We start from the raw sequence: 144179 nt of genomic DNA, 5'->3' as shown, positions 1-144179 counted from the left end.
TAAAAAGAAAAGCTACCATACTCTCCCTGTACCCTATCAATTACAGTGATTTTTACATTAAGTGCTGTATTTTTTTTTAAGAATTCATCTGCCCAAGCCTTTCAATCTTTTCACTGAAACAAATAATGAAGAGCCGCAAACTTGCTTTTTTAGTGTTAGATAAGAGAATCTTGTTCAATGTTGAATTATCTTCTTGTGCTACAAAAAAAAAAAATTGCTTCAGGAAGACAAATCAACATTAAAAGTCAAGCGGTATTTTTTTTCTCTCCAATACTTTATTAGTTAGGCCTTCATTCACACATTCTGAGGAGTACTCATAGGGATCTGTAGGCAAAAGGGACCAAAAATACTTGTACTACAAGTGTTCTCATCTCATTGTTGAGAATCAGCAACTCATTGGACCATATTTTTATATTTCTCTGGAAACTGTTTGTGTCATTTGCTCCATGTCATCCCATTTTAACCAAATGATAGCATTCTACTCTGACATTCTACATAGAAAGTTTCAGATTGAACTTACTGCTTCTTCCTTAGACTTATATTTAAGGTCAAATGATTCAATATTCTTGTTCATTTTGAAGGACGTCTTAAATCAACTCATGGACATCATGGTCAAGAAATGCATCTTTTCATTCATAGTGGAAGACCTGCTGTCTTTTGCTGCACCTTCTTTGATAAAAAAATCTCTTCTTCCAATGCTCCAAGGTAAAAAATCTTTGTCGCTGAACCTCCTTCCTCTGGTGTCACAAAAAGCCATCATCAAACCATGGCTGTCAACATAATCAGCAACTGGATCTAGCCAGCCTTTTTAGCATGATTTTAAGTATGAAAAAATGTTAATATTATCTGCAGACATACCTATCTAGAAGGACAGTTGGCACTCAGTTTCCATGGGTTCCACATCTGCAGATCAACTACAGATCAAATATATTCATAAAAAAATACAGGAAGCTACAAAAAGGCAAAACTAATTTGCCAAGAGCAGAGGACTACCTTGAATTCATACGAGTGATCTGTAGGCATAACCTACTGTAGCCTCCCACTATAGTTATAAAAAAAAAAAAAGGCTCATAGGAGTGAACTTACAGCTCCTATTTGGTGGCCAATTGCTGAGCCACCTCACTGCTCTTCAGTTAGCTAGCTCTGCTCTCATGAGGCACGCTTGCTCAACACTGTAGACTGATCAAACCTATTGTCTGTCAATCTGTCGTACCTTGGCTTCTGAGTGCTACCAAATCAGCAAGGTGGGAAACTCTTTCCAACTTTTCACTTCCCACAGTACTGCAGCTCTTAAACAAAACAAAAAAGGCATACACATATTCTGGAAACAAAGACACTTAAATATTGATGACTAAACAATCTCTAACCAAAAAGTTAAACTGAAATTGAACTCCCATCTAAGCCAATCAAAGTGACTCCTTGCATTTGCCTTCAGATTCCTGGCCGAGGCACAGGTTTTAATCTTAGGGATGCTTATCTATATGCGTGCATGTACAAAAAGCTGTGCAGGCTAGACATACACAGACTTTCTGTAAGTAATCAGTACAATGTAAATTAAATACTTTAAACACAAGTTGTTCAGTGGGAATTTATGACTGTAAAGAGCTGTGAGCTGTTTCTATGAGAAAAATGGCTTCTAAAAAGCAATTAAGTGGTCAAAGCAATATCTCAAAGGCTAAGAGCATAAATTGCCTTCTGTTAACGAGAAAATAAAAATCTTACATCTTTTGAAAAGTGGCACATTGCTTGCCAAAGCCACTGAGGCAACTATCTGCATAGCATTTATATTGATTGTATTAGGTCTTATAACTAATCTAGAAATGATTTAAAGTATACGGGAGGATGTGCATAGGTTATATGCAAATACTACAGCATTTTATACAAGGGACTTCAGCATCCACTGCAGGTACAGAAGGCCGACACCCCTCATTTACTGAGGTGCTTCCTATTTTGTCAGTTACGCAAACAAATCTTTTTACTGTTTCATATCGTTTTCTGGCTGTTTTTCAGGGATATTTTAAAAAAATGGCATGAACCAATATGACGAATGTTTAAGATTCTATTTCATTTAGAACATTTCTTTGTTATCCTTTAAGTCATAATTACCAGTCACATTTAACACTTACCTTTAAACTACCCTATAGCTCAGGGATATCTATCCTGGAATGAAAACCTGCAACAGTTGTGGCCCCTCAGGATCATTGTTTGACATCCCTGATTTTATTGCATTTAATTATCACCAGCCTTTGATCACTTCCACAGACTTTTGGATTGGTCTGAACTAAAAACTGCACATATTTTGTAGAAGCTCAGCAGAAAGTAAATTGAATTTCATCCTGTTACAAAAATTATGCACCATATTTAAATCAGACCCAGATATAATACTGGTAAAGGAATACAAACATTTTACATTTCTGGATTAATATATTAGGTTACATTTATGCTAAAAAAAAAAAAAAGTAAAATATAGGTCAGTAAGAGGAAAGAAATAAGAGTAAAAACAGTGGAAGAATAACTTTTGTGAATGAATGCGTACACATTTTCACCTGAATTCAAAAATTAATTTCCAACAATTATAGGGTAATTTTAAAAATGATTACAGTAATCCCTCCTTGATTGCGGGGGTTGTGTTCCAGAAATAGGAAAAAATCCGTGAAGTAGAAACCATATGTTTGTATGGTTATTTTTATATATTTTAAGCCCTTATAAACTCTCCCACACTGTTCACATTTTTAGAGCCCTCTAAACATGAAATAACACCCTTTAGTCAAAAGTTTAAACTGTGCTCCATGACAAGACAAAGATGACAGTTCTTTCTCACAACTAAAAGAATGCAAGCATATCTTCTCTTCAAAGGAGCGCCGTCAGGAGCAGAGAATGTCAAAGAGAGAGAGCGCGAGATAAGAAATGCAAACTATCAAAAAATCAATACGTGCTTTTAAGTAGCCTATGCCGAAGCACCGCGATAAAGCGGCATTTTGTAGAGGAGCGTCCGTATCCTCTGTGCAAACAGCCCCTCCGTCAAGCACAGAGAATGTCAGAGAGGGTGAGAGACCAAGAAAAGCAAACAATCAAGCACCGCGCGGGAAGCATATCATTGACGAGTTTTAGTTAATATGTAATACATGCTCTGATTGGGTAGCTTCTAAGCCATCCGCCAATAGCGTCCCTTGTATGAAATCAACTGGGCAAACAAACTGAGGAAGCACGTACCATAAATTAAAGACCCATTGTCCGCAGAAATCCGCGAACCAGCGAAAAATCCGTGATATATATTTAGATATGCTTACATTTAAAATCCGGGATAGAGTGAAGCTGCGAAAGACGAAGCGCGATATAGCGAGGGATTACTGTATAATCAGAATATAAATACCAGATCTATTAATCTTACATCTTCAAATAGCTGTTCAGGTCCATAATACTCACCACTGGACCCTGTGGTCCTGTATCAGAAAATCGGCTAGTCTCTTTGTGAAAGCTATAATTGGCCCCAGAAGCTTTAGCTACTTTGTCCATAATAGAGTCAGGTTCCACATCTTCATCTGCCCGAGCATTGATGGTCACATGTGCACCCTGTTCAGGGTAAAGGAAAAAAAACAAAAAAACAAAATAAAAAAAAGGCAAATATTTGGTTTATTGATTCATCCATGAGTAGGACATAACTGTATAAGAAATCACCCTACTTTTGCTTAAAACGAGTTTCTTCTGTGTGCTTTTTTAAATGCATTTCCCAAATCGGATGCTAACTTGTCCTGCACAGTTTTATTCATGCATCTGCAACAGTTTTAAACTTGTGATCTACTATCAAAACAATTTCCTGGATTATGGGCACTGCACCGATATACTGTAAAGGCTCCAATAAATTTACAGTTTCACCTACCAGAATATGCTGAGGCTGAAGGAAAATCAACGCCAATGGAAGGATGAGTTTAAACTGTGTGTAACAGCCAAAGTATACATTATTAATTCTATTAACAAAGATAAACCAAAGTGCTACTAAAAAAGGTTACCTTCAAGAAGTTTGCCATAGTACTGACATGGTTGGCACAAATCCCTTTTCTGGCATCCTTTACTCCTTCTCCTGTCTATAACAATTGAGAAAGCACATAGTTGGTTGGGAAAGCAAAGCAATGTGGAAAGTTTCCTTTTTTTGTGCTAGTTTACAATATTACCCGTTGGACCAAAAACTATCAAAACAAACAAACAATGCTTTTATTGATGATTATACAACACTGTACTTGTCTGGTGCATTAATAATCTGGCTTTAATTTGCAGTTTCCTCAAAAACTCTCTATTTAAACATTTTCAAAATAACCTATTCTATATTCAAGCATATTATAGGTTAAAAGACATGGAATATGACCACTTCACGATCCCAAATTGGAACAGTTAGCATGAAATGTTTTGACAAATATTACCAATGTTTCAAACGCCCTTACAAAAATATTAATACACAATGTGGAAAGCCTCTATGTCCGTTTATCGATAAATCAAATCTGGTATCTCTTCCCCTTTGCAGGCTCTACTTTGTGCTCCAGTAAAAAACAAAGTGTCTTAGCAAAATCCTGCAGTTCAAATTCCAATAAGAACATGCAACCAATATTGATAGCCTTTAGAATCCACATGATTACTGTACACTGTCTCCTCAAAAATCAAATTATTTTCTATTTTCTTTCTTCTTTGAAATATTGAAGCACTTTGTTTCTAGTCCAAGTACTGAAAATCATACACACACACACACGTGTGTCAAGAAAACATCTTAAAATGAGAAGCAATAAAAGAAAGGTAGGAGCTGTACACCTTATTAATATAACTACATTTCTTAAATTTTGCACAAAAGCAACTGGTTAGCAGAGTAAAGCTTGAAAGAGAAGAGGCAGATTCTATTTTTTTGATAAAATTAAACACTACAGCTAGCAATTCTCAAACACTGTGAGATCTTTAGCATTTTGTTGCACACATCAAGCAAAATATATATATTTGCAGGTCATCTGTATTACAATGCAACTGTAAAGAGGAGAAGGAAAGACGTGGTTAACTCAAATGTGCTTTTCTTTAACTGCCATCTTCTGCCCATACCAATCAACTAACATCCCAAGTTGGGTCATGCACATCCAATTTACTGCCTACACTTCTTTTGCTTTGCTTTAAAATGCTGATTTATACTGTTTGTTAAAATTTTAAGGAAATACCTAAAAATCAATAGTACATTCAGTTGCTTAATTTCTAAAACATTTAGAGACTCACAATGACTCAAATCATATAAAAATAGCTGGGTAGTGACATTATGTTTTCAAACTTCCAGAGGCAAAAACAAAATGGAGGGGAAAAAATGACTGCATTTGAAATGTTTGAGCCATCTCAAGCAATTTTGTCTTATGTGCATTACAAGAATTGTGAAGTGATTCCAGCTCTGCTTTCATTTTGATCAGATCACTCTGTAAGAGAATCCTTTTTCTGTGAACAACTGTGTTCTTAAGTGTTAAGTGCATCTGAATCTTCACATGCATCTTTTAAACAACAGTTACTTTATGCTTTACTAACACTACACTGTAAAAAGTAAAAAAAAAAAAAAAATAGTATAAATATAAAAAAAGAAATACAAATGTATCCGTGTAATCAAGAATTTCTAACCTTGATTCAAATATGAACTTATTTTAATGTGAATATTCATTCATAACAACATAAATTTGATAAACGAGCAGAGGCCATTCAGTCCATCAAGCCTGTTTGTTCAGCTAATAGCCAAGCTGTCCCAATATCACATCCAGATTTTTCTTAAAGGTTGTCTCAAGGTTTCTGCTTCAACTACATGTCTTAGAAGTTTGTCCAGAATCACAAAACTCTTTGGGCAAAGAAGTGCTTCCTGGCTTCAGTTTTAAATACAATTCTCCTTAATTTCCACTGATGTCCTTGAGTATGTGATTCACCCTTAAGCCGAAACAATGTTGCTAGATCTGCTTTATCAATGCCTTTGAGGATTTTTAAGTGCCTGGATTAGGTCCCCAAGTAGTCTCTTCTGCTCGAGACTAAACAGTTTTAATTCTCAGAGTCTGTCAGAGTAGGTCCTTAAGTCCTGGGATGCACTTGGCTGCTCCCCTCTGCACAGCTTCAAGTGCTGCCATGTCTTTTGCAAGAGTTATATTTGAACCCTGGTTCAAAGTGCACCTAGCCTGTGTCCGAGTCTCATATCCTTCTGTGCTTAAGTTTAAAGGCTGATGCTGTTATTTTATTATTCACTACGACAACTGCATTTTTAGCTATTTTATATATAAAGCTTAAAAGGAAAAAGTTACATTTTAAGGTATAATATTGTTCTATTATGCGCCAAGTTTCCTGTTGATGGCAAACTTAGGAAACATACAGTATGGTTCAGAAGATAAAATGAACGTACATCCTGGTATACTCCAGATACAGTATTATTTGTGCATTATATAGTTTTAGGATAACACTCCTTGACTTAAACTCAACTAAAAAAACAAATAATACTGTGGTTATTTCAAATGTCTTCCATTATCCCATATGAATATCTGTGACTTTAGTAATGCCTTTTGGTTAGCCGAAAATGTCTGTGACAGAGCAGGTGAAAAAAGTTAGCTGACCCAGGTTAGAGAAGGATGGTATTTATAAAAATAAAAAAAAAGACTGAAAAACAAAATAAAACAAAGCTCAGCTAGCTGCAGCAGCCAAATCAAATCTCATAGCACATATAATTGTACAGATATAAGTGGAGTGAGGCAATATGCTTATGAACGTGGCAAAAACAAAGCTGGAAATGCTGAGGTAAAAAACAGTGAGGTAGAAAAATCAGGTGACAGCCAACAGGCATAATGATTTTAAATTGTTAAAGGGTGACTCTATTGGGAAGCTGAAATTGAAAGAAAATGTTTGTAATATTAAGACCTGATGATTGGAAAATCATTATTTCCTACATAAGGAAATAAATGTAACAAAACCAGTAATGATTGTGTAAAATAAGGACAAGGACTTTTACTTTGTAGAAGGCTCCTCATGACTGCTTACAAGATCATGGGTATCAATATGTTGTAAAAGATAGCCCGGCTACAGACAGACACACTGACTCAATGTCCAGAACATGCACTTTTATTTAATTAAACCGCCCTGCACACAATACCGTGCTTCAATATCCAACTCCACGTAATCCTTTCTTCTGCCACCTCTACTCCTCACTCGCAACCTTATCTTCTGCCTCCCGACTCTGGCCTCTGAATGGAGTGAGTTGGCCTCCTTTCTAGTGCACCCGGAAGTGCTCCAGGTGCCCCTTGATTAACATCCGGCAGCACTTCCGGGTGTGGCAGAAGTGCTGCACCGGAATCCCGCTCCTCTTCTGGTAGCACTTCCTTGTGTGGCCGAAGTGCTGCATGTCCAGACTCTGGAGCTGTCCAGGTGCCCCCTGGTGGTGGCCACGGACACACATCGGGTTGAGCTTTTAAGCTCCCATTCCGTGACCCCAATGTAAACCAAGGGGGCTGCCCTCTCGTGTCCGAGGAAAGGTATTCCTGGCAGTATGCCCATTCCCCCAGTCTTCTCATAAAAAGGGCGTCCCGCCCGGGCAAGATCCCCGGCTGTCCATCACAATGTGTAGAATGTATCCAGAGTTGGATACAACTAGTAATTAATGCAGCACTGTAATCTGTGACTCTAGCTGCATTCTAATGCACATATGCTGAGCTTTCATATCTAAATTTTATCAATACAGTAAATTGTTGTCCAATATATACTGTAAACAAGACTTGCCAAAACAAAGTACAAGAATCTTTACAGGCAGCTGTAACCATATGAACCTTGTAAAAGATGGAGCTAAGTAGGGTAATGATACACAATTATGAAAGAACTAGTAATAGCGCACTGCAAGATAACGTGCAGTGAATACACTTGACTTGAGCATTCCTAGTTTTCATCCTCTTTCTCTGTATGTTTAGCATTCGTTTGCTCAGAGGTTGATGCACGTGCTGCTTCCTGAGCAGCTCTTCTTTTCTCCACCCTAGCAGCCCGCTACTTCTCTTCTTTCGTTGGCATCTCTTCGTGTTAAAACTGATTAAGTCAGTGTTTGTGCTGCAATTACTTAGTACATTTTCTTTAATTTTTCACTTAAGCTGGCACTTAAGTCTTCAATCTGCCTCAAGAATGATTTAAGATATGAAGAGGTAGGGTTAGTGACGGTGAAGGTGGTAGGGATGAGAACGGTGCCCGTATGCATGCGCCACACAGCCACCCTGCTGGCCACTGCTGAGAGTTGATCTATACTAATAAAAGGCAAAGCCCTCACTCACTCACTCACTCACTCACTCATTCTCCAACTTCCCGTGTGGGTGGAAGGCTGAAATTTGGCAGGTTCATTCCTTACAGCTTCCTTACAAAAGTTGGGCAGGTTTTATATCGAAATTCTACGCGTAATGGTCATAACTGGAAGCAGTTTTTCTCCATTTACTGTAATGGAGATGAGCTTCAACGCCGTGGGGGCGGAGTTTCGTGTGACATCATCACGCCTCCCACGTAATCACGCAGTACATAGAAAACCAGGAAGACCTCAAAAAAGCGCTGAAGAAAACATGCATTATATAATTGAGAAGGCAGCGAAACAATAAGAAGCGAAGCGAAAGTGACATATACAACCATATTCATGAGTTCTGCTACTTCGGAAACAAAGCACGATGTAAACCTACACTTTAAATTAAGTTCATAGACAGGCTGCCGCTGGCGTTTGTAATTTAGTGCCTGCCCATATAAGGCCGTCCGTCAGCGGCAATCCAATAGCAAACTCCCACTAAATATTCACGGGTTAAGGACTGTGTTTATGGAGAGGAAGATGAGATGGTCAGGGTGGTGTTTGACACAAACTCAGCGAAACTGCGAGAGAAAGTTTTAAGTGCCAGGACTAAGGTAACATTAAATACAGCCACGGACATAGCACAGATGGCACCAGCACAGCTGGGAACCTTCGATGCATGTACACCGAGCGGCTCACGTGAACTGACGCAGTGCAGAGATAAAAGGCAACAGTTCCAAAGAGCGCTGAACAAAAACCGAATTACACAATTGAAAAGGCAGCAAAAATATGAAGCGTCTGATAAGCATATTCATAAATCCAGCTACTGCGGAAACAAAGCACACGGTGGAAAAAGTCAATGTCCCGCTAAAGGAAGACAGTGTAAAAAAAACCGTGCATGCAGTGTGTCAGGTCTCAGATAAAGAAGAAGACGAGCTGTTTATTGATGCAGTAAGAAACGAATCGATGAATGAAACCTGTCATCTTTACAACGATTGACAAACACGGAATGTAACTTGAACACAACACATCCTACAAATACGAACCTGATTGAAAGAAATAATGATAATCAAATCCTTGATGACAGCAACACTCAGTAACACTCACAAAACAAATACTGTATATTGACAGTCATGTTACGTTATTTTTAAAATGTTCCCTTTTCTTTTTCTAGCTTTTTTAACACACTACTTCTCTGCTGCGATACGCGGGTATATATATATGTATATATATATATTCCGATCTACATACTCGAATAATGGATACTTTATTCGCCATCAATGATTGTTTTGGTAAAGCCATACTCAGTGTATTCATTAGATGAACGGTAAAAAAGTAAGAGCGAGGGGAGGATGCAGGCTGTAGTGTGCGTCAACTCTATCTGAATTGCGCGATCACATTTCAAAAATATATCTTTTCAAGTTCTATTTAGTCCATATTTGTCAAACTTAAGGGCCACGCGCCACGGCGTGTAATTATATCCGGCCCGCGAGATCATTTTATATACTGTATTATTGTTATTAATGGCCCAGGTATATGAAGCGCTGGTAACACAATAAACTACAGATCCCATAATGCAGCGCTTCAGCTGCCTTGCCGAACACTTATTGCGAAGCTAGCTCACGCGATGCTGGAGAGAAAAGTTCATTCTGAAAATAGAGCCTTTAAAAAGCGATGGGAGGCTGAGTATATGTTTACTGAACCCGTGTGTCTCATTTGTGGAGCTAATGTGGCTGTAATTACAGAATTTAATCTAAGACGGCACTATGAGACAAAACATCAGGGTAACCTGAATGCAATGCAGAAGATACAGAAAGCAGAATAATTAAATAAGAATCTGACACTTCAGCGGACGTTTTACCCGTGCACAATCACAAAGTGATTTCAAGTGAAGCTGCTTTTATGGGAGACACAACCACTTGCCCCACTTTCCCTGTTACCAAGTAATGTTAAACCAAGTCGTCACTACGGTGTTCCCAAACGCACTTTGCTGATAAACTGAGCGCACTGAGTTTGCACGGCGCTTTGGTGACTTTGAAGAACAAAAAAAGTCCGTCTACATGCGGCTCGAACCTTGTGCATGTTTGGTAGCACATATCTGTGTGAGAAGCTCTTCTCAGTGATAAAGACTAACAAAACAGCACACAGGAGTCACCTCACTGATGAGCACCTGCAATCCATCCTGAGAATCTCCACAACACAGAACCTCACACCAAACAGAAACGAACTTGTGGCCAAAAAAAGATGCCAGGCGTCCAGCTCTAAAATGACATATGAGCAAAGACAACTGAATGATTTGATTTGTTATTGCTGAAAGGAACACATTTTATTTATATTTCCAGGTTTTGTTATGCAGCATGTTCATATTTGAATTTGTATAATTTTGACAGGATATATTTTTATGGAGAGCAAAATCTTTTGGGATATTTAAAATCTAAGTTTATTTTTATATAAAATTACATAAGAGTAAAGAAATTTGAATGTTTGTTCTTTTAATGTTTACTTTATTTCTAACTTGTATAATTTAGACAGGATATATTTTTATGGAGAGCAAAATATTATAAGTTGTTTAAGGTTTGAGTTGATTTATTCAGGAATAATATTCCTGTCTGGTTTTACCATTCCTACCAAAGATATTTCTGTCGACTAAATAAAAATTCCTTCTATTTAAAATTTAAATAGAACTTGAACAAATACGATAGTTCATAATATCCACGCAGACTTGCATGTAAGAGCGGGAGTTATCCATTTTAACAAGCAGCGTATTGCACTGATACGAAATAGCTGTGTGTGTATATATGTAGATATGTATGTATATGTATATATATGTTTATATATGTGTGTGTGTATGTATATATATATATGTATTTGTGTGTATATATGTGTGTGTATGTATTTATGTGTGTGTGTATATGTATGTGTATATATGTAGATATATATGTATGTATATATGTGTATATGTATAGATATGTATATATATATGTTTATGTGTGTGTGTGTAAATATATATATATATGACAACACCACTCATCACTCACAACAGTGACAAAACAATTACATTGACAATCATGTTACGTTATTTTCAAAATGTTTCCTTTTCTTTTTCATTGCTTCTTTAACACACTACTTCTCCGCTGCGAAGCGCGGGTATTTTGCTAGTTCTACAATAAAATACAAATAAAAAGAGGAATAACCTTGGAGGTCAATCATCACCCTGAAAGCAGACGTCATGTAGTATTATGTGTACCAAATTTCATGTCAATAGGTCGAATAGTTTGTGAGCTACAGGCGATTTAAAATCCTGGACAGACAAATGGACAGCGTATCTATACTAATAAAAGGCAAAACTCTCACTGACTGACTCACTCACTGACCACTAATTCTCCAACTTCCCGTGTAGGTAGAAGGCTGAAATTTGGCAGGCTCATTCCTTACAGATTACTTACAAAAATTGGACAGGTTTCATTTCAAAATTCTACGCGTAATGGTCATAACTGGAACCTATTTTTTCATCCATATACTATAATAGACTTCTACTCGAGTTACGCCTCCCACGTAATTTAGTGCCTGCCCATATAAGGCCGTCCATCAGTGGCAATCCAATAGAAACACTGCCGCTAAATATTCACGGGTGAAGGACTGTGCTTATGCAGAGGAAGCATATTCATAAGTGCAGCTACTGCGGAAACAAAGCACACAGTGAAAAAAGTCAATGCCCCACTAAAGGAAGACAGTGTAAAAAAAAAAAACCTGTGCATGCAGTGTGTCACGTTTCAGATAAAGAGGAAGACGAGCTGTTTGTTGATGCAGTAAGAAACAAATCGATGAATTAAACCGGTTATCTTTACAACGATTGACAAACACAGAATGTAACTTGAACACAACACATCCTACAAATACGAACCTGATTGAAAAAAATAATGATAATCAAATCCTTGATGACAGCAACACTCATAACACTCACAAAACAATTACTGTATATTGACAATCATGTTACGTTATTTTTAAAATGTTCCCTTTTCTTTTTCATAACTTCTTTAACACACTACTTCTCTGCTGCGAAGCGCGGGTATTTTGCTATATATATGGGGGACCAAAAGGTCTCTGGCAAGACCAAAGAGACCAATTTACCACCAACTGTAATAAACAAACATGGAAAAATAATTTCACTTTAAATTATATTAATAGAACAGCATACAAGCAAAAATCAATCCCTGAATAACCAGAATGACATTTTTTTTTCAAATCATTATTGTCTCAGTCAGTATTTATTTCAGTTAAAAGCAACTAAAAACTACACATGCCAAGAATGTACCTACCCAGTTAATCAGAACATATTTGGGCAAGCCAGAGTTCGGGTCCTGAACCCGGCAGAAGGCATACATCACCTTTCCACTGTTCAGCTCGTCAACCATTTCTTCCAAGCCCTCATCTAAAAATAATGTAAACTAAAATTACAAAAACAAGCACTAAACAGAAGCATACAATGTGAAAAAAACAATAAAAAAAAAATCAAGTCTTAATCTTTCTGAAAACTAAATGTAATAATGGTACTTGTTCAAACCAAAAAATTAAAGGATAACATAAGCCAAAAGTAAATAGTAAGTAATTAAATTTTAGCATTTTCCTAGATGTTATTTGCTCAATTGTTCAATAAATCAAATTAAAATGCAACATAATATACTGTAAAGCACACCTTTAATAACAAATTACAGATATTCTTTATATATTAAAACACACACAAGCCTGGAATAAATGTAAATAATGTAAGTACACTGTGTGTGCAATTATTAGGCAAGTGAGTATTTTGACCATATCATCATTTTTAATGCGTATATTCCAACTCCAAGCTGTATTAACTTGAATGCTTATTGGATTTAAGCACGTCAGGTGATGTGTATTTGTGTAATGAGGGAGGGTGTGGCCTAAGGAGATCAACACCCTATATCAAGGTGTGCAGAATTATTAGGCACCTAGTTTTCCTCAGGCAAAATGGGCCAAAAAAGAGATTTAACTGACTCTGAAAAGTCAAAAATTGTAAAAAGTCTTTCAGAGGGATGCAGCACTTTTGGAATTGCTAAGATATTGGTGTGTGATCACAGAACCATCAAACATTTTGTTGCAAATAGTCAACAGGGTCGCAAGAAACGTGTTGAGAACAAAAGACGCAAATTAGCTGCCAAAGATTTGAGAAGAATCAAACGTGAAGCTACCAGGAACCCATTATCCTCCAGTACTTTCATATTCCAGAGTTGCAACCTACCTGGAGTGCCCAGAAGTACAAGGTGTTCAGTGCTCAAAGACATGGCCAAGGTAAGGAGGGCTGAAACCCAACCACCACTGAACAAGAAACATAAGTTGAAACGTCAAAACTGGGCCAAGAAATATCTGAAGACAGATTTTTTTCAAAAGTTTTATGGACCGATGAGATGAGAGTGACTCTTGATGGACCAGATGGATGGACCTGTGGATCAGTAATGGGCACAGAGCTCCACTCCAACGTGGAGGTGGGGTACTGGTATGAGCTGGTATTTTTAAAGATGAGCTAGTTGGACCTTTTTGCATTGAAGATGAACTCAAAATCAACTCCCAAACCTACTGCCAGTTTTTCGAAGACACTTTCTTCAAACAGTGATACAGGAAAAAGACCATGATTTTTATGCAGGCCAATGCTCCATCACTTGCATCGAAGTTCTCCACTGCATGGCCAGCCAGTAAAGGCCTTAAAGATGAAGGAATAATGACATGGCCCCTTCCTCATCTGACCTAAACCCTATCGAGAACTTGTGGGCACTTCTTAAACGCTAGATTTACGGGGGAGAAAAACAATACACCTCTCTGAAGAGTGTCTGGGAGGCTGTAGTCACTGCTCCACAAAAAGCTGATCGTCAACAGATCAAGAAACTGGCAGACTCCATGAATGGAAAGGCTTATGACTGTTATTGGAAAGAAGGGTGGTTATATTGGTCATTAATTGATTGATTTATTTTTTTTGAAATGTCAGAGATGTTTATTTGTAAATTTTGAGGTGTTTGTTTATTATTCTCACTATAACAGATGAAAATAAACAAGTGAGATGGGAAAATTTTCATTTTTCCTTTAGTTGCATAATAAATCTGCACACTAATAGTTGCCTAATAATTGTGCGCACATATGTATTCCCCCGATGATGTTCACACTCACATTTCCGTTGTGAAACATTCAGGTTTCAGGTTTATTAACATTTTGGATTGACTGATATCATTGTGTTTGTTCCATATTAAAATTAATCCTCAAAAATACAACTTGCCTAATAATTCTGCACTCCCTGTAGTATATCCAACTGACTTAAGCAATCAGCACAGCTATATCTCTTTGTAACCCATAAAATAACTTTACATAATATTAAGAGTTTTAACTTCTAGTAAGATATTATAGTTAGGTAAATAAACATAAAACAAGACCATTGATACTTTATTTTAATTATGGATTAAACACATGGCTCAGAAGTGATTGACTTGCCATGTCAACTGTAAGAGTTCCTCAAAATTCAACATTTGCTCATTCTTTTTGCCCATTAAAAGATATTTCCATGTTTATCCATAAATTTCAGTCTTATCTGTCACAAAAAACACTGGTTATAGTAAGTTTCCTAACTATGGTAAAATTGTGTTGGTTCCTGGCTTACACCATACAAAATACCATATACCTCTAGCATATATCCACGCCTGTCTGTCTCATTAGCCTCAGTTTCTTCTAGGACGTGTTTAAAAGTTAATCAGAAAAAGAAAGCACCAACTGAGATCTTTCTATAAATTAAGTCACTCTTTGTTTCTATCATATTAAAGGGTCCATTAGAAAAAGCAAAAAAATGATTTTCATTTGCCTATTGAAAAAATGCTTAAATATCGCTCACAAATCAAAACAGCACTCATTTCTAGGCCCAGTTCTGCTCCTTTCCTACATACCCTTGGCTTTATACTTAGCTCCCCAAATTGGAGTATGTCTTTTGAATCAAAGGGCCCTTGGAGGATAAATTAAAAAAATGAAAAACAAAACCACTCCAATCTGAATACAGTACATGAATTTTAGATACTTTTTACAAATCTTAAAATTTTATTTTGTACATTTCAGGTACGCAAAGGCTTGACACTCCTATGCATTGTGCATTACAATTCTTCTGCAATGGTTCTAATGTTACAATTTCAGCTTTAAATCAATATATGTTCTCTTAAGAACAAAGGTCAGCTGATCGTAACCCAACCACCAATCAGAATATTGATTTTGGATGCTTAACCAAAATTTGTCAGAAGCCAAATTATTTTTTATTATGAAATACAAATCCATCTGGGTAGACTTACACTGATAACCCTCACTTAGGAGGATATGGTGGCGGTGGTCTCACTGTGCTATTTTCTGGACAATACAAGATTAGTTTTTTGATCTAATACATGTTCATTTTGCAACTCACTCCAAACGTCGTGTTTTTTTCTGCTTTATTTAACTGGTCTGGATCCAACCACCTCAGACCATTATGCTATTTTATTTGCTGTTACCACTTCTTTGCCTCCTCCATTCTGCTCATATAGTTAAATACAGAAATTTGAATGCTATTAGTTTGTTCATTAACAGAGTTGCTTAGGAGACAAAGTACCTTTCAAAATGCCAGATCCTCTGTATAGCAGCTAATGTAACATTTCAGTAAATTTACTTAGAAACACCTTAAGTGTTTTTGCTCCTCTGAAGACAAGTACAGTTTGTTTTGGTCATTCCGTACCCTGGTTAACTTCAGAGATATGTTTTATGAAAGCTGCATGTCATTTCTTAAGCAAGAAAATAGGATTATTCTTATATATAATTTGATACTATCCGTATGTATGGTGTTCGCGCGTCAATACAAGTTAGAACCATGGAATGGGACTCTGCCTCTGTAGTTAAAACATAACGTGGCAAACGCGGACGCAGTATTGCATGATTGGCTAAGAATGTTCGAATGCTACAGTGACGCCACTGGACGGCCGAGTATAGTAAGTCGGTGTTGGTTCGAGCAGATAACAGTAAGTTCAGCTGGTTTTTGGAACGTTGGTTTGTTGGGGCGTACTTTCCAGGACTAATATCGTCGACTGACTTAAACCCTTCGACAGCTCCAAAACTGTAATTTAGAGCGTATCACCATTTGCTTGGTACATCGAAATCTATCTTTGGGCAGTTCGGTTTTGGCATCCGTCCTCCTGACATCTATTGGCAAACTGAGTAATGACAGCTGGGTATTAACAACAGTCATTGTTTAACTTTAAGCTGATCTCAGACCCAAAATGAGTGACGATCACAAAGCAGCCAGAACAGCAGCGGCCGCGGAAAGGATGCGTAGGAAACGAAGTCACATGACTGACAAGGACACTGAACCTTTCGATAATCCAATGTATATGGATTGGGATTCTATAGAAACGGTTGTTGAAACAAATGTCAACATTGTGGTGGACGTTAATCAACCATGCACCTGTTGGGGACTGGCAGGACATGATCCGCCACGCCGACATAATTATTATTCTGACTCTGTCTAGAGTCGTAAAATACGGTTTGTTTTGAAAATTTGGTTGCTGGAAAAATCAAATGAGCTGTGCTGAAAAGCTGAGTTCACGTCTCACAGCCCCGTTTACACAGGAATCGCTTTATTATATCGGCCGAAAAGGTCTATTTTAAGCACAAATCAGTGCCATGATAACAAAATCATTTCAAGGACTTAAAAAAACAAATAATTCTTTGCAGAAAAAGAATGGATTTTACACCCGTAGAATATGTAGCCGATTCGATCGGGCTGCCAGTCACTAGTCTACTCATATTCTTGCCATTAAAAATCCTATTGTCTGCTAGTGTATAAGGACGTAGTGTAGTTGCGGTCTCTCCTAGCAACCTAAGAGCTCTTTTTTTGTTTTATTTTTTTAATCAATTTACAAATTTAAGTGTGCTTTTAATAGATGTCCACTTTGTGAACCTGCTAACCTATGTAAAAAAAAAAATTCAATTTTTTTTTTTGTTTTCTCCCAAAACTAAATTGAAAGTGTTAGTGATAGATAAATAATTACTTGAATAAAAAATACCACACCTAATTATAGCACATAAATTGCTTTGGACAAAATAGTAAATGACTTAAAGCCTAATGCTAATGTGAATAATTCATAAGTTCTTGTATTCTTAGATTTAATACTCTAGTAGTGCTTTAAGCTGGTGTCAATCATATGTAACAAACAGAAAACTTGTCATAATTCTTGCCGACTGTAGATCAGAAGTATATGATATGGCATCCTGTGTGTCTCAGGGACTAGACTTTCTAAATCAAAAGCTTTATTTGTGGCACAAAGTTGGCAAAACTGCCATTGTTGCACTAACTCCATTACCCTGTAAAGCCCATACTGCTCATTTCAAAAAATACCATTATTAGTACATATTTAGTGATGCTAATTCTCACCCTGAGCATGTCTTGTGCAGCTGGGTACATAATGAATGACAACTCTTCTATTATGTAAGTATTGGGAAATTAGTTGCACTGAGAGATCACGCTTCAGATATAATTCTATGTGTACACTAGCACTTGTCATTACCTTCTTTATAAAGATTTCAGGCCCTTTTCATACGAGGTAAGTAAATAACGTTAAAACAAAAATTGAGCTTTGGGCCACGTATAAGCCAATCAAAATTTTTTGGTTCTATTTTTGATCCTAAAATTCTCAACTTATTTGTGAGTACTGGTATATACAGTATTTTTTTTAAAGAATAATTTGCCAATAGGACTTTTCAATTAAAATATTTTCTTGTATTTCTGAAATATAAATGTTACACTTCATGGTTGTAGTTATTTATACTGATCTACTAATGCTACCACAAAAAATTTAATAATAGTAGGAAAAAAAAAAACTTGTATCAAAGTACCTTTCCAAATACAATTCTGACATTTGATAAGCAGAATGTGTGAATATAAAACAGAAGAGGATTATAGCAAAACAAAGCTTACCTCCCTTTCCAGCCAATCTAATATCATTGGTGTTTCCCTCATATGTAAATAGTGCCCTAAAGACATAAAACACAAAAAAAAAATGTATTAGTTTAGAGGCTTCTTCAAAGTAGAAAGGTGTCACATTTACCTAGGGGCACTCACAAATTGCATTCAGATATTATTAAACATTTAGGTTATATAATACTATTCAACCATTATATATTTTTAAATAGCCAATGCCTTCTATTAGAGTCAATCACGAATACTCTAGGAGACAGTGCCAGTCAAAGTATACAAAAAGTCAGAAATATCTTCTCTAGCGCCTTCAACACCATCCAACCTCTGCTCCTTAGAGACAAGCTGACTAAGATGGGAGTAGACTCACACCTGATGGCATGGATCATGGACTATCTTACAGACAGACCTCAATATGTGCGTCTTGGGATCTGCAGGTCTTACATTGTGGTCAGCAACACAGGAGCACCGCAGAGGACTGTACTTTCTCTGGTCCTGTTCAATCTATATACATCAGACTTCCAATGTGACTCAGAGTCCTGCCACGTGCAAAAGTTCGCTGATGACACTGCTATTGTGGGCTGCATCAGGAGTGTGCAGGAGGAGGAGTACAGGAAGCTAATCAAAGACTTTGGTGCGACTCAAACCACTTACACATGAACACCAGCAAGACCAAAGAGCTGGTAGTGGATTTTAGGAGGCCCAGGCCCCTCATGGACCCTGTGATCATCAGAGGTGACTGTGTACAGAGGGTGCAGACCTATAAATATCTGGGAGTGCAGCTGGATGACAAATTGGACTGGACTGCCAATACTGATGCTCTGTGTAAGAAAGGTCAGAGCCGACTATACTTTCTTAGAAGGTTGGCGTCCTTCAACATCTGCAATAAGATGCTGCAGATGTTCTACCAGACAGTTGTGGCGAGTGCCCTCTTCTACGCGGTGGTGTGCTGGGGAGGCAGCATAAAGATGAAAGACGCCTCACGCTTGGACAAACTTGTTAAGAAGGCACGCTCTATTTTAGGAGTAAAGTTGGACAGTTTAACATCTGTGGCACAGCGACGGGCATTAAGCAAACTCCTGTCAATCATGAAGAATCCACTGCATCCACTGAACAGTGTCATTTCCAGGCAGAGGAGTAGCTTCAGTGACAGACTTTTGTCACTGTCTTGCTCCACTGACAGATTGCGGAGATCATTCCTCCCCTACACTATGCGACTCTTCAATTCCACCCGGGGGAGTAAATGCTAACATTACTCAAAGTTATTGTCTGCTTTTACATGCATTTTTATTACTATTTAATTTAATATTGTTTTTTGTATCAGTATACTGCTGCAGGATTATGTGAATTTCCCCTTGGGATTAATAAAGTATCTATCTATCTATCTATCTATCTATGCAACAGAAGATCAAGACTTGAACTTGCCTAGAGGAAACAACATTGTGGAGAACTTCTGCTGCAGTCACATAAGGCAAAAAAAGTATAACAAGGCAAACATGACAAAACTCATTTGAATATATAAGAAATACCACTTACCTACTGTAAAGTGAAAAATCAACCTCAATTAATCACAAGTCACTACAGATAGGACATTAGCTTACAAAGAACAGTGTTACAGAAAGCTCAGTGACGGTTATTAAAAAGCCCATAACAAAATCAGCAGTTACTTTTATGAAGACTGGGGAGAATGATTTCCATGTTTTGAAGGGCTCTGAAACTGGCTCTAGTTAATCGGTTAATAAGCAAGCATGAATGTGATTACTTCAACTACTTCAATGGAGTAATCTTTTAAATGGCAGACCAAAAAAAAAAACACACACAAAACACCAAAAAAAGAAATTAAGAGTAAAAGGGTGCCTATACTGAGATTATCTGAACTAGGTCATTTTGAGACACCTAAATAATTCTCAAGTTCAGACCCTGATATATTAAGACTGTACATTTTCTTTTTACTCTCTTACCACAATAAAATAATATTGTAATAACTGACCCATTTCTTCAGTCTACAGCAGCCACAACATTCATCCCCTCACTAAAGTGCGTAAATGACAACTTGGTCCAAAGACTGTAATGTCATCCGTACTATTTACAGGATGCATTAACTGAGCACTACAAAGAAAGTCTTAAGTAGAAGGCGGCTTTTGGGCTTTGCACATGTGGAGTGTCACATTCTGTAATGCAGCTGACTCTCCGATTTTGAAAAGAACCTGTGTATTAGCTTTTATGTTTGTCAAGGCAAATGGAGTGGGAGGAACAACATCTTGCACAAGTGACAGACTAGAGATAAGTACAAGAAAGAAAAGCACACCGTGTGCATAGTTCTCTCCTGCAAAAGCGGTTGAGGCATTTACAAAAGGCAACCAAAAAAAAAACCCACAGCCGTGTCCATTTTTGCTGCAAAATGCCTCAGGTCACCACATAACACATAAAAGGTTAATTAGTGCTTTGAGAGCATCCATTAATGTGATCCACATCTGACTAAAAACATGCACAATTATGGACAGTTATTTGATAATTACTTCAATATAGCAGATAAAGCATATTGTTTACGTGTGTTTTATAAATCACATGATTTAAAATAAATATTGATCAAATGAACAGGATTAAGAACACTCATACTACGTCACCCACTTATATAAGAACAAAAAAGGAAGATTATTTGCTTATCTGCTTCATACTGTAAAACTTCAAGAGGAACTAAGAACTTGCAATATGAAAAGAGGTCATTGTAACCATACAGTAGCAACAGGCCAACAATTGAGATAAACACACACACACAAAAAAAGTTTATTTTTCCCAGTCATGTCTTTTCAAAGTTGTTTACAAGACTAACAATACAGAGTTTCTGCGATAAACATTTAAGCATTACAGTATGGTTCACAAGATTATAAAATGCAGAATTAAAAAAAATAATAGTGCAGACATTTCAAACTTTCAACAATAAACTATGCATACAGTTTTTCTGTATTATGTATTCTATTACGGCTACACAGAATACTACATGCATAATTTAGCGTACAGTTTTAAAAAATTACAATAAGCATGCAGCATAAATATAAAATATATTTTGTGCACTATAAAGATTTACAAAGGTCTAGTATGCCTGGCCTAAGGTTTTCAGACTATACAGAAATTAGGGTTTGAATACTCATATTTAAAACGCTAGTGATTACTTAAAACACAACCTTTACATCAGTAGAGAAATATATATCCATTTTACCAATGCAGATACAAACTAACAATTAAAAATTATAAAAAGAGCAGATCGTAGAAGTGGCGAAGACCATTCTTTTACAATTTAATGACAGCATTTGCCTTCAAACAAAAAATCTAGATATATAGAAAGACATCTGCCTGACAGCAACAAACAACACAAGAACCACATTTTTAAGAACAACACATGAGGCTTGTGACTTTAAACAGCTTCAAGGCAAGATGAAAAAAAAATGTGACAAAATTTCAGTGGGTCGACAACTGAGAGGGCCAATGCAGTTGTATATTTGGGAAGAAAGGAGAACGACAGAAATCCTGGGCAAAAACAACATTCTGTATTAAGTGAGGAGAATATTAAGAAAGCTGCTACAGTGTTTACAACTTCAAATGCATCATTAAAGTGAAGGTTAACAAACTGTAAGCAAGCTATACTTTGTGCCTGCAGCGTTTGCCTCTTTAACATGATGAGTAAATCCAGCCTGACCAGCAACAAAATTGCCCAAAAGAAAGCTGAAGTCTTTAAAATGTTAATCATGCTTTACTGTTTTCAGCCACAAAGCACACATATTGAATATAAAACGGCAGTAGTCTTTTCACCTACGACATCATTACCTTTTTTTGATATATTTTTTTATTTTTTTTAAGAACACAAACACTACAGTTTGCCAGTCACCAATACTATTGAAAGGGAAAAAAGGCTTCATTATTTTGGTGGTAAAGAAATACTTATTTTAAAAATTGGATAAGCACCGCAAAAACCATTATGCTAAAAGAGATGAAACTGAAAAAGCATTTTTTGGTCTTCAAAAAGGTGGTGTGGTGGCTCTCTCTTCTCCAATGAAATTTACTAGACATATATTGTAGTTTGATTAACAGAAGAAAATTCATTCTTTCAAAGAAGAAGGCAATTAAATTGAAACCCTAAGATTACTTTATTATTAGTATTCAATGCTATTCTAAGTATTATTATATGACATAATTTCACACACTGGATCAAGTAGGATGTGGAGATAGTCACACTTTCAAACATGCAATTTTTGCATTTCCTTAACTTTACAAACAGGACACCAGCAAGATTTTGCCGCGTTAGATAGGGCTTTGTGCATGTTCTACACGTGTTAAAAAAGAAAACACCAAAGGCATCATTAGAACATTAGAACACTCAACAAAGCTCGCCAGTCCTATCCACTTATTTCTTCCAAGAAAACATCAAGTCGAGTTTTGAAAGTCCCTAACGTCTTACTGTCTATCACACTACTTGGTAGCTTATTCCAAGTGTCTATCGTTCTTTGTGTAAAGAAAAACTTCCTAATGTTTGTGCGAAATTTACTCTTAACAAGTTTCCAACTGTGACCCCGTGTTCTAGATCCACTGTACTAATTCCCTTCAGGATTTTAAACACTTCAATCATGTCACCTCTTAATCTTCTTTTGCTTCAACTGTAAAGGCTCAGCTCTTTTAATCTTTCCTCATAATTCAACCCCTGTAGCCCTGGAATCAGCCTAGTTGCTCTTCTCTGGACCTTTTCTAGCGCTGCTATGTTCTTTTTGTAGCCTGGAGACCAAAACTGCACACAGTTCTCAAGATGAGGCCTCACCAGTGCATTATAAAGGTTAAGCATAACCCCCTTGGACTTGTACTCCACACATCGTGTTATATATCCTAACATTCTGTTAGCCTTCTTAATGGCTACTGAACACTGTCGAGACGTCTATAGCTTAGAGTCCACTATGACTCCTAAATCCTTCTCATAAGGTACTCTCGATTTTCCGACCGCCCATTGTGTATTCAAACCTAACATTTTTACTTCCTATGTGTAACACTTTACATTTACTGACATTAAATTTCATCTGCCACAAATCTGCCCAATTCTGTATGCTATTCAAGTCTTTCTGTAATGATATCACGGATTCCAAATTATCTGCTAATCCACCTATCTTGGTATCATCTGCAAACTTAACCAGCTTGTCACTTATATTCATATCTAAATCATTTATTTTTTATATATATATATATATATATATATATATATATATATATATATATATTATATATATATATATATATATATGTATATATATATATCCTCTTTAATAAAACCCTTGTGTGCGTCCAGTGTCCGTGTGTGTGTGTGTGTGTCTTCTGGTGAAGTGCGCATGCGCGGGGCCAAAAAGCACGTCTTCAGTCTCTTCCTGTGCATTCCCTGTGCAGAGAGATACACGCACAGGCGCGCGCGAGTCACACACACACACTCACACACACACACACAGCCGCGAGCGCGTCACACACACACACACACGACAGACAGACACAGACACTCACAGGCGAGAGACAAACACACACACAGTCGAGAGACAGACAGACACACACACACACACAGACACAGAGGCGTGCACTTAAGAGACACACGCAAGAGAGAGACACACACACAGGCACGCGCGTGCATTGTTGCAATGTTACTTTTCTTGGTTGTTTATTAAATTACAGATTTTTCAAATGTTCATTTTTTTCCCCTGTGCTTAAAACTCATTAAAAAAAGAGTTTTTAGCGGGTCATAAGGCTATAGCAAATTCTTGCAGTGTTAGTTTTCTCTGTTGTTCAAGGTTTTCTTAGTGTTAGTCACTGTTTTTACATTTAGTTTACTATTACGCTGTGCTTTCTATGGTATAGTTAACTATATTTGTGCTTAAAAACTTATGTTTTAAAAAAATATTTATTTACATACAGTTCATACGGTCTGGAACGGATTATGGTCGTGAACCGAGGTTCCACTGTATTACTGTCAGATAAAATTACAGGCATTTCACGGAAATACAAACCAGTATTACTGAGAGAGAAAATTAAAGGCACACAATACAGTGACACGTATTACAGCCACATACAAGGTCCCTTGCCATTTAATATAGACTGTTTATACAAATGTTTATGCACTACTGTTCTAGCGCCCGTTATTTTAACGGGCTTAATGTCTAGTATATATATATATATATATATATATAAATATATATCTAGTATATATATATATTAAAAAAGTAGCGGCCCTTGCACTGACCCCTGTGGAACACCACTCTTAACATCGGCCAGTTCTGAAAAGGTTCCTCGCACCATCACCCTCTGCTTCCTGTGTCTGGGCCAATTCTGCACCCATCTAAAAACATCACCCTGAACTCCCACTTCTTTTAACTTGATGCCCAACCTCTCATGTGGCACCTTATCAAATGCTTTCTGAAAGTCCAGATAAATAATATCATAAGCTCCACTTTGATCGTATCCTTTTGTTGCCTCCTCATAGAATTCCAACATGTTAGTAAAACACGACCTCCCTCTTCTGAACCCATGCTGACTGTTCAGAATAACTCCTGTCCTTGCCATGTGTTGCTCAATCTTATCCTTAATAATTCCTTCCATTAATTTTCCTGTGATGCATGTTAAGCTTACTGGCCTATAGTTGCTTGGATCTGCCCTGTCACCCTTTTTATATAATGGGATGATATTTGCCATTTTCCAGTCCTTTGGAATCTCTCCAGTGCACAGTGACTTCCTAAAAATATGTGTCAAGGGTTTATATATGTACTCACTAGCCTCCTTAAGAACACGAGGATAAATATTATCTGGGCCTGGTGATTTGTTTGATTTCATCTTATTTAATCTGAGCAGCACTTCTCCCTCTACAATTTCCAAATCCCTCAGTACCTCCTTAGTAGTGCGTTTACCTCTGGGAGGTTATCCACTTGCTCACTTGTAAACACCTCAGAAAAATGTAAGTTTAGGGCATCTGCTATTTCATTGTCTGTATCTTTTAATTCCCTTTACTATTCCTGATGAACTTGACCTCCTCCTTAACTGTTCTTTTACTACTAAAATACTGAAAGAATCTCTTGGGGTCTTCTTTCGCCTTATCTGCTATATTCCTCTCCAACTGTCTTTTAGCCTCCTGATATCCTTCTTAATGGTTGCCCTCATGTTCTCACACTCTACGATTCTCTTTGCAGTCATTAGTCTTATATGCCTTATACAGCAGTTTTTTCCTTTGCAACTTCTTTTTAAATCTTTATTAATCCACCATGGAGTTTTTTAGTTTCCTATTAATTCCAAATTTAGGTATGTATCTGTCCTGCATTACATGTAAAACATTTTTAAACCTGTTCCACTGCTCCTCAACTGTCTCCACATTTAAAAGCTTATCCCAGTCTATCCTACTTAGACTTTGTCGCATCTGCTCAAAATTAGCCCTACCAAAGTTCAACTTAACAATTTTAGTCTTTGCATCTGTACTCTTACAAAATACTGAGAATTGTATTACATTATGGTCACTTGACCCTAGTGGTTCAATCACCTCTACACCCTCAATTCTATCCTGATTATTACAGAATACTAAATTCAGACAGGCTTCACCCGTGTTGGTGCTTTAACATGTGTTAAGAAACAGACACTGATTACTTCTAAAAACTCCTCCACCTGCAAAGTTATTCCAGGTAATATTTGGATATTAAAGTCTCCCATGAATATAATATCCCCTGTAAACTTGCCTTTTTGATATTACTAAAAGATGTTTGTTGAAATTACTGTCTGAATTGGGTGGTCTATAACACACTCCTAAAATAAGACCTGTTTCCCTAATATTTTCCAGGCGAAGCCACATGTCCTCACTAAGATGGGGCTCATCATCCAACTGAAGATGACTTACATTTAAACCCTGTTTGGCATAAACAGCAACCCCACCTCCTTTTCTGTTCTGTCTATCCTTCCTAAAAATGTGTATCCCTCTATGTTACACTCATCCCCATCTTTGTTATTTAGCCAGGTTTCCATTATTGCTATAATATCATAATTATGCTCTGCTACATACAACTCCAACTCACTTACCTTATTTTGGATACTTCTAGCATTAAGGCAAGCTATTTTTAATGTGTTACTCCCTCTATATTTAAATGTTTGCTTAGAATTTTTATTTCTACACCATTGTTTGTTCTTCCATATATAGATCTAAACCTGGCCTGTCCTAAACTCCCTGCTCTCCCATTCCCTAGTTTAAACAATCCTCGACTAGCCTACACATATGCCTCCCCAATACATTGGTGCCCCTACAGTTCAGATGTAACCCATCACAGCGGAACAGGTCCCATCTGTTCCAAAAGGAGTCCCAATGCCCCATAAACCTATACCCTTCTACCCTGCACCAAGATTTGAGCCATGCGTTAAGCCTTCTAATCTCCTCAATCTTACCTGGACTGGCGCGTGGCACAGGCAGAACTTCGAGAAGACTACCTTGTCAGTTCTGCTCCTCAGCTTGGCACTTAACTCTTTGAATTTGGATCACAGAACTGACTACCCTTATGTATGTCATTTGTTCCAACCTGGACAATGACAACTGGATCCACCCCCGCTCTGGCCGAGAGCCTATCCACCCTTCCAGGGAGGTCTCCAACCTGTGCTTCCAGAAGGCAACACACTGTGCAAGACTCTCTCTCTGGAGCACACCTGCGCTTCAATCCGCCTAATGATCGAGTCCCCAACTATCACTACCTCTCTTTTTTTGGGAACTGGTTTTGAGGTGGTCCGTTGGTGCTCCTCATCCCTGCCTACCACCTCAGAATTATCAGAGTCACCGTCCAGCTCCGCAAGCTGCATGGTGTTGTAAAACAGATTTCTAACGTCCCACCTCATCTAGTCATCCACTTTTCCTGGTAAGAGTTGTAGGGCCCTATGATTTCCATGATGCGAAAAACATTGACTAAATTTTGTAATTAACACAAAAAAATGGATTTTAGATTTAAAAACCTGCGGTGGGTTGGCGCCCTGCCCGGAATTGGTTCCTGCCTTGCGCCCTGTGTTGGCTGGGTTTGGCTCCAGCAGACCCCCCGTGACCCTGTGTTCGGATTCAACGGGTTGGAAAATGGATGGATGGATGGATAGATTTAAAAACATAAATGTGAGGAATTTAGAGACTGAGGGGGTGGCTGTTACAAAACTTCCCAATAAATTAAATGATTGATTAATCTGTAGTTATATCATTCAGATACCATTTTCTGGTTTGTTGTTTTTCAAGTCATGCCTCAATCTGTTTGTGTGCATGTTTTCGGTATGTTTTCTTGTTAAAGGCACAGGACTTAGCTAGCTGAAGGAGACAGAAATGTTGAAGTGAACAGTATCAGATGCCTTAACTACATCGAAAAAAACTTACAAACATGAGCTTAACTTCAAAACTGAGTCAACAACAACATCCCGGTGACCTTTACGAATCTGGACAACAACATTTCTGCACGTTTTGCCAGGATCACATAGACTGGACATGAAAAGATACTTCAATGACCACGTCAAATCTAAAACCCATCTCAAGATCAAGAAGAAATTAAGGTCAAAAAGCGTTCTCCTTCAGGTAACAATAGAGAAAATAACAAAATCGTCAGATGTAAAATGACAATTTGTCATGCAAGTCAGACAGACCTCTTGAAAAAAATGACAAAAATGCGCCCTTTCTTTATTAAGCATTGTAAACAAGGAGGCGCGCTGGCAGAAAATGAGCAGTCTCTGTCAAACTAATTTGGCCCATGTCTTTGAACATATGGAAGCCATTTTTTGAAAGATTCATGGCAATAAAATTTATGTTGTAGTTGATGAAACCATAGAGAACTGAGACCACATAGTTTTCAACATACAGTAGTGATAGGAGAGTAAACATTTGGCTGCATGCTAATTCTTTTATGTAGGCAGTTCTAATTGTACATGAAATTATATTTAACCAGTATAAAAAAAAAAAAAATCCGAATCAAGGGAAGAAAAATGGTGAAAACCAAAAGTCCAAAAAAAAAAAAACAGAATTTGTGAAAAAATAAAACAGATTCCATAAGGCCCTAGAGTTGTGATGGCAGGGTCTAGTATATTTAGGACTTTCCTAGCTGTGTCTAAAACTAAACTGGCACCGCAAAACGGATCCACATCACCACTTCAGGCTGAGCTCAACTGGGTTATGTTGGTTGCCTGACCACCAGCCACTCGCCAGCAAACACCACCACCTGGCCTAACTCCAGAAGTGGGTCCCAGTAACCCTACGTTCATATGGGTCACAGTGACCCATTCGGCGTCTGACCTTTCAATCCAAACCTGTTTGCCAGGGGAGACCCTACCAGGAGCACAAAGCTCTCGACGACCTACCTCGCCATTACTACCCAAGGTGGACACAGCAAGTTCTGCTGCCATACAAAATAAAATTCTTTACTTCTGGACAATTCTGCATATATGTCTACCTGAAACTTGTTTCAAGTCTCAGTTTAGTGACTTTGATCTGTATTCAACACAACTTTTTTAACAGATGGTAACACACTGCATTATTTATTATAAAACTAATACTCAAAAAATGCATAACACAAAAAAATATTACTACCATCAGATTTATAATAGTGTATAACATTACAGAAATTTGCAACTGAAACTGGAAATTCAAAGAAGCTTTCATATGCATGGATATAGCTGAAAAAGGCAAATCTAAAAAAAAAAAGTACAATATACCTGCATTACATGAACATGTTAGGTTTTAAATCTTGCAGTCTGCAGTGTATTGTCCATAAATTGGTACTTTGTTGTGCCTGTTTTAAACGATTTAACAGATGTACCTAGAGAACTGATATTGTATGTTTTGATATTAAAATGCATGTCTTAAGTTAAAAGTATCAACAAGGTAGATCTCGAAGGAAGGTCAATAACTAGCAAGAAGCTCTCATTTCAGGTTCACTCCATTTCACCTGGTGAGGGTTAGAGTGAAAACATGCCGAGATTGATACATCAGACCAACGTCTATCATCTACTCCTGGATAATTACTTGATGCATCTCCACCAGTCGAGATACATACGATGAATCTGCCATATGCTAGGTCTATCACGAGTCTGCTCCCAGTGAGCCAAATGCCTGCTAATTCTTCAAAAAGAGGGGCCCAGATGTATCCTAACTGTAATTTTAAACTACCTCCACTACCTCTAATAGCTCCTCTCGGTTTACACAGGGAGCGATTCTGCTCTGATATGTCTTTACATACTACAGAAGTTCTCAAACTATCATGGAGAGTAACACTTTATGCAGAAACTTCATTTGTTCACAATCTCATTTTACAAGCACTACCCAGACCTTGTCAGATTATACAGTATCAAAGCAAGAAGCCACTGATAAAATAAAGCAACTACTCACTTCAATAAGAAATGTCCCCAATATGCCTTAAAAATAGCAGTGGCTCAGTGCAAATTGGTCTATGGAGAACTCCATAGCAAATGAACTGCATTTTTGTAGTTTTTATCCAGCAGACATGTGTTCTAAAGTATTCTGTAGTTTTACTTTCTTGAAAGAAATAAAGTCAAAGACAGGAAATACTGATACAAAGTAAACAGTAACTTGACAGTTGTTACTGAAAAGTTACATTATGCTACATGCGTGAAGACTTCTCATGAGAACATTTTCCACCACTACAAAATTGAAATGTATGGGATTTTTCAGCATGTCAATGTCCTATTAATTCTACTCTATATATTGTGTTATGCATAGCATCCCATTTTATTTTTTTTTGCCTTTGATTTGATATACTTCATTAATCCCCAATGGAAAATTGTCTTTTCATATGACCTTTGGGGCACAGGATCAACTATTGTACAGTGCTGGTGAGCAATTATCAAGTTAAGGGCCTTGCTTAAGGACAAAATGGAGTAAGATCCCTTCTGGCATTAATGGAATTTGAACCAACATCCTCCCACTTACCAGCTTCAGAGCCACTGCACCATTTTGCACTCTGCTTCACATTGCTTTGAAAATATTCTAACAGTGCTCGTTGTGGGGAAAAAAAAGACACAATTAATTAGTAAATTTATTGCATAATGCAAGTGTTCTCACATTTTAAAAATTGTAGCTCTGGCAGGGCAAATATCTGGCTTACAGAATCATAGTAAGCAAATGATTGGGATTGACCTTGTAACCATATAATTTACAGTATGAGGCTAGTCAACCATGCAAACACCACAAATACTTGTTGTTAATCAGTTGCAGAAGTATAGTATTCATACCTGTGTTCCAAAAATATTGACCAAAAAAAAAAACCAAAAAAACTCTATAGCTTCAATATTTTAAATCAAATAGAATTTTTTAGACAGAAATACAGACGTAACTTTATTTGAAAATAAATTTTGCTTTTTACAGAAACTCTTTAAACATGTAGATAAATAGTTTGATTAAGTAAATAAATAAATATATACACACACACACACGCGCTTTAGTCTGATCACACACCAGTATGACTATAAAGCAAGAAAATTATAAAGAAAGAAAAGTTCTGACTTGGCTGCCACAGGCACATTGAAGCATTATGCAGATGTATTGCTGTTGGTATAAATGAGCCTCAGTAGCGTTTCTTGACAAACTTTACCTCAATAATTCATTGGCTGAAAGTCCTCGGAGCTTGTGTGTTAGAAAGAGGATGTAGAGCATTATTCCTAATGGTACTCAGTTTTGTTTTAATTCTGCCCTTTGCTACTACTTCAGGGGTCCTGAGTACATCCCATAACTGTCCTTTTAATCAATCAGTCTGATTTGGTGGGCCTGTCCTGAAGTGATGTTACCAGCCCAGCACACCACAGCTTTGAAAATTACACTAACCATACTGGCCAACACAGAGTTATAGAAGAAGGATGTCACTTCCCACAATAATGAAATGCAGTCTCGGAAGTCTTTGTGTTCCAATATAGTAGTGTAGAGTACTGCAGGATGTGTCAGAGTACTATGTACCTTTTCCTGTATTCATAGAGTATATTACTTATCAATACAAACCAGAGTGTACATTACAATCTCAAGATACCCATTAATTACGGACTGCAAAAGATTGCAAAGATTAGCAAAACAACAATGGGAGACCATTGCTACATCGCCCTAAAGATTTGTTCTCAGGATTTCCTTATATTAATGAATTTGTAATTAGTTTTCACTGTGCCAGGTTCGTCATGCAATATGCATCATGGCTATTGGTTTATTACAGTGCTCTGAGCCTATATTCAGAGAAAAGTGTGTTGCAAAAATAAACTGACTTAAGTTGTTCAGTTGGATAGCTTGATGTAGTATGAACAAGGGAACAGACAAGGAAATAGGTATCAAGCCAATAAGAAAATAACACTTTTGTTGAAAATACAAACTGTGCTGTGACTCTCCTTGTCAGTGGGAACGTCAAAGCATTATAGCAGACAAACAGAGCAGCTTGTATATTCAAACAGGACAAACATTGGTCTTGGCAAAGTCAAAATACAAGGTTCAGAAGCAAGACATTTTTCTTTCACACGGTATCACTAGCAGGACATGTATGAAAACACTCCAGCATAGTTTTTGTGGGAGAGGGAGAGAGAGACACACACAAATACATTTCTAAAATACAATTACACTATTCAGTCATCAAATTTGAGAATCAAACAAAACCAATGCCCACTTTATAATAAAAAAGTGGGGCCATAAATAGTGTATATAAAATTACTCAATTACTGAAATATTTCTGTCATCAGTTGGGTTTCTTCATGTAATCCAATTATGTCAATTATGCCACAGCATAAAAAAAAATGTCCTGTCTTGTGACTTCTTTATCTTTACTGTTAGAAATAAAATTCACAAAAGTAATGAAGAAGTACAAGGTCAAAAGGTAGGAGGACAAAAGAGAGAGTGTTATGTGCACAGCAGGAAACATTAATTAATGCATATGTGAACCATAAATCACCCTTTAGTTTCAATAAAAAAATCTTTGAGCAAAATGCATCATAAAATATATTAATAACAGGATGACCAAGAAAGCTTACTAATATGGAGAACCAACATGTTTAACACAAGTACCACAACCTGGGAAAAACCAAAATATTAACTGTGAGGTGATAAACTTTTCTGAAAAAAATGTGGCCTTCTCAATACAGGTGAGGGGAAAAGTTAAATACTGTGGAGTGTTGTTCAAAAGAGAAAGTAAAATGTACAGATGAACAGATTAGTAAAGTTGGTATAAACCAGTAACAAAAAGCAGTACAGACAAAGAAAAGTATTGTAATCAGACATTTCAATTTTGGCTGAGATAAGTTTACTTCCATGGATTTCACTGTGGATTTTCTGAAAAAAGAAAAACAAATCTGATTTATCTAACCCAGGAGTGGGCAAAGTCAGTCCTGGAGGGCTGCAGGCTTTTGTTCCAACCCAGTTCCTTAATTAGAGAACAATCATTCCCAATAATTTAATTTCATTTCTTGTTGGTGCTTTTTTTTCTCCTTTCCTAGGATGTCAACCTTAAACGGATGAGTAATTCTCGGTCCTTCACTTTTTTCTCTCTTCACTTTCCTTCCAAGTATTTATTTAAACCAAATAGTGCATGATCAATACTTACAGATGTAAAGGGAAACAAGATAAATGGGGAACTGCTGATTTTGTTTGTCATTGCTAATAAGTAGCAATTAAAAACTGAGAATACAGCTGTTTAAGACTAAATTAAGCAATTAGGGTTCCAAATCCTAATGAGTGAGACAACTAAAATTAAGCAGAAAAGTGTTAATTGAGTAATAAAAGCTTATTAGCAAACCGGGTTGAAACAAAAACCTGCAGCCACTGCAGCCCTCTAGGACTGACTTTGCCCACCCCTGATCTAACCATTTGCAGATACCCAATTAATTCCCTGACTATCAGTCTGACAACTGAGAAACACACTTTAGACTAGCAAAACCAATATTCAGACATTATTAGTGCCACATGACCTAGTAAATGACAAGATTTTATTTACAAAATCTGCTTTTGTACCAGCACACATTTCAAATCCAGTTTATCAACAGGTCACTTTATTAGATTTTAAACTGATTTGTTTGCCTGTGTGGAGCTTCCTTGTACTCATTACATCTGCATGGGTTTTTCCTCCAAGTACTCAACATTTCTTAATACATGCAAAAAGACATTCTGTGACAACTCTAAATTGTACCCAGTTCCACAAGATGGAGGTTAACTGGAAGTTCAGCTGACATCCCTATGAGGTGCACCGTTTGCAGCAGCTTAAAGGCTGACCTTCCATGGAAGCAGGAGAGATTTTTCTCTTACTCAAAGTGTTAAGAAGCCGTTTCTGAGCATGTCTTCGTAACTCAAACACTGCATGTTCACAACTATCAACTAGCGATTCCACAGGTGAAAGTCTAGACTAGGACACCCTACCACTGTGTGTGGGTGTGTATGAGAGTTCGCCCTGTGGTAGGGCGGCTACAAAACCAGAGATTGTTATTTAGTATTAGATTTCTTTGACATCTAAAATAGTTGGTCCACAGCTGCATATTTGCCAATTTATGGCTTGCTAAGAAGTGTCTAATATATTTTTTTGTGCTTTGAAGCAATTTTCATCCTTTATATCTCCACACTAAATCACATTAGGTCTTCCAAATATCGATAGGTATTAATCATCTTATTGTTCTTTCAAATGCATATTGCCATGTAAGAAAGTCTATCATATACAAATTACCACTGGAAAGAGCATGGTTTAATTAGTAAATGCACAAAATATGAACTAAAATGTATTTACTAATGCATCCAACACACCAGGTTACACTACTTAACTCAAATGTTATTTTAAGGCATATAATTATTATTACTATATACATTCTACAAGTAATATTTAAAACCTGTGAATCCACAAAATTTGTAATGTTTAAAATAACTCTCTCTTAGAAGTTTATAGCAGTCGTCTTTTTGCCAGTAAAATAATATTGCTCATGTCAGCAGAGCTCCCTTATTTGGAGGCTGATGTCAGCAGCTGCTATTATTTTCTAAACCTGTAAACCTAAATGACAAGGATTAGTAGTTTCTTTGTCTGTGTCACAGTTGCATGTACTCCTGATATATATGCAACATGGCTTCCTCTTTGGCATAGTGCTCCAAGGGAGAAATAAAAACACTGACAATTTAGACATGCAGTAAAATACATATATGAATTCAGATACATTTTATACTTGTACTACACAGATCTGTGATTATAAGTTGTGTACATGGCATGTTTGATACCTTAGTAAAAATAGTATGGTTCAACTATGGTAGTAACTTATTTTGTGCATACAAGAAATGAAATAAGGTCTTTGCAATAGTTTCATTCTTTTTATGGCAGTCTTTGTCACACGTAGGCAATATACATTTAAAATGTAGGGGTGGAATAATTTTTTTCATTTTTAATCCCTCACTAATCAAAAATAAATTCTGCACAATAGTTATTGAGTATAATGACATTATTTTCTGCAAGTATTAAGAAAATTGAAGATGGTTAGTCAGGAAGCCTCTATTGTGTATGAAAGCCAGAAATCCACCTTACCCTCAAAGCTTGCACAAATACTACTTTAAAAAAAGCAGCAGGATTTTCCCTGCTTTATTAACAGTTGAATTTCATTTTAAAATTATAGCTCCAAATTATGCATGCATTCCTTGATATTTAGGCCCTGGTAATTCATTTAACACTTTAATATAAACACAAAGGAGACGAATATCATTAATGTGTAAAGCTGATTATGCATTTCCATTTCTTATAAATGCAAGATCAAGCCCATCTAACATTGATTAATTTATAAACACATTTAAAGAACAGTACTGTTTCGGCTTTGGCTTATGAAACACAGTACATAGACTTTGTAAGCTAGAAGCCAGGCATAAAAAGAAGTTGAAAAATTAAAAACTTCCAAACACAGCACCAACCACTCCAGTCACTTTGTACCTCACTTATTTTTCAGATTTTTTTTTTCAGCTTGGAATAAACTTCTACCTTTTTTTGCACAAACAAGCCAAAGCTGCCCTTCTGTAATTTATTATTATTATATTATTATTATTATTATTATTAAATCCAAAGAGGACTGTTTAATTTATGTTAGGTAGAATGCTCACAGGGGACTGGGTGGTCTCATGGTCTGGAATCCCTACAGATTTTATTTTTTCTCCAGCCGTCTGGAGTTTTTTTTGTTTTTTCTGTCCCCCCTGACCATTGAACCTTACTCTTATTCAATGTTAATTAATGTTGATTAATTTTGTTTTCTTATTGTGTCTTTTATTTTTCTATTCTTTATTATGTAAAGCACTTTGAGCTACTGTTTGTATGAAAATGTGATATATAAATAAATGTTGTTGTTGTTATTAGGAAATCTACAGACACTGAATAGACCACCACAAAAAAACATAAAAAGAGAGAGGGAAAAAAAAAAAAAGGATGGCTAAAGCATCAGAATACATCATTTCCCTAAATAAACAGCCTTCTGAAAGGCCTATTCTCACTTGTGGAAATTCTGATATTTCTTTGCATCTTTGTACTACAATATTGGCTAAACTTAAAAATGTTTTAAAAATCTGTTTATACTACTGATTACAAGATATATATTCACAGGATGCCAAATGGTCACACGTTTAACCGCAGACAAAGGAAGAAGAAAAAACTGTTAAGAGAATATGAGCGCAGAAGAGGCGTAATGTACGGCCATTACCAGAAAAGCTGTCAAAATGAATACTTGTTATTTTTACAACATAAACGCATGTGGCTAAACGTTTGAGCACTCTATAAAACTACCACCCACCACAGAACATCATAATTAGCTCTATGTAACAACTTCAGAAAATCTTTATTTACTCCTTACTCAAACCAAAATCAACTGTATTACATATTTCACAGTAGCCTAAACCACAACTTGAAAGTAAAATCTAACAATATCCATCCCTCTATCGATACAAATCATTGAAAAAATTTGAATTTGCTTGCTGTAGTATAAAGCAGCTTATGGCGGTGTAGGATGTTAATGTTACAATGCCAAATACATGGGAAAGCAGCATAGTGGTACAATGATTAGTGCTACTGTCTCACTGATCAAGAGTTTACAGTTGAAAATCTGTACATCAGGAGTGTTGAATTCATCTATCTATATCTCTATCTCTGTGTATATATATATATATATATATATATATATATATATATATATATATATATATATATATATATATATATATATATATATATATATATACACTGCTCACAAAAATTAAAGGAACACTTTAAAGAAACACATTAGATACATCAGATCTCGATATGAAGTTGGATATCTATACAAATAACGACAGGGCAATGTCTTAGGAACAAAAGGATGCCAAGTCTTTTAATGGAAATAAAAGTTTTCTGCCTACAGAGGGCTCAATTGTGTAGACACCCTAAAATCAGAGTGAAATGAAGATGTGGCAGGCTAGTCTATTTTTTCAAAAACTTAATTTCTGCTACTCAAAATGCTTTTCAGTATCTTGTGTGGCCCCACGAGCTTGTATGCATGCTTGACAACGTCGGGGCATGCTCCTAATGAGACGACGGATGGTGTCTTGTGGCATTTCCTCCCAGATCTGTATGAGGGCATCCCTGAGCTGTTGTACAGTCTGAGGAGCAACCTGGCGGCGCCTAATGGACCGAAACATAATGTCCCACAGATGTTCTATTGGGTTTAAGTCAGGGCATCGTGAAGGCCATTCAATTGTTTCAATTCCTTCATCCTCCAGGTACTGCCTGCATACTCTTGCCACATGAGGCCGGGCATTGTCGTGCATTAGGAGGAAACCAGGACCTACTGCACCAGCGTAGGGTCTGACAATGGGTCCAAGGATTTCATCCTGATACCTAATGGCAGTCAAGATGCCGTTGTCTAGCCTGTAGAGGTCTGTGAGTCGCTCCATGGATATGCCTCCAAGATCATCACTGACCCACCACCAAACCAGTCATGCTAAACGATGTTACAGGCAGCATAATATTCTCCACGGCTTCTCCTGACCCTTTCACGTCTTTCACATATACTCAGGGTGAACCTGCTCTCATCTGTGAAAAGCACAGGACGCCAGTGGTGGACCTGCCAATTCTGGTATTTTATGGCAAATGCCAATTGAGCTCCCCGGTGCTGTGCAGTGAGCACAGGGCACAGTAGACATTTGGGCCCTCAGGCAACCCTCATGAAGTCTGTTTCTGATTGTTTGGTCAGAGACATTCACACCAGTGGCCTGCTGGAGGTCATTTTGTAGGGCTCTGGCAGTGCTCATCCTGTTCCTCCTTGCCCAAAGGAGCAGATACTGGTCCTGCTGATGGGTTATAGACCTTCTATGACCCTCTCCAGCTCTCCTAGAGTAACTGCTTGTCTCCTAGAATCTCCTCCATGACCTTGAGACTGTGCAGGGAGACACAGCAAACCTTCTGGCAATGACACGTATTGATGTTCCTTCCTGGAGAAGTTGGACTACCTGTGCAACCTCTGTAGGGTCCAGGTATCGCCTCATGCTACCAGTAGTGACACTGACTGTAGCCAAATGCAAAACTAGTGAAGAAACAGTCAGAAAAGATGAGGAGGGAAAAATGTCAGTGGCCTCCACCTGTTAAACCATTCCTGTTTTGGGGGTCATCTCATTGTTGCCCCTCTAGTGCATCTGTTGTTAATTTCATTAACACCACAGCAGCTGAAACTGATTAACAACCCCCTCTGCTACTTAACTGACCAGATTAATATCCCATAAGTTTCATTGACTTTATGCTATACTCTGATTAAAAAGTGTTCCTTTAATTCTTTTGAGCAGTATATATATAAAATTAGTAAATTATAACTTCTAATGAAACAGTGACTTATTTGGCTTGATTTTAAAGATTCACTAACCTCACTTGTTTTTGTTTCGTTGACCAGCATCCACACAATGAGATGTAAAGCAAATCGGATGATAACAACCTAATTCAATTTTCACCCATGTGCCCCATCATATATGTTTCAATAAAATATTTTAAAAGGAAAAAGATGATCTGAGAAAAATATATGTTTTGGTCCACACAACATTTTAATAGTGGCTTCAGGAAAAAGAAAATAAATATTTTTTTGAAATGTTAGGGCTCTCACTCTCCCACACCAGACAAGGTACATAATTAAAGAACACTAGAACAGAATTCATTAACTGTGAGATGTGGGCACTTATTAAGAAATTGGTTAGTTTCTAAATAGAGTCCCATGAGAAAATGAAGTTAAAACCTCCAAGCTAGCTGGTTATTTCATTTTGCATCTAATCTTGCCTACTAGTTAATAAAGAGAATATTCTCAAAATCATACACTGTACATCAATTTATTTCACAGCAAAATCCATCCTCTCTAGTAGCAACAGCAACTGGCTACAAATTAGAAAAGTAGCTAGAGTGAAAACCTACAGCCACAGTGGCCTTCCAGGATATGAATTTCACAGTGCTGGTGTACATGGCTGTTGTTGGCGTTAAGTTTGCATGAGCTTGGATTTTCTACGCTTTCTCCATTTTTCTTCCCACACTCCACAGACATGTATGTTAGGATGGGCGGCAATTCCATATTGGTTTTGTGTGGGTGTGAATGAGAGTGGGCTCTGAGATGCGACTGTTGGTTCCTACCAGAATAAATGTTGGCTTCCAATGACCTTAAGTTAAATTAACTAAATTTAAAATGTTATGAATGAAAAAGTCAGTAAAAACTCATAAAATAAGAGGAACTGTCGAATGCTGCATGTTCTCTGTACAAACTTCTCAGAGTTACTTCCTCTATTGAGGCAATGTGACTTGTGTTGCACAAAAAATAAAGCTGATAAGGCACAATCTGGCAAGCCTCAGCAACATACTTCCTTAGACCTGTTACATATTGTGCAATTCATAGGTCTTCTTAGCAGTGCAAACACAGATCAGTAAATGAGTATTACATTGTTTAAAATGTACTCCAATAAAATAAAATGAATTACCAATTAAATGACAAATAAATTAACTTTGAAAAGCTCCATAAAATAGAAAGTCAATTTTGATGTGCAATCACTAACATAAAATGTATAGAACCTTAGGCCTCAAAAATAATAATTTCCTTTCCTTCCTCTAAAATAGTGTTTCTTCTAATTAGTTAATTATAAGAATAAAGCATCTGACATAAACTGATAGGTATGCAATGTATTAGTAATGTAAGAGAGCACAATGTTGGCTTAGTGGACTGCAACAAACAATGAAAAGTCTGCACTGACTCATGCTTCCGTTTCCCATTAGCACATAATAAAAACACCACACAAAAAAAACTCAAATTTATCAGGAACTGCCATCAGTACTAAAAAAAGTGAGCACTAACCCGACTAGTTTTTAATGATAAAATATTTTAAATTGCTGAAGCACAATATTAATTTAAACAAGTGTAAAACTGAAAAGGATTGTGTCCTATAAACCATATATTTTTTAACACATGTATCATTATTTCAGAGTAAATCCAAAATGCAATTACCATACAAGGGCGGAGTGGTGGCTCTGGGGCTAAGGATCTGCGCTGGTATCCTGATGATTGCCGGTTCGAATCCCCGTCACTGCCGAAAGAGATCCTACTCTGCTGGGCCCTTAAGCAAGGCCCTTAACCTTCAATTGCTCCAGGGGCGCTGTACAATGGCTAACCCTGCGCTCTGACCCCAGGGGGTATGCAAAACTAACAAATTCCTAATATGAGAAATTGTATAAAATGAAATAAAGAACAAAAAAAAAAAAATACAAACCACAATGCAAGTTCTGTAATTTATTTTCAAAACATCACAAAATACTAGTTTAGTCCCAGGTTCTTGATCCGTTAGGTTTAAAAAAATTTCTAAGCATACAAAACTTATTTAAAGGTTGCTCTTGCTTTAAGAAGTATTCAATCTTTTATCTCACTCATATGTGACAACTGCCTAGAATCATTGAATAAAAGCTGCTGCAAAACTACTGGATTGCTTAGCAGAAAATATTTCAAAATGAAAAACAACAAAATTATCAAAGAGAACACATTGGTATTAGGGAAATATTAGCTTGCTAGTTTAACACTCAGAAAAACAGTTGGAAGTTCGTAAGTATGAGGTTTGCATCATGGAATAACATGAAGAGAAACCCTTATTTGCAACCTGGCAAGAAACACAAGTTTGCTTATTATATTAACTAATCCCTCACTTCAATCCAAGCTAACATTTTGCACTTCCATTCTGGTCTAAAAGAGAGAAATTGGATGTGACAGAGCACAATACAGCCTCATTAAAATATTACCGCAAAGCTACAGGAAAAATAAGCAGGGCTATAGGAACGGAAGTTTTATAAAAAAAAACCACCGGTGAACGGCTAGCATGAATAAGGAGATATCAAAAGGGGCTTGATGAAAAGTACAGTACACAAGGCATACATTACCTATTGGCATTACAGTAATTAAAAAAAATACTGCATACTCTGAATGAAACAAATGGTTTGCAGCATTACAAAGAATGTATATTTAATTAATGTAAAAATGCAGTAAAAACTCTCAAAATACTTCTTTAAATAATGTGTATGCACAAGTGCACTATATACTATCAGTCAAAAATTTTAGAACTCCTCTGTTTCTCCAGTTTTTAATGGAATTTAAGCAGTACAAGTCCAGCCAATAAACTCATATGGTACAAAGGGAAGTTGTAAACTGACAGGTATTAAACAAATAACAAACTTAGGTTAGTAAAAACTGAAAAAGAATCAAAAAGGCCTTTTCAGGGAACAAGTAATGGGTTAACAACTTACAGTGGATACAGACAGCCCTAGAGGTATCCAAACTTTTGTTATTTACTTATAAACCCTCTGTCTCTATAAAATACGTGTCGGAACAAAGAGTGTTGCTATTGTTTGGATAATACTGTACTATATACTGTATTACTTTTATAATTGTGAGAAAAAAGCAACTAACAAATGATGACAGACCATTGCACTACACTTTGTTCCAACACTGCTTTTATACAGAGAGTTCATGAGTAATTGAAAAAAGTTTGGACACCTGTAGGAATTGTTTGTATCAACATTCAAGGCTTAATTAACTTCCATTGCTGCAGAGGACCTGCAGGTTATTACTTGTTAATTCAAAGGTTTGTGTGCGTATGTGTGTGTATATTATACACACAGTTAACTCTTGCGATTCACAGGGCACAAGACCCCCACAAAAATGTTTTGGCCCATGATAGATAGATAGATAGATAGATAGATAGATAGATAGATATTTGCACCGGGGAAATTTGGCTTTTTAAAAAAAAAAAAAAAAAAAGCTGTTCAAATAAATACATACACAAAAAGGTAGATCAATAAATAAATATACACACTATTGACTGAACACACACCAAAATTAGTATAACGCAAGGAAATTCAAAAGAAAGAGAGGTTAAAGTAACACAGCCTCCTAAGGGAAAAAGTACATGCTCTGCCCTTTATTATATAGTTCTGCTGTGCTGCGAGACAAGTCCAACCTGCAATTAATGTGAATCCCCAAGTACTTGTAGGAGTGAACCGCCTCTACATCCACTATATGCTTATACAATATTCTATGTTTACTGTACTAAACAAGATGGAAAAAGTTGCATGAAACATGTGATCAAATTATCACAGTGAAAGCAAATCACATGGCTGCTGAGACAAATGTATGTGGCATTCCCCAGACAAGGTGCGCAGTCCCACAGTTCTTTAGTAAACTGTAGCTTGTTACAAAGTGTAAAATGTGTATATTTATGGTAGTATACAACAAAAATGACTACTATTCCAGATACAAAAGAAAACAACTATGACACAGTCCAGTTTTGCAGATGATGATGGTAGCATAGTTATGAAATGAAATTCCCTGTGAGCAGCCTCCTGAAAGTTATGTAAAGTTTTATGCTATCATTATGCCGATGCAAGTGAAATTTTGCAGATGTTGGGAGTACTCCCCAGACATTTTACATCCCAGACGAAATCACATAAATGAACAGGCCCAGGAAAAGAATGTAATCCAGAGAAAATGTAATCAAATTGTGCAGTGAAGCATTGAAACAAAGACACCTGACAACAATCTTATAGCTCTCTTTCAAAAGTTGACCTTCATCTCGTTTCAACCAGCAGCCATTGTGGTAACTGACGAAGCTGCCCAATGGCACAGTACTCCCAAGGCTGTTGGAATTTGTAGTCCATTTAAGAAGCACAGCTACAGCATTGTCTGTAGTTTTCCACAATTGGTTGCAAAACTCACAAAATAATGTCCACTTGGTTATTGATGGCAAACTCATGAATACACGGATCCACTAATCTTACATCTGCAAATCACAAGGGCTGACCTGTAGTTATGTTTTCACATGCACTGCGAATTTAGGAGTTTTTTTCATAAAATCTAATCCATTTACTAATCTACCACTTCTGCCACATAAGAAGGCTGCATGTGGATACTGCTTAGAAAGTCATTGGCCTGTTTCTACTTCTCTGATTCCAACAACGCTGGAAAAAAAATGTACCTTTAAAAATCAGGGAGCAATCCACACTTCTCCAGAGGAAATGTATAAATTAAAATACTGGAAAATAGAGGTTATAGGCTTAAGTACATAAAATGTAACTACAATTGAAGGGGAGCAGAAATCACTTACATGTGATTTAGAAGTAAAACTGAGGGAACCCTAATACCCAGGATGCCCAGTCAAAGAGAATTACTCGCCTCTATTTGTAATGATTGTGTTCTATTTACATTAACTTTGCAATGGAAAAACACTAAAGAAAATACTCCCATAAACATTAAGCAAAACCAATCAAGTCCATCTTGTCATATACCACCTTAACCACAAAACCATGCATTGGCCAAAATAATAAATAATTAATAAAAAAATAAAAAAAAAACACATTCACAAGCATATTAAAGCTACTAAAAAAATTAAAACATTAAATATGTGGCCCGATGCACAAATTTAGAATAATTAGATGGGGAGGTGGGGTTCAATCCAAATTGTAAAAGTAAAGAGAGAATCGTTTCTTTAATGTTGTCTCTGTGGACAACCTTTCCTTTCAGTGCAGAAAGAAACTTGCAGAACATAACTTGAACAAGATTGAGCAAGTCTCTCTGTGGCATGTAACATTCACCCTCATTGCATTTCTTTCACTTTCCTATCTTTTGAAACTGCACTAAAGCAGCTACTTCTACAGACATGTTTTCAGTTATCTTTGTATCTTTAATCTGAGAAGTTATTTTTAACTAAACTGCTGCCAGACACTAAAGCTGTCTTTGTGCTTTTTCTCATTTTATGACAGTTACCTGACTAGGAACATTTTAAGTAACCATTGAAAATTATTTTAATTTTAACAGTACATTTAAATCTCCAAACTGTTGTCTACGCTTCTGTATATCAGAGTTTGGGACCCAAGGATAATTTGGATACGCATTCACACATATTTTCCAACTTTATTATGTACACTGGTTTAGTCTAATTTTTAACAGGGTATTTGTACAGTATATGTATTTCTGTGCCCTGTGGTGGGCTGGCGACCTACCCAGGGTTTGTTTCCTGCCTTGCGCCCTGAGTTGGCTGGGATGGGCTCCAGAAGACCCCCGTGACCCTGTAGTTAGTATATGGCAGGTTGGATAATGGATGGATGCACTTCTGTGTAGGGAACTGCTTCTTTGTTGTTTTATTTGGTCTTCAGTAGGGACAAAAAAAAAACCAAAACCATTACATAAATGTACCTCAAATGATAAAAAAGGGTTTATCTCTAAAAAAATTATTATGTATTGTTCTTCATTTTTCTAATTCTTTAATTTCTTGTTAAAGGAACCTAAAATTAAAGACTTTCAAATTATTTTTTAGCTTACGTCTGTATTGTGGCGATAAATAGGTAAGCAAGATGTACGGAAGTAGAAAGATATACTCTGGGATGCACAAAGTGAAGAGATTTTATAGTTCTAACTTTGAGTCAACATAATTACTTCAGATAATTAAGACAGAAAATTATGCTGGAGAGTGGTGACATGTTGCATGCTGAATGTGTGAATTTCTGAACCACACATGTGACAGTATTGGCTGTATGGCAAGAGTTCCCAAGTAAAGTCCTGGAGTACCACTATGGCTAAAGGCTTTCATTCCAACCAGTTTCCCAAATCAATGGGTCACTCTTATGTCTCATCACTCTTATTGTTAAGCTGGCCTTTTTTTTGTTTTCTTATTCTGCATTCAAAAAAATGTTCTAGTACGATATTTGCAAAATTGTGTTTTCTTTGTAATAAATTTAAACATAACTTTCTTTTACTATTTTTATTTTAATTCACCTTACAATTATGGAGTGTTCTCCTTCAATTGTATCCAAATTCTGACAAGTAGTGATGAGCAGTGCAGACCCATGTGCAAGTGGCACTGATGGTTAAAGCATTTATACCTGTGTCTATTCATCATTAACTGTCCAGTTTACCAAAATATTTTAAATAAAATTGAAAAGAAAATTTTGAAGGACTGAGAATTGCTAATCTGTTTCCAGCTACAAATCATTTGGATATCCTTGGGATGAAAAAACATGTATGTATATAAAAAACACCGTACATGGCACTAATAAGCCATAAAATTCAACCTATTATCAGCAAGAATTGGCTTGTAATGAAGCAATCGGGATGAAACAAAAACCTGCAGTCTCCATGGCCTCCGAGGGCCGACTTTGCCGACTCCAGGCCTGTGTATTCCATGTTCATTTGTAATTATCTGTGGCCACTACTTGGGTGGACTGTAATGGTTAGCACTGAAGGACCCTCATAGACAATGTCTGTGTGGAGTTCACAGGTTTCGAATTTACCTGCCTGAGGTTTCCCCCAATGTACCAAAGGACAGCATTTGCGGCTAACTGGCCACTCCAAATTGGTCCAGTGCAAGTTAATGTGCCCTGCAAGTGGCCGGGCAGCCAGTTCAGTATTGGCTCACGCTTCACACCTTGACCTCAGTGCTGCCAGGATTTGTTACCTTGGGAGAAAACAAACTGAATGAAATGGATATTTTCAAATTCCACCTTCAGTACAACAGGCAACTGAAGTAAAACGTTTCACCTCCTGAAGCTAAAAACTCTGTACGGAAATTCGTGGCGCTCACATACTTCAGGGGTGTTTGTATGTAATATATATATATACACATGCACACCTTTTTAATAATACCTTCATATCGATTTATTGACATTATATTGTCACGAGTCCCGAAGGGACTGCAAGTTGCAATGTGAGAATGAACCTGGTAAACTACGGTATATTCCAGTCGCCTTTATATTTAAAACATAAAATGTGTATGTCAAGGCTCGATGATCCCACAGTCCCGACCTTTTTTTTTTTTTTGATGGATTTGAGGATATGCTGGTAGGCGATCCAATGTGATGAAAGCCTTCGTCCACCTTAGCTTTTCATTTCGGTTTACTGTTAAAGGAACTTTAAAATATAATAGTTGTGTTCCAAACTCATTATTCACTTCGGGAACTGCTGTTAATCATCGAAATTATTTTCTCGGTTAAAGCGGCTGTGATACTTAAATTTGAAATTTCTAGGAGGCCTTTACGAGGAAACATGCGAGACTTGCTTTAGAGTCGCATTCTCTACCAAAACCATGAAAAAGCAAACTAAATAGGTACAGGGAAGAAGGTTAAACCAAGTCTATTTAAAATAATAAAAAAAAAATTGCAGATTCTTGATTAGGTTGTAGGGTAGCACATTTTAACCGAGATATCGCTTTTTTGCGAGATGGTACACCATTTTTATTAGTGTAAAACAGAGTTTCGGAACGCAAAGTTCGACTTTTCGTAATAGTGTCAGTCACATCTAAGCTCACATCCCAAATGCGGAGTGGCAGGGCTCTTGCCAGTTTTTCAGCTCTTCCCGTGCAATCAGGAAATCACAGCCAAGCCGCTACGCCCCACCACCCCTCTCTCTCTCTCGCCCGCCCAAAGGTATCAGAGTCTCAGTATCTTCCATGCCCTTACCAGTTAGTATTGCTTTTCTCGTCCACCACTTCCTTATAGGCTGCCTGCAGTGCCGGGCCATTCTTACTCAAGTTCACCGCCATGGTGTGAGGCTTCCCCGCGGTAAGCAGGAACTAATGAAGCTACAGGGCGAGGATTTGAGTCGGACCCGTGGCGGCGCTGACACCACAGCTCTCCAGTACCAGCGCTTGCGCTTGCGCCTGCGCGTGCGCAGCAGTACCTTCGTCACCAAGCGGTGACTAGCCCGAGACTGCAGCACGTTGTCGATATTAGACAACGGGTATTAGAAAATAATGGGAGGTTTGGTCAGCGTTTTTGTGCGGATTTTTAAAATAATTTTTACAAATGCGTGTCATCTTTAGATGTTAAAAGTGTTTGTGCTAAACTACAAGCAGCAGTGTCTGGGTTTCCAAATGAAAAATTAGGTATGTGGTGGAATGTGAAAGTGGTTAAACTTGTTGCCTCGCAAAGTGCCACATTCAAAAGTCAGTCTCTGGGCATTATCATTCTTAATTCTACATGTTCATTCGGTGTTGTTTACCCGTCTTTTCTCGGATACTTAGTTTTTAATTCCATATCCCGAAAGTATGGTAAAATTAATCGCCCTATTGTGTGTTTGACACGCCAAGTGACATCTCCTCGTTAGGGGCAAGTAAGCCATATCCAAAGTGCACCCAGTAGATGGCACTGTTGTATAAAAATTAAATCAGAAAACTAACCAATAACACATGTATTCACTGAATTTCTGTATTTTGCCGTGATTTTTATTGATCCGATTAATTTCGTTCACCAAAATGATTCGAATCATTGATTCGTTCACTGCAAAAACGACATCAAACTATAATCTAGTTCAAAATCTGGAATAGGATCATAACTGTGTAAAAACAACCACCAAACAATACAAAAAGCAAACATCAAAATAAGTAATTCACATATAATAATAATAATAATCTTCTTTATTGAATTTTGACAATAACATTTCAACAACAGTAAAACAATGTACAAGAGAATAGCGCACACATCACAATAAAATTGTGAGGACATTGAAATATGAGGAAATAAAATGGTCAGTTTTAGATTAATCTCCCACAATTTCCTTGGTTTATATCCCATCTTTTCTGATGCAGTCTGCCATATACAGGTATATAGTATAGTATATATCATCAGTGAATTGATGTACGATTCAATGTACTGCGAGTCTCTTGTCAGTACACGACACGACAAGAGTGTACAGTTCAGTACACAAACTGATTCTTTCAGTGAAGTACTTCAATGCACTGTACTGTACATTTGTCAGCTGTTCAGTCCTCAGTTTAGTACTTGAACTGATTGTTTCGATGAACTAGTTCAGCAGTTCATTCCTCGGTTCAGTATACAAACTGATTATTTTGGTGAACTAGTTCAGTATACTGTACTGCGAGTCTCTTGTCTGCAGTTTGTGAACAAACTTGCAATGATTCTCCAGATCAGTAGGGGGCATATTGGTTCATTCAGTCGGTCAGTGTACATAGTCACTCAGTCAGAGTGAACCAATCAATGGGTGGTGCTTGGTGTCATCTACCAAGTCAGTCATTGGCTAGTCGTCGTCATGACCATTTTTCTGACGTATTTGCCGATGACAGCAGCCATTTAAGTGAAGTTAAGGTGATAGCTCTGGACTGTTGCGGAATGCAATGTTAAACATTCTATGAATTGCATATATGCCACGAAAAAATGTGTTCTTTAATGTCATTGAACCAGTATGTTTGTTCAGATTTGTTCAGACCAACACATGACAAAAGAACTAGTTTGTTCGTTCACAACACATCACCAATTGTATCATCCTGGCTGGGGTGAATCCTGGTGGCTGATATTTTGTCTCTATTGTTGTGTGAATGATCCTGGGGCCTCATTTATAAAGCTTGCATACGAACAAAAAGAGGCTCAAAATGTGCATTCGGTAAATTTCCCATGTAAACATTGGGAATTATAAAAGAAAACATCTCTATAATAGATGAGCCGTTATTATAATGTGTGTTAATGTAACAAACATATTATAACGGTGCTGACAAGTTACATAAGCAAGAGATGAGTCACCCAAGTATGAGTTGGCATTACATCACCAGTGGCAGGGGCTCCTATGTAAATAGCAAGCCTGCAAAGTCGAATGCTTTTCCAACTAGTGTGGCAAAGGGCAGGCAGTCCTTTTAAGGATAGTGAGCCACCTCAAAGAGCTATGTAAAGAGCAGAAAATTCTTCCATTGCGGCGCTCAATGCCAACACTATATTGGTGTCAGAAGTGGGAAGAGAAGACTTACAGTCTAACTTAGCCAAGAGACTTAAACAGACTTGCTTGGCTCTACAGTGGAGTTTCTGGAGAGGCTCAGGGCTCAAATCCGTAATCTGGAGGGCCGTTTGCAGCTGCAGTGCAGGGAAAAGGCAGCTGAGAAAGTGCCACCTCTGCAACTCCACCACTGCTTCACCATCTGCTAATGTCCATTAACCTGGTTGCGTGGACACTGGTGGAGTTTCTTGCTCATGGAGCTGGGAAAAAATTGTGGCAGATTGAGTTGCCACTGACCCCGAGTGAGTTGTCAGAAGCAAAGACAGTGGTAAAATTGTGCAGACAAAGGACAAGGCAGATTGTAGAGGCGTTGTGAAGCAGTAGTGGAGGGAGAGTGCCAAAGCTGAAGTCCAGACCTAGAACGCAGTTTGCAGCTCCAGTTCAGTGAAGGAAAACAGCAAAGATACCAGTACATCTATATCTCATTAGCTGCCTGTAAAGGAGCTACATGTGGTGTGGGTGTACATACTTGAAACAGCATTTTTGCTAACATAAAAAGGCCATTTGCATCAGTGTATGGTTTTCCTAATGTAACGGGATCACTTTAATGCAGCCATATTGCAAAACTGCAAACTGTTACATTCCATTAACACAGAGGTCATATGTGATGCCATGTGACGATGTGATGATGAACATCATGTCTCCAAAGCCTGGATCAATCCATGATTCATTTGTTTTGAGGCAAACTACCTTTGGCAGACATGACGGTATGTGGTGGCTGGCTTGCTGGTAAGGTAATTGATTAAACCCTCAGTTTTTCATATGTTATATACTATTCATTGTATTACCAATTGTGTCATGACATATGTCAGATGTTAGCGGGTACCCACACAGACGTTGGCACCTTACACCTTTCCTGGACAACCGGCATGGCAAAGAGAGGTGTTATAATGCTGTGTGTGATCTCGCTTGCATATTTTTAGAGTGTAGGTAGCGGGGTCTCGATGCGTCAGGAGCGAGGCTACTCTATCTGCCAATGAAGTTCTGTGGTATTGTAACTGCATATGTATGAGGTTTATTAGCATCAAGGCATGTTTACAAGCACACATTTACAAGGTGATTGTGATTTACAAATCTGCATTTGCCAGATTTTCTTTTTTTGGCACAGTTTTATAAATGAGGCCCCTGTATTCTTCTGCGGTTATGGAAAGTTTGAAGTAAAAAAGAGACATATCAACGCAGATTTTGTGAAAAAAACTTGTGAATAAAACATGATAACCAGGACAAACAGTACGGCTTTCACAGAGTCTGCTCTATTTGTGTTGAGGAACTAAGAATGGACAAAAGGTACGAAGAAGGCAGTTGCTTTTGGTATTTTAATGATATTCACGGAACCCAAAAAGCATTGGGATGATTGTTGTTTCTCGTCCTGGAAAATTCAAGCATGTAAAAAAAAGAATCAAATAAATTGTTCATCCTAATCTTCCGTCAGCATTAATGACCCTGAGGTACCAATCTCTACTCCAGCTGACATGCTTGATTCTGAAGAAACTCACTCGTGGGTGAGAGAATGTACTTCAGGTGACAATGAAGAATTCGTCCCAATCTGTTCAAGCAATGAGCCCCAGGATGAACGTAATGATTTAGTAAGAGATCTAGACTTTTCCAAAGATGCCGCAGAGCTCTTGGAATCCTGATAAAACGATACTACACATCCAGACACCTCCTCTTGGTACAAACATAGAGAAGAAGAGTTTGCAGCATATTTGAAGAAAGATGGATTATCGGTTTGTTGTACTGACATAAGTGGCCTAGAAGAATGGAGACTATTTAGAGATTTCTTTAAAAGAAGCCTAAAAGGGATTCTTTCATATAAATACACATCAACCCTGCTGCTCATTCTGTGTATTTGAAGAAACATTTCATAAGAAAATTAATTACATTGAGCACTGTTAGTTCATATGTGGTGACCTGAAAGTTCCATTTATGTTACTGGGTCAGTAGTCTAGTCATACAAAATTCCCAGTTTTTTTCTGTGAGTGGGACAACAGAGCCAAGAATTTACATTGGTGTCAGCAGGAATGGCCTGAAAGAAAAAGGCTACATATGGTGCCAAAAACATCATCAGACCTAGCTTGGTGGATCAACATAAATGCTGCTGTCACTGCTTCATATTAGGCTTTGTTAAATGAAGCAGGCTGTCACATCCCTATCAAAAGATGGAGTCTGTTTTATGTATTTGTGCCAAAAACTTCCAGGTGTGTCTGAGGCTAAACTGAAACTGGGTCTTTTTGCCAGGCGTGATATTAGAAAACTGATTTCTGATTCAGAATTTGATGGCAGACCTTGGGTATCATTCAAAGTTTTTAGGTAACAATAACAATCCAAATAATATAGAAATTGTAAATAAAAAATATTGGTTAAGTTTAAAGAATTGGTTTGCAACATAAGTCTAAAAGATCACCTTTTGGATTCACATTTGAAATTTTTTCATAAAAGTTTTGGAGTGGTGAGTGAAGAGCAGCGTGAAAGATTCCATCAGGATATCAAGGACATGGAAAGAAGGTACCAGGGATGTTGGGATGTCGGAATGATTAAGGACTTCTGCTGGATGCACAAGAAAAAGTGGACAAACAATGGACCACCAAATGAAATTTTAGATAAAAAAAATAAAATATAAATCAATGAATATGTGTGGCTGTTTTCTTTAGCTATATATTTAAAATATCCCATTGACTAAATCTTTTCATGTTAACTTAATGTAGAGAAATATCATTCACATTGCAGACACTAAACTTTTATTTTTCTAACCTGCATGGCCCATACTATCTCTTTCTTAAACTCTGCAGTATTTAGTAGTTTGTATCTTTTTTCTCTGCATGTTTTTTTCTCTTCTTTTGTTTTATTGATTTGTTTCTTTATTTATTGTATCTTAACAAAAAAATGAAAAGTTTGAGAAAACACATTTTTTGAAGATACAAGATTACAACCATGAAACTCTCATGCAATAGAGAGGAAAATGTAACACTTCAAATAAAAGGAGGAACGAGTGCTAACCCAGGTCAAAGTAACAAACAGCTGGGGAGGATCACAGCGGACATATTGGATGAACCAAGACAAGGGGCTTCCCTCTAGTGAGGTCTAACACATTCCCTTGCTGCACCAATCGACACCTCTTGATTAATCTGTTTCCTGATGCCTCTCACTGTTGGCACTCTTCTTATATATAAACGTCTATGCGTGAAAGTGCCACCTCAGAGGAAATAGAAAACTCTATTAGCTGCTAATAACACAAGTGAGGCCAGCATGTCAGCAAAACGAAACCTCCGAGGAAAACAAAGTCGCTTAGCTAGCATCGACCAAACGGTATCCCTTTTACTTTTCCTCCCGCCACTAATGTACAAGCGATGCGAGCACGTCGGCAAAATAAATCCTCCTAGAATTTTAAATGATTGTCCAGACCAGTTATGGTATACTGGTGGCACCTTTCTAGGAGAGAGATGCCCAGAGTAATTCCTTTTCTAACCCTAATTACCTGATATCTCTACATTTCAGGGTTTTTTTTTTCTGATGATTCAATAGTTTCTAGGACCCCAGGCTTTTTACAGTGTGGGCTTACACAGCTAGTCTCTTATAAATGTCCATCAAGTGTGTAATTCTCCACATATGGATTGCACTCTACAGTGTTTATTGGAGCCAATGAAATTATATCAAGTTTGTTTTTTTCACTTAAGTAACACAGTGTCTATAAGAACCAGGGTTTAATTCCTGTACCAGTCACTGTGCCTGTAAGCCCTTTCTCAGGCATTTAGATGCATTGAGATGTTTGAATTAGAGCATGAAGGCTAACAGTCAGTCCCAAGTGCAGACACAGTTTTATTTTATATTGATCTCAAGAAGCAGAGATGCTCAGTGGCAAGGATAATAATTGAAAATGATTGTCCATACCAGTTATGGTATAGTGGTGGCATCTTTCTGCAGATAACATCAATAGTAGCTGTTCAATATCATATGCTGACTGTGTATCTGATAACATTAATAGTAACTACGCAATAACCAAATAAACAAAAGCTTCTTGCTTGTACAGTTAAGCTTACAATGTCTTGTCAAGGCAAATGTGTGTTTCCCAACACTTTAGACGTTCAGGTCTTTGTATAAGGCACTATAAAACTATTGTCCCCTTTGGTGATTTTTTTTTTTTTTTGCAGATTTTTGACAAAAAATATTTTCTGATCTACAACAACAATCTTGCACTGTGTATTAATCAAATTGTACACAAGTGAACAGATTATACTTTTATACTTATATCATTTATTGAATGACTAGCAAAATACCCGCGCTTCGCAGCGGCGAAGTACTGCCTTAAAATTTTTATTAAGAAGAAAATTAAACCTTTTTAAACTGAGGGAAAATATACCAATAATTATTTGTTAAGGGTCTCTTTGTATACCACACTGTGAGTTCGGCCCTCCGGTTGTAATATGACCAAGCTGTGCACTGAGCTTACTCTTGAAAATTGCAACGTACAGTTGGCCATGTGAACAGTAATCTTGTTTCAAATCTCACAGCTTGCATTGCTGCTGTCATAATCGGTTTGAGTTTCATGGTTTGTTTCACTTACGACAGTATTTGTAGGACTTGTGTTGAAGAGACATTCGGCATCTGTCAAGCGTTTTAAGTATACAACCGGTTTCATCGGTAACTTCACATCCAGCTTTTGAGAGTTTAAACATTCATAAACATCAAAGTGTCCACTACTGAAATCGTCACCTGTGAATCTAAGATGTTTAAGAGGCATTGGCGGTTCTCCAAAAGTGTAAAATATTTGGCCATTTCGGTACACTTGAAAGCAACAACCGAACAATTCAGCGGCTGCCATCAACTAACATGCAGATGCATAGGTGAAGGGCTTAAGCATTTCACTCTTCTAGTGCTCCTGTGTAGTATAATTATCTCCTGTACCGTCATCAGTCCACACCTTGAACCTGTCCCAGTCATTCAATACATAAGACACAATGGTCCTCCGGATATCAAGAGTGAGCCTGATATGGCCGTGCAATATACGTAACAAAGAGAATGGAAAAGGTAGGTGCCATCTCCGGGCATGGAAACCACTCGGTAAATTACAGTTCTTTGATTGATGGTGATCACCTCGATAGACATGTTAATGGGGGTACGGTTGGAATGATAAAGGAAATGTGTACCTGAACAATGTAAAGTAAGTCTAAAATGCCTACACAATAACTATAATCATAATAAATGAACAATAAAACAGTGGAGAAGCTGTGGATTAAATAAAAAGGCTGTAGTTATCAGCAGGGAGACATGAATACCGTGGCGAAGCAAGGAAGGCAATGTAGAGACTGGAGCGACGGACAGCCTTATATAGGCAGGCAGCCAACAACGTGGGAGGCGTTGGGATTGGGGACCCAACGCCGCCTCACACAGTGACCGAGCTGCAGGCTATGGACGTATATATGTACTTAAGTAGGATTCAGTTAGCATTGGGAACCCGCGTACCAAGTTTCTTGAAGATGGGCCCATAAGTAACAAATACCATTGAAAAGTTCAATATGGCGGCTGACAGTGGCATCATACCACCGAAATAAGTACCTACATTGGTTTCGGTTAGCGCAGAGAAGCTGCCTACCAAATTCTGTGAAGATGGGGCCATAAATAAGAAAGTTCAATATGGTGGATGTTGTCGACCGTTATGACCGTTACGCTTAGAATTTCGAAATGAAACCTGCTTAACCTTACCTTAAGTAAGCTGTAAGGAATGAGCCTGCCAAATTTCAGCCTTCTACCTACACAGGAAGTTGGAGAATTAGTCACATTGGAAAGTTCAATATGGCGGCCGACAGTGGTGTCATACCATCGAAATAAGCATGTACATTGGTTTCGGTTAGCGCAGGGAAGCCGCCTACCAAATTTCGTGAAGATGGGGCCATAAATAAGAAAATTCAACATGGCGGATGTTGTCGACCTTTATCGACCGTTATGACCGTTATGTGTAGAATTTCTAAATGAAACCTGCTTAACTTTTGTAAGTAAGCTGTAAGGAATGATCCTGCCAAATTTCAGCCTTCTATCTACACGGGAAGTTGGAGAATTAGTGATGAGTGAGTGAGTGAGTGAGGGCTTTGCCTTTTATTAGTACAGATCACAGCTGACACTGTGTGAGAGCTAATTGCCCCAACACTTAATAACTCTTCAAGTCACTTTTAGCTACAATGACTGCAAACAGCCTCTCATGTCACCGGGGAGGACTTTTACCAAACTCGTACTTGCAGAACTGCTTTAAGTTAGAAGCACTGGTCGGTTTTCAAACATGAATGGCTCATTGCAGGCTGTCAGAGCATCTGTATTGGCTGCAGTGTGGACTTAGACTAGGCCATTAAAAACATTTAGTTCTGTTTCTTTCTGTTCAAATGGGACATCATTTTCTTAAAGCATTCTCAGTATAGTTTTCATGAAACAACAGATTTCATGGTTCGTTTATTTCGCTTATTAGATGCTTCTACTGTGGAATGATGTGTTTGTTTAATATGGGACATAATGAAACCACACGTCATCCAAATAATTCCACTTTGTTTTATAGAGAAGAAAATTCTCCCAAAGTACATGGTTATCATCCAGGTACTTCCTGCCAAATGAGAGATGAGCATTTATATTCTTCTTAGCAATGACTTCCACTTTGATACTCTCAATGAAGCCCATTTTTGCTCAGTGTCTTTCCGATTGTGGAATTATGAACACTAGTCTTCGCTGAGAAGAGAAGCTTGCTATTTTTCTGGATATTTTGAGACTTTCTGGATAATTTTACAATGTGTCTTTGAAGTAATTTTTGAAGGCTTGCATACCTGAGAAGATTCCCTACTGTTCCCAGTGCTTTCCATATTGAAATTTTGTCCCTCTCTGTGGTTTTGTGGAGTTCTCAGAGCCTAAGAAATGCTCATGTAGTTGTTTACAGACAGGCAGATAATAATACGTTTTGTCTGATCTCTTTGGGAATTTCCTTCAACCGTGTCAATGCACATGCTTATTATGTGCTTGTTGAATCTTTGTGCTGGTAACTAGACTCTGACAATATGAATTAAAATAGGTGAGGTTATACTGAGCACAACTGCTTGTGTTTATCCCTTTAATGGGGTTCATTTAACTGGGGGGGCAATTACATTTTTTACATTAAATCAGTTGTTGGATCATTCACTATATAAATTAAGTTTAAAAAAATGTTTTTGTTCCCTCTGGTGCTCTTTATCTAAAAATACAATGTGGTTGAAGACCTGAAAAAACTTTTGATGTCAAAAACCTGCAATAACAGAGGAATTCAGGAAGGGAGGAAAATACAATTTCACAGCATTTGAAATATTTTAGTATATGATAAACTTCGCTTCCCAGGTCCTCCCTGCGTGGAGTTTGCATGTTCTCACCGTGTCTGCGTGGGTTTCCTCCCACAGTCCAAAGACATGGAGGTTAGGTGCACTGGCGATTCTAAATTGTCCCTAGTGTGTGGGTGGGTGTGTGTGTGTGCCCTGTGGTGGGCTTACACCCTGCTCGGGGTTTGTTTCCTGCCTTGCACCTTGTGTTGGCTCCAGCAGGCCCCCGTGACCCTGTAGTTAGGATATAGCGGGTTGGATAATGGATGGATAAACTTCAGGGCAGGGTGTTGCTATTCATGTTGACAGGAAGTCTGACCTTCCTTTTTAAGATGGCAGTTATGATAGCTAAAATAAATGTGGGAATAGCAATTTGTTACTGATCACTCAGAATTTGAAAGGCTCAGTAATTACTAATTCTGTATAATTTATCTTGTGATAACAAGGTGCATATGCTTTAACAAGTTCAGGAAGCAGGATTGTAAAATATCTTATGTGGAATATAATGATGAGCTGCTATATTGATATAACCTAGTCCTAACTCTAGACACAATATTTAAAAATAAAGGGTGTCAGACTGTAGAAAGAACAATTTGAAGTAAATGAAAACGTGGCATTAGAGAAAGTAATTCTGCTGGATTCGTTTTTCTGTGTTGTGTTCTATAAAAAAAAGGGTCCTTAAATATGAGTAACAGACATGTTAGAAATTTGTATGAAAGCTAAGGATTGAGACTTGAAAACACACCAGCACTTTGTGTAAAATATTTTTGCAGTGTAAAAGTATATATTTGCATATTCTGAGTTCCAGGAGTGCTGGTTCATATTCTGGCCTGGTCATTGCCTGTGCCGGAGTTTGCATGTATTCTCCGTGGCCATGTGGCTCTATCATTCAATTGTGTTCCTACATACATCCATCCATTTTCTAACCCGCTGAATCCAAATACAGGGTCACGGGGGTCTGCTGGAGCCAATCCCAGCCAACACAGGGCACAAGGCAGGAACCAATCCTGGGCAGGGTGCCAACCCACCGCAGGACACACACAAACACACCCATCACACACTAGGGCCAATTTAGAATCGCCAATCCACCTAACCTGCATGTCTTTAGATTGTGGGAGGAAACCGGAGAGCCCGGAGGAAACCCACGCAGACACGGGGAGAACATGCAAACTCCACGCAGGGAGGACCCGGGAAGCGAACCCGGGTCTCCTAACTGCGAGGCAGCAGCGCTACCACTGCGCCACCGTGCCGCCCTCCTACATACATGTTAGGCCAATTGTAGCTATAAATCATACCCTGCTTTGGCCTTGCACAGTGACACAAGGATAGACTCTGCCTGCCCGTGATTCTAAAATTAGGCTAAATAGGTTCAGAAAATTAATGGGGGGTTTTTAAACATCTACCATCTAACCGCACTGACAGAATAAACTAAGATGGTCATTAAAACACAAATGAAATATGCTGTAAGCTAGTTGTAACATACTGTGAGAAAGTCAGTTTGGCCCCACAATGCAATCTAGATATTACACATGATAATACTTCTACCATCAGATATATTTATTGAATAGGAAGTTTGCTTTAAGAACAAATACCAAATTTAACAAGACTGCTTTAAGGAGAAAAAGAAATATACTGTGAAGATGCAATATATTTGAGTATATTTGACTAGTGCAAAAATTCGCTACTGAAAAAAATGAACCAACCAAAATTATTTTTTTAATCTATGACTTTAAGAAATGGAGAACTAGTTCATCCAACAAATCCACTTCAGAAAGAGCTTCTGAGTTTCAGAAAGAAAGGATAGATAGATAGATAGATAGATAGATAGATAGATAGATAGATAGATGAGTTGACTCAAGTTTCTTTTGTCCCCAACAAACTCACAGATACAAAAGACACTTGTATTTTGCACATTTTATTTGTTTTGCAAGGACAATCAGTTACTGGTGTTTGAGAGACATTCTAGCAGATACACTGTATCTACTGTACAGTATTCTTTGTGGGTCATTTCCTAACTCAGTGCACTTCACTTGTAATGCTCATATAGTGGTCCTGGAGAGTAATGTTTCATTTCCTGAGGTTGGCTAGTTTGTAACCACTGTTAAAAGAAATATTTTAAATATTGTCCCAGCAGAAAGGCAAGAAATATAGAACAACTGAGAGAGGTTTTCGCTCTGGGAGACTCTTCACTGCCATCCAGGCAGCACCCTGAGTCCTGTAAACTTGGCACCTTGAATAAAAATCAATGTCCATTATCTTAAAAGGTACTCCGTAGCAGAGCCTGTGGATAAGGAGATTGACATTACACCAAATACCACTGCTTACAGGAAATGAGAACACCATATCAGTGATTTCTAGAAAACACTAACTGCAAAACACAGCATGAGTATGATCAGCCTCATTTAGTAGTTTGAGAACAGGCAAGTCAGACTTCCACAACACAGACATTAACCTGGAGCAGTCTATAGATGGATATTGAGCGTTAACTACAAAATGTACAGAACTGAACCTTTTCCTTTCTTTCTCACTTTTTTCAGCATCCCATTTTCTTAGTGTAAGCCACTCATTTTTCAAGGTCAATTCAAAGGGAAAAAACTCTGTTTGTGTAAACATTCCCTCATCTGACACATTTGAATGAGACATATGAAAGTAACAAAGATAAATATTGCTGTTGATGTTGTAATGCAATTAAACTTTTAATCTATCAAATGTGCAAGTATCCTTAATTTTTACACATGTAATTTTAAATGGAGGTACATGGACCCCTTGGTAGTGAGAACTGAAATGCAAGAAAAACCCCTGGCTCTGACACCGAGACCCAGAAGAAGGTATTGATTCCTCACTCCAGTTAATTATGGCTAATGCATATAAGCCAAAGACATTTCTGCTTTTGTATTCCTAAGGTTCCATGATCTGGTCATCATACTGTTGCATCAGTTAATGTATAATAGTCATTGGTCTTAAACACATACATAAAGAAAAAAAATTAACTACAGATATTCTTCAGTGTCAACCACATTTCATTTTGCATGTAATCATACCACACTTTTGCTTGAATAACCAAAACTCTGATGAATAGATAAGGATTAAAATAAACGTATTTCCTTGGCATATCAAAACCTTAAATACTCCATGTTAAGGCTGAAATGTGCATTTTTTTTTAAATACATGGTTATTAAAACTTAATGCACGCAAAATGGCAGATTCTGTTTTCCTGATTCTACAACTTTGCAAATGAACACTCTCCAAGAAACGGTGGAGAAAAATGCTTTGTTGACATATCTTGTGCTCTTCTATTTCTGCATGTTCTTGATGTGTAACAGTGTAGAGTTCATCTTACTATCATGATGACCATCCTGTGTTTCACACATTCTCACACTTTTTTTACATATACATTTACACACAACTTGTGTTTTGGGAGAATCTGCTCATATTATATCCATGCAAGTGCATCACAAATCAATGAATATAAATTATGTAGTAACTACCAGTAAAACATTTTGTATTTAATATTTATTTAGTATTGTCACAGTTTTTGTTTTTGCTAAATTAAATAAAGAATATGCTCCTTCTAGGAAGAGCACATTAAATAAATTACATGATTGTAGGATAAACAAGGAGCTTGGCTTGAAGAGCACGTTTGGCTGTCTTATTCACCATTTTCACAGGCACAGAGTGATGGTAATGGTTTTGTTATTACAGGACATTTTCATAGCCCAGATGGTTGTAAACCACTATTAGCATATTATGGCCTTTATAATGTCTTTTTATGAAGAAAATTAAGAATAATCAAAAGGAACTCCTTTGAGGGTGGCAAAGTAAAATGACAATAAGGAAGTCATTACAATATAACCAGCTATGTAAAGTGTTCATTTGCCCTCTTATTCTGAATATTCCTGTTGAGTAAGAAAAGTTCCATTTTGGCTCAAATACAATATGGTGCACCTGTCTTATTCTACAAAGCAGTCTCAGACACAGTAAAACATACATAAATAGAAAGTGTTATTATATTATATATATATATATATATATATATATATATATATATATATATATATATATACACACACATATACATACATACATATATATATATATATATATATATATATATATATACACACATATACATATACATATATATACATATATATATATATATATATATATATAATATATACACACATATATATATATGTTGTTTTTTTTTTTTTTTATACACACTGTACCCTGTTTATGGTTCCATGAAATCCAGCCTGTACCCTATTAGTGTTAGAACCTCGCTAAAACATCTCCCACCTTCACTGAAGATATTATGCATCCATTAATTAAACAATAACAACATTAAAATAATAACCATCATTACTATCACATTAAAAAACATGGTAGTGTTTCAGGGTTTGTAGTCCAGAGCACTCAAAAACCAGGCATTTCTTCATTGTTGTCAAGTTGTCTTTTTGTCGATGTTTTCTGTGTCCTTCCCTTGCAGCAGGAGTCAAAAGATTTCTGTGATTGGCACATGGTACCAGGTAAACAAAATTCGGCGGCCCATTTTGTGGATTTATTTGCATTTAAAGTTGGTATTTCTCGTTCAAGAACCTGTTTTGAATTACTATTTTTTTTGTGGATGTTCATTTGTAAAAACAGTGCAATTCACATTGCATACTTTTGTGTCCATTCTCTGGCTAATCTGTTGTACCTACAAATAAAAAAGATAAAAAAACTTGATTAGTTTATGTTTTTTGTGTTTACTCAGATTAAAATACAGTATGTATCTTGCACAGTGTAAGTAATATAAAGGCAAAACCATAATGAAACGATTTTATTTGCTGTATATTACATCTAAAAATAATGCAAAGTATGTTATAATCTATGCGGCATACAGTATACTTCATCCTTCCTTTACTCAACCCCATCTTTCTCACAGCACTGGAGGTTTTTGTTTTCCTCTCCTCCGCTGTCAACTGGCCATTATGCATAGATTAACATTTAATTAATAGACACGTACTGTTGGCTTCCATTTATGTCAATCAGTTTCAAACTTTTCTGTTTTCCTGTCTGTTTAAACAAATCTGTGTCTTTATGTGTAGTCATTGTATAATCAACAGTTTGTAAAATTTATACTAACATTTTAGCTAAGAACTTGTCATCGCACTTTGTGCCTGCACTAACTAGCTCAGTGGTTAGCTAACTAACACAACAAACAACATTTACTTACAAATCACAGCACTCTGCCTTTCTTTACAATAATGGCTTCGTAGCTAAGCCCCTTTCATATTTTTTCTCATAAAGGAAAAGGAATAAATAAATAGCTTTTTTTGACAGGCTTTCCAAATGTAATGCCTTCTACCGCAGAGTGGCCATTCACACCTTTCAAAAACTTGTGCAGACTGAAATGTGCTCCATATTCACACTCTTTCTGCTATAAAAACTTGTGGTCAGATATATCCTGACACAAGATCTGCTTTCCCTTTTTAAATTTATTGTGGTAAACTTTACAGGCCATGCTCACCTGAAACAAATCTGCACTAAAAATAACATGAACAGTAAAACGTTTAATTATTTCCATTCTCACTAAAATGTAAAAAATGATGTGAGACTTTAGAATTATTTAATGCTCCCTTTTGTTTACATGGAGGCATCCACTGAGGTGGTCCAAACAACAACAAACAGACATGTATCAAAGGATTACAGATAAATGAATGTAGTGAGAAGTCATCTTTTATTGGCTTAATAAAAATATTACAATATGCAAGCTTTTGAGGCAACTCAGGCCCCTTGTTCAGGCAAGATGTAGTCACCTTTGGGGTGCCTCGGCATCATTTTTCTGCAGGAATTTTGCAGGACCCATTAGCACTTGTGCTCAGGAATAAATCTCCATTATGAGTAATGCAGTTTATTTTATATAGGTTATAATTTTAGGGGGTTAATCAACAGGCATACTGCCTCTTCATGATTTAAGTATGCATTAAAGATAAAAATTGTGTTTCTTTTGTAGATATGAATAATGCCACCGTTTAACACTGATATTCTCTGTCCTAAAACTGAAACCTGGCCATATTATTAATTTTAAGAACCACTGAATTTATTCATGTTTATCAGTTTATTTTAGACCAACTAACAGGGGTACACATTTGTTCTTCTCATCTTTCCAGTAATCATTTCCTGCTCTCAGTACTACTCACAGTCCTCTGGTGTGGCATGCACTTGCGTTCACTGCTAAGAACACATCCTATGTTATCTGTAGCTAACCACATTGTGGGGAAACTAATAACACTTATCACAAATTTAGTTTTTTTACATAGAAAATGCCTCTTTTTCTTTTCCAAAGAAGGGAAAATCAAATGAAAGATGGTGATCAATAACTAAAATTACAACTTATAGTTCACTAACTGGTACATGTTAGTATTAAAAGACTTTTTGATTGCATAGTACAAGAATGAGAATCTTTTCCCCAAAGTGTAATATCCTTGTCCCAAGTACTGAAAAGCAAGACTAGAAACTGGGGCAGAGAGGACTGATGATGTGTCAGATGTGGGTTTGAATCCCAGAAGGGAGAGTGTAAGTGAAACAATATTCAGTAAATGCACACATTTTCTTGTTTTGGTGTTAGGTTGTGTGGTATATTTAGTATATGCTAGACTACATAGTTTCCTTCTTCACATGACCAGACACTGGATCGCCTCTTAAATTATAATTGTTAACAGTCATCTAAAATATACAAGACAGGATGAGGATGAGAAGAATAAAATGTACTCCTTTAATTCCTATGATGGGTATACAAGGTTATTTTATATTTTCTCCTTTAATATATTTCTCCTGTATACTGCACTATTAGTTTAATGACAGCTAAAAGTAAAAGCAGTGATGTTTTCAAATAAGGACAAAAGAAGTAACACAGTAAACATGTCAAGTAATGGTAAAACTTTTAATATGAAGATTTATTATTATTGATACTTCACAAATTTTCTACAAGGGTAAATACACAGTAAATAGGTTTGTGTATTATTCAGTGTGTTGGTCTGATGCCAGTATAAAACATGCACTTATTGTAGACTAAATTTTCATTGAAAGCAGAAATTTAGCAGTTATCTGCTTTACATTATTCTTTTTAATACATTTCAGATGAATCTATTACAATTGTCTGACACAATCTCCATATATCCCTAGCCAATATATACAGCAAAAATCAACTGGCAGGTTTGCTGTGATCCATGATGGCAGGATTTAAGTTAAAGATCATGAGACCGGCTTGTATGCCTCTCACATTACAATGAAGGCATTTTATCTGGCATGTAAACTTAAGATTTTACTACTTTAACCCTAATCCATGAATGAAGGGGTCTCCAAGATCCCCAGTTGCAGATTTTCAAATTCTTTCCCTTTCAAGGTAATACGACGGCCATGAAATTTTCTGACTTTTCATTTCGTGTTGTCTTGAAAAATGTGCCGAAATCTGCTTCTCAATATCTCGGTGCAAATAAGTGCAACAGTAGCACAAAGGAGATGGGGGTCTCCATGACCAACATTCATGGAACATTACCCTTTTTGCTTTGTTTTATATTTGAATTTTCTATTTAAATTTGTATTTTCTTTGGTTTAGATTTTCTTAGTCCTGCATGAGACATTTCTGGTGTATAGTTTGTTGAGGAGCAAGTCCAGTTGATGTGTTTATGAACGATGAGTCAACGACCAACAAAGGAATTCAATGCAAGTGAAGCCCTGGCTGAAATAATGAAGGAGTTGTCCAATTTCGATACATCAGACAACTCAAATGAAGAGGACAATGATGATGGAAGTGACACTGTGTCAGGTGATGAGGAAACAAAAATTGATGATGAAACAGCCCCAAGGAGATGCAGCAAATGTAGCTAAGAAGCGATGCTGTCACATGTGCCCAAGGGCAAAGGAGAGAAAGATAAAGGCTGCTTGCCCCCAGTGTAAACTTCTGGTGTGCCAGGAACATTCAGAGTGTTCTCTTGTGTGTCTGGCCTGCAAACAAGTTGAAGTTGAGGCAGATTCTGAGTGACTGTTCTGTATGCGAATCAGAAGTGTAACTGACGTCTTGTTTTAGTGCTACTATGACTGTATTTTATATGAACACGCATCACTATTACAAAGGTGACATGTAAACCATTGAAAATTTACACCACATTTACTTCATTTCAGAGGTAATAAAAATGTCTGAAGTTATTGTATTACTTTTTAGACAGATTTAACCGGTTTCAAAAGGTCTGCAAGACCCCCTATTCATGGAAACGTTATAAAAATGGCATTCATGGATAAGGGTTAATAGATATTTTTGCTTTGGGTGCCCTCTAGTGGATATATTCTAAATCTGACATGAAAGTAAAAAAAATCCCTTCCAATAATGAACATTTCATTGAATGCTGTTCACAATACAGAGCAATACTGAGCTGAATATGATTTAATGCAACCTTACATGTCATGTCAAACACAGAAGAAACAAAAGTCATACTAAACAACTAATTTCTTAATCTCTTTTATAGAATTGCTTAGGAAGGAAGAAAAAACATGAAGGAAGAAAAATCTTACTTTTCCCTGTCCGCCTTATAGGTGTGTGCAATTTCTGGAACCAAGGGGTCATCAGGATTGGGGTCACAGAGCAATGAACAGATTGACAACAAGACTGTTCCACAAAAAGAGAAGGTAATTGAAACAAATTAATATTTAGAGATGTCTAATGCACACAGGGCTTCAACACAATTAAATGAACAACACACACAGAAAAGTACTAAAAAGTAAGGGGGCAAATATTTATATACTGTGTTGTAAAGCAGTATTTGAATTGATCACTTTTCTTTTGAGAAAAAAAAAACCAGATGATATTACTAAAACTTTTTATTTGGATGATGCCTTGTTCAAGGTGACTGACAACATGTGAGATATGATTAGTTACATTTCTTTGTTTTTCCAGTTGGAGCACAGACAGGTGAAGTGCCTTGCTCATGGTCACACAGTGTCAGTAGCAGGATTTGAATCTGCAACCTCAGCCACAATACATGAATTTAGTGTGTTTCCAGTTTAAATACAAATCTAAAAGGAAAATATGCTAAGCATGTATATAAATTAATATTTTATTTCACAGAGAACATGGACAATGCATTAAAATGTGCAAAACATATATTATAATGAATGCTTATTAGTTTTCTTGTGTAGCTTGTTTTAAGACTATTAAACTTTGCAAATGTGTGCACAAGAGTTAACAGCACAATATAGCAGACACTTCGTATTCTTTACTTTTGTAAACATTTTAGATGAAAACATAAGCCTTCATGCCACAGAGCGCTTGTGGTGCACTAATTTTTAACATGGCACAAAAATATTAAAAGTGCATTTTTTTTATTTATATTGCTGATTGAAAAACTGAAAATTGGAGACAGGTTAAAGTAAATTATGGGTAGTGCTAAAAAAAGGTTATTTTGATGCCACTGTGTGTACAACTGTGAGTGTTTGTGCCCTATGATGTACAGCTACTCCTATTTTACACACTGTCCGACTTTCATAGGCCTCATCTCACTCATGACCCCTAAATGGAAATAAAATTTGATAGACTGTGACATAAAAAAGCAATGATCAGTCAGTTTTTTTTTTAAACATATTATGCTTGTGCCTCTGTGGTGTCTTAGCTTCTGTTTCGCTTGTGTATATTTTTGTTATTATTTGAAACTATTTTATATATAGAAAATGATGTCTTCAAATCTTTTGTCTAAATAATAAATAATCACTTTGCTGTCATTCAGAATTCAGGAAGCATGACTTTTTTGTTTAGCAAGGCCTACAATACGAAAAAACATACAACTTTGGGTGTTTGGACTTAACAGGCCAAGAAATGGCCTGCTAATCTCTAGCAATGTTTAATAAATGTTCAGTTTTCTTATCAATAATCAGTTTGTGTACAGTATTTCCAAAAAAAAAAGAAACTGGATATAATCATAATAGCTTGAGACATTATTTTGCATTTCACAGATGTTACAGCTTTACTCGAATGAAAGACTTAACAGAGTAAATGTACTGCATATGCTTAAAAAAATACTTAATTAGGTGAATGTAACAAGATGTTTTTAGACTAAGTTCTTTACATTACAATTTATAAATAAATCAGTTATAGTTTACTCTATTAATTGAGTAGAAGAAAAAAATACCGAAAAGTAGACAACTAAATATACTGCTAACATTAGTTCACTTAAAGTACAGACAAGAGCAAAATCAAAATATGTAATACCATAAAATTAGAACATCAGAGAAGTAGCAGATTACCTTTTGATACTGTTAGAGCTGGGGACCACTGTGATCTGAGAATATCGAGGCAAATACTCCCATTGCTGTTTATGTTTGGGTGATAAATCTTTGTCGTGAATGCAACCTATTGCCAAGAAATAAAATGTGAAAGCACAATTCTTTCAAAAATATTCATTTATTACTTTAACAGCCATCTATTCACAGATGACTTGTATTGGCAAAAAGTGTTGCAAGTTATGCAGAGATTAATCAAGACATTAGATGCTATTGATAAAACCTACAAATTATGACATTATGGGAAATGGGCAAGAAGAGGAAGAGGATACTCTTACACCATTATTATAGTCATTGAGGGATTTGTGCTTCTATTTTATGATTTAGGTTAATCTGACTTGCATATAATACCAAAACTGAAACAATAATAAATACTGTACCAAAGAGGGCATCAAGACAGTTCAGAAGCACAGACACCAACATGAATATTGAGCAGATGCAGTTTAATGTAGACAAGTGTGAAGTGCTATGTGTGACTACAATAAACCTTATTCATAAAATTAACCTAAAAAATGCATATATGATTGTTGGATTTATGTTTATGCATCATTTTCATTCTATATGCAAAATTCAGAAGCAACAAAAAACAAAATATTACATTAGGTTATACAGTGAAAACAGGAAAATACAAATCAAAAGAAGTTACAATAAAACTCTGATTTTTTACAAAGTAATAAAGAGCAACATTAGAGAATAAAATGTAAAGTGCCTTCTCCCAATTATAAATTACTAGCAAAATACCCGCGTTTCGCAGCGGACAAGTAGTGTGTTAAAGTTATGAAAAAGAAAAGGAAGCATTCTAAAAATAACATAACATGATTGTCAATATAATTGCTTTGTGTTATGAGTGTTGCTGTCATCAAGGATTTGATTATCATCATTTATTTCAATCAGGTTCGTATTTGGAGGATGTGTTGTGTTCAAGTTGCTTTCCGTGTTTGTCTAGTCTATCCCTGACCATCTCATCTTCGTTGTCAACCTTTGTAAAGATAACAGGTTTCATTCATCGAAGTGATCACCACCCAAATCGGTACTAGTGAATCTAAGATGTTTAACAGGCACTCCCGGTATTAAGTTGTGGATTTGCCTGCGAATATTTAGTGGCAGCGTGTCTATGAACGTAATTTAAACTTAAGCTTTACACCTTGCTTTCCTGTTGAGATGTCTACAAAGGCTTGTTCAGCGTTAGAGGGTTGTTCCTGTCTTACTGCATCAATAAACAACTTGTCTTACTCTTTATCTGAGACATCACACACTGCATGCACGGGTTTACCTTTCTCAGTCCTGCAAACTTTAGCAAATTGCTTCAATTTACCACATTTTTTACAGTAGGTGAACTTATGAATATGCGTGTATGCGTCAGTCGCTTCATATTCTATTGCTGCCTTCTCAATTGTGTAATGCGTTTTTTGTTCAGCGCTCTTTGGAGCTCTTGTTTGTTCTCTGCGTACTGCATTCACAGTCAGTTCACGTGAGCCACTCGGAGTACATGCATCGAAGGTTCTCAGTTGTGCTATCTCATGCGATCTTGCGATGCCCACAGCTTTATTTAATGTTAGCTAAGACTTAAAAGCTTCTCTCACACTTTCGCGGAGTTTGTGCCAAACACTAGTCTATCCCTGACCATCTCATCTTCATTTGTATAAGCACAGTCTTTCACCCACGAATATTTAGCGGCAGCGTGTCTATTGGATTGCCGCTGACGGAAGGCCTTATATGTACAGACAGTCAATTACATGGGAGGCGTGCTGATGGAGGACGCAACTCCGCCTCACACTGCGACCGAGCTGCAGGCTATGGCTGTATATATGTACGGAATTAGGTTCCAGTTATGACCGTTACGCATAGAATTTCGAAATGAAACCTGTCTAACTTTTGTAAGTAAACTGTAAGGAATGAGCCTGCCAAATTTCAGCATTCTACCTACATGGGAAGTTGGAGAATTAGTGATGAGTCAGTGAGTCAGTCAGTGAGGGCTTTGCCTTTTATTAGTATAGATCATTTGCTCTGAAAGGCTAGATGACTGATTCTCTTCATCACTTAACAAAAAAGGTTATATGCAGGTTTTAAACATTCTCTTAATGCATCAAAGATAAAGGTACTGCAGTATAATCCTTTCATGTAAACAGTGAAACACACTCTCAAAGCACCAGTGAAGCATCTAGGAAAAAAATCATCTTCACGGAAATGGCATACTCGAAACAATTTAGTCATATAGTTTTAGGAAGAGGCATCATGAAGACTTAGTCATTCAAAAAAAATACAATGGTCTGAGTGTTCCCTCACGAATTGTAAAAAATATCTTGTTCTTAAGATTGAATGAAAAAGAAAAAAAGTGATGTGTAAAAAAAAAAAATAAATAAATAAATTTAAGTATTGACAATCAGGACAATGCGTACAGCTTAACAGCATAACAAACAGGTTTTTATTCACGGAGTAAGATTTGTGTTAGAAGCAAACACTGAAAATGAACTTCTCGCATTATGCTGCTATCACAGTTTAATGACCTCTTGGGTAGAGCCATCAGCAGTAGGTCTGCCTGCAGAGAAGGCGTCAACCTCGTTGAGAAGTTTACTTACCTCTGCAACAACATTCATGTCTCTGCTGACTCTTCCTATGAAGTCGGTAGACAGATTGGGAGAAGAAGGGGCGGGTCATGAGGTCACTGGAAAGGGGTGTGTGGTACTCCCGATATCTTTGCAAAAGGACAAAGGTCCAAGTCTTTAGAGTTGTGGTGCCTCCTGTTTTGCTATATGGTTGTTAGACATGGATGCTCTCCAGTGACTGGAGATCAAGACTGGGCTCCTTCAGTAAAGAGAATCCGTGAGGATTGCTGATTTGACTTTGTGTCGAACGAGCAGTTGCTCACAGAGTCCCAAATGAGGCACATTACCTGCATTGTGAGGGAACAACAGTTATAGGACTAAGGCCTTGTGACGCAATTCCCCAAGGTTGATCCGGCTCACAGGATCCTCATTGTTGAGGACCCGAGTGGTTAGAGCAGACCAATGGGACGCCCATGTTAACACCTGGATGTGGCAAATAGGGGTCATTTCCAAGGGGTGAGACTGGACCATGTGTCTGCCTTGGGGATTGCCAACCAGGATCCTGAGCTGTTTCATCATGTGGTGGATACAGCAACGTGCTATACCAGTGAATGCTCCCCAACCTGACCTGACAGTTAGACACAGCCAAAGCTAATTTGTTTAAATTCCATAGAAAAGACCAGCAAATAAAAGTAAACTCAATGTTTCCCAATGTAGTTTGACTGTTTGATGCTGATGTATGTATACATACACACACTTGAGAAAACAGCAAAATGAGCACCTAGAATGAATCCAGTTTGAAACATTGAAATACATTTGGATGAAGACAGAGGGCAGAAAATCTTAAGATCAGTGGAGCAACCCCTAAAGATATTCAGTACAACAAAGGTCATACAACTGCAGTCTATAGGTGATGCTCACAGTGTTATGAAAACAGTTGTTTGTGTTACCGCATGCTGTCTAGCACTATATGGAGCCTTGTACTTACCTAGCAGACATCACTGTGCACTATCCATGTTATAAAAAGGTATCTGAGCAGGCTTATAAGGTGTGTCTTGGTGAAGTAGGATAGTGCTCCCTCCACAGGGACAGCCTAGATGTATGGATATATATCAAAACTGGCACACCAGAAGGGGGCTGTGACAGATTGAAAAGCCACTGTGCCATGCATGGCAGCCATTGTTACACCAGAAGTGTTCACACAGACCATATGTAATTGTCCTCTTAAAACAGCTCTGTGCCATGCATTGCCCTGGCATGACATCAACTCATTCACCATCAAAACCACAGATACCTTTAGTTGTGCCTCAAATGGACTGATTGTAGGAAGGAAAAAACCGCAGTACTGTTGTCTTGCCTTTAGTGATGAAAGAAGATTCTTCCTAGAAATGAGTGACGGTCATGTATATGTCCAGCAGGGACTTGGTGAGTGGTTACATTCATCATTCTATACCTACAACACAGAGGGTCTGCCCTGGACATTATACTGTGGACTGCCATCAGCTACAGTGCTTGTTTGCACCTGGTGTTTGTGGAGGGAACACTGACCAACACTAGCTATATCAGGGACATTACCCAACTGGTCCTGATCCTGTACTGAGGAAGCCTGCATTGCAGCACAGACAGGTCAAAGCTGCTATTACAAGTGACACGTTATGTATCATATAAACCACCTTATATTATAAGGAGTGTGTGATCATGTTCTTAACACACTCTGATGATTCTCTTACCTGAACCTCAGTTCTGTGGCCTATCGATTGTTCTCTCTCTGCTAGTGTATATAAGACAAATCAAAGTGAAGGGAGTAAAAACAAAGTAAAGTAGGCAGTTGATCAATGAGAGTAAAGTATGTATGAAGATATCCAAAAGTACAAATGAATTATTAAGGCAATAGTCTATAAGAAATAGCATATTATACTGAATTTTCAAGATGTAGTATTTAAGCTATCACAGAAATTTTAAGAAACTAGCCAAGCTGAATAAAGGTGAAACACCTGCGTCTGATGATCAGTAATGAAAGGTCACATTCTTTAATGACAGAAAGAAGTCCAGTGAAGGGTTTGCTCAGCATCTGGCACCAGAAGACATGTTCTCACCCAGGAAAGGAAGCCTTGAAAGATATGGTCTTGTAGGGTGTGTTGCAGCCAAGCTCAGTATATGAAAGACCCTAGTTTGAACTAAACCTGCAACAGTGTGGACCCTGTAATAGTTTTTTTATGAAGTACTGGGGCACTCTGCTTTGTACTGCATCTCTGCAGTTTCTTCTCTAAAACAATCTTGTCATAACTACATCACTGAAAAAATAGTGTAGTTAGCTGTGGATTCAATAAATATAAAGAAAGCTACTTCAAAGATGATTTATGAGAGCTAAGCTATTTTTCCTGATGGAATGGAAACTCTGAATTATAACAGGGTTTTTAGCAGTTAAAAATATTGGAATAAAATCTGATAAACACATGATATTACTTACCTTTGGTGGCTTGAAAGGATAATCTGTAGGAAAATGAATTGTTAGAAAGAACACACCACCTTGGTATGGGCTATCATTCTAAAGAAAGGAAAAGAAACACAGATCACACTGATTAGCCTTCAGCCTTTAGGTCTAAAAAGCAAAATGTCCATAACTACATAAATGAAAACTTATACATACCGGTCCCATGATTGTTGCCTGCCAGTGAAACACTGAAACATAATAAAAATAAAAAAAAGAAAATGAGTGAGGGCACCTAAATTCAATGTAAAAAAATGTAATTACAGTATATGAATTATAACAACTTTGCATCTAACCTCATAAGAAAGCCATACAATAACTATATTAAAACTGTTACATTTTTACGAAATGCAGGTTTAAAGTGTTTAGTTCACAAGTTCCTGTATTACTGACTGTTTAGTACCATTTGAGTCTGCATAATAAAATGTAACAATGTGCCAGAAAAAATGTCATATAGAAAAAGCCTGGCAATTAGTGCGACTTTGGAGAAGATACACTACTTCTCCAAACAGAGAGGAAATAGCTAAGAGTGCGTAGAGTATTTTATGAAGTTTACTGGGCTGTTGGTTTACTGTACAGACTTTAGCACAAACTAAATGTAGAGATCTGTCTGATTTAGTAGTAGTTTTCAATGTTATTCACTTTTTTTTTTTTTAAGAATCAACTACATTAAAAGGGTTTAAATGTATTTATTTGAAATGTAAATTGGTGTCTTAGTAGCCTCCTGAACACATGTAAATCATTCTTCTAACTTCTCATGTTCACTTACTATTCCTGACTAAAACTATCATTTTATCTTTTGGAATAAACATCTGAGTTTTTATTTTGATATGGGCCAGAGTGATGTGCACTGTTCTCAAAGGAGCTGCATTTCTTTTTCATCTAGCATAAGACACAAAAATGCTGATTTGCTGAGCAAAAGTGCGTAGAAGCAATCTCTTGCACTTCTCAAATTCTTACGGGGGAGTTTGTTATTTTTGTCCTTTTTGGCCAGTAAATATATTATCCTATTTCAAACATTATTCTTTTTCTAAGTCACATACAATAATAATTATTTTACATTGTGTTGTCAGACTACATAATCACATACTTTACCATGTATATTATGGTAGCTGTATACAGTACATGAAGTGTAGCAGCAAAGAAGAAAATAATTTTTTGTTGGTAGTTTCCAGTCACTGGTAAATACTTCCTTTGAAATCATCATCTTTAATTTCAAAGGGCATTCTAGCTTCCTTATGGGTTCAGAAAATAATCAGAATAAAATAGTTTCATGCCATCTGGTGAATTTGGCCAACTTACAGTCCACTTGGACTTGGATACGAGTCTGAAAAGTATTTTTACAGGCTTTACTTTCCTAAGCATTATGATAATGAAGTTGTAATGCTTCTTTAGACAACGTATTAGGTAACTTATGGGCGTTTTCATGTAGTTCACCTGCCAAAAGGTGGCCTGTAGAAAGAGGTGGGGGGCAGAGTTTAGGAGAGAGTTAAATTTTGTCTTTCACATTAAAGATTGAAGAATGACAATGGAGTTCTCTTTATGCTTCTAAATTTCAGGGTCAGCCTGACCTGCATTATAGGTAAGCATTTTTAAACCTCTCCATGACCATTTCCACACTTGAAAGTATGCCACATCTGCTCAAAATTTGCTTTACTCTGCTTAAACGTTGTGAAATATATTACATTATGAGTTTTTGTGATGCCTTTACATTATTGTTGCCTTTAAGATATGCCTATTTATGCTGCTCCCTGAGGCTTAAAATCTGATTTTTTGTTAATCTTAATCTTTTTCCAGATTATCAGTGCCTATGCTTTTAATGTAAACTCGTGGCAAAATGGCTCAATTTGGATGTTATATTGATAATGATAATACAGCTTTAAATTGGATTAGATACAGGTCCATTGAATTAATAAGAGCAAATTCTAAAATCCTCCTCCTAACATATAAACCAAACCAGTCATTTATCTGTGACTACATACAGAAACATACTTTAAAATCTTAAGGTGCTAGACTTCTTAAGGTTCCAAAGATAAATAAAACTACTGTAGAAAGTCGAGCTTTTGCTACTGGGCTTCAAAGTTGAGGAATGATCTGCCTGCTAGCATATATGATGCCCCACAAATCTCAGCAATACATTCCAGGCTGAAGATTCACTACTTTAGTAGACTTAATAATTAAGCTATTCATAACAGAGTTCTCTACCACCACCACATTTGAGTTTCTCTTCTCAATTTCCCACTGTGGTACTTCTTGCCACTGTTATAAGTGTTGATCAGCAAAATTCACGTAAATGTTTCTCACAACGAATGTGCTGTGTTCACCAGTGACCTTGTTTACCAAACATTTCCTGTAATTTCACCATGCAGCCGACGTGGACAAACTTTTATTTCCCCCGTGAGTCATGATGATTTTCAAGGCCAGCTCAACATCACATCTCTGTATCAACCATGCACAGAACATTCACATATGCGTAAAAGTATATTCCACCTCACATTTTACATCAATGCCTGATGTGCTTCACTGCCTGATATGTACACCAAAGGGATTTGCACCCACATGCATTAAAAAAAAAAACAGCATTTCCATTTGAACTGTGCCATAATGAGAATATTATGAGTACAGCCACCAAGTGTACAACTCTAATACCTATTTGCTCACTCACTCCCTGTCATATTGGCATGGCTAATTCGATATGCTAATCACGAGGCAGCACCATCAATCAAAACAAATCTTAAAAGGGTCACAAAAATCCCCCGCCAAAAGTCAGAAAACACATGAAACCAAGTAAGATCTAGATAATGAAAGATTTGCTACTATTTACAAAGCTTTTGTATCTTCTAGATGGATAAAAAAAGTGCAAAGCATCTCCACAGACAGATCAGAAACAAAAAAAGTCATGCCACCTGCATGGACACACAACTTCAATAAATGGAACAAGCCAGTCCCACTCTTATCACTGCTTAGCACGGCCAATGTGTGCCTCCAAAATTGTAACTGTATGGACACAACAGCACAATGAGATGTATGTTTTTTTAATTACTTATTGCCAGTTTGTGGCCATTTGTTTTTTGTTTGTGGTTAACATTCCGTCTGCGTTTTTTGTTATTTGAGATACAGTGGTGCTGTGGTTAGTACTGCTGCCTCACAGCTCAGGTCACTTTTTTTGGCCACAATACTTTAATCACTACAGCACAGTGGGCAGATGCTTCCCTAGCCCACAGGGACACTTAAAATGAAACTGCTTCATAATAATCCACTCAAAACTAGTTCAGTTCCTTGATCCTTATAGACTTTAGTACATATAGCAGAGCTTGCCTAAATTCTCAAATATTTCTGTGAATCTGTGGCAAAGCAGACTCAGAGAGGTTTGCTCATCCTTAACTGAAATACTTCCAAGTTACTATCAATACTCATGCATTGTGACATCAGATAGTTTGGGATTCAGCTATAATACAGGGATTCAAACTGTTTATTTTTAGAATGTCTAGGTATAGTAAAATGCCAGCTGGCCCATGTCATAAGAACTGTCACAGCTACCTACATGTTTATTTTCTCAAGGAATGCTGCTTACTGACTTTATGGTCAATGAGCCATATCTCAATTACAATGTTATTGCACTTTATATTTTTTTTATGTAATCATAGATGCAATTCGGGTTTACTATGTGTTTAATGTAATTACTGTAGTTTATGTCATAAGGCTTAATAATTGATCACTTACACATATTTACAGCTACGATGCACAATGAGTCTGTACTTAGTGAAGAGCACTACACAAAAAACACCAATATAATATAAAAGATTCTGTACAGTAACCAAAAAAACATCAAAACATCCCAGATTTGGTGTTTAGTGGCAAATACTTTTTAGGTACTGAATAATTATTATTATTTTGTACAGTACACTATCATAATAAAAATTACAAACTAATTATTACCTATAATACAAGCAAAGTTCTGCTAATATTTTTGAAATAGTTTTATAATAAGGAATACCAAGGAATATAACTGAATCTCTGTTGTTTACTTGGTAATACAGATGGCACTGATTGCTAATGTAAATGTCTTTTGAAATGTAAATTCGAACATATTGCTTTTTGAAGTTTTACAATAAGATGTCTGTAGCTATTGAAAATTACTATTTATTAGACTATTCAGCATTTCAAATAAACCGATAATCATTAACTTTTAAAGTCAAAACATCAGAAGGAAATAAAAGTCATTTAATTATGAGTTTCTATGTGTATCACATAGAACAAATTCTTTAGATAAATGAGATTTGACTTTATGATAGTTTGACTTACATTAGGCAACACAAACATGCATATTTATGAGGATGTCATTATTTGAAAAAGTCAGTGAATTCTCAGAATAGTGGAATGGCAATTCCCAGATTAAAGGTATATGAAAAACTGTGTCTGGAAGATTAAAGGTATGAAGACATTTTGATACTCCTAGCCTCCAAAAGAAACACAAAAACACTATTTGATTCCTATTTTCATTTGAGACAGATGAATATTCATATTCAGATACAACTGATGCTTGCATTAAGTTCAAATGAAATTTCACAGTGTGATTTGATACTGGACACTCTTACAACAAATTTATTGCTTGTTGTATAGATATGTACAAAGAAACTGCATACATTAAATAACAACATGATACATTCAAATACAATAAAATCTGTTTTATTTATGGGCTGCATTATCTTAATAGTTGCCTGCAAAACTGTGTGTTCCAAAACATGTTTTTGTGACTGAAAAACAACAATATATTTCAAGTAATTTCACTTTTTTAAATTTCTACTCACAGTCGTCTCCTACTGGTCCAGCAGAACACTGTGCAGGAGGGTCTCTTTGTAAGTCTGTAAGCTCCTGTCGAGAAAAAAAAAATCTTTTGTGAGACATTTGATACAGTCTTGATGGCAAACTTGGAGAAATGAAATACAATGTTATTTAGTGTAATAGTATTGTTTTATTTTATTTATTTTTTTAAAAAAGGACAGTTGATACATTTTCACAAAAAGAACCAATATGTTCTCATGTATACTTTGCCATTTATTTTGATCGCTATCAAAAAAAGTGGAAGGATACGGCAGAAGGATTCTCTTTCTCGAGTGGTCATGGAAGATTTGGGAATTCTGCAGCAAGAGGTTTTTGCAAATGATAGGGGTTCTGTCTAGCTTGGTATATCCCTACTGCAACTGTCATGAAGACAAGCAGATCAACAGTGAGTATTCATGCAATTAATAGACTCAGAATGCTACTTAAGAACATGGGGTAGTTTTAGAGGCCATTCAGCCCAAAACAGATCATCAATTCCCATTCCGCTTACATAGCATTACATTCTCAGACCTGCTTAATTCAATTCAAGGTCTGTGGGGACCAAAGACTATTCTGGTAGCACCGGCCATAAGGTAGGAAACTACTATGGACAAGCTCATCACAGGACCATAGTTTATCAAGTTCATATTTTTGAGGTAACATTAAAAACTATTATACTGTAGCATTTGTAGTGTGAGACTATTGTATGAAATGAGAAAAACGGCAATGAAGTAAAACTAATATATTCATGAATTAAATAAACCACAAGTGTTTTTTTTTTCTAGTTTAATTTTAAAGTGACTTGCATCATTTACTGACAAAACATGCTCATCCATGTGAGAACCTAAGGAAATAAAAAATAAATGTGGAGTATAAATAGCCTACTTTGGCTGTTACTACAATTTACTTGATTTGTCACTTTAGCTTATCTAACTTTTGCTAGTCAAAATAAATAATCTAACAGTGATACACATTGGGGCCAAGTAAGTGCAAAAATGGCCCCAGTCACATTACATTATTTTTTCTGGTGATTTCCAGTTGTAGCTTTCATTTAAATAACCTTAGCACGTCATGGATAGCTGTGGTACTACTAATAATAAAATGTGACATCCTTTGCAACTCAGTCACTGCTTTACAGCTAAGCACAGCTGAAGTGAGAAGTCTCCAGTGTGTGTGGAATTTTAAAATACTGAGAAAGGTAGGGGAGCCCTTTCAAATCTACAAGAAAAAGAACAACAATGGTGGCTTTAAGAAACAAATGAAAATAGGGGTCCTGGACCACACTAATAGAAGAGAGTCTGGAACCAGCACAAATATCTCTTTAAGATCTTGTCATACCATGACAGAGTGGAGAAAGAAAAAAGATCCTCCAAGTTAAGTAGCTGCCAAAATGCATGAGACTTGTGATACATTCTGTGCAGCAGAAAATGTAACACTGTGCTAAGACGTAGCAAGGCAGTCATTCAGTCCATCATTCCCAGCAATCTGACATTCTCAATGTGGCAAAGTCTAACAACTGCAGACTTTAAGTGGGACATGCTGTCTGACTCAGAGTTGTAAGGTGTGATGTGACAGTCAAGCCAAGATACCAACTCCCTCAGTATACTCATTCCTAGCAAAGAGTGAGAGAAAAGGTTCCTTTCCTGACTCTCCTACAACTGTAAAGCAAAATCATTTAGTTTAAATCACCAACTTTATACCTTGTTTTGCTATGTTGAAGTCTCCCCACCCAATCTTTTACACAGCCATTTATTCTAACAGAAATTCTGATATACTTGGGGAGTTCTGAAAATTAAAAGGTTTAAAGTAATTTGTTCCTCTATATTATTTTTCTTAAAATGTAAATATTAATAGCAAAAATACTGCCAGCCTTTGACTACATGCAACATGAACACATTTAATAGAAACTTTTTAAATAGGAGAACATATACTGTATATATATTTATTTAGTGCATTACCAGCAAGAAATTATAACTCAATTTGTGTCTTTTGCAACTAATTTGCAAAATTATACAATTGTATTTTTCACACTTTTTTTGGTAATTAATGATTTTAACAAATATACAGGTTGGTCCACTTTTCTGTAGCTCTGATGAAATAAATTATTTTATCACTCTAAATGTTACTTTATTATGTTTAACAAAACAAATTTGGGTACTGTATTTAAAAAAATATTTGCAACACTTAAAATGTGCACAAATCCTAGGCTTTTGAAAATGGTTGCACACTACTGTACATTTGGATAACAAACTACATAATTCATTTGTATGTTCACAGAAAGCTGGACTCTATCCAGGTAGTGATGTCTGCATGGTAGGAGCTAATCCTAGATGTGACAACATTCCCTTACCAGGCAAACATACACTGCAATACAGATTCACCTACACTTGGCCAATTTAAAGTTTCCGATTAACTGGGCCAGATTTGAACCCAATCTCCGGACACTGTGAGGAAGCAGCATTCACCGCTGTGACATTCTAAGGGCTCATTTATACTTCAAGCTCAGAATGCGTACGCGCACGTATCATGGCTGCCACATGTTCCCAGCATTCATTTGACGCGTCCTCTGAGCAGGCAGTCAGAAATTAACGAGTCAGTACCAGCAAAAAGTCGGGCGCAGTGTGATAAAAGTTGGAATGTTACATCAGAGTCTCTGTTTACTATCTACATGTGACAGAAAGCTGCTTTGAGGATCCTCCGGGATCGATATGCACACTTCGATATTTGATGAACAAGATGCATTCGTGGTGCTTTTTTATTCAAGCATCGCATATTCCCGATCGTAATGACACGATACATTTTAAGTCTCACATACCATCTTTTGTGCCTTCTTTTTTTTTCTGGGGCTTCCATCTAACCTGATAGCAGCAATCGCCACACAAAACACATTAAATGTATGATATTTCAACTCTCTGCACATTTAGGATCCTTGCATTTATACTTGATATCACTTTCATGATGAAATGCATTAAAAGTATGTATGTTACATTTTACAGATAAATCATTAATTTCGTTTAAATAATGAATACTGCTAATAATTACACACGTGAGTGACACGGTGGCGGAGCGGTAGCACTGCTGTCTCGCAGGTATTCTGTGCCTGGAGTTTGCATGTTTCCTGCTGGGTTTCCTTCCAAAGATATACAGATTTGGGGACACTAAAATGATGCCAGTGTATGTGTGAGTGCTTGTATTCACCTTGCGATGAGCTGATGTCCTGTCTAGGGATTGTTTCTGCCTCGTGTCCAGTGCTTGCTGGAATGGACACATCCCTGGATTGATGGATTTAATCATTAAACATCCTTTTCAGAGATATTGTGGTAAGGTGTCATCAGAATTTAACAAGTGTTCCAGGCAATTCAGAACACAGCGAAGCCAAACCTGTTCTCACCGTGATAATATCTTGCACTGCCACCTGGTGGATTCTTCCAGATTTACGTAAAGTACACGCGCAAGTATAAATAGTAAAACGCTTGCGTAGCAGGAGCGTCTGCTGGAGCATGCATTGCTTTGCGTGAAGTATAAACCTGGCATAAGGTGAGACTAATGTATTCAGTTAACGCAGTCTGAATTATGTATTTCAATTAATTCATTACCAAATAAGTACAAATAAAAAGCAGCATTAAACTGAGTGCAAGGATCAAGAGTAAAAGAATCTGAAAGCTTGTTCACGTGCTATGGAAAGTATGCAAAACATGCACTTTCCATTGGGAAATTTCAAAAAATTCCCTACCAAGTTGTTCCAAATGGGATAACAAAGACATAATTTTGTCACCAAATTTTACTAAGCTGTGACTAATGCTGAATCCTTGCTTCAGTTTGTTGCATTTGTGTTCTGTGTGAAGCAATGTGATACACACCTAATAGGTTTCCTAAGCATATTCACGGTCATGAAAAAACTAGTGCTTTTATTTGTCTGAATCAAACAGCAACAATGGCCTTGCAATTTTATAAAACCTTATCTGAATATGCAAAAAAGGAACAAATTGGGAAGGTGTGACATCTTAACTGGTAACTTTCCAGAATATGCGAGTACAGCAACAGCCACCTGCTTTCCTGTAAAAACTTTTTTTTTTTTTTTCTTTCAAAGCTGCAGCTGTAAAAACTTTTTTTTTTTTTCTTTCAAAGCTGCAGTAATTGAAACAGCATCAGTGTAAAGAAACAAGCAATAAAAGAAAAACGTGTTTTTGGATAAAAGGCTTAACTTCTATTCTGTGAAAGCATTTAATATGGCATTCCCAAAATTAGTTAGAAAAGTATGGGAGGTAAAAAAGTAAATGAAGATTAAAATTATAAAATGAAAATACAATCTTTTGCAACTTTATATTCAAAGTCTGTGCACAAGAATGCTGCAAAAATTAAACAACCCCATTTGCAATTTCATCTTCAAAGCCTGTGCGCAAGAGCACTACAAAACTGAACTGCAATAAAGCTGCAAAAATGAAAGGTAAAATGCAAATAAGTACTGGCACCATCTTCCACTCATTGAATTTTCATTTTCAGGTTCTCAACATGCAAATTGGACTGGTCAATGGGCAGGGACAACATGTGACAAAATCGTTTTTGGGAGTTACAGGCAACTTCTAATAAGAAACGGCAAGAGAGTTAACGGAGGTAGCAGATTGTGAGGATGAAAATTTTAAATTACCTAGATGTGAAATGATTTTAGATATAGTTGGAGATGTTGATGCATAGGGAAATGATGTATACATATGAGTATATATGACAACAATCTAAATGAGAACAGGACATTCAGTCCTATCCACTTAATTCTTCCAAAATAACATCAAGTCAAGTTTTGAAGGTACCTAAAACCCTATTGTCTACCACACTAGCTGGTAGCTTATTTCATGTGTCTGTGGTTCTCTGTGTGAAGAAAAAATTCATAATGTTTGTGCAAAATTTACTCTAAAATTTACTTTAAAATGTTTCTTATCTCAGGCTCAATCAACTGTGATAACTCCCTTCACTGTTTCAAACACTTCAATCATGTCTCCTCTTCATCTTTTGTATATATATATATATATATATATATATATATATATATATATATATATATATATATATATATATATACATACACACACACACACACACACATATATACATACTAGCCATGTGCGCCCAACTACATTGCGCGTGTTAAAGTTGTCTGTGAAGGGCTTCCTGTTTAAACGCAGCTGCCAGTCGTGAACTGGGCCCTACGTCGCACAGCATTGTGATTTTTTATAGGGAAACAAAATTACAAAAGAAAAAGCCTTGGACATTGATTTGATAGGAACAGCTTACTCGGAATCACTGTCCGAATAGAAATTATTTGGTGGTGTCTGAGCATTTCTGCTTCTGTCCGTTCATAGTCCATCTCGTTTTCACGACGCTGTCATTTCCTCTCACGATGTCTTCTCAACCTTTCTCCAATCTCGCAGGTTGCTTTGTGGCAATACAAAGAGTAAGGCAATATACACGGAGCAATGGTTATAAAAGGGGGATAGGATACAAAGGTATCCAGGCTCTTTAAAGCATAAATAGGGATCACTTCACTGACATGTGAGCAAGCCACAGTACAACTGTGAGATGTGCAGCACTCGCCGGCTACAACGTAACAATAATAATTTCTGGAACGTGCCGTTACGTTGTCATTCATTTTACCCACGGTGATTCTTTCATTCATATGTTACGTAGGCACGTACCTTTTATCTTCAGCAATCTCATTCTCTAACCCCTTTCGTTAATCCGGCACATTATTGACATCCGTGAGTAACAACAACGTACTAAACTGGAAGGTGGTCTACACATGCGTGGAATTAGCGGACAAAAAAAGATCAAGATCTAAATGAAGATCTCTTTAGTTAATTTAAAGAAAATCTATTTGTTTAGTTTGAATGTCTGTGTTTTGAGGTGTGACTGGAGTACTACAGTCTTCAGTAGTATAAGCCTGGGGGAAGATTCTTAATGCAATGCCTATGTTTTAGCTGTCTCTCTACTGCCATCTAGTGCTTCTTCTAATTCATTTGCGGACAAACAAAGATCAAGATCCAAATGAAGATATATATACTAGCAAAATACCCGCACTTCGCAGAGGAGAAGTAGTGTGTTAAAGAAGTTATGAAAAAGAAAAGGAAACATTTTAAAAATAACGTAACATGATTGTCAATGTAATTGTTTTGTCACTGTTATGAGTGTTGCTGTCATTAAGGATTTGATTATCATTATTTCTTTCAATCAGGTTCGTATTAGGAGGACGTGTTGTGTTCAAGTTACATTCCGTGTTTGTCAACCGTTGTAAAGATAACAGGTTTCATTCATCGAAGTGTTCACTACCCAAATCGCTACTTGTGAATCTAAGATGTTTAACAGGCATTCCTGGTATTAACTTGTGGATTTGCCTGCGAATATTTAGCGACAGCGTCTCTATGAACTTGTGGATTTGCCTGCGAGTTTAGCGACAGCGTGTCTATTAACTTGTGGATTTTTCTGCTAGTATTTGGCGGCAGCATCACAAAGTTGTTTCCGTCTAGTGCATCACAAAATGTACCACAATGTCTGACACGCCCCCTTTTTACTGTTTTCTCACAGCTTGGATTGCTGCTGTTATAATCAGTTTGAGTTTCATGGTTTGTTTCAATTATGTTAATATTTGCAGGACTTGTGTTGAAGTGACATTCGGAATCTGTCAAGCGTTGTAAGCATACAGCCGGCTTCATCGATAACTTTGCATCCAGTTTTTGAGAGTTGAAACATTCATAAACATTAAAGTGTCCACTACTCAAATCGTCACCTGTGAATCTAAGATGTTTACGAGGCATTGGCGGTTCTCCAAAGGTGTAAAATATTTGGCCATTTCGGTACACCTGAAAAGCGACAACCAAACAATTCAGTGGCAGCCATCAACTCGCATGCAGAAGCATAGGTGAAGGGCTTAAGCATTTCACTCTTATAGTGCTCCTGTGTAGTATAATTATCTCCTGTACCGTCATCAGTCCACATCTTGAACCTGTCCCAGTCAATCAATACATAAGATACAATGTTCCTCCAGATATCAAGATTGAGCCTGATATGGCCGTGCAATATGTAACATAGAGAATATAAAAGGCAGGCGGCATCTCCAGGCATAAAAACTACTCAGTGACAGTTCTTTGATCGATGGTGATCACCTCGATAGACATGTTAATGGGGGTACGGTTGGAACGGTAAAAGAAATGGGTACCTGAACAATGTAAACTAAGTCTAAAATACCTACACAATAACTATAAGCATAATAAAACAAACGATAAAACAGCGGAGAAGCCGTGGATTAAATAAAAAGGCTGCAGTTATCAGCAGGGTGACAATACCGTGGTGAAGCAAGAAAGGGAATAAACAGACCGGAGCAACGGACGGCCTTATATGGGTAGGCAGCCAATTACGTGGGAGGCGTGGGGATGGGGGATGCACCTCCGCCTCACACGGCGACCGAGCTGCAGGCTATGGACGTATATATGTACGCAAGTAGGATTCAGTTATGACTGTTACAAAAGTTAAGCAGGTTTCATTTCGAAATTCTAAGTGTAAGTAAGCTGTAAGGAATGAGAATGTCAAATTTCAGCCTTCTACCTACACGGGAAGTTGGAAAATTAGTAACGTTGGAAAGTTCAATATGGCGGCTGACAGTGGCGTCATACCACCGAAATAAGTATGTACATTGGTTTCGGTTAGTGCAGGGAAGCTGCCTACCAAATTGCGTGAAGATGGGGCCGTAAATAAGAAAGTTCAACATGGCGGATGTTGTTGACCGTTATCGACCATTATGACCTTTATGTGTAGAATTTTGAAATGAAACCTGCTTAACTTTTGTAAGTAAGCTGTAAGGAATAAGCCTGCCAAATGTCAGCCTTCTACCTACACGGGAAGTTGGAGAATTAGTGATGAGTGAGTGAGTGAGGGCTTTGCCTTTTATTAGTGTAGATATATATGATGTATCAATAACCTTTTTTTTAATTAAAGAAAATAAACTTTTGTGTGTAAATATATCTTTTGAGTGATATTAATTAATCATGATAATTAATTACAATTCATTTTTTTCTGCTTCAAGCCTTATCATAAAGGTGATGACATGATGCATAAGCTGATCCTTGGGGCTCCTCACGTACTACTGGGTTATGTCTTCTACTTTCCTTTTATATATTTATAACTAAGGCTGGCATGCATAAATGTTGCACGGTCTTATCTTAAAATAGCACAGTACAAATCTCATTTCTGATTGAAACTGTTAATTTAATGATCAATTTAGTTGCTGGGACTGAAGAATATTTTCTTTGTTGCACAATTAATAGCCATAGCTAGAAAATGACAAATACACAAATCATTTCTGTGCTAAATATTAAGTTACTTTATTAAGCAATAAAAAGCTGAAAAATACATAGTCTGAAAATTTTAAATACTCTAGATTACTAAGGAATGCATAAATACATAATATTGTAACACACATATCCAAAAATAGTTCACAAATATTTCAATGTGTATTTTAGTTAGTGAGTGTAGTGCTCTTCCACTTGATGTGTACTTTTTTGTTTTCTGCTTATGTGACTTTTTCCATTGAAAACTTTAACATTAATCGTTGTATCAATAATCAGTAAAACATAATGTTGCATCTTCTTTCATCAGTCCATTTATCAATTGATTCATTTTGTCACCCACGATTTCTGCTGCATAGTCTCAATTAGTAGAAGGCTATCCTTGCATATTCACCCACATTCATTCAAACTGGCCAATTTAAAGATGCAGTCAACCCACACAACATGCACATCCTTAGAATGTAGAAGACTTCAATAACCAGAGAAAAAGATCTCAGGGACAGAGTTGTGGACAGACATAAGGCAGGAGATGGATACAAAAAAATCTCAAAGGCTTTATCAATCCCAAGGAGCACAGTAAAGTCCATAATAAAGAAGCGGCAAGTGTTTGGTACTACTAGGACCCTCCCTGGATTCGGCCATCCGCCCAAACTGGATGGAAGAGCAAGGAGGAAACTGGTAAGAGAAGCTACAAAGAGACCAATGGCCACTTTGAAGGAGTTACAGGATTTTATGGCAAAGAGTGGTCATTGTGTGCATGTGACAACAATTTCACAAGCGCTCCACAATTGTGGCTTGTTCGGGAGGGACGCAAGGAAAAAGCCACTTCTCAAGAAAGGCCACATTAAAGCTCATTTGAGCTTTGCCAGAATGCACCTTGAAGATTCTGATGCTAAGTGGAAAAATGTCTTATTGTCAGATGATACCAAAATCGAACTATTTGGCCTCGATACCAAACGGTACACCTGGTGGAAATCCAATGCAACTCACCATTAACACACCATACCTACAGTAAAGCATGGAGGTGGCAGCATCCTGTTGTGGGGGTTTTTTTCTCTGCCACAGGGCCTGGGGTTCTCATTAGGGTAGAAGGAAAATGTATGGGGTAAAATAGCGTCAAATTCTTGAGGAAACCCTGCTACCCTCTGCCAGAAAGTTGAAGACGGGCAGAATGTTCACCTTTCAACACAACAACGACCTGAAGCACACAGCAAAATTGACACATAGTGGCTGAAGGAGAAAAAAGTGAATGTTCTCTTGTGGCCCAGTCAGAGCCCAGACCTAAATCCCACTGAAAATCTGTGGAAAGATTTGAAGATAGCAGTACACCAACACTCACCATCCAATTTGACTGAACAGTTCTGTAAAGAAGAGTGGGCAAATATTGCTCAATCTAGATGTGCAAAGCTGATAGAGATGTATCCCAACTGACTCAAGGCTGTCATTAAAGGAAAAGGTGGTTCAACAAAATATTGAAATTGGGGGGTAATCCTTTATTAATCTCAGTATGTCTTGTCTTTGATTTTTTTTATAATTTTTCTGAACTGTACTTGTGATATCTTTCACTTGGATGTTATAGGTTGCATTGAGTAAGTAAAGCTGGGAAGAAATATTTTTTGTGTGCGTTTTCATTTAAGGCTGTAAATCAAAAAAAAAAAAAAAAAAGGAATATTTCGAAGGAGGTGATTCTTTTCTATACCCAGTGTACAAGACGTCTTCAGCTCAACCTGTTTTGCAAGTTTTATTTATTTTACTACGACTATACAAGTGCCTTCTCCAGAACTGTTTACAGGCCTTGCACAGTTTCCAATGACTCTGAATTAGATCAAGAAAGCTTAACAGTGTTAAGTATATACAGTGCCTTTAAAAATTTGTAACCCAACCCCATTTCTTTCCCATAAATGACTGTCACAACCTGGGAATATGATCAATTTGTCTGCCAATTTCTATTGGCAAATGCAGCATTCTTTTTCTCAGTGCTTCCCAAAAAAGAAACCCATTAATAATTTAAATTCCGAAAACTGAAATGTCACCTATTTGTAAGTATTCATCCCATCTGTTCAGTATTTGGTTGAACCACCTCTTAACAGCTATTACTCCAATCAGTCTTTTTTTGTTAAGCCTCTATTAATTTTGTAAAATGTGATAAATCAAGATTTGCCCACACCCTCTTGTAAAATTACTCAGACTGTGCCACATTAGATGGGAAGCAACAGTGGATAGCACTTTTGAAGTCTCATCACAGATGTTTAATAGGATGTCTTCTTAAGAAGTCTAGGCTTGGGGGGCTATCAAAAATAGAGCCTGTTAAAGCCCATTGAGGCATTTCTTGTGTGATATTTCTACACAAGAAATACATTGTGGGTGTTGTTGCTGTTGTTAAGGTCAGGATTGTGCAACTCAAGGACATCAGCCTACTTCATTTTAAGCCACTCCATTACTGCTTTGGAAAAAAAAAAAAGTCATTATCCATTCTTCCCCATTTTAAATTTTCTGGTAAATCTGTCTGCATTGTGCAGCATTCATCTTCCCCACAATCTTGACCATACTACCATTCATGCCCTCCACCACAATATTTTACTATTGAATTGGTTTACCTGGCTGATGTGCACGGTTAGATTCATACCACACATGGCCCTCTGTGTTCAAGCCAAACAAATCAGCTGTAGTCTCATCAGACCACAAGACTTTGTGGCACATCTTTGCAGTATCTTCCATGTGGTGCATTGCTAATTTTTTTTTTTCATGGGTAAGAACATTTTTTTTTTGTGTTCTTTCTTGTCGCCTTTTTATAAAAGACGTTTTTGTTGAGTGCCTTGGGGATTGTCAAGCCATCAACATCCTCTCCATTCACAGTCACTGACTCAGTCAAAGTGACAATTAGAGTCACAGTTGCCTCTCAAATGCTATTGTTGTTCAGTGACTCGCCTTACTAAGTTAGTGTGGCTGTAGTTTGTTTCCTCTTTTGTATGAAGGACTGCACTGAAGCTCCAAAAAATATTTAGTTCCTTTGAGACAGTCTTGCACCCTTCTCCAGATCTGTGTTCCTACATACAGCTATCCCTTGCAAAATTATTAATATTAAAGAAATTAAAAAAACAAAAATGATTAACACTCACAACATAGTGCAGTTTCGAAGATTCACATGATGATGGTATAGTTATGAAATGAAATCCCCTGTGAACAGAATCCTGAAAGATGTGTAAAGTTTTGTCGTACCGTGACGCCTACCATGGGAATGCTTCCACAAATTGTTTTCCAATCCAGACAAAAATCACACGAACAAGTGGGTGCAGGACAAGGACATAAATCCAGAGAAAACTGAAATCCAATGGGTGTTATTGTAGTCCAATTGTGCAGTGAAGTGCTGAAACAAAACGACACTACCAACTGCAACACTGTTGGATTTTTATGGCTCACTTTTAAAACTAGCGCCCACCTCTTACAACCAGCCCTACAATGTAGTACACCTGGGGTTGCTTGGATTTGCAGTCCGTTTAAGTAGTGCTGCTACAGCGCCATCTGTGGAGTTCTGCAATAGATAGCAAAACCCACAAAATAACTTACATTAAGTTATTGATGACAAACCAGCAAATGGGCAGATCCGCAAATTATAAACCTGAGAATCTCAAGGGATTATCTATAATTATTTGCCTGTCTTATTTTGAATGGTTTGTTTTGTTTTCATTTTGATTTGCATATTGGAAACAAACAAGGTCTAACATAGACTTCAATGAGACAGGGGAGAATTCATACTCATAAATTAATTGAGAACAGGTGATCCGTCAGGTCGAGACCATCAACAAATTAAGTTAACCTTATATTTACAAAGATTATGAATGCTTTTTAAATCTCACAGTTTTGACTATTCCCTTTCCGCAAATTTTTAAAAGATTTTGCATTTGTTTATTTTGATCTGACATGATGTACACTTGCTGTACACATTTCGAAGAATCTTACTTTAATATAATTATAAGTTTAGAATCTGGGAATTAAAATGTAAAAATAGACTTGGGGTGTTAATATTTTTTAAGACATTGTATGTGTATTTTTTACAACCACTAAACACTACACAAACATCTATCATATTTCAACAAGTTCAGCACTATCTGCCTCAAATACCATCCATGAAACGTATTTTCTTTTCATGCAACACACTAATAGACTGATATGGAAAATTCTTGCATTTAACTTAGTTTATCATCATCATGTTATTATGTATCATGTATTTAGTGGTGCAGAAGCAAAGAAAAATATGTCACCAAAACAGCACTGGACTAGTGGGCTGCATTCTCAGAGCAGCAAGCCAGCAGAAAAAGCAAGTGCAACACGAATTTTCTAATAAATCTCAAGAATAAATTAGCATTTTATTAAATAAGCCAAGTTTTATTTATTTATAGCCTCTTACATTATTTAATTGGCCTTATGCTCAAGGAAAAATTATCTGTCCTGTTATCACAGCAAGTCACTAATGATAACTATGTGATAATAACTTTAGCTGTATTATTATGAATTATGCCTTTAATAAAATTAACAAATAAAAGTGGACAACAATAGTCTTGCTCGTCAATTTCTATGAATGTAATCATTAAAGTATGAATATGCTACATTCAGCTTCAAATCTGAACATGTCAAGCTGATTAAACACTAGTCAAACTGTGCTCACTGAGAGAAACCCTCCATATCAAGCCAAGCTATTTTGAGACCCAGGAGTACAACCCTGGTATGACCAGCATGGCACACCATTTTTGCGCATGCACACAAATCCACATTGACTCCATCTCACATCTAAATATAGGTCAGCCAGCAATGCAAAAAATTAAAAGAAGCAGAAAGGGAGTGTGAACATATGTTATGCGAGGAGCATCTTACTCCTCTGAGATTTAGCAATCCTTTTCCCAAAGATTGCTGAAACCGTTTATGGTTAGTCTGAGAACTGTCACATTTAGTTTAATTATTTTTTGTTTTTCAAATATATTCCATTTATATGAGCCATGAATTAATTTGCTATTTGTTCCCCTCAAACATGGAAAATACAAATGCGTTTCATGTTTCAAAGTGAAATTAATCTATGATTTAAAGCATGTAAATAAACACACGTACACACATTCAAGACAGGCAAAGGCACTAAACTATATTAATAGCTCTTGGGAATGTTCACAACACACAGTGATCATAAGAACAGAAGTGTAAGGAAAACCAGGTGGGACAGAGGAATCTTTATGCAGGCTTTAAACTGTGCTTTATTTTTTTTTAAATAGCCATGAATTCATAGAAAATAAGAAATTTGACATGTGAGGAGACTATTCAGTCCATCAAGCCCATTTGTTTAGCTGATATCTAAACTGCCCCAATATATCATCCTGATGTTTTTTAAATGTTGTCAAGGATTCTGCTTCAACAACACCTCTTGACAGTTTGTTCCACATCCCCAGTGCTTTCTTTCTTGTTGCCCTTTCATAAAAGACTTTTGTGGAGTGCCTTGGAGATTGTTAATCCATCAGCATCCGCTCCAATCACATGCATGACTCACCCTTAAGTTGAATGAATTCTGACAGATCTACTTTCTCAATACCTTCTGAGAATTTTGAAGACCTGAACCAGGTCCCCATACGGTTTCCTCTGCTCAAGAATACAACAGGTTTAATTCTCCGAGTCTGTCAGAGTATGACATGTCCTTAAGTCCTGGGATACAACTGGGTGCTCTCTTCTTCACAGCTTCAACTGCAGTTATGTCCTTCATGTTGTGGGGTGATGACAACTGCACACAATACTCCAAATGTGGCTTTACTAGCGCATTATATAGTGGGAGCATAATGTGCCTAGATTTATATTCAACAGCTTTTACAAAATAACCTATCATTATTTGCCTTTTTAATTGCTATTGCACATTGTTTAAGATGATGAAAGCGCTCAACATAAACATCTAAATCCTTTCAGAGGCTGATTTCAGTAGGGCAGCATCTCCTTTCTTGTATAAAAAGTGTTATAAAAAGGGAATGCTACCCGTTAATTAAGACCGTAGTTCTGTGCCCCATAGCTTCAGTAATATCCATTCACTGTTTGCTTTAATGTTTTGGATTTTTTCCTAGATAACCTTTCTTGCTTTCGAACAGGGCCTTCTATTCTTGGCTGTGGTGATATCTTTGGACAGAAGGACGATTAAACAAGTATTTTTATTCACTTAATTTCTAGCTTCAGACCCCTTTTTCTGGCACAGCTTTTCTCACAGCACTTAACTCCAACTGCCAACCTGAGCCCACTTCCTCAAGATGACTCATGTGACCTTTTCATCTGCCCCCAGAAGTCAATTTCAGAATTTTCTTCTCTGAACATAAACTTTAAAGACACAAACTAACAGGGTGATAACTAGCACTTCACAACACACCTGTCCATTATTATAGAAATTAAGTTAAACTGAACACTGATTAATGTGACCATGTCATGTTTAAAATTTGCCTTTATATTTTTGATACAATTTCTGAAGAGCTGTAGAAAAATACTTACAGAGCACATCGTTATTCACATTATACTAACAAACACTTGGTAGGATTCCCTTTTTGCTCATAAACCAGACTCAGTTTTTAATGGCATGGATTCCACGAGATGTTGGAAATATTCTTTTTAGATTCTGGTCCATGCTGACATGATTTCATCACACAATTTCTGCAGATTTGTCAGCTGCACATTCAGGCTGCAAATCTTCTGTTCTCCCACATCCTAAAGGTGTTTTACTGCATTCAGATCTGGTGAATGGGAAGGCCACTGAAGAACACTGAACTCGTTGTCATGTTCACAAAACCAGTATGAGATGACTGTTGCTTTCTGACATGGTGCATTACCATTCTGGAAGTAGCAATCAGAAGATGGGTAAAGTATGGCTATCAAGAGATGCACATGATCAGCAACAATACTCAAGTAGGCCAGGACATTCAAGTAATGATTGGTAAGTATTAATGGGCCCAAACTGTGCTAAGACAACATTCACCACATAAAGACACCACCAAAATCCAAGACTGTTGACACAAATCAAGTTGGGTACATTGATTTACACTGGTGGTGCCAAATTCTGACGCTATAATTTTTGTGCCTTAGCAGAAACTTGGTTTCATCAGACCAGGCTACTTTTTCCACATTTTAACTGTCCAGTTTTGTTGAGCCTGTGCTCAATGCAGCCTCAGCTTTCTCTTCTTGGCTGACAAGAATGGAACACAACATAGTATTCTGCTGTTTTAGCCCCACTTGCCTCAATGTTTGATGTGTTACACATTCCAATATGCTTTTCTGCTCAGCACGGTTGTGTTTATCTGAGTTACTGTAGCTTTCATGTCAGTTCAAACCAGTCTGGCCATTTTCCTCTGACCTCTCTCATCAACAAGGTGTTTCCATTTGCATCCTGCCACTCACTGGATGTTTTCTGTTTATCGCACCATTTTGAGTAAACGTAAGAGACAGTTGTGTCCAAAAATTCCAGGAGATAATCAGTTGCAGAAATACTTAAACCAACAATCATGCCACAGTCAAAACAATCACCAAGATCACATTTTTCCACATTCTGGTGTTTGATGAAACTCCTGGCTTATATCTGCAGTATTGTATGCATTTAACTGCTGCCAGATGATTGGCTAACTAGATAATTGCATGAATAAGCAGGTGTGTGCGTCTATTCCTAATAGGCTTCTCAGTTATTGTATATTATTATAACTACTGTTAGAAACATATACACAATAAAACAGGTCCAGAAGTATAAACAAATAAATAAATCTATATTAGATGAATAGATAAATGTTGTAAAGTTGACTTTAAACCTTAGTATGCAAGGATTACTCAGGAAGAGTCATATAAATAATTTTACATTTATCCTGAGTGTGTGATGCTCTGATAAATTATGTTCCATAATCAAGGATATACTGTAGAAGTATGTGAAATACACATTGTTTCCTGGTATTAAAAATAAATATTATTTGTTAATTATGTGAAAGCCATACAGTATACACATGCAGTCCGAGTCATGTTTAAAAAGAAGCTAGAGCAGTTACAAGAATGGGTACATCACTCATAAGTAAGATAGCCTATGTCTTTTGTAACCAATAGTTGTCACTAAATTGTAAATGTGGAATTTTTTTGTTATTTATTGACAAAACCAATATATTCAATACCATACATTCAATAGAGTAATTGTAACTGTTGTTATCATACTTAGTGAGGTATAGGAAGAGACACTGATGTACACTGCTCTTCTTAGTTTGTTAATGATATCTTCTTTCTGGGAGGCAAATGTGATTTTGGCCTTTTTGATGCCATTAGAGCGATTGCTTCATAAACATCTTCCTCATTCTTACACATTAAAAAATTCAGTTTAGTTTAATTGTAGGTTTTTAATCTCAACCTTTTAAATCACAAGCTAAAAGTTATTTCTCTTCATCTAGTATGTCCATCATGTCGTCTTAGAAAGGAAGCACCTTATCTCAAGATACCCGACACATTGTTTAAACATGGCACAATTTGCATAACTGATAATTCTACAAAATGGTCAAGTCAGCCAATGAATAATGTTTTGGAGTTGAGTAAACTTGAGCATGGGAAAGGTGCTATATAAATAAACTGTATTATTATTATTAATAATACGAAAAACTCTCATTTATTGAATTGCAAAAAAAAATATTTTTATTAAAAATAATGTAAAGGACTAAATTACAATAGTTGACCAACAACAAAAAACAGTAAGTGGCTATACATACAGTACATTTATGCAGAGTAATGCTCTGGTTATAAACACGGGGAGAATTTGAAAATATTTCTTAAGTCCTATTGCTCTCTTCAAATCCCTCTTCAACAGCTGCACGCTAATTTTGCTGCAGAGAGATGATTTAGGAAGAAAAAAGTGTAAGACATTAAATTAATACATGAGGCTCACAAGTTTAAAGGAAAATTGTGGAAAAGTGGGGTGTGCAAATGCAAACAGAAATGGATAATTTTGCACTAAAAAACAAGCTTGTGATTTTTCAAGTTAAAGCTATTTTTCCACAATAATAATCTATATCTATCTATATATATATATATCTATATATATCTATATATCTATCTCTATCATATATATATATATATATATCTATCTCTATCTATATATCTATCTATATATATATACATATAGATATATCTATACATATCTAAATATATATCTATACATATCTATATATATATCTATACATATCTATATATATATATATATATATATATATATATATATATATATATATATATATATATATATATATAAATTCACTAAAGACAAGACAGCCATGGAAAGCACACTGGAAGGGGCGTGGATTCACTAAGCCGCCGACAAGTAAGACACCTATGGCGCACACAGGAAGGAGCCACGCCCACCAACTCGGAAGCGATGACACAGAAAAACCGGCGTCATTTATATTCGTCTGTTGTATAGGCCACATACACCTCCGAGCCACGTTGACTGTTCATAGAGGCATGTTTCTCGCGGAGGTGAATCGCCATATGCAGCGTGTAAAACGGTTTGCGATCCTTAAAACAATACTTTACAAATGAGGTTAAAACACAATGACGTAAGCAGTCTTTAAAAACCAAGTTTTCGGTTATGACGCACGATCGCGTGCACCATAGCAAACTGTTTTACACGCTACATACAGCAATTCCCATCCGCGACAAACATGCATCTTCTTAGATGCTCCTGCAGGAACACAGAAGACGTTTCCCTGCCCACCAACACTCCTTTTTCACCAGCCCGCGTCTACCCTCGCTCTCTAGGCATTCACACTGCCTGCCCATGTGCCCGGACGCAAAAACTCACCAACCACCCAGTTGGTCCCTTTCGTCTGTGCTAGGACTCCACATGCACATCTGAGCCATGTTGACTTTTCATTATTCTTTTCGGTTTCGACACCTGACCGCGTCCACCATAAAAAACCATGCGAAAGGAACAAAGAAGCCCTGCCCAGAAACTCTAGCCCTCCTCCCACGTGCTCACAGACCACTGCCCGCCAACTCAAACAGCTCATCAAACACATACTCACTCGCTTTGGTCTGTGCTGTGGTCCAAATCTAGCTGTGAGCCACGTTGACTATTCTTTTGCCCTCCATGGAAGACAATTTCCTGTTCGATTAGCATTTGCGATGACAATTAATAAGGCACAAGGACAAACTTTCAAAAAGATATGCCTGTATCTGCCAAAACCAGTCTTCACTCACGGACAATTATATGTTGCTCTCTCCAGAGTTCCATCTTTTCATTCACTTTCTGTTGTATCCTCAAACCCTCCCTTTTTAGACAACTGTGTCTTTCCAGAAGTGTTCAACCATCAATAAATAATTATGTGGCGTTTGTTATGCCGCAAGTTCACTATTGTGTTGTATTTTGCTCTCTCCAGAGTTCCATCTTTTCATTAACTTACTGTTGTATTCTCACACCAACCCGTTTTAGACAACCGTGTCTTTCCAGAAGTGTTTGGCATTCAAATAAATAATTATGCATGAGATTGAGCGTGTGTCTACCCGGCGCAGAAAGGCGTGGGTAAGCCGTTGAACCCCATTCGGGCTGCAAACCGTGGAATTCCCACTAAGTGCGACTCATACACTCCCACTGATTACGTCCCTACCCTTTGTACATACCCCCCTCCCACCTCGCTACTACCATGGTCGGGTGTCTTGGTGGATTATATATAGAAAAGCAGCCAAAACCGCACAGAGCAATGAAAAGTCTACGTGAGTCACAGGTGCATCTGGACTTTGCAAAGACAACAATGACTCAAGTGGGAGGTGGGCACATCAGCAGGCAGTGCATACTGAACGAGAAATCAGCAGACTAGCATGACGGAGGGAGTGGAATGGACGTCCTGCTCCTCTCCTCTCATTCCACCCTCCACGCCTGAGCGCCGTCCACCCCCATCCCTCTGTCTGGGAGAAGAAGGCGCGATAGCGGTCCGCCAGTTTTCAGTCACGGATGATTGTGTGTTGGTTCGTTCCGTGCATTGTTACAATGTTGCTTTTCTTGCTGATTTATTACATTACCGATTTTCCAATTGTGAATTTTCTCCCTGTGCTTAAAAATCATTAAAAAACCGGCCTGATTATGCGGCGTAAGTGAAACACGTTTATTTATTAAAAATGCTAATCCCGTTTTTAATAATTAAAGAGAGGCTCAAATCCAAATGTGAAATAAAAGCCTTAAAACTAACCAAATATATTCATTTTCAAACCAAAAATATTCTGAAGTATTAATCTGTAGTTTGAGATTGCAGGTAATTTGTAAAATGGTGTGTCCATTTTGTATTCAGAAGAAAAAAATTACCCTCATCACCTGTCTACCACCATGGCAACCTTTCACCACCAGGGTTTGGCTTCCGGTAGCTGGTTTTTTGACTGATGTAGTCACCATTGTTATTTTACCGTAGATCCCGGAATACAGGCCGAACCGGTATATTAGCCAAACCCCTTCTCTACCTACTAAATTACATGTATTTGCCGATGACCGGTATTTAAGCCGACCCCCTTCTCCAAGCAAAATTTTCTAAATTTCCTTAAAAGTGTCTCTTCGGGTATATTTATAATGTTTATCGGAGAATTTGAGACTGCCGGCATTTTTGATATATAATATAATGTGCATAATTTACCAAAACACCAATAATTTTTCTAATGTACTAACCAAAAAGTTATAAAAAGTGCCAAGCCTACTTCGATTAAGCTAGGAGCATGGCAGCACGCATGGTAGCAGCGGCTCAGGGCTCTCCTTTTCAGCGCACTTTTTTGTTGTTTTTGTACTTTCTTTTTGCCCTTGTTTGTGCGAACATCCGCTACACCATTCAGAACCTTATAGACATCGGTGTCCAGAGCCAGACATCTGTTTCGAGTGTTTTTCATCACACGCACAACATCCCAGACAACATAGCGAGACCAGCGGGCTCTCCGTGGATTGTTGTCGGGTCTAGGAGACAACATAGACGGAGGAGGGAAAGAAAGCAGAAGCGGGCCGCAGATCCGGCATTATGCTAAAGCTAAAAAACAATTATACAAGCCCTATACAGAACTTTTTCCTGCACTGAAGGAGCTGCTTTTAATCTCGTTGTAGATGCGTATAGTGACAATAAAAGGCATTCTATTCTAGAAACAATTTCATACTGTACTCACCATTTAATTTGACATCTTTGGGCTGCAGTAAGGGAGGAGATATTTCCACACAATGTCCATCTTCGTTTCGATTGCAATCGCTTACTTTTACCTTCTCTTCCTTCCTTAGCAATTATGTGTCTTGCTTGCATGGTCTTAATGAATTATATATATAGGTAAATCACTGCAATGACGGAAATTACATCCACAAACACATGTATCTGGGCTCCGACTGACGCTACTAACGCTCTCGGTTGTTTGTTTACAATCGTGCAAGCAGATACACATGACCGCATCCGTTTCATAACGCAAGATGTTGATCGTAAATCAAAACAAAAAATTTAATTTTAAATTTCCCGATAATTTATTATAAATGTTATTAATAAAATCAACAACTAAAACACTTTTTTGAATAAATTCTTTATTCAATTTAAAGTACCGGCATGCAAAGTTACTTCTTCATCTGAAAGATGGCTCTGTGGTTTCGTCATTATTTACTTCCGTATTCATCGGCAAAACCGGCATTGCGCTGGAAATCTTGAATCTGAAATGATACTCGTTGTATAAACCGACCCCCAAACTCCAAGCCAAAAATCTAGGATGAAATTCTCGGCTTATATAACGGGATCTACGGTAAGTATGATTCATATACTTATGATAAGATTTTTCTGTGGATTTACACAAATAAGCTGTCATTAAATAACAGCAATATATGCTGTAGTTATGAGATCCCCAGTTCTCATTTTACATTGACAGAAATTATTTGAATCCAGGAGTAAATATGGCTTTTTACAGAAGCTCATATATATTATAGATTACCTGTGACTTACTAAAAGAGTACATGACACATGTTTCATCCTAATTGGACTCATCAGGTGTACACACTCTTGCTTCCCCTTGCAGGGATCAAACCTCGGACACAGTCACAGTGAGGTGTTATGCTGTTGGTATAAAGGAGCCCCAGTAGCGTTTCTTGACACACTTCCAAATAATTTGACGTCTGAAAGCCCTCAGTATTAGTGTGTCAGAGTGAGGGTGTGCAGCATTATACATAATGACAGTCAGTTTTGTTTTAATTCTCTCCCTTTTCTACTACCTCCAGGGGTCCAAGAGTGTTTGATATAACGGAGTTTGCCCTTTTAATTAGCTTGTTGTTTCTGGGGGCTTCTCTACCAGCCCAGCACACCAGAGTGTAGAAAAATCGCACTGGTCACCTTAAAATTGTAGAACATGTAATGGATGTCGCTTCCCACATTAAATAAACATAGTTTTCTAAGTAAAAAGACCCTGCTCTGCCCTTTCTTATTTAACTCCTCTGGGTTTCAAAACCAGTCCAACTTGTCCTTGATGTGGGCAACCAAGCACTTGTAGAAGTTCACCAACTCTATATCCACTTCCTGAATAGTGAGTGACTGGACGCAGAAGCTCTTTGGTGCGGAGAAAGTCTATAACCAGTTCCTTGGTTTTGCTGATGTTAAGATGCAGATAATTCTCTTTGCTCCAAGAAGAAAAGTTCTCCACCTGACTCATCCCCCTTATCCATGCATCCCCTGGGTGTGGGATCATCTAAGAATTTTGTATGTGACAAGACCTAGTGTTATATTTACAGTTAAATGAGTACAAAGTGAAGAGAAAAGGAGACAGGACTGTTCCTTGTGGTGCTCCAGTGCTGCTGACATCTTTATCAGATACACAGTCCTTGCGTCTCGCACACTTTGGACTGCCTGACAGATAGTCCATTACCCAAGGTACCATAGGCTCATCCACCAGCATATCTCTGAGCTTACCACTTAATAAGGATGGCTAGATGGCACTGAAAGCACTGGAGAATTCAAAAAAGATATTTCTTACAGTGCTGTCAGTTTTGTCCAGGTGAGAATGTCTCTTGTGGAGCAGATGGATAATTGCATCCTTCACACCAACCTGTGTCCAATAGGTAAACTGCAGTAGGTCCAGGTGGTCTACCACACAGAGACTTGTATAGTCCAGGACTAGTCTTTCATCTTCATGATGTGACAAGTAAGGGGTGCTGCTCTATAGTCATTAGGTGAAGAGGCCCCTGCCTTCTTTGGAACCGGAACAATGTAGGATGTTTTCTACAGCAGTGGTACTTTGTGGACCTTTAAAGATGGGACTGAACAGGTAACAGAACACCACAAGGTTGGTCAACACAGGCCTTAAGAACTTGAAGCCAGACTCCACCTGCTTCTGCAGCCTTTCCTGTGCAAAGCTTCCTGAGTTGTCCCCTTACTTGGTCTTTAGTTATTGATAATGCATCCTGATGATCTGTAAGGCCTTTCCAGTCAATGTGGTAATAGTGTTAATGTAGTAGAGATGGTGTGGGAGGACTGGTCATTGGAAAATTGATTCATGATGTTAGCTTAGTCCATATTCCCTCCTAGCACCTGAGCCCTGGATTTCTTGAGTCCAGTTTGTACTTTTTTTGGCTTCTTGAAATGTTTATGTACTTCTCAATAGATTTTATTGTTACAACAGTAGCATTACTATGGCACTATCTTAACACTTACTGTACTTTACTTGTGAGCACTGTTGTTTTGTTCTAGTCTTGTAGGGCTGCAAAACATCTGTCTTCTAATTTAACATCACTGCACGTTCCCAATTTGAAAATTTAAAAGTGCAGCATGTCAAGAACTTTATTTGGGTTTTGGATTCACTGTAAAATAAAACAAAACTAATGTATTTTATACTTTAATCAGGGTAAAACAAATCTAGATAGCCTAAGGACCTTTTTGGTTGCTCTCTTTTGACTTTAGCTTTTATTTCTGCATATTGAACTTTGAGTTAAACAGCACTTTTGACTTCTCTCTGCTATTCTGACCCTTCCATCTATCTCTGACCTTGTCTCTTCTTTATGTGTTGTTTTGTTTTTGGCATCACCCTTAGCCTTAAAGGAAGCTAACAGATGTTATTCCTTTTATGAAGAAACAAAGAAGCCCGCTACTACTATTTTATCAGGGCAAAACCAAGTCAAGATGAAAGATCTACTATTCGAAAACCAGAATATCAAAATCAAGACTAACCAATAGTGATGCTCTGATCCACTGGCAGCCAAACTAGTTCTGTGCCTACAATAATAAACTGCATTTGGCAGGAGCCTTTCTCGCAGTAAAGGTTGAACATCAATGTGCTTCCAGTTGAACATGCATACTAGAAGAAAGAATTCAATTAACTACACTTTAACCAATAATAAATTCTGTACATGGACAAAAATGATTTCTCTCTTTTTCTCTAGAATTTCCACATCTGAATTAGATACTGCTTTCACATGATGATCTCCAAGTAAACCATATCAGGGGGAGCAATAAAGTATGCAACCATAAATAGCACTGGGAAGAGGAATCACGAATTTCTGTAATCCATTACAAAAGAGTACAGGTTACAGGAAAATATATTAAAAATTAGACTTAACATGGATTAGTAGATCCTCTAAATGAGACAAAAAGAAAGGCTGAAAAATAGGTCACCAATATTTAACATTAAAAAAAATATTTCTTGAAAATTCTCTTTAATAAAACATTAAAATGATGAAAGTAAAATCTTTGTGACTGATGCTGTAAATTTGCAAAATATTTCAATTCATAAATAGTACAATGTCAAGTTTCAAAAACTCAGGACATTAAAAAAATGCTAAAAAGTAACCTTTAATTTATATACAGTTGTGCCTTTTCTACAGTAAGCTGAAGAAGCACAGCACGGTCTGACAGAGCACACATAGGTTAGGTGACTTGTTCAAGGTCAGAGTCAGTCAGACGTCAGAAATGCACTGGAAACCTTGTGGTTTGAAGCCCAGTCTTTACGCCACTTGCTCATACTACTTCATTACTAACAAGTCAAAGATTAAATATGCCAGTGCTTAATTTAAAATGTTCATTACCTGGAATGGAAACTGTTAGAATTACTGATTCAGTCTGATGCTTTAACTAGGACGATGCTAGCTCTAGCACTTTTGACATTTGACAATGCCTCAGATGCACACACACAGAGAGTGACAAATCAGCATTTAAAAACATTCAAGCTGCATGCTAATCCTGTTTTTACTGAACCTAAAATGAACTGCATGGATTACAGGGTTGTTGAGTAGACCGCCACCAAAGCAGGACGGGATATAAAATAGAATGACAAAGTTAGAGGAAGCAGATATGAAGTAAAATCAGAGTATTAGTAATTTGTTACCATGTGAATAAGATTTTTAGTCATAACATATATTCCCTCATACAAGCACTCACAAATCTGACAAAACAGATAGCAGCAAAGACAAAAAATGGTAATAAAATCAGTTTATAGTGTAGGTAGTGCTCTAATGCTTTTTCATTATAATGAACTTTAAAAGAAAATTACTACATTTATTGCTATACGCAACCTAACACTGATAGTCAATAAATATTATTCTTTATTTATGTACAAAAGGAAAGTTAAACTCTTAAATGTTACCTGATGTCATTTATAATACTAGTGTAAAGCACAGATTTGCAAAAACTAAAGTACTCTGTTTAGCAATACAAGACAAATTAAATGAAATGCAGTCACTTGATGAAATTTAACACATTATTTTAGTGTAGCAAATGTAGTGCTGTTGATTCTGTGGTTTGTCAGGGGTGTGTTCTGCTCCTACTCTGTTCAATGCTTGTATGGACTGGGAATTGGGCAAGGTCATGGGGTCCAGCGGCTGTGGGGCATCTGTTGGTGAAGAAAGGTTCGCGGATCTTGACTTTGCTGATGATGCTGTGATCTTCGTGGAGTCAATGGAGGCGCTCGAGAGACTGAGTGAGCAATCTGAGTGTCTGGGCTTGCAAGTGTCCTGGATAAAAACCAAGATCCAGGCCTTTAATGACCTCTTGGGCACAGCCATCACCAGTGTGTCTGTTTGTGGAGAGAGTGTTGACCTTGTTGAGAAGTTTACTTAGCTTGGCAGTGACAATTCATGTCTCTGGTGACTCTTCCTCAGTCAGTAGACGGATTGGGAGAGCATGAGGGGTCATGAGGTAGCTAGAAAGGGGTGTGTGGCACTCCCGATATCTATGCTAAAGGACGAGTCCTGGTGCTTCCCGTCTTGCTATATTGTTGCAAAACATGAACGCTATCCAGTGACCTGAGACGAAGACTAGACTCCTTTGGTGCTGTCTCTCTCCGGAAAATCCTTGGGTACCGTTGGTTTGACTTTGTGTCGAATGAGCGGTTGCTCATGGAGTCCCGATTGAGGCACATTACCTGCATTGTGAGGGAGCGCCAATTACGGCACTACGGCCATGTGGCGCGTTTCCTAGAGGGTGATCCGGCTCATAAGATCCTCATTGTTGGGGACCCGAGTGGCTGGACCAGGCCAAGGGGCCGCCCACATAACACCTGGCTGCAGCAGATAGAAGGTCATTTCTGGAGGGTGGGACTGGACCACGTGTCAGCCTGGGGGATTGCCAACCAGGATCCCGCATTGTTTTTTTGTGTAGTGGGTGCGGCAACGCACTGTACCAGTGCATGCTCCCCAACTTGACTTGATTAGCATACTGAACATACTACTATACTGCATTTATTCTGTGATACTTTTACATTACTTTGTATTTTATTATTTCTGTTCTAACCCATGTGCTGTGTTGCCTTTCAATGCTCATGCACAGCTCTCAACCAGTCAATTATGAAGGGAGTTATTTCATTTTAAAGTAAATAAGGTACAGTTATTATCAAATAACACAAACATTCATGAAGATTTCACCTCTGACAGGACTTATGAATGCAAAAATAATACAAGTATGAAGTGAAAAGCTCTACAGACCAAGTTTTGATTTATTTGCTTTGCCTGTGTAAATTATGCATTTTGACAATGAAAGCCTTACTTAATGAACAGTCAAAATTATAAACTTCAACCTAATAGAAACTAATAAGAGTACTCCTAAACATATTCCAAGAAACTTCATGAATGACAGTAAACAGAAAAAATCTAGCAGAATTACAGGGATATTTATTGAAATGCCCCCAGACAATTCCACACAATTGTAGTGTGATCAACTTGTTTTACCAGTACTGAATAGTAGGTCAAATACCTTCAAATTTAAGCATATATTAATAGCTTTAAAAACAAAATACAGGTACCCATATGCAGTAATGTTATTTAGCAGATGACTCTGGCTTTACACATCAGGCTGCTACAGAGGTAGATGCAGTATCTGTTGTAAATCAAATACAGCCACAATTTAAACAGAGTCTCCTATTTACAAAACTCATTGCTAGCAAGGACAGAATGGAAAGTAATGTGAAAAATATCAACTCTATTGATGGTGATACATACAGTATTAATTCTTATATTTTGACAGGATTCTATATTTTCCTGCTCATAGCCCAACATTTTTTTCAGTCACTGTGTTGCATCACAAATTTCGCAGTGAATTTAGCCTTCAAATGAAGGTCTCCTGTGGAAGTCAGTACCTCTTTTAATTTAGCACAGACACGTTAAGGCGCAACTGTTACTTCTCTTTATGCTGGTCTAGCTTGCACGTCATTTCTAGTTTTAATGTAACACATGCTCCTTCAGTGAAGTGCACACACATCAGTTTCCGCAGTTTGCTCCTGGAGTCGGCATTCTTAGTTTCCACGTGTATTACATGATACTTTCCTTTTACAAGAGTGCTGATTCTTTTAAAGTTGACACTATACCTTTTAAATTGGTGTCGAAAAACGGCAACATTTAAAAAGCGCTTGGCTTTATCTTCAACTAGATTTGTGCGCATCCGGTGTTAAATTAGCAATAAATTAAATTCTCTAAAGAGATTTTATCAACAAAGAAATATACAAATATGATGTAAGCATAGTAAAATAGCAAAAAGAAGAATTTGTTTCATGACTTCCAATATTTCTATATGAAAACATAAAGGACACAGCAATTAAAGAAATGTACTAATACACTTTCTATACTTGGTCCTTCAAACATTACTTGTGAATGCACAACAGTATCAGAGGCTTGTTTCCATTAATGGAAAAAAAAGTTTTAAAAGAGGAGGTGGTTGCCTGTTCACGACAGACTTTTCTTTCCGCCATGTTGATTTATCTACAGCATTCTTGTTTGATTATTGTTTCAGTTGTACTTTTACATTAAATAAATATAAAATACCGGAACTCAACAGTCTCATATCACCAGTCATCTGTCAATGACTCCTGCGCTCAGCTTTCTGTTAGCTAAACCCTGCGAATTAGCGCATTTCTAGAGGTCCCTGAACTCCTCTTTTACAGTATAAAAATAAAATCTTGATCTTCAAATGTGTGTGCATCCCTTCATCCCACCCCCATCCATGATATTAAAAATTGTGCTGAATACCAATACTTTATAATGTATTCTATCAAAATTGTAAATTTCAGCAATGTGGCATATCTCAAAATACTTTTTTGTTTATGTCAACCTACACATTGAGGTATTCTAACATGTCCTATTCATTTTAAGATATAGATATCTCAAAATTACTTCCTATAAAATGTTCTTTTTAAAAAGAACTTCCTGACTATTTTGAAACATCTTTTAATCCGAGTCATTTGGGACATCTTAAAATTATAATAATGTCATTGTGAGACATCCTGAAATGCACACAGTTTTGACAACACACCTAAATTTTCCTATTATTCAAGTCTCATTTTCTTCCTGCAGTGAGTGTGAGAAATTGTGAGTATGGGAGTCACTTGAATTCACATAAATTAAGGTTCTGCTGTAAATAATCTTTGGTGTACTAGTGTCCAGCCTTGTGCCTAAAGCTACTGAGATAGGCCCTAGTTCTGCAAGCTCATCCACTGTAGTTAGCAGGTTCGGACAATTAAAAGATGGATGGATAGGTTTTTAAATTACGTGAGGTGCTCATAATCTGAATTACAATTTATAAACTGAAAAGCTGAAACATATCTATGTAGAGAACACTAGGCTTTACTGGAGGTAGCAATTTTAATAAGTAAGCAGTTCAACCACATATGCATCAGAAGTGTCAGGAAGTTTACTGCCCAGCTCTTTTGTGTTTTCTGACATTTACTTATTTTTACTCATTGCACTGTTTGCCAGGTGATTTTACATTCTTCTAAAGGCACAAGATAGCTGCTATCAAGCGACAGGGACGAGGCTTAGGTGCCATTAATCACCCTTATAAAAGTAAGCCTTCAAAATGACAAGGTTGTCAGCTATTTCAGTAATTTTAGGAAAGCCAGCTCCCATCATTTTAATGTACTTTTTCTTTCTGGCTTTTGTTATTTTGCCTGTTTTACTTGCAAATTGATTTGTTAAACATTGTTAAATGATTTGAGTGTCATCATTCAGAGCAAGAATATTCACTTTGCTATGCTTTTCAATCTTAATGTATTTTCGTGTCAATGAGGCCATGTTAACAGTGCAGCTTAATTTTGATTGCTTTAAATCATGTGACACAGATTGAGTTTTTTTAAAGGAAGTGTGAACCACAAAGGAGCACATGGAATCAGAACTTTTCAGATCAGTTATAGACCACTTTAGTATATGGAACTAATCTGATGAAAATATTTGTGACTTGAATGTGACCTGCATTTGAACTTGGGGATCAGAATGGTCTGGAAATGTATACTCTTCCAAAGAAATGGTTATTATGCGAGTAATCACATCTCTAATATGATCAGTCTAGATGGATTATTGCATCAACTTAGTGTGCAATGACAGAAGACCTAACAAGCATTTGGGCGGACTGTCTCCAGCTAATATAACTCATTCGTTAAGTGGTTACTGAAAAAAACGGGACATCTCATGTACATATTTTTTCACACAGACAGATGTTGACATAATATAAGTAATCAAATGTCTCCATTAATATTCTGAAATTGTCAAACCACTGTTTTGTATGAAATTCCTTCACATTTCCTCTTCTGTTCCCACAATTTTAAGAGTACAGATACAGCAGTGTTCCCAAAGCAACAGCTACAGTTTTTTATTTTGTATTTATCCATTATGAATTCCCAGAAATCTTGCACTGAAAACAATGTTCAGTAGTGCAGCAGCATGCATGCTTTTCCTGTTCATGGTGATTGATTAGATCACATCTGTCTGACAAATATATTTTCATTAATTTAGTGCATGTTGGGCAAAATCAGGATTATCATCTGTACACACACTCATATCAGATGTAAAATAGTAAAATCGAACATTACCAAAAAATGGAAATCGAGTCACTTTTAGCTGCAGTGTGTACTGGGGTTATACAATATACCAGTGCTAGAAAAATACTGTAAAAGCCAAAAATTGTAAATAATACAGCACCAGCTTTTTGGGATTTTCTGTACTTGAAGTTAATGTCAGCTCTTCACTCAAGCCTCTTCCCCCGACACTCGATGGAGTAGCTGTTGAAAAACGTGCTTAAAAAGTGCTGAAGACTTCAGGAAATCACATGTGTTGACACAAATTAAATTGATGCACACTTTATGCGATCAAGAAGGAAGTGAAGGCCCACAGGGAGGTACACATTAATGCATTGCACCAGGAAGGTTGAAGTTTTGTTAAGGGTGGGGGACTGCAGTTATCCTTAATTTGCTTCAGAACTGTTTAGTACTAAAACTGAGGTCCAAAAGATGGTCTTTTACAAACATCAAAATTGTAGTATTAATCCAACACTACTGTATACACTAACTTAGCGTTAAGCAAGACAAGGGTTTACTACTTTCTGTACTACCTATGTTTGCTCTTACTATTTTTACAAAGTGCTGTGAAATATTAGCTTTGTTGAGTGCTGAACTTGCAAAAATTTAACTGTCACCTTTACTGCATACACCATTAGCATTACACCATAACAGGATCCAGGATAAACTTGTTACCAAGATTGGGGAATGCAAAGCTGATTGTGAATATTATGTTTGTATTCTCTCACTAAGCCACCCATATGTAAGCTAGGGTTAAATGCAAAAACAAACATGACTAATTAATGGCTAATAAAGGGAATGAAATAAAAGTGACAGTAACAGGTTTCTGAATGGAAATCACTTACAGTATATTCCATTTCTCTTACATCCACTGTAATCCTGATCAGTAACAATGGATGAGAGGGCTTACAGAAAAGAGATATGACTTCTGACACTGTGGTGTTACGACAGTGTTCTCTACATTAACAAAAGCAAAACCAAGCAACTGGTTGTCATGGACTTTAACATACATAAACATACACACAAAACAGGCCCAACTTCATTCTGCATTAGGGAAAATGCTCTGGAGAGGATCAGCAGATTCCAATTTTGACTATTGCTATGAAGGTTTACCAACAACTTAACAGTCTTAAATGTCTGAGGGTAATGCTACTGTGCCCAACTACACTCATCAACCTCTGAAAGTGCACAGCGGAGTCCATTCTTACTAGCTGCATAACATCTTGGTATGGAGCTTACTCTGAACATAGAATACCAAAGGTACATAGCCACCTAGAGTTCAGAACATGCGTAAGATGCTCTGCTCGTTACCCCAGGTCAACAGTCACTCCTACTGACAAAAACATGTTTGAATATACCAGACATGCATTTATTTACATACAGTATAGTGGGTACAGAAAGTCATCACCCTTCACACAGTATATGCTGTTGGTACCTACATACACACAGTATGTATATTAAATTCCATTTCCACCAAACTATTCTCAGTATATGAGGACATCTTTTACACAGTAACTTTAGAGCCACTGTGTCAGGGGTCCATTCTGGAAAGGTTCTAATTCTTTTAATAAGTAGTGAGCTAATATTCACATAAAATGGATGGCAATTGTTTTATATTCCCAGATTACAGAGTGAGTCAAAATTATGTTAACATTTGAATGGTGGAATAAATTTATTCACAAAACATACTTCAAATGTGCAAAATGATTTACAGGAATGTCTCAACCTGTTCGCCATCATGTTTAACACATGTACCATATGTAGTACATAAATTGACCACAAAAATTTATATATATAATATATATATATATATATATATATATATATATATATATATATATATAAATATATATATATATATATATATATATATATATATATATATATATATATATATATATATATATATATATATATATATATATATATATATATATATATATATATATATATATATATATATATATATATATATATATACACAGCAGTACCATTTGTGTTAACATAATTTTGACTCGCCCTGTATTTATTGTAGACAGTGTGTATGTATGTCTGCCAGTACATTCCTCACACTGTGCATTTAAAAAAAGTGTAGCTAATAAAATTAGACTTTGCATATGCAAAATCAGGGTTCAATGATGTATAGTGAATATTGAAGAAATTTTCCAGCTAAGTGAACCAAAGACAGGAAAACAGAAACCAATGGGCACTGGGAATCTGGAACAAACTACTTAGTCAAGCACCTCGAGTTCAGACACTCACATTACAAAACAGCCAAAATATTAGTTACCTAAATAAGATGGATGAACTGAATCATCTGCTACTTTCTTTTATTTCATTTCTTCATTAAAGACTGATCACTTTTACTTAAAAGTGTATTTTAGGAAAATTTTATGATAAAGAAAGCTACATTATACTGTACATGTTATAATACTTAAACAACAACAAATATAAACCCTAACATCGAAAATTTTCAAAAAAAAAAAAAAGGGAAAGGTTTGAAAACAAGAATATATATATTATATCTTACATGTGGACCACTACAGCTGCTTATACCAGGACTGGTAGGATGGATTGACAATAGAAAAAATTAGAACTATTACACAGTATGTTTATCAAGGATATATAATATTTCACTCTACTGAAATAAAAACTCAACATCTAAAAAATGTAGAATTAATGTTGACATACTACAGGAAATAAACTTCCAGACTGAAATGGAAGCAGTACTGTCTGTTATACCTTCATTGTTATCACTCTTTATAATATAATATTGTTCTTTATCAGTATGCTGCTGCTGAAGTATGTGAATTACCCCTTGGGATTAATAAAGTATCTATCTATCTTTGTAAATACCTGGGAAAAGAAATCTGTTACTTCTACAAAACACCCTATTAAAGAATTCTACATATATACCATTAACATTAGGATTACATCAGACATCCATTTTACTCTACTCTATAATAAAGTTCACATTAGATTTTACTCTTCGGTAAATTCACATGGTAGTAGGAAATGATAATAAATAGAATAAGAACTACACCGAAAAACTGAATAGATAAAAGGCAGGGATTGGGCCAAATTAATAATCTTTGTAATATTTAAATTACACAGATAACTTTCTGAAATAAAAACTGCATCTTACAAGTCTGAGCAATAATGACAACATTACCCATAGATTTCTAGTAAGAGATGTAAATTTCACTAAATTTAAGGCATATTTTTAAAATGATGTCTTTATGATTGAGATGACTAGTTCATTTTTTTCTCCTAGCTGTGTCACTACAAAACAGATTTTACAATTCTATTCTTTTATATATATAAAAAAAAAAATTTTAAATATAAACAATAAAAACTGGCTGATTGATAACACAATAAGATGAGTTATGTAAACAAAGCCTCTGTACTGCAACTTAAAAGATATTCTTTTGTGATAAATCATTCAAAGCGCAATGAAAACTGACATCTAGCAAGTATTATTGGCGTGTGCAAACAAAAAATCGCTAAAAATTGTTCAGCAGTATGGCAATGTAAAGTAAAATATGAGGAATAGCCAAGTGCAGGAAGACAGCTTCAAAGGTTTGAGTCACTGCTTTGTGTGGAATTTGCACGTTCTCTTTATAAGTGTAGCTTTGCACCAGTTTTACCATACACTCTAAAAATACAGTATGTGAAATTAACTGCTGACTATAAATGAGCCTGACAAGTCTCAAAGTTAGAGTACACATCTATGTGCCTTGATACTGAGTGTTGTCCCAGTCCGGGTCAGGGCCTACCTACTATGTGCCTGGAAAAGGTAGCTTCATAGAAAACAGTGGATGCCATAATTAGCTTGAATGATATGAATCAGCTGTCAGTTTTGAATCTTTCATTTCTCGCTGAAAAAATGCTGTTTAGATAGACCTACACATGGGATAAAGAAAAATTTGACTAAACATGAGACATACATACAAAACCATGAGGTATCAATCATCAGTTATCTTTGCAGAAACTAAACCTGACAATATATGTGTTACCCCTGTGTTGGGAGCAGGAAATCTACCCCATCACAACAATATGCAAAATGTGAACAAATAAACAAATTACTTTCCACTCTCAACACTGTGCACTATATTTCTCTTGTTTCATTTCTGTTCTTTCTCACAGTTCAATGAGATTTGGGCCTATGTTTCATCTTATGTTATATAATATATAATAATGTCTGTATTAGTCACATAATATTTCTTATTTTAGGAAGTATATCTGGTGTCAGTAGTTATCGTAATAAGTTAGGCAACGACAACAACAACCTATCTTCTGAGAGCCCTTGGGCACAACTTATTTAAATATTGCATAAGAAAATGTGCGCAGAGGCAGGTTTATGCGAGTCATGACCCTAGCATTTACAAATGTAACAACAGTAAAACAAATATAGTAGTCATTTTTGTCTATTAATGCACTTATTGAGTCAGTACCACAAGACCTTTCTTTGTTTCACTTATTTGGCCTGCCTGTGCAGTTTGCCATTCAGCATCAGGTCCATCTCTTACATTCAGTTTTGGCATGATTAGCCTTTGGTCCTGAATCGAAATGCAATATGTTTACTTTGGTCTGAGTTATGACAAGCGATCTCTGTGCATGAATTAAAATGCAATAACACTTTCGTATCGCATTTAAGCTGTCACAAAAATTGCATTCCACAGTGAAGAGCAATTGATCATTCGGTTCATATGTTTTTAATAGTAAGACGATAAAAATGTGTAATGTAGTTAACATGTTGGATTGCATTTAATTTTGGCAAGAATAATCCTTCACAGATACAATATGAGGCATAAACCGCAGAAAGATACATGTACCGTAAATGCCACTTGAAAATTTCAGCAACCTACTCTCTTTCCACCAGTGTATTCAGTGAGCCTCTTTAACTAAAGGCATCTATCAAGTCCAAGAAAACTGCTTTTACTTCAAATTTTTTTGGCCTGAGTCCAAACTGTTAAGTATAACTGTAGACATCAGCCTGACAAACTGCACACTGAACCAAGTATTGATCTTACTAAATTAAAACAGAAGAATGCAAACTCTGAATTCTGCAGATTTAGATATAATTATTTCCCTTTCCCAACTCAGGAGAAAAATGTTGAGAAGTCCTGTGTGTGCTTTTTAAAGCTGCATGAGAGGTGAGGGGCAGGAAAATCTGTATTGCATAAGGAAAGCACTGTTTTTACACTTTTGATTCACAGGCAGAGTTGCAGAAGAATTTAGAATGACTCTTGTTCCTTCTGCAAGAGTCCTTATTTATGGATCTGTTCTAACCAGGAACTCAAACTTCTTGAAACCTGATTTAACCGACAAACTGTAAAATCTGCTGTTCCGTCGGCGATTATATTAATATCTTGTAAACTTCGATACGACGGCTGTTTAGGGCTCTCCGTTCTGAGCTGGAGAAACCACAGCACCCTAACTCCATGAGGAATTACTATATTTGGACTCCAATATACAGCGTGTCAATGGTTCTGGAAAAACCTGGTCTTACACGTGTCTTCATGAATAAATGGCCAGAGAAGCTTATCTGCACACCTTCTCACCCTTTTCATCTGTCACTCACCCTGCCTGGGCAGAGGACGCTGTCTAGGCCGTGTGTGTGCTCGTTCACTCCGGCAATTTCGTTAAAAATACCCCTCGCCGCCCCCTCCGCCCGCAACCTTATAAGGGAAACACTGACATTGGGGTTCAAGATTTGGCAACCCGGTCCCAGCTGTCACTCGCGCGCCTGCGCACTGCTTTACAGTCGCACAGGGATAATATTTAGCATGGTTTAGATACCCCCCAATCTGTCAAATTACACTGAAAAACATAAAACGATTAAAGATGTAGTCGAAGACTATTTAACGTATTAAAAAGTGCCAAAACAGCCGAACGGGCGAGGGACTCTAGCACAAAGGCATTTCCAAATAATAAAGCTTACGAAATCCAGTAAAACGGCGAAACAATAAAAAAGAAACCCACTCACCTTTTGGATTCTTTTCAGCGCCATGACTCGAAAATTCTATATTAATTTAAAATAAATAAGAATAGTAAAAAAAATCTATATACAGGAATAGGAGTTGTGCGGGTGCGTACTTCTTTTTTTATTTTTTATTATTTTTTGCTGCCCCACCAATTGCACGTTTGGCCGGATTAAACTCTACTGCTTCAACTCCGGACCTTTTTTTCGCTGCTGCTGACGGGATCCCGACGACCCTGCTCCAGTGCGCCGCAGCATTCTCGCGAGATTTTAAACTCTTCGCAAATTATGCTGGGAGTTCGAGTTCAGTGCTGTGCTGTAGTAGTTTACCAACCATGTCTGTTTAGTTGGTGCTGTTACTTAAGATAGTCTTTAAAAAAAAAAGGAAAATATAAAACATAGGTTCATGTGGATAGGTTTAAGTATAATGAAATACAGTACCTATATGAAAATAATATACTAAATATCAGCCAGAGCCAGCATGGGTGTATGACAAGAAGATCCTGTCAAATCTGAATAGGCAACTGGAATAATTGACAAAAACAAAGCATATGATATAGTTTACTTAGACCTTCACAAAGCATTTGATACATTCTCACATTGAAGATTATTTCTCAAAGTAGAAGCTGCAGGCATCAAAAGTAATCGAAAAAAAAAAAAAACTGGACTTCTAGTTGGTTAGCCTACAGGAGGCAAGAGTACAAATAAGAGGAGAATGCTCCACATGGAGTGAGACAATCATTGGAGTCCCTTGGGGTCTGTCCTGGGACCTCTACTTTTTCTGATTTATATTAATGACATAGATTATTGTATAGTAAGTAAACTTGTCAAACTCGTAGATGACACTAAAATTGGAGGAATGGCAGACATAGAGGAGGCAGTGAAAAGAATTAAAGAGGACTTGGACAAGCTTCCATTCTTGGCGAACACTTGGAAAATGCAGTTTAATGTAGAAAAGTGCATTATGCTACACATGGGCAAAGGGAACGTCAGTTATAAATACAAGATGGGAGACACTGTCATACATGAAGAAACCTCTGTAAAGGATTTAGGGGTTTATGTTTACACAAAACCTTCATCATCAAAACAATATGCAGAAGCGATTAAACAGGCAAATAAAACTTTAGGTTATATAACAAAAACTGATGAATATAAATAGAGTTAGGTTATGCTCATACTATATAACGAACTAGTGAGACCACATCTGGAGTATTGTGTGCCTGTCTGGTCACCACACTACATAAAAGACACAGTAGCACCTGAAGCTGTGCAGAGGAGAGCAGCCAAGTGCATCCCAGGACTTAAGGACATTTCCTACTCTGACAAAGTCTGAGAATTAAACCTATTTAGTCTCGAGCAGAGGTGGCTGTGTGGGAACCTAATCCAGGTCTTCAAAATTCTCAAAGGCCCTAATAAAGTAAAAGTAAAGTGGTAGAATTCTTTCAGCTTCAGGTTGAATCACATACTTATGGACACCAGTGGAAATTAAGGAGAAGTCCATTTAGAACTGAAGCCAGGAACTAATTCTTTACACAAAGACTTGTGTCAGTCTGGAACAAACTACTATGCCGTGTAGCTGAAGAAGAAACCTTCAAAACCTTTAAGAAATATCTGGATGAGATACTGGGACAGCTTAGCTACTAGCTAAACAAATGACCTTGATGGACTGAATCGTCTCCTCTCATTTGTCAAATTTCAGATGTTCTTATGTACTTCTTCACAGCTCCTGGAGAACATCTGTTCAGATCAATGACAATATGGAGTCTGCACATTCCCTCATGTCCATGTAGCTGGGTTTTAGTCAAACATCCAAAACATGCAAGTTCAATTTTTTCTGACACCCTGTACAGTTTTGTTTTTCCAAGACCTTTTAATTTTATTGATCAGTTTTACACAATGGATGGATGGAGAAAAATTGTTTTATTGTCATTTGGGATACAAAGCAAGGAAAGGTACTTTATAAATACATTTTTGTCATTTGTTAATTTGTTTATAAATATTATTTGTTATGAATGTCTATAACAAGCTCACTAGACCTTTCAAATGTCATATTAAACCTTAGAATCTTATTTAAATATTTTCTGTTAATTAACACAAATAACTGTAAATTGTCTAAGTAAAAAAAATGACTTATCCTAAAATCAGTTTGTGGAAATACCTCTACTGAACGGACAAATAGCCTATCTCAGTAGCAATGAGGGTGAGGCAGTAATTGAAAAGTGTAAATTGCACACCAATCCATTGCAGGAAAGATTCACTCTCGCCCCATTTATTACTGTACTACTTAATCATGTTAGTGCCAATGATTGCTGTAACACACTCATAACATATTGGAATGGGGAAAGTAACTGGGGTATCCACACAGAGTCCACACTGAGAGAATGCTTGCACTCACTGATGAACTGAGAATGGACTTTTCCACCACTTTTGCCTCTTTTAAAGGAATGTAAAAAATTCCATAACCATTAAATGCCTTGGATGTGACACAGCTAAATCAGCTTGGGTGCAAACAGTTGTCCAATCGCTTTAGATGGAGCAAAGTGGAGCCTCCAGTTTGTTCATAATACCTAGGCAGAGTGACACTGAAGCACATCTTTAGCTGCTACCCAAATTCTCTCGCCAAGGCCAGTATATAGTACCTGGTGCCAGAAGCTATCTGCATGGGAATTTAGAGCAGACAAATAACATGTTTGTCTGCACAGTTAGACATGTGCAACTTCATGAAAGCAAGAGAGCAACCACAAACAAGAAACAAGGATCCAGTGGGAGCCCTGGCAACTGCTTAAGATTGGCCGCTCCCTGTGGATTTGGAGAAACAAGAGGAATTTCTACAGCAGAATGCCTCAACGTCCGGAAGCCCAGACATAATGTCTGTTACAGAAACAATGAAAAGAATCATTTTTTTGGAGCTGACAGATCCAGGGCTTCTACTGGACTGATGTAAATAGGGCTCAAAGGCAAGGTGTAAGCCCATCTATTTTGGTTGCTGCATAGCACAATCAGTCTATAGAGTCTTCACTACATTTGGCATCAGCAGAAAGAGGAAGAGAAGAGCCATCAAGAAAGTCATGGAGGCAGCAGAAAGGACCTTGCGATATCTCTGGATTATGCAAGGGAGAGGTACTGTAAGTGCCACCTGAGTACAAGTCAAGGCCTGATCAACCATGGCTGGGTCACCTGGTATTGAAAAATCTGAAACACATGAGATATATCTACATGTGTTGTCAGAGATGGCTGGGGTGGCGACCTGGCCGGGATGCCCAGGAGGACTGGAGGAGGACTTACACCTTCCCCAGACCATGTGGGTGTAACCGCCCTGGTTGTTTTGGGGACCACGGGTAGGGAACTTGGAAGCTCAATTCTGTAGGGACCCATAGTCGCCGCCAGGGGGTCCCCCCTCTGCCTTCGGAGCCCTGGACCTCAGCACTTCTGCCACACTCGGACTGCTGGTGGGAAGAGGAACAGGGACACCAGGAGCGCTTCCGGGTGCGCAGCCGGCACTTCCGCCACACAGGGGAGTGTCGGCGGAGGAGTGTTGGGAAACACTTGGAGCTTGTCCTGGTGTGGATATAAGGGGCTGCCTCCCTCCATTCGATGGCTGGATTCGGGTGGAATAGGAAAGAGCTCAGAGGAGAAGAGTTGAGACGGACCAGAGAAGTGAAAGGCATTGTACTGTGAGGCCTGGACTTGAGGGGTTGTGCTCACTTATTTGTGTAAATATTGTGAATAAATGTGTGTGTGGTAAAACCATCATGTCTGCCTGTCTGTGTCCGAACTGTACCCCACAGTATCCAAACATTGAGAGAACATCGAGAGTACCTACATGCTGTATGTAAGTCAGGGTGTATCCCAAATGTTCAACTTAACAACAGTTATGTCTAGAAGATGTCACAATTCCAGGAGGTTAGAAAAATACCTTTAACAATAGAAAGAGAATCAACATAGCTAAAGTGAGAGATCCTTCAATAGAACAGAGTAAAATGAGATGGTTGAAATTAAATGAATTGATCCATTTCTGTAAATTTGGTCACAATCCCAGTCTTAATATAATTAATCAAATTGTCAACATTAATCAGCTTCAGTTTAATGAAAGAGTTTAATGTAAAATCTATTACTCTAAAATGCAGACCTAAACTATTGGTGAGAAGTCTATGTGTTCTGGGTTACTAGAACACACAAACCCTACATTGCTAATGCAAACTGGAGTACTGTATCTTGAAACCAAGACATTCTTTATTATTCTGAGCCCTTGTCCATGTTTAATTGTTTGTTATCCTTGCTTAAGGACACATAACACCATCAGATTCATATTATCATTCTCATTTTATGATGAAAATAGAACTTTCTTTGTATTGAAGTTGTAATTGTTCAATTGAGGTACTACCAGGATGAATAAAAATATTCAAGAAGAAAATGGGTCCATTAGACTTTTCAGCAGCCATGTTGTCTTGGGATTTTTATTTTATTTTATGTTATTGTTAAATTAAATTACACTTAATTACACTTATATTTTTCCTCTTCCTCTGATCTCTTGATTGGTTTCACTATATTGACAAACCTAGATCTCTAAATCATGTTCAATTTAATTCAATCAATCTATATACCCAACCCCCAGTTGCAGCCAGAATATTAGTAAAATCTGTAAATGTACAAAAGAAAAATGATTATTTATAGGGGGTTTGCCCCTGCTCGCTTCACTTACCAACCCCCCAGGTCTGCGCTACACGCCAGCCACTTCACATCTCTGACGCTCACGTTGTGAAGAGAGGGGCTGAACGCAGCCCAAGGAGACGTGGTTGCTGGTTGCTGCTCCATGATCTGCATCTCGTGCGCCACTTCAAACATTTAAAAGCCTGTACAGCAGCTGTCCTACTCTTTGTGTTTTATTTCCAGCCCTGGGCGTGGTTAAATCTCTTGGCACAAAGTCTTGTCTCGCAGTACATGAGTTCTTGATATTTTTTAGTTGATAATTCAAAAACAGAATGAGATACCAAACATATAGGAGTAGGTTTTAAAATAAGACAGATTTAAAGCGTGACAAAAAACGTGGCATAAAATCATTGCACAAAATCTTTGCACTGTTAGGCTTAGGATTTTATATATAGAGAGTAGATATATATATATATATATATATATATAGTCAGGCCCGTGCAACTAGAAAGCATCTTCGAGGCTGTATGCAGGTAAGCAATGCAACACCGAGCAAACAGGGGGCACTCTTGTTGATACAATCTCAGTTTCCATTCATAGTTCAGGGGAACCTCGAATGGAAGGCAAGAAAGGTCATCACCTCTAGGTCCACCTCATTAAGACCCACCACTTCCGGGAATCAGTGATAGAAAACCAACCAGGACCAGAATGAGATGGTCAGTTTATTGACTAACCACAACTGAGAAGGATCACTTAGTGGCATTATATTCTTTTTTATTTTTTAGCACCCTTGTGTGCTGCTTATTTTGCCCAGATTTTCCCTCACTTCCTTTGGATCAAATGGGTGTCCCCCAATATATATATATATATATATATATATTTATTGTGGGCGCTTGCCCGGACACAGACAGACGGACAACATAGTTCACCCAACACACTGTTTATTTACACTATATACAAATTTACAGCGACTCCAATCCCCAGTGCCTCCAGCACCGATCCCCAAAGTCCAGGCCTTACAGTCAAACAATCCCTTTCTGGCCGCCTCCAGTCCTCTCTCTCCAGCTCCGTCCTTCTTCCACCCGACTTCCACCTTGACTGGAGGGAGGCAGCCCCTTTTATGGCAACCCAGATGGGCTCCAGCTGCTTCCCGGCAATCAGTCCTAGCCACACCCCAGTGTGGCGGAAGTGCCGGCTGCGCACCTGGAAGCCGTCCGGGTGTCCCCTGTCGTCTTCCCCCCAGCACTTCCTGGTGTGGCGGAAGTGCTGGGCTCCAGGGTTCCTCAGGCACCTGGCGCCGCCTGGCGGTGGCCACGGCCCCTACAGGGTTGGGCTTCCAAGCCCTGTACCCGAGGCCCCAGCATAACCAGGACGGACGCCCCCTCGCGGTCTGTAGGAGGCACAAGCCCTCCTCTGGTCCTCCTGGGCGTCCCGGCCGGGGAACACAATATATATATATATATATATATATATATATATATTGGCCTGAATGTTTTTGAAGAAGATTTACAGCAGCAGCATTGTTTCCTGCTTTCCATTATTCAAGGTAGGGGTAATGTGTCCCTTGGTATTGACATTTTATTTTCTATAAATTAAGCTGTATTTAACTCCTGGACACCATCCCAAATTTAATGCTCAGATGAAATGAGAACATTTTGATTTAGTGAAATTTTTTACATGTAGTGTAGATACCTTTCATAGTAACAGGAAGTGTACATTACCTTTGAGGAATTTTGCTCTCAGTATTTTATCTCTTTTCTGCTATCCATAAGGCAGGTTATTGTAAATTGTAGCAACCAGGGGATAGACATAATACCAAGCCAAAAGTAATAACTGGGAAATCATTTCTCTAGATGTCTCTTTAATGAAATGCTAACCGGAAATCAAAGTCAAAATTAAAGCAAGAGGTCAAATACCAGAACTCTAAGACGAACGTTCATTAATATGATGAAGGTTTTATTTTGAGACATCCACAATTTCAGATGATCAGAACTTGTGCGGCACCAGTCTTTTGAAGTGTCATGTCGCTAACATCACACACTGCATACTTATGATGAACTTTGGAGAACAAAACCATAGCAACCATAAACAAAACAATTCCCCTAATGGTGGTGCTCATGATAAAATATAGAATAATTTGAACATTTTCAAATGAATTCTCCATGTCGTCAACCCCCACTGGAGGCAAGAAAGATACAAAAAGATGCAGAGACAGGTCAGAAGCAATATCACTCTACTACGTGGAAATCTCCTTTTGAAGGTTTATGTTGGTTTAAGCCTTCTTTACTTAAATGTATCTTTGTCTCTTCATTAGTTCCTAGTCTCACTTGATGACTGCTGAATAATGATTGCGTTAATGGTACGTCGGAAGAATCTGTCAAGGGTGGAAATCTTTGCCAAAAAAAATGATAACAGACTTAAAATCTACCTATAATTTTAGGCTGAGCAGAAGTTGCAGCTTCTGAGTAAGACGTCTAATTGAGATTTCTGTCCTATAAACTTGCTCCACAATTTACAGAGTCCGCATGACCTACATGCCCTTATGAAGTGTATTGCTCAGTTACTTACAAGTAAGCTTTTCTGACTCATTTCAAGATCTATCCTACTGTCTACATCTCAGAATTAGTGACTATGGGTGTCTGCTTCGTCCAGTAATGGACTAGTGATGGACTATTGTCTCATACAGGGCTGGTTCTTGTCGATAACTCAATGCTGACGAGTCAGACTCTGGCCTCCTGTGACCCCAGACTGGATAAGTGGATTCATAAATGGATGTATTAATGTTATTATATTGCTTTGTCCTGTTCTATTTCTGCTTCTAAATTAGTTTTTACCTTTAGTCCTTTCAGTTTTTGTAATAATATGAAGCGTTTTCATATTTTCCTCAGTTTGGTGCAACACAAGAACAGGGACTGGAATATGATACAGAGGAACTGAAAAACTAATCTAAGGGAAGGAACGTTCAACTTCATGTTAATTGTTCAGTTGCAATATCTCCTCTTACCACTAGAGATCAGTGTCGGACCAGAAGATCACAACCCAGATCAACATTCCTGTCTGCAGTAAAACAAGGAGGCTTCTCCTTTCGGTAAATGGTGTGTTCTGACATTTTTATACTGCAGTGTTTCAATATTGTAAAAATTATCTGTAAACTGTTTTTAGATTTTGGTAGATTTTCCTTAGACACAATGTATTTTACCTGAATTCCAAAGTCATTTTGATATTCTAACCAATGGCATAGTATACAGGCACATTTGGAGCTGGGTTCGGTTCTCAGCTGGAAGTTCTGAACTGGCCTGACAAGAAAGGATGGAGTTGCCCTCCACCTCACAGCTCTTGAGCTCTGAGTTCAACTCACCATCTATGTGGTCTTTGCATATTTTCCATGCCTGTGTGGGATATGTCTGGGTCCCAGTTTCCCTGACACCTCTTATACTCACATGCTAACTCACACCCCTAGTTTGGAAATTTGTCCATCGATAGTGGCCCATTCGTGGTACCTGATGATACTGACAACCATAAATTGGAAAATCAAGTTTGAAAATACATTGATAAATAGACTCTATCTGGACATTAGATGGTCTTTTTTATGGCAATTCCATTTATGGATACACTTTGGCATATTCTTCTTGTGTCTGCGTGGGTTGGTCTCCTAGTAATGTGGTTTTCCTTTCACATTCCAAAGACAAATGTCCCAATGATGGACTTGTATCCTGTCCACAGTTGGTTCCTTTCTTGAGCTTAATGCTTTTAGGATGGGCAATATTTGATCTTGAACCTAAGCTGGATTAGACAGATTTGAAAATGGATGCAGGTTTGTAGTTTAGAAGGTAGTAAAGAACTAGAAGAGTAGTTACTGTTACAGCTAAGCGTTTTATCAATAAATATTTTTCAGTGAACAGTAAAGTAAGAAAAGGCTATGTTCATACACTTAGGTCACAAAACCTTTTCAGGCTTTTGCCATGAAATTTGTAGACTCTGCCAGTGTAAAGAAAAATAGAAGAAAAAGAGAAAATTGAAGTGACCACAATTAGCCAGAGAAAACATTTGCTTTTGTTGAGGCACAACTAAAGTGTGCTCTCAAGGATTACTGTGAGCTATAGCAAAAACCAGGAGATGATTCACAACCATAACTCATGCTTAGAAACGAGGCAAATACCACCAAAGGGCAAAGCAAATTCGAAGGTCAGGAAACAGAGGGAGCAGAAGTCAGAACCAAAACAAAAACTAATTGTCAGTTGGAAAAGAAGCTAACTTCCTCTAAGAATAAAATTATTTGGAATATTCACCAAGGAATGCCAAAGCTGCTGCACACCACCATATTTATACCAAAATACCAGTTACATCACTGATTTTGGTTATCACAATAACACAAACAGGAATGAGATGACACGTAAATAACACATCAGCCAGTAAATATAAAAATATATCATGTATGAGGAGAAAAGTAGCAGTGTGTTGGGGTCTTATTGAGATCCCCATTTAATAGTGAGAATGTTGAGCTTTAAAAAAAGCAAAAGTAAAAAGATGAATGCCAAACATTCAGCAATCATTAATAATTTTAGTGCGTTTTTTGGCACTTGGGCTTTGACTGTCGCAGTTAATAGATAATGAATAACGACTTCTGGTTGCACTATGTCTTTTATAGTTGGGTAGGGATGGGACTTCCATGTCAAAGCAGATGGGACATCACTCATCTTTGGATGGGTGCTCCTCTCGTCTAGGGCTGGAGAAAGAAGACGGGTTAGTGGCTGCATCTCACCCTCATCCTTCTCCCAGTACACCTCAACACCGGCACGGCAACGAAAAACAATACTGACAAAACAAAATCAAAATTAAAAGTGAAGTCAGAAATGAAATCCCTACATATAAAAAACCCAAACTAGACAAGCACAATCATGTAAAAGTGAACATATACTGCAGCTTTCATTTGTAATTGTGTAATTGGAATGGCGTCATTAAGCAGTCAGCCTTCTGCACAGCAGCCTTTCAGTCCAGCCTGCATAGTTTATAACCTCTCCCTCCAAGCTCGTTCATGGTTAATTCATTCCCTAACTGTGTTCTAAGCATTTACAGTAATTCATTATCTGTCAGGCTTGAAGCTGTGACTTTGAGAAGGCTCTCTTAATATTACCCAAAATCCCACTTGCCAAATGCAGCAGTGAGTTCATATGGCAAATTGGGGTGCTGAGTGACTGAATGGAACACTCAATGCCAAGTTTATAGGTTTATATCATTGTCACAAGTGCAGAGTACAGTGAAGTTCTTATACTTGTGCGTGCCAAGGAACATTCAAACACATTTGCATTCTCTGGCACCATGATTAGTGAGCAAAACTACATTAACTCGACACTTCCATCTGCCCTACTGGAAATAATTATCTTACCTGGAAAATTCTGTCTTTCTCACCTGGAAAATCTCATGACATCTTTGTCATATACTCAGCACCAGTTATATTTAAAAAAATATTCTATGCCAGGTTGTCCTCAGATTAGTAGATTGCTGAAGATCAGCATCGAAACTAGCACCAGGAGTGGTCACCCGTATGGGTCCATATTTCTCTTACAGTCTTTGCAGGGGTCCCAGAGTTCTAAAGGGTATGTCATGGCCTAACACTGACTTTGTGCTGACCCTTTGTCAAATCAGTTGGGTCTCCAAGATGCAGCTATGACAGTTATAACTTCATCCAAGCTCAGTGTTCTTGCCTGCTCTCCTGTGCCCATCAGAACCCCCATCCTGAGCCTTTGTAACTTGCTGACCTTTTGCTTCTCCTACTTCTCTTGACTGAGGTGACATCTTCCCAATACTATGCATTCATATGAAGGACACACTTTGACCTGATGAAATTACAACCAGATGAGACTACGGACACATGAAATTCAGACTTGGCACCAGAATCTGGAATGGCACAATCCACACAGAGATACCAGGAAGGAATCACATGACATGAGGAATTGTGGCCGGGTGAGTGGAGCACCTTTAGGAGAGCCCCTCAAATGATATAAAAGTGGCATGTGTATGTGGTATAGCGGGTCCACAGCTCACTGAGTAAAGGCCATTTTTAAATAAATAATAGACGCGCTCGCGGCTTAGCGAGGAGTCGTTGGGCCATAGCGAGCCGTGGGACGATCCGTAGGGTGTGGGCGTTTCTCACCTAGTGCACAGGTGAGGAACTGCCCACATTCATGATTGTCCCAAGGCTAATGCTGCAGCTGCTATGGCCCTCGTCATTTTAAAAAGAAGCGCGAGTCGGTTGTGTGGAAAGAGGGAAAAAAATGGAAAGAATGGAAAAAAAAAGAATTGAACGGAGAAAAAAGAAAAAGGAAAGAAAGGAAAAGAGGACGGAGGTTACAGGGAGCGAGGAAGCAGGCGGTGCGTGCATGTGTTGAGCGCGCGATCGAGGGCAGCTGTAAGGAAGCTGGGTGTTAGGCCAACACCCAGACGTTTGAGTTGATGTTGCTCCCGCTGAGTGACCAGGTAGCGGGAGTGCCTAGAGGAAAGCGACGAGCCGCAGAAGGCCGTGGAAAGGCAGCAGAAGTCGGGAGGCTTGGTGGTGGAGTCCCCAATGTGTGCGTCCTGGTCATTGGTGGACATCAAGTCTCGGGGACTGGGATGAGTGCCAGACCGAAGCCAGGGATCGGGAGGTCTCCAATCTCGCGTGTGTTGTGGGAGGGCAGCTGCAGAGAGCGTCTTGCCTGCTGCTAAGCCCAAACGGGATAAGCAGGTGAGACGCTAACAGAAACGCTAATAAACGATGCACCGGATTTGTTGTTTTTAAGACTGCTTCCTAGAGAAAATTTTAACCTCTGGTTTTAAAGGATTGATTTTTCTTATTGTTGTTTTAACCTCCACGTTCTTTTAATGGATTATTTATTTGATGAAGAAAGAACTGCACTTTATGAACACTGTTTATTTTGTTGACTGTTATTAAATAAAAGCACTGTTTCACTTTTAACCATCCCCTTGCTCAGATGATCAATTATTGCCTCCATTGACTAGCTCTCTCGGTTTCATTATCGACGGTGTTGGGTTCAAGGGTTCCCAAACATCAAAGGGAGCGTGGAGCCAGAACCCACATCGTCACAGTGTTTCAGTATTTCAGTGTGTGAATGTGGCCTCATATTTCCTTGTGTATGGAGTTGCATAGGAGAGTCACGTTTGGATGTCCTCGAGCACACAGGGTCATTGGTTGACAAAACAAGGTTAAACCTTCCATGAATGAATATATCTTATGGGCTCAATGCAAGGAAAATGTGACATTTATCCTTCCTGCTCCCATTAGCCTCTTCTGTGCCTTTGCTTTATAGCTGTATCACCTATCCAATAAACATTTTTTTTTTGCTTTGAATATTGTATCTTATTTTGTAATCTTATTTTCTCCGTGAAGCACTTTGTGATGGTGCATGCTGTTTGTGGTGTTATGAACAGTAATTGACTGGCGACTCTTACAGCACTGTGTCATCCTCCAAGTCTTGAGTGGCACAATGGTTAATGCTGTTCTCTCCTAGCTCCCGGATTCAAATCTCAGCTTAGTGTGGAACTGTCCCCATGTCTGAAGAAGGTTTTTCTCCTGCTAAAATAGTTGCACAGTAGATTAACGGGTAACTCTGCATGGACCCAGTAGGGATGCACTGGTTCCTGCCTTTTATTAGATGTTGCCAAGGTAGGATGTAACCTACCATGTATGGAGGAGCACTGTAAGTCATTCGTAACTGTCTACAGGTTTCTCTTGTGAACACATTGGCAATATGCAAATATAAATATAAAGAGACAATGACCATTTCTGAAAAGTAAAATATAATACATATTTGGGTTCATAGTGTGTAAACGTTGCTTAACTTTGTGGTTGATCCACCTAGACAGCTTGATAATAGCTCAAACTCAATGAACACCTCACCTTTGAGCTGGCTTAACTGCACTAGCTGCCAGTTCAATATTGAACCATCTTCATATCCCTTACATTGACTCCCAGAGCTATACATTCTAAGTCTCCAATGTACCCGTCATCAATATGTACTCCATATGGCCTGAGATCTTCTCCTGCCAGCCAGCATTCTTGCTATTTGAAATGCAATGCTGTACTAATTCTACTAGTCAAATCAGTCTCTCCCATCGAGTCTGTCCATAATGTCCAAACTTAGCTTTGCTCTCTCGTGTCTATAGCATTATCTACCTGACTCTTCTGCAGCCATAACACTGATGTGGACTTAACTCAGCTGTCTATCAGCTCTTTATGGTGAGTTTTCTTCTGTCTGTGTTTGGTTATTTCTTTTTATATCTTTTGGTTTTCCCCAGTGATTTTTTCTTTGAATTCTAAGCCTTCAATTCCTCTTGTTATCTTTTTTTTCTTTCTGTATGCCCGCCTGCTCACCCCTCTTCCCCTCATTGACATATAAAGCCACTGTAGCCTGGGTCCCGTCTGCATTAAATCTTAATAATGAAAAGCTTCATTAGAGAGCTCATAAGCTGTGCCTCCCAAGGCCAACGTTTAATGAGGCTGAGATGCTGCCGCACTTGCCCCAGTGTTTCTACTCAAATGCTGTTTGAAGTTGCTAAATAAAGCCTCTCTAGACTGCATGTCTGCAGCGAGCGACCTGCCATTATTTATATAAAAGCCAGCCTCCCTACCTGAGGAGTCGACTGATACAGCAAATCTGCAATTCTGATGTTTGCTCCTGAGTACTAGACATATGCTGTGTGTTCTTATCATGGAGTTTTTCAGCTGTTCAGCACGGTGGATAGATTAGCAGGTACTGGGTTAGTGGGCTAAATGAATTCCATTCCTTTCACATCTTTAAATTAGAAAATCAATAGTGAGTAAAAGAAAGCTGTCCCCGCTACCTCATTCATCATGTCTATAAGGCTGGTTTCAGTTGCTCCACTCCTTATATTCCCCCAGCTATACTGGTACCATGTCTCTATCTGGATTTGGAGTATTTTTTCTTCAAAAATGCTTCTCCTAGCAGGTGTAGGGCTTGAAAGCAGAAGGTGTTAGGGTTAGGGTGCCATGCCAAGTCTGTTCATTGCATTGATGCTTCACATGGGACTACAGGAAAATGGCTTTCAAGTACAGTAGAACTTCTTACTTATTGTAATCTTATTAAGAATTTCAATGTGTTGAATACACAGAACAATAAGCTTGACTTGAAATGACATTCTGGAGGACAGCATGCCTGATCCACCTCCATCTTCTTACCCTCCCTCTTTAACATACCAATTAAGCCTCAGTTATTTTGCTTTTTTAGACATATTTACACATTCTGACCAGCAACATGATATGCAAAATGTTAAACACTGTGTGCCATACACTATGACAGGTACGGTGATTTAATATGGGCATGTTGCAAAGCTTAAATACCGTAGACTGTAGATAGATAGATAGATAGATAGATAGATAGATAGATAGATAGATCTTTAATGCACTACAATGGACATTTTTACATAAGACAAAAGGTTTGACAGTCTCAAGTGTATTTATTTACATTGTGACTTCTGAGAGTTTTCCATACAAGTCCAAATGGATTGAGTTTAATAATTGAATGACATGGATTTTAAGGATTAGATATAGAAACAGCCAGTGTCATAACTGTGTGTCTTGTCCCTGGCTCTTATTTTAATGTTTCTTTTACTTTCTCTTTCTTGTCTTGTTTCTGTGTTATATTTTGGAGTTTTATTGTTATTTAAATGTCAACCATTGTCTTTAATTTTGTTAATTGCACAGTGTGCCTTTTCAATGACACTATTATTGCAAACATTTAAAGTTAGGTGCCAGACCACATTCTAAGTAACAGTGCATCAAGTGCTATAATTACGAGTTTAGCCACAGCACCTAAGGGCTATGAAGATCTCAGACAGCCACTGCATCTTTGCCATGGCATTAGTTAGTTCCTTGATGGTGTTTTTTTGCTCTCCTTTAGTTCTTTAGTAGTCACAGGTAAGTCTAAGTGGTTGTCTGTTTTTTTTTTTTTTTAATGTTTTTATTTTGACTTTATATTTTGGTATTTTGCAATGAGGATTTTGGCTTTGTTAGTTAACAAATTTTACTTCTTCTTTCTTTTGTTTAGGTTTGCGCATTTTGGACTTGGTCATGTTTAGTTATAATCTTCTTTTTTCTCTTTTTTTATTTTTGATAAATAAATATCTATTGTGTTATTATCTATTATATAAATCTATGAATATATTTTGACTTTTTGAATTTTTACATCTTATATACTTTGGAATTGTGTTTTACTCTATATTTAAATTGTTGTTTTTTGAATCACTATATATTTGTTTTTTTATAGCACATTTGTATACAAGTTTGGCTCAAAGTGCTTTACAGGAAGTAAAACTAAAAGAAAGAATATGTTGTGAATCTTAGTTTTTGAATCAATTTCTGTTTCTTTTAGGTACAATTATTTCATTTTTCGTAATGTAAGCACATTTTACTGCATCATTTGTGGCATCATCATGCTACAATTTAGCATTCACACTATTCTTTTGGGATTTCACTGCTAGGAATTAGGCTCACTGCATTGTGTCACGTGACAACATCATTACCATGAATATTTAAGATGGTATTGCAGAGACATCAGTGTCCAAGTTAATTAGTTAAAGGATTCTAAAGCAGTCAGATACCCTTTGCCTTGGGTTCTTTTGACTTTGATTTTTGGTTTACATGTCATGATTTGATGACTGACTTTCACTGTTGCTGGTTTAGATCCATGCTTGCTTTCTGACTATTCTATTTGTTTTGGCCTTTTGTTGTACCATTTGCAGATCTCTTCCAATTTTTTTATCTACTGTCCTAGCCTTTTAAACAGATCACCACAGAATTATACTTACAAAGAAATATATACAGTATACTTTATTGTCAGACACTCATGAGTAGGTAGCAATCACAAGGCTTTGACAATAATGGTAATACCACCTCCAGGTTGAGAAGGTACTGTTGATAATTCTGCATCCTCTTTTACCTCCAGTTCACACCAGTACTAGCATCACTTCTTTTACCATTAAACCAGATATTCCACCCTTTCTCCCCTGGATGAGATATAAAGACAGGAAAAAATAAGAAGTCAGCATTCAGGTGTGGAACTCACGTTTAAGAGTCCATTACAGCTCTCTGATAGAGAATATTTGCCCCTTTTGTGATTAAGACCACCTGTATGGCCACCGGTTTTCATTTTCTTATATTCATTTTCATTTTCATCATTATATGGGGCATACACCAACCTTTCTTCCTGTGTTATATATATGTTATATATAGTGAAGAAATAAACAAAAGAAGACAAAGATTTGGAGTCCCATGGAAAGCCTGTTTAAAGTCCAAAAAAAAAAAAAAGTTGGAAATAAAGGGTAGCACAGCACCAAGAAACAAAATCCAATTAAGGTTCAGTCAGGCTGCCTTGAGGCCCAAATCCTTTGGTAGCTGGAATAGCTCTGAAGGCTGACTTTTGGTCTTCTTCATGTTTATATAGCTCAGGAAATGGAAAAGGGTTAAAAGCGTACGTCCAGAAAATACAATACAATACAATACAGTTTATTTTTGTATAGCCCAAAATCACACAAGAAGTGCCACAGTGGGCTTTAACAGACCCTGTCTTTTGACAGCCCCCCAGCCTTGACTCTGAAAGAAGACAAGGCAAAAATTCCCAAAAAAAACCCTAGTAGGGAAAAAATGGAAGAAACCTTAGTAAATGCAGTTCAAAGAGAGACCCCTTTCCAGGTAGGTTGGGTGTGCAGTGGGTGTCAAAAAGAAGGGGGTCAATATGACACAATACACAGAAGAGGACACAAGTAATCCTCAATACAGTATAGCAGTACAACAAAAACATTACAAGTAATGAGCAGAAAAGAAAATGTTCCACCATTCTAAAGATGGAAACAGACAAGTGATGTTCTCTTGTGGCTCACCCTTGACCTTCTCCTCTTGCACATAACCCATTAAATACTTCTAAAGCTCACATGTCTAACAATCCTATGTATACTGAAACTTAAAAAATTAGAGTTATTACCATGATTAACTCTGTGTTATTACTATGATAAAATTCTGCAGTGGCTAAGGTTTTGTTGGTTTCATTCCCCATTTTTGGATATATAATTATCCTTCATCCATCAATTTTTCCATCAATTTTTACAAGTCAATAGATTGTCCCTTAGGTTTTCAGAGAGGCTGCCAAAGCATAGCTGTAAGCAGAAACTTGTTTTTGCTAAGTCGTTCTTTTATTTGACAACAATTTAGGGGCACTATTAAATGAGTGTGGCCATCCTGGGTCACAGAGCATATGCAGCATCTGCTGCGCATCCACACTCACCACATCACAGTAACCAGACGCATTGCTTTTCTGCAGTACTCACTCCATGCGTTCCAATGAATGGAGAGTGTGACTGGGCTACACTCTGCTCTCCAGCTTTGTTGTTGTCATGGGCTTGAATACAAAGGGAATTAGTCTCTAAAGGAAGTCAAGCAGTGTGTCATTCATACAAAAAGTAAAAATATGTGCAAGTGTTTAATGAGATTTCAAGACATGGGGCAGATTAACAGCAATGGAACATGTTTAAAGGCATGCAATACAAGGCAGCTTTTACCAGTAATTAAAACATAACAGATCTCCTCAGTGGATGTGCACATAGGTAAGAAAAATGACAAAAGACAACTGTATAGTGTCAAAAAGTGTAATACACTAATGCTAATTGTGATAAGCCTGAACATTTTAGTGTGAAAGTTTTCAAAGGAATTTGAAAAAGCAAAAAGTCAGACAGTCGGAACATACAAAAATCAACCTTATGCGGGCCTTTCCATTTTTTAGAAGGAAAAGAGCAGTTAATTAGGTAATGAACTATATTAAAGGAAGTAAGGAGGAGGAGGAGGTTGGGTGCATACGCTGATCAAATCACGTTGCCACACAACCGCCACATGATGAACCATCCAGAATGGGATATGAGTGCAGCCGTGCCAACCGGGCAACACCTCAGCGCCACACTGAATAGCGTGAGGGAGTCACTTCAGGGGTTAATGTCAAAAAACAGAAATCTTAATATTCAGTATAAACTTTATTCTGCACAATAACAGAAGATATGAACATCAATACAAATAAGAATTTCACAATACAAATAATAATGACATTACTCCTCCACTACTCCCCGGTCCCCACACATTAAGTTAAGTACACAAGTCTGTATTTAGTATTCAGTACTCTGTCTAATCCTTCTAACGTTTAACAAAACAATCGCACACCCGCTCTTCTTCGTCAAAAAAAAAAAACAATCGCTCTTCTAACGAAGAAGTAAAAACAGAAATCTTAGTGGTAGGCAAACATGGAAATTGTGAGGGTATTAGAAATAAACGTGATCCCTTAGGTTTAAAAGTCAAATGCCGAGGTAAAGAATTTAGGGGTATCCACTGACTCCGACATAAACTTTCAATCGCATATGGTACAGAGTAATGAAAAAAGAGAGGTGAAAAAAGAGTGTTGGAAGGGTGGAATGGGTTTAGGAGAGTGTCAGGAGTGATTTGTGATAGATGGATATCAGCAAGAGTGAAAGGGGAGGTCTACAGGACGGTAGTGAGACCAGCTATGTTATATGAGTTTGAGACAGTGGCACTGACCAGAGAGCAGGAGACAGAGCTGGAGGTGGCAGAGTTAAAGATGCTAGGATTTGCATTGGAAGTGACGAGGATGGATAGAAATGAGGACATTAGAGGGTCAGCTCACGTTGGACAGTTGGGAGACAAAGTCAGAGAGGCGAGATTGTGTTGGTTTGGACATGTGCAGAGGAGTGTTGTTCTTTATCAAGCCAGAAATTTCAGTGACAAAGAAAACAAAACAAAAATGCAGTAAAATACTTTTTTTAAAAATATCCAAATCAATCAATCAATCAACATTTATTTATATAGCACATATTCATACAAAAAATGTAGCTCAAAGTGCTTTACAAAATGAATAGAAAAATAGAAGACACAATAAAAAAAATAAACATAAGTCAACATTAATTAACATAGAATAAGAGTAAGGTCCGATGACCAGGGTGGACAGAAAAAAAAAAAAAAACTCCAAAAGCTGGAGAAAAAAATAAAATCTGTAGGGGTTCCAGACCAAGAGACCGCCCAGTCCCCTCTGGGCAATCTACCTAACATAAATGAAACAGTCCTCTTTGTATTTAGGGTTTTCATGGAAGGACCTGATGATGATGGTCACGTAGACTTCTGGCTTTCAGTCCATCAATGTTGGTGCTTCATGATGCTTTGAGTAGGTGGTTGTGGCGCAGGCCGGAAAAAGAAACAGAAAAGAGAGTAGGGGTCAGTACGGATTTTAGAGCCCCTATGAATAGTTATTGTGATGAATTGAACATACAGAGTATCAGTATTAAGTTAAAGTGAAGTTATGAGAAGGCCATGTTAAAGTAATGTGTTTTCAGCAGTGTTTTAAAGTGCTCTACTGTATCAGCCTGGCGAATTCCTATTGGCAGGCAATTCCAGATTTTAGGTGCATAACAGCAGAAGGCCGCCTCACCACTTCTTTTAAGTTTAGCTTTTGGAATTATAAGGAGACACTCATTTGAAGATCTAAGGTTACGGTATCTATAATGGACCTCTGGGTCCACATTCCCCAGCAACTGGCAATCATACCACAATGATGGAAACAACATATCTGTGGTACCCAAGATGGTGGCAAATGACAACAAAAAACAAGATGTAAAAAAATCAATAACAGGTAACAACAGGGGTGAATTCTTTATAAAGCAAAACCCCAAACATAAACAGCACTTTAGTACAACCAAAGAATAACGCTGCATAAAATAAACCTGAAAAACAATCACGACAGCACTTCTCCAATCAGCAACTGACCCTCATATTGTACGAGGAGAGACCCCAAATTTCCTGGAATCATTCAATAGCTCAGGAGTGGTTGTAGATATCAAATATGCTGCGTGACCTGTGGGGGGCACCAGTGAGCTCCAAATCCCTTATAACCTCACAGACACAGGTCCCGGTTTCGATTAAGAAATCTTTTGAACACAATGCCTTCACAAAAGGCCTCTGTATCTCTCTATCGCTCTGTATTTCCTCTCCACTCTTCCCAGATAAGCTTTGTCCATCCTACAAACCCACCTTTAGGTTCCTTGGGTGAAGCAGAGAGCCTTCCTTTATACCAGTACTTCCAATGCCAGCACAGTACAACCAGGAAGCACTTCCAGGTTAGGCAGAATCTCTCTACAATGAGGAACAACTCCTATCTGCAGATCCCCCGGTGGCTCCCAAGAAACCCAGCAGGGCCAGCCATTTGGACTACAACTCTAAAGCAGCTCTGAGCGTGCGCACATGCTGTCACCTGTCCCAAAGGAGGGACACATGGCCATGGGAGACTGCTTCCTTCAATCATTCCATTAAAAAGGCCTGCCAGTTGGGATGCTATTCAGTCCATGCCCTCTCTGATGCCCTACAGTCTGGTTAATCAGGCTGCTGAGTGGCATCATGCTGAGCTAATCGAGTGCCTATTTCTGGCATTCATTCTACAGTTGTGCAGGTAACTTCACTGATAGTTTTCTTCATCCCACCAGGGCAGTTGTTCAAGAAGCAATGATGATTATGTTTATTGACTTGTTAATAGAGAGTCTGATTCCATGAACAGACAATCAGTGACACTGAACAGCTGGGGTGTCCATAGGAAAGCATCAGAAAACTGAAAAAGTCCAGAGCAGCAGTCCCCACAAAACTGCATTTTGCACCATGACAGTAGTGCAAACACATCACGTCATCAGTCAGAGTTTTTGATCAAAAACAATGTGGTTGCTGCTTTGCAGCTCTGTGTTCACCAGATCTCACTCTCTGTGACTTCTTCTTGTTCCTGAAGTTAAAATTGACATTGAAGAGAAGAGGATTTGCTACCATGGAAAAAAAATCAATAAAAAAAAGGATGATTGTATCTCATGGGTCGTATTTTGAAATTGACCTAAAAGGGAATTGCTGTTAGTTTTAAATAAAGGATTCCAGGAATTTTTGGGTCCCCCCTCGCTTTTCTATAACTCCCAAGTCCAACGACCCTTAGAGTGTTTAATTGGATCCATGACTGCTAACTTAGCCATTGACTCCCAGTAAGTCCAGTAATCTGCTCCACTCTGCTCCTACGGTCGATTTACCTCCACAATCAATCACTGCCCCCATAAGTACCATGTCCTTGATTTTTGTTTTAGCCCATGACTCTCTGTTGGTCTCTGAAGTTACATCCTAGCTCAGGCCCTGACATATTTTGAAATCATTCCCCCTTCTCTCTCTTGGAACTTGTGATGGGGTGTCTTTCATTGGGTTTCAGGCCTAACCCAAGTCACTTGTTCTTACTTTGTGCAATTAAGGAGAGCTAAACTATTTTATTCAAGATGACTTTTGGACTCAGGTCACCTGGCATGGAAAGTGTCTTATAAACTGGTGGTTTCTATTTTCTGGTGTAATGCCTGAAACACTGCTACAAAGGTATATTTTAATAGTTATTTCATTTAAAATGAAAGCCCAAGTGAATGCTATCTATGCTGCAACAAAAGACCAGAGGGCACCTTGTGCAAATGTCACCCTCGAGAAGGAAGTTGTGCCAAATGTGGAAGAAACAAGACCTTTGGTGAAATGAATGGTCCCCATGGAAGAGCAGCAGTGTGTCCTTCTTCAAACCCTTTGAAGGTTGCTCTCCTAAATAGGCACACATAAATATTGATTTTTGCACCAACGGTAAGTCCTTTTAGGCAGCAGAAGGGTTAACGTGGCAGGAATAGAAGATCAAAAGAGAATCACAAAAACTCAGACAGCAAGAGGAAGAATTTAATGAGGCTAATTAACATTTATTAAATCTGACCTCTTGCTTTTCCAGCAGATGTCTAATCGAAGGGGCTAAAAAAATGCATTAGGCGAATGGCCAATTTTTATTTTTTTTTATTTTGCAATCCTACACAATTTAGTTGGTTTTTAAGGTTCCTTTTAAAAAATTGAATATAATGCTATTTTATAACAACCTCTAAATCAAAAAGGGCATTTGACAGATGAGGTCATCCCAAATGTCTTCCATCTCAGAATCTGAATATAAAGATTGGAGGTTGAAAATAATCGGTCACCATCTGAGCTCTCAGAGAGGAGACGTGAGTGAGAGAAGATGAGTTAGACTTAAACTTCATTACGAAGGTGGGGTATTTCAAAGACATTGAAATAATTCTGCTGCTTTACACATGGACGTGCAAAGCTGGCACTGGAATTAAGAACAGGATACTGGCAACCGATTCACTGTAGTCGTGCCCGCCTCTGTGCCAAATACGAATGGCACAGAGGAGAATCAGGCAGAATGTAATTAAGCAATTGAGGCACACGTGAGCCAACAGCAGTTGAGAAAGACTGAAATGGGCCTTGGATGGTCAGTTGAGTATGGTGATGGAGGAGCTGCTTTTCAGTGTTGCCCACAGGAACATTACTGAGGGGCTTGGACCGCATCCAGGATTGGGCAGATTTATGGCAGATGAAATTTAATGTCAGTAAATGTGAAGTATTACACATAGGAAGTAAAAATGTTTGGTTTGAATACACAATGGGAGTCTGAAAATCAAAAGCTCATCTTATGAGAAGGATTTAAGAGTCATAGCACACTTGACAGTATCACCTGGCAGGCAGTGTTCAGAAGCCATTAAGAAGGCTAACAGAATGTAAGGTTATATAGCGCCCTGATGTGTGGAGTACAAGTCCAAGGAGGTTCTCCTCAACCTTTATAACGCACTGGTAAGGCCTCATCTGGAGTACTGGGTGCAATTTTGGTCTCCAGGCTACGAAAAGGACATAGCATCGCTAGAAAAGGTCCAGAGAAGAGCGACTAGGCTGATTCCAGGTAAACGACAAATAATTTACTGGCCACTACAGTTCTGTGATAAATCATGTGGCCGGTGATGTAACCATAAACCATAAACTTTGTATTCCTTCATAAAACAATGCGTGCATGACCAGCGTAGGAGGATGACCACGTCACATGTGTTTTAGTGTGGATGGATATACTTTCATAAATGACAGGGAATTGCTAGTGTGGGTGGAGATGATTTATTTTTAAAAACGCCATTTTTGTTAGTGAAGACATAGAGTAGATGTAGACTTTATTTACCCTGTCTGTCCAGTTGTTGAAGATGACTTGGATTTGTATCGCAGCTGGTGTTATTTCTTCACAGTTTTCTTGTCCTGTTTCGTACTTTTATTCTAGTTTATTGTCTTGTTTTCTAATTCAAAGCCTTGAATATTCCCATAGATATTTTTTTATTTAGTATTTTTATGCTAAAATTATGTGCAATGTTGTGTATCTAATTTTTTTTTGCCTTTTCCCCATTTTTGAGTTTTTCGGAAGCACCTAGAGCATGAGAAGGTGCTTTAAAAATAAAATGTGTTATTATTAATATTATTGTCCTTATCAATATTGGGGCAGCATAGTGGTACAGTGGTAGTGCTGCTTCCTCGCAGTAAGGAGACCAGGGTTTGCACCCCGGGCAAGGATGTTCTCCTTGAGCCTACATGGATTTCCTCACACAGTCCAAAGACGTGAATTGACAATGCTGAATTAGCCCTAGTGTGTGTGTGTGTGTCTTTGTCCTGTGATGGACTAGTGCCCTCTCCAGGCTTGGTTCCTGCTTTGCACCCCCTCCTAGCTGGGATAAGCTCCAGACCGCTGTGGTCTTGGTCTGGATTAAGCCGGTTAGAAAATGAAATTATTATTATGTGTCTGAAGAAAGAGCTGGAAGTTGCAGAGTTAAAGATGTTAAGATTTGCATTGAGTGTGACGAGGATGGACAGGATTAGAAATGAGTACATTAGAGGATCAGCTCAAGTTGGACGGTTAGGAGACAAAGTCAGAGAGGTGAGATTGCGTTGGTTTGGACATGTGCAGAGGAGAGATGCTGGCTATACTGGGAGAAGGATGGTAAGAATAGAGATGCGAGGGAAGAGGAAAAGAGGAAGGCCTAAGAGAAGGTTTATGGATGTGGTGAGAAAGGACGTGCAGGTGATGGGCGTAACAGAACAAGATGCAGAGGACAGAAAGATATGGAAGAAGACGATCTGCTGTGGTGTCCCCTAACGGGAGCAGCCGAAAGAAGAAGAAGAGAATTACCTGTCTGTGGAAAAGGCCGAAGTATCTCCTGTACATGCAGGTTCCTGAAACTTTGTAGAAAAAAACCCTGAGGAAAAACTTTTAATTTCTATGACATTATACGTAATAAAATGATGAATGACATAAACAAACGTGAATGATGAGTCCATGTGTACACCACTGTAGAACAATGTCCTTCAAAAAAACCCATAATAGCCACTGTGAGTAGTTTATAGACTTGATATTTGTGTAATATGAATGTCTGAAGCTAACAGACTGCAAGTCCAGTTTGGTAGGAGTTGAAGTTCAACTACTATTTGCTTTCTGCTCCCCAAATAGCAAACTGAGAGAGAATTAACAACTAAATGTATTGTTTAGTTGCCAATTATTGGTCCACTGGACAAGGAGTAAGAAAGAAAAGGCAACAGAGGGTGGAACAGGGAAAGGGGCACAGGCCAGCAGGACCTAGAAAGGAAAAAGTGTGCACATGCAGGTGATGAGGCCATGAGACCAACCCACAAATCAATGCAAGGGTGCCAGTTCTGTAACATTAGCATCAGACTGCGGTGCAACAGTGGTACGTCCTTAGACAAACATTTACAGGGCAATCTTCCACTCTTAATGTCCAGCACCAGGTTGCCCTTTAGAGTTAAAAGGGTCCAACCTTTGCTGTGGCCACACCCTAGGCAGCTGGGGTCCTGCTATGTAGCAGAATTAAGGCCAGGCCAAGATCCCTGAGTATGTAGAGAGTGCATATCTAGTGTTTGCAATGGGTTACAAACTGGAATAAACCAGATTGATAATGGATGGATGTCAAGAAAAAAAAGAAAGTTAGGTTGTGCTGCTTGAGGTTTTCCGTCCCAGAAAGAAATGAGAACGAAAGGCACTGCCATACTTCCCTAGAAGGACGATCCACCGCTCACAGCTTTCAAATAGTTTGCTCTGTTTGTCTGGGAATCACTTTGGCGCTCGGACTTTTGCACCCTCTGGCCGAGCAGCCTCGAGACTTCATTTCAAAGCTGATATTTACAATTCAAGTCTTTCAAAAACGCCATTTCTTAGCTGTTGGAGACGCGACTTCTGCAGCGGGTTTTCTCTCTGAATGCTGCTCTTGTTTCTCAGGAGAAATGCTCTTTTGTTTTAAACACCCAATGCATCTTTACAGATTTGCTTCACCCTGGGGTCACAAGTATCATTCTGAAAGAATCAAAGTAGCATCCTAAAAGTCAGAATTTAGAAAATCTATTTATTTGCTACATATTATATCCAGTGTCCTGGCTTCAAATTCGAAAGGGGGCCTCACCGCTGCCAGTGTGGTTTGCATGTTCTCCCCACATCCTCATGGGATTTCCTCCCACATCCTCCATTACAGTAAAGTGGTCTGATTGTGTGTGTGTGCTCTGCGATGGTACTGGTGTTCAGTCCAGGGTTGGTACCTGCCTTATACCTGAAGCCCCTGCAGCCCATATCTACAGTAAATGGAGTGACAAATAAAAATATGTCAAACAATCGTCATAGCTACATGACCGATTGTTTCAGTTTTCAATGAACTGATTTCACTCAAGATTCTTTACGGAGGTCACTGAAATGACATGCCAGTGCTCAGTGTGCCCCTTTTAAGTTCTCTAACTTTGAAGGCACAAGCTGGCATCAGACACTCTATTATGACTGGCAGGGCTTCCCACGGCGACCTCTGCCATTTCACCCCAGGAGGATGACGGCCCTCATTAACCCCGCTGGACCGTAACAGCTGCCTCCTCCTCCTTCAGCGCCTTCACTCTCCATACCCGTCATCTCCCACGTTGCTTTCCTGAAAATCAGTGCAGGCAAAAACTTCCATTTTGCATAACGACAGGATTAGTTGAAACGCAGACAGACAGGGGAAATCTCCGCATCTTGACAAGTCATTACTTTTAATTTTGCTGAAGGATTTATGCCACCGTGAAACAAAAGAGGGGGCGGATTTGGGAGTCTGCGGGCTTTCCTGAGGGGGGTTCAAGCCGATGTGACAGGCCCCGAACGGAGATGACGGCTGCACTGCCTGGCTGGCATCCTCAGAATTACAATGGGAAGGCAACAATTCTAAAGCCAGGTGCACCCAGGCGGCCATCAAACTGTATGGTGTCTTTCTGGGTGACAGAGCTCACATGCACTTTACAGCGGAAAGTGACTCAGCTCCGATTGTTGGCCACTTTACATTTTTTTGTCTGACTGGTCAAATTATTTTTTACAAATGACCCAAATCCGATGTGAATTAGACGTCTGAATGAACAAAATTAAGAAAAACGCTACAGGTAGCTTAACGATCAGAGCTACAAACACAGTGTCTCTAAAGCCCAAATAATAAAACGAAACTGCAAACGGGTAAAAAGTGGTCAAAATCCGAAAGTGGTCGGAATTCGATCTAAAATGGTTCAATTTATGTCACATATGAGTAAAAAATCAAAATGGAGCCGGTTTTAGTGGTAATGTGAATGTAAAAGTTGCTTGAGTTATATTGTGAAAGCAGTCAGCGTGAAGCAAAAAGGGCAACGTGGTGTTCTGTGCAACACCAAACACTGACGCACTTAAAAGTATCTGGAATTGAAAAAACAACTGGCCCTGTGGATCCTCACAGTCTGCCAATGAAATCAAACCCTAATTGTGCCATGGGGTGGCACAGGGATTAACGCTATGTGGCAGCACAGCTCCGGGAATCCCGAATTCAGTTCCGGATGAAGTCTGCATGTTCTTTCTTTGTCTGGGTGGGTTTTTTTTTTGTAAATTGTGTGTGTGTTAATATGCCCTTAAATACAGGGGTCTTGTTCTCGGTCGTATGTAGCTTCTGCCTGGATGATGCTGGAGGGCTAAACTGCAAAAACTGGAAAGAGTGGGTTCGACAGAGACAATAATCGGTTTTATAGAATGCATCACTGTGGTGGGCTGGCGCCCTGCCCGGGGTTTGTTTCCTGCCTTGCTCCCTGTGTTGGTTGGGATTGGCTCCAGCAGACCCCGTGACCCTGTAGTTAGGATATAGCGGGTTGGATAATGGATGTATGGATGGATAGAGTTGCATACCAGAAATTTAAAAAAAAGAAGGTGTCCATGAGGAATGGATGGCTGTTTTAATCGTCCTTGATTTATAGATAAAAATTAGTCTAGAAATGATAACTTCTTGTAAAGAGTTGTTGAAATGTACAAAAGGATCATTTTGGAGTACACACAAAGTTAAAATGATCAGCTAATTATTCAAATAAACTTACTTATTTATTACATAATTTTTCCATTTAAATGTTATATCATGCATCCATCTGTATGCCTGTTTAGTCCAACTTGCAGATGCAGGAGGGTCAGAGGAAGCAGGTTCAAGAATGTATGAAAGATGGCTAGAATCCCGAGATCACAGACGACTACAGACGACTTCCCTGCAAGTTGGAGGACCTGATTTCTGTGACAACTACAGCGTAAGGTTTTCTCTTTTATATGTTATGTCCAATGTCATCTTTGAACTCCTTAATCTGGTTAGTACAAAGCTCTTTGCCCCTTAACCACCTACAAGCCTAGTGCCCTCATACCCCAATTGCCTGGGTATCAAAGCTCATTCTACTGCAGATAGCATCCCTAAACACGGCCCGATTTTGTGTGCCTCTCATTTCCAGAATGCCATTGATCTAATGGCATTAATGTAGCCAGCCAATCTGCTACAGTTGTGGTCAGAAGTTTATCTACACTCATCATGGACATGAATGCCATAATAATTGGGGGCTTTCAACGATTTCTTTGAACTGCTTCTGTTTTTGGGTGGGATTATTGTACAACATACAATGTTAATGACTCTAAAATACAAGAGTCTGGTGCACAAGTTTGAATTATTTTTGTATTTTCTAGGATCCACGATCCTAAATTTCCAGTTATGTCCTCAAGTATGTGATTTTTTCCTTAAGTAGAAAGAAGTCTTCTGGATGTACTCCATGGAAGGCCCACCTCCCTCGTCATTCAAGTGGGGCTACTTCGAGGTGCTTGTTATTTCACAGGGGACCCCACACCTCTTCACAATGATCAATCAATACCTCACAAGGTTCTAAACCACTCAGTAGGGGTATTTAGCATCACTTGCGAATCTAAGGGGGGGCTAAAGAGAAAGTACCAACAACTGCCCTGTTATTCACACTCGCTCATCTGTAAAAAAAAAAATATAGGGAACATTGGACGCTTTGTTTTCCGGTAAATTTCTGATGTTATTTTAAAATTATTTATACTCTATGTTAATATGTCATCTGAAATGTTTTGGCTTTTTGTGTATCTATTTTTTGATGCATTTTTGTAAAGTCACTTTTGGTTTGAGATAATCCATTATATGAATCCATCCATTATCCAACCCGCTATATCCTAACTACAGGGTCACGGGGGTCTGCTGGTGCCAATCCCAGCCAACACAGGGCGCAAGACAGGAAACAAACCCCGGGCAGGGTGCCAGCCCACCATAGGGCACACACACACACAAACACCAAGCACACATTAGGGACAATTTAGGATCGGCAATCCACCTAACCTGCATGTCTTTGGACTGTGGGAGGAAACCGGAGTACCTGGAGGACACCCACGCAGACATGGGGAGAACATGCAAATAAAACATCATTATTATTATTATTATTATTATTATTATTATTATTATTATACCCAAATGAATCTTTCTCTAGTGATTTTCAGTGTGAATTATCATCATGAATAATTTTATGAAGTCTAAAAGCTCAGATGTTGTATGCTGCATGCCACCACCATAAACATCATGCTAATGATAACATCACATGCATGCTAACATCTGACCATGTGACTAACTGTGGCACCTCCTCCCCTTCCTGACCAATCAAGACGGAACTCTTAAAGATTTGGAAAATTTGAAATCAATGGCAATGTCATCTGTAAATAGTGGCAATCATTTACAAAATGTGCTGCTATGATATCACTGAAAAATGTGAAAGATTAAAACAAAATAGGAAAAAATATTATAATGTTATGCAAATTTAATTAAAAAATGAACCTCATACAATGTCAGTTTTAAATATCCTTTAGATATTGTTCGAGGGGTAATCTGTTTTAAAATGCTCAGAAATCTTTTTCCTTTCCCAGAGTTTTAATGGCTCATCAGAGTACCTGACTACTTTGGACTAACAGGCAGCACCAGCAACATTGCAGAAAAGTCTGCCGTTTTTAAAATGACAGCCGGCCTTTACCTGAGGTAATGTCATGCTTTAGCTGATTAAAACTCTGGGTTCTTCCCTTACTTATTTCTTCCTTTTATTTAAGAATGCTTAACGTTTGCCTCCTTTATTTAAGGATTGTTCAAACTAGAACAATTTCTCTCTCTCTTAGTAATTAAATTTAGGTCTGTGTTGCTTTAATATCAGCTCGACCCAATTTGGCAGGACATGGTGCACCTTCAGTAGTGTTGATTGGCAATAACCCCCATATAAACAATGGTCTGGCAAAGAAAGTTGATTAAAAGGTCACTCGTCACTGTTGCTATAGCAAAGCCATCAGCTGACCACTTCTGATGAGAGACGGTTGGGAGCATGGAATGATACAGCGCGTAGTCGCTCCCACCACTCAATGAACCTTCTCAGGAGCCCAACTTAGGACCCAAGCACAGACACTTCAGCACCACACTGGAACAGTGTGACGTCTTTTACAATGGCTGGAGTGCCAACCCTGCCACCAACCGCCGAGTTTTCCCTGCAAGTTGGAGGACCTGCTTTCAGGGCTGGATGCAGGTTAACGTCATACCCAGGAATTGCAGGTTAAGGGTCTCGCTCAAGGATCTTCTGATTGCCGGCACAGATCCCTAGCCCCAGAGCCACTAGTCCACCTCCACTGGTACATTTATGATGACCGGTGAGCAAATGAAAGGCTGAGAGTGATAACAGACATTGAGCCTGATGATTATTGTGAAATAAATAACCAGAAGATCATTTAAGTGGAAGAGCAAGCCAAGGTCATAGTCAAAGTAGATGAAAGATCCAACAACTGAAACACAAGGTCAAGACAGAAAACTCTAGTTCAAGGCAAAAGGGATTTTAAATAAACCGAAATGAAGCCTGACACCAGGGCCTACTTGTTTTGAAGGTATCCATTGCTAATAAGAGTTTAAAGATTTTAAACCAACCAAGGAAGAAAGTGCCGGAACCTCCACCATGTATATCTTGATTCCTGATGATGCACTTGATGAGAAAGTCACAGTCATCACGCATTGTATAAACAAAGAAATGAAATGAGGATAAACTTTCCTAAAATAAATTAGAACTTCCTGAATATGCAATATGATTTGTGTTGTTATTTTTTTGAGCAATTACATGCTTTATTTTTACATATTTTCTGTCGTTTATCATTGTATACTCCCTTTTTAATGTCCCAATATTCCTTGATCTTTGTGGGTGGTTCCCCAGGAGGCGGGGCCACCCTGACATCACAGATGCTGGATCTTCCATTTGGTTTTATATTCCAGCCAGAAGCAGGGTTCAGCAGCCAAGCATTTTGTTACCGGTGGAGTTTGAGAGTATCGCTATATGTTGTTAATGGATTTTCTGGTTTTCTGATTATTAAAGGGTTCTGTTATTGTTTTGGGACTTACTTGCTTAGGATTGCCTTTTTAGGCAACATCTTGTGCATCTTTTTGCTCTGCTGAGCTTTTATATGTATTTTTCTTATTTCTTTTAATAATTACTTAATTTATTAAGATTCTTTGTTGCACTGTTAATACAAGCTGAGGGTTTATGGTTATCCCTCCTCTTGTGGGTCTTTTAGTATATTTTTATGTTACTGTAATTTATAGTTTTTTTTGACCGCTCCCCATTTTGGGCCTGCTCTGACAGAAGCCAGCAGGTAGTATTTGAGTACTAGCTGGGTTAAGGTGGGGCTTTGCTGGACAGAACCGGTGAAGGTCTCAGCCAGCTTTATAGGTCTTTCGGAGATCTCTATGAATGAAAATCAAACTTGAAGCTGGAAGTCTGTCCATAGTCCGAGAAACAACTCTGGTTGCATTTTGTGACTCTTTGTAAACTCTTTGTTCCAGCTGTTTGGGTGAGCCTTGATGTTATCACGTTTTCATTAATCAGGTTATTTTTGTGTCTGAATCCACCAAGAAAGTCATGCTGCTGAAGCTGACAGTCCTGTGGGAAGATCACTTGGATGAGGACTTTGAAACAAAGCTCTCCAAATATGCGGAACTGGTTAGCATCTGTCAGCAGTCAGGATGGAGAGCTAGGTCTCTCCTAGTGGGGGTCAGCTGCAGGGGATTCGCAGCCCATTCTTTGGTCAGAACCTTTAATAGTTTGGGCATCAAAGAGAGAGCAAGAGGAGAGCTCTGGCTCAGGAGAGGAGAGGCATGGGGTCAGATTAGCTAGCTGTCTGGACATATACTGCAGTCTTCTCAACCCTGGTGGGGTCACCTGGAGGAGGGTGTATGATGTTGAAAGACCCAAAACACCCGATGATCCCAGGAACATCACTGATGAAATGTCCAGACTGAGGTATCAGCAGATGTATATTCACAACTGTCCTCCTCAAAGACCCTGTTAGCTTCTATACAAACCCACCTTTTACTAACAGGGAACAAGTTTAGAACTTGAATTGATTAAGTGTAATATTGCCGTTTGGCCTGCGGGGTTTACATGCAAATTACGTCACGGACCAACTTGGGCTGTGTTATATAAAGCATCCCGTGACATTTACTAAATGTGATTCCTGCGTTCATAGCTTGTGATTCCCCCCGCAGTTCGTTTGCTACTGTTTCTAATAAAAAAGGTTTGCCATTCTCTCACCTAAACTAAGAGTGGCACTTGTTTCTTTCACACTTCACAAACCCTATTTTCATTTTTGGAACTCCAAATCACAACAGAGAACATACAAAACACAATAAACAACACACAATGATTAAAAACATTCATATACTGTACAAAGCATATTAGTCATTAAAGAGAGGTGACGAATAGGCAGAAGAAGCTAAGAGGATAAAAAAAACCTGAAATATTAGATGCTCCACCTAATGACCTTGTGCTCATCCAATAGTCAATCTTTATCATGGAAACTGCAGAGGACAACACTGAGCCACGACACAAGCTGCAGTTTGACTTTCTAGTGTACCAGAAAAGATGAGAGCACATTAAAAGGGCTGTTCCTTAATGGGATCTTGGGAGTCAACATTTCATATACAAGAGTGAAAACTATTAACAGTTCCTAAAAAACAAATTGTCTTCTGTCATCCAGCGACATCAGTGTAGTCCATGGTAACTCAGTTTGCACGTTCATGTCAGGAGATTACTCAGGCACTACAAACACTGCATCTGTCCAGAAATGGTTGAAACACTATGGTCATCAGCAGACCTCAAGATGGCCCGTGCTTGTGCACTAATTACACATTGAACTGGCCCAGACTGAGCACTTTGTGCGTCGGGTAGCTCCAAATAAAAGCAGCCTTCTGGCAACGATGCTGAATTCCTCATTTGAAACTTTTTACATCCCCCAAACAAGGGAGCTCCAGGGCTCGACTGCTCTCTCTCCGTCTCTGTCGTCCCAGCAGAGGATGTCTAGAGGTGCAGGGAGGGAGAGGCTAAGGAAAGCTGCCCCCACCGAGAGGCTAATTGGCGCGCCCCTGGCAGTCGGAGATGTCCCTGGGCCACTTGGCGCCTCTGCCTACCTTGTGTGTTTTTCTGCTAATTGAATTGCCTAATGAGGTCCCCAGAGCCACCTCCACTAACCACTGAGTTAATTAGTGGCGCAATATTGAGCCA

The 144179-nt window shown here is 37.8% G+C and overlaps 2 protein-coding genes across 5 annotated transcripts in view; both read right to left on the bottom strand.

Annotated features, from left to right (window-relative positions):
* The window catches only part of LOC120538927 (drebrin-like protein B), a 74505-nt gene extending 28033 nt beyond the window's left edge, over nt 1-46472 (bottom strand). The window contains exons 1-5 of one of the 3 annotated variants that reach the window (XM_039768549.1): nt 46259-46472; nt 18282-18337; nt 12610-12722; nt 4011-4085; nt 3427-3573 (exon numbers count right to left, since the gene is read on the bottom strand). In XM_039768549.1, coding sequence (XP_039624483.1) covers nt 3427-3573; nt 4011-4085; nt 12610-12722; nt 18282-18337; nt 46259-46341 — 474 coding nt within the window. In that variant the 5' untranslated portion in view covers nt 46342-46472. The remainder of the gene's footprint in view (nt 1-3426; nt 3574-4010; nt 4086-12609; nt 12723-18281; nt 18338-46258) is intronic. The other 2 variants (XM_039768546.1, XM_039768548.1) reach the window with 2 other exon arrangements.
* Nucleotides 46473-60104: 13632 nt separating this feature from the next.
* On the bottom strand, nt 60105-111924 carry ube2d4 (ubiquitin-conjugating enzyme E2D 4 (putative)). 2 transcript variants are annotated; one of them, XM_039768545.1, is made up of 7 exons: nt 111689-111924; nt 76069-76132; nt 71417-71448; nt 71237-71314; nt 66185-66290; nt 64460-64553; nt 60105-60602 (listed from the first exon to the last, which is right to left on the bottom strand). In XM_039768545.1, exons 1-7 carry the CDS (start codon nt 111710-111712, stop codon nt 60557-60559), a joined length of 444 nt encoding a protein of 147 aa, XP_039624479.1. In that variant the 5' UTR covers nt 111713-111924; the 3' UTR covers nt 60105-60556. The 2 variants fall into 2 exon arrangements, with proteins under 2 accessions (XP_039624479.1, XP_039624478.1); XM_039768544.1 differs by lacking the exon at nt 111689-111924 and having other exon boundaries at nt 76069-76165.
* Between the last annotated feature and the right edge of the window lie 32255 nt (nt 111925-144179).

The sequence above is a fragment of the Polypterus senegalus genome, chromosome 11 (genome assembly GCF_016835505.1).
Source record: "Polypterus senegalus isolate Bchr_013 chromosome 11, ASM1683550v1, whole genome shotgun sequence".
Lineage (NCBI taxonomy): Eukaryota > Metazoa > Chordata > Cladistia > Polypteriformes > Polypteridae > Polypterus > Polypterus senegalus.
The sequence above is the reverse complement of the archived record's forward strand: the minus strand, read 5'-3'. Positions and strand labels throughout refer to the sequence as shown.

Coding starts and splice junctions, on each gene's coding strand:
- ube2d4 (XM_039768544.1), bottom strand. CDS start 76,165: ATGTCTCACAAAAGATTTTTTTTTTCTCGACAGGAGCTTACAGACTTA. Junction 64,554..66,184: donor AGCTCTAACAGTATCAAAAG/GTAATCTGCTAC, acceptor TTTGTGGAACAG/TCTTGTTGTCAATCTGTTCA. Junction 60,603..64,459: donor TATAAGGCGGACAGGGAAAA/GTAAGATTTTTC, acceptor TTTTATTTGTAG/GTACAACAGATTAGCCAGAG.